This window comes from Dipteris shenzhenensis, chromosome 6 (genome assembly GCF_047967505.1).
Source record: "Dipteris shenzhenensis isolate YYH24624 ecotype China chromosome 6, Dip_SZ_1.0, whole genome shotgun sequence".
Lineage (NCBI taxonomy): Eukaryota > Viridiplantae > Streptophyta > Polypodiopsida > Gleicheniales > Dipteridaceae > Dipteris > Dipteris shenzhenensis.
The window spans coordinates 44743405-44887583 of NC_141601.1; the positions used below are offsets into that span (position 1 = coordinate 44743405).

General features: G+C 43.8%; 1 protein-coding gene across 1 annotated transcript; it reads left to right on the forward strand.

The window, feature by feature from the left end:
• Positions 1 to 211: 211 nt before the first annotated feature.
• On the forward strand, positions 212 to 89925 carry LOC147901222 (uncharacterized). The gene is made up of 13 exons (XM_087376372.1): positions 212 to 378; positions 417 to 534; positions 12559 to 12750; positions 12929 to 13078; positions 13635 to 13721; positions 13869 to 13991; positions 21783 to 21965; positions 51584 to 51778; positions 52154 to 52372; positions 52462 to 52653; positions 68939 to 69118; positions 89128 to 89415; positions 89503 to 89925. Exons 1-13 carry the CDS (start codon positions 212 to 214, stop codon positions 89923 to 89925), a joined length of 2517 nt encoding a protein of 838 aa, XP_087232498.1.
• Positions 89926 to 144179: the final 54254 nt, after the last annotated feature.

Sequence of the window (144179 nt, forward strand, 5' to 3'; positions counted from 1 at the left end):
AATTGTCCTTAGATGAGCGTAAGGAGAAGCTAAAGCATCTTAAAACTTCTTTACGTTGGCTGGTTTAAAAACTCTTTGCAGCGGACTAAACAGAGTGTTGTCTACAATGGACTAGTAGGTGGTACTAGGATATCTTTTCAGATTGTTCGTGGAAGTCGCTCTGCACAAGCTGCATTGATTCCTTGTTTCGACTTAATTGAAAGCACCCACCATGGCTCGTATGTTCAAAAACCTCTTTGGAACCGCAACGCACCCACCCGAGTCTAAGGACTTCAGGAACATGCGCTACAATGATCTCTATGACCTCTGCAATGATGAGGAAGACCGACCTCAAACAGTTGGTGTCAAACAACAGCAGGTGACTCGTGAATTTCATTGATGATCTTGGGTTCAATTATCCTGTTACCATTCTCGATTGACTCGGTCCGTGTTTTCCAGTTCCGCAAGGTGACGGAAGCGGTTGGCAAGGGAGATTTCACAGTTTACGACCATATTATAGGTCTCAGCCGACCCCCATCGGGCTCAGGTTTCCAGGTAAAGTGCTTGCAAAGATCTCTCTGGCAGGACCTTTGTTCATGTAAATGATCAATTATGTGCCTTTCAAGACGGGACAGAAACCGCTTGACATTTTGAAACATAGTGCCTCCGAAGTTGTCAACAGAGCAACTTCTCTATCAGCATGCGAATCATCGCTTAGGTCTCAAGTATAATAATTTGTTGCTAGTGGAGAATCGGCTACAAAAAGTTGGTGTGGGATTCTTTCAACTTGTTACATTAGAGAGCTGTTTCACAAGATTAAAGCCACTAGTGCGTTCCAAACCATGTGTAGCTTTCCTTCGATCATACATACATACATGTATGTATGTATGTATGTATCTACACAGTTTTTTTTGGGGTGAAAAGCAGTATCTCATTTATAAAATGTACATGTCCCGAAATGGAGTACCTACTACTTAAAACTAGAGACGTTGATAAAACACTTCGAGCTGGGCTAGAGGAAGATCTCCAAGAAAAATACATCTTGGAGAGATCGATGCAGGGAGGGGACAAAAGAAATGTTAAACATCCATTGAGGGTGTCCATACTATCGAATGTTATGGGCATGATATAAGAAGTGTCGGCACGGGCTGTAGAAGCGAAATGTCGGGGAAAGGTTGGAGCCAAAGGTGCGCCCTAGGGAGAGGATTCTTCAGCTAAGAGGGCTCGGGAAATGATCGCGTGTAGTGGGAGAATTGAGCTTTGCAAGCTCTGGAGAGAGAGAGGGCAAAATGAGGAAGAAGGTGGAGGATGGAGAAGAAGATGATGAGGTGGCATTTTGGAGCTAGAATGGACTAGAGGCTCAAGGAGGCTTTGATACCACATGTTGGGGAGTGGGAGAGAAGATGAACATCATGGAAGAGAGTGTGGGAACCAAGTGCAAAATGTTCCATTGATTTGAGAGGAAATCCTCTCTTTTATAGAGAGAGAGAGGGTGGCCTAGATCATAGGCACCTCTCCTATATATATCATAGGGACTAAGGCACCTCCCCATGTGGGGGCCTTTGCATTACATCATCACTTATGTCATAGTCTAGCAACATCATAGTACTTCTACACACACATATACACACACATGATCATAGAGCAAGCCCTTGATCACACAATTCCCAATAGGTCATTCCTCAACACAAACCCTATGATCAAATCGTGGGTTGCGACAATCTTCCCACCAGGCTTAAAATGGAGATTGCAAAAGCATTTCTCCTACCTTTTTAACCCCTTCCACCCCTTTTAGTTATGAATGGTTGGTGGACGATTAATCACATCACACCTCCCACTATGAGATGCACTATTAGATGTGTGCTTCAACCATCGCTCTTGCATCACTATCCAATCATGCCATTCTGGATGTTGGAAATCAGAGTCCTAGTGTGAGTGTTCTTTGGCAGGGCATTTCATCACCCAGCAGCCAGCAGATTTCGGGAGCAGCAAGGCCTACATCCAGGAGGCAGAGAAGTCCCATTGGTGCTGCAGACTAAGCTCATCTAGGGCTGGAGCCTAGGCTGTCTTCTAGGGCAGCAAGGTGCTGAGGTCTTTGGATGGAGAGTCTACATACGCTTGAGGTGGAGCACGCGGGCTTAGTGATCTAGAGATATCCGACAGATAGTAGAAGTACCTTGTGGTAAAATCAGAGGACCACATCCTTGTGGGACTCCGGATCTATCTTTTGTATTGTGTCCATAGATTTGGATGGAAATATATTGTTTTGGTGGTTTCTATATGTGGCTGGATTCTTGTCTATTTACTAGTCTCTGCAGATCTATTTGAAGCACATAAAGTTAAGAAGTTTGTGATTCCACACACCAGTGTGAGCTCTGTTGGTTGATTTCTAACGGACAACCCAATCCACCATGTGGATCTTGACAAGATGCAAGTGAAGTTTGACTAAGCTAGAAAATCGTTTTCGAAATAAGAGACTTAACTTAAATTCTTAAGCAAAACTTTTGTATATGAAGATGGAGGAAGGAGAGTCACTAAGTGAACACCTGAGCTCTGAGAAGAGCATGAACAGAGTACAACTTTTCAATTCATCTGGGAGGCCTGGGGCCTTTCTTTTATAGACTAGGCCTAGCAAAAAGCTAGGGCCTGCTTTCTAAAAGCTACTTTTACATGAAAGCCAAGCTTTTACTAAAAATTCTATATCTTTACATTTGAATCTCGGATTTCCGTGGGATTTGTTGAAACAGGTTCGTAATTTTGTGTTTCAATTCTGTTGGGTATCGCAGGAGGTATTTTGGGGTCCCTATTAGCTGTTGGACTTCGTCATCTCGGCATATTTCTTTCCTTTCCTTCCGACTTGATATTAAGTATTCATTCAAACGATTGAGCATTTGTTCTATTGTTGGCAGCTTGCATTCCGTTGCAGTATATTGGGCAGCAGATGACCAGCCAAAGGAAGATAGAGGGAGGAAAGGCAGTCGAGAGAGCCAGAGAAGGCAACTGGGACGGAAGGTATCATCCATAGTGGGAGGCCTGCGCATAAGCTCAAGCCAGGGAAGGCAATCGAGGGAGGGAAGGCATACATAGATCGCAGAAGGAAGCACTGATGGAGGCATCGATTTATATGGAGGCAGAGGGCGGTGCAGAGAAGTCTAGAAGGCCACATGGCACAAAATCCCTCCCCACAATTCATCCCTGCCCCTCCCCCCTCCCCCATCTTTCATGCTCTAATACCATTTTTCACCAACTGGGGGCCCCTATTGCCCATTCTGTTTTGCTCTTGGAATGTATATCCTACCAGGGTCACTATCTCCATGACACTTGTCCTACTAAGGAAATGTGACCCTTAGGTTACGGACGTCTGAGGTTAATTCATGCGTGTTCGAACTTCGGTCTTGCTCCTTGAATGTAGATCCTACTAGGGTCATTGTCACCACGACCATATCCTAGGTGATGTAACAACAGAGGTGATGGTCATACTAGCCTAACAGCCCACGTATCTTTTAAACCTCATCGAATGGTCCAACTAAACAACAATTTGTACGAGAGACATCTAGTCTCTGATTGCTGGACCAGAAAAGAGCTATCTTATGCCAGTGCATCATCTAAGCTTCCTTGTTGAGGTTTAATAGACACTTTATGTTTGCGAACTTAGAATCTAATGTCACCACAATGTAAATATCCTAAGTCAATGTACAGTTGACCATTTATTTGATCATAATTAAAGAGTTTTATATGTGTTAATTATGGTCAAAGAGTTCTTTTAATGGTCAAAGAATTGACTACGGTCAAAGATACTTGACTACGGTCAAGTAAGCCTGACTTTGGTCAGGGAGACTTGGTTTATTACCAAGAGGGTTAACTGCGGTTAACCAGAGAACCACAGAGCTGGCTACGGTCAGAGAGTGTTGACTTCGGTCAACAAGACTTGGCATGCGCCAAGAGGGTTAACCACGGTTAACCAAGATGTGCCAACTTCGGTCAACAAGACTTGGCATGCGCCAAGAGGGTTAACCACGGTTAACCAAGGTGTGCCAACTTCGGTTGGAGAGACTTGGCTATAATTAAGGCGCCTTGACCCTTGGTCAAAGCTTCTTAATTATGATCAAGAGCGTTGACTTCGGTCAACTAGAGAATAAATATATATTTTTATATTTGTTATGTGTGCACATGTATTCAGTGGGGACGCCCACCGTGACTAGAATTAGTCCACAGTGTGTTATTTGCATGCAAAGCGCTAACAATTAATGGGTGCCATGGTGGTGCGCTTTAATTAATTGTTGCAGGTACTAGGAAGAGTTATTTTTCCTAAGCGCTACGGGAGCCTAACAAGCATCTAGGAGGCGGTTCGCGTGACCAAGTGCTTTGAAGACTCCGGAGTGGCCCTTAGTGGCATGTAATAGGACTTAGTCTAGATTTTAGACAAGTGGCATGTTGCCAATTTGAAATGAGCTTGAAGCTCTTGTAATATGGATTCACGTTGGATTTTGTATCAGGCAGCTCTACGCTGAACTCTTGTAACAGATTCTCTCTTCAAGAAATAAAATACCTTCGGGGGGGTCCAGCCCGACATGTTGTCCTGGGCCCTAGTGTCTCTGTTGAGAGAGGGAGAGAGGGATAGCAAATGAGAAGTGTTTTGGGTGTCCTTTGCGGTTAGTATTTCATTGGTATCAGAGCATGGCTCGCCTTCTTTTTGAAGGGGGTGACGTTCTAAAGCTTAAAGGCTGTGACGACCCAGCAAGAGAGTAAAAGGATTCGACGTTAATTCATGAAGGGAGGATGGCGTTGGCTCAAGAGATGGTAAATAGTATGCTTGGAGCTTCAAATGTGACGGGATAAGAACGCACAGTTCGAAGCCTGAGACGTACGTCGTGCCCGAATATCCAGAGACCAGCAAGGAGTTTACTTCTGCCCGGTACTATCTTCTATGCACGGGGCCTTGCAACTCAATAGCAAAGGGAATGTGCTCACAAGAACGCAACACTTTGGGAAAAATACCTCCGTCGAACGGCGAAGGGGTATCAGGGAGGTCACTAGATGGTATGCCCAAAGGAGTTCACGGAAATTTTCGATGTCCTTGTGAAGGCACAGAACAATGATCGGGCGCGGGCGTGGCACTCTGCACAGGCAAGTTGATGTGATGGTGCGACGACAGACGTGACCCAAGAAATTTTCTTTCTTTCTTTTTCGTCGTCAATTATCTGCACTGCACATAGAAGGCTCCAGCGATGCGTGACGCCGACCAAGTCAGCCAACATTGAAAACCTTAGGCTTACGTGGCATAGACGCTGACGTGGCCAGGTGCCAGTTAGAAGTATATGTGGCAGATGAGCAGCAGGCAGGTGACGTGGTGCTTACACGTGGCACACAGGTGACGTGGCAACCACACGTGCGAGCTGACGTGGCAGCCAGCAGGTCCAGCTGACGTGGCAGTGACACGTGGCATGCTGAAATGGCACAAGCATGTGCAGAGAGCAGACACATGGCAGCCAGCCTGGGAGGCCAGTGGTTAAGTTAACCCTGGTACAGTTAATCCTGGTTGGTTGACCCGTGGTTAGTGAAACCGTGGTTAAGTTAACTACAGCTAGTTAACTCTGGTTAGTTGAACCAGTACCCAGTTAGTTCAACCTTGGTCCAGTTAATCTGGCCTAACCAGACCAGTCTGGTTGGTGTAACTAGACTGTGACCAGTCCAGTTAGTCTAGTTGCAGACTAACCAGACTAGAGCCAGTTAGTCTGGTTAGAGTAACCAGTCAGTTACTTCATCTGGTTACTGTTCCCAAAAAAAAAAAAATTAGTTGCAGAGACTGTTTCTGCTAGCATTTTTCACTTATCTGAGAAAGTATCTACTGTCAGGAACAGCAGACATCAAAGGAAAAATCAGAGATTTGCAGAAAAAAAAAAAATGCATGCCTTTGTGTTCAGAAAAAAGGAATCAGATGCATTCTGAGTGCTTTCTGCAGCAGCTAGAAAAGGGGCAATATAGTTGTTGATGCTTTGGCAACTTTGTGGGTATATGCCTTGAGTTGACAGCCCAGTACTGGCATAGATTGTGAATGCAAGACACCTCTTGTTGAGGTAAATTTTCTCTTTGAAAAGCAAAGGCAGCGTGCATCAGTTGCATACACAGTGTGTGTGTGAGAAACTTGCAGATCTCAGACGAGTTGTAAGAAAATGGCTCAATCACCTATTCAGTGGGATTCACAAGATAGGGATGTACATCCAAGACAGAGAAGTGTGCAACAAACTCAGCAAGAATTCGAGCAGATGGTACACACTCGTATACAAGAGATGGAAAATCTCAGAAAGGATCCAAGGGCTCAGCATTTGTTTCAAGCAGAAGCTATGCCTAATGTAGCATATGATGTGCCAATGCCAGAGGCACACTCTCGTGTACAGCCAGAGAAAGAGAGATCTCATAGGGGACGCAGATGGTGCGCACTCGTATACAAGAGATGGAAAATCTCAGAAAGGATCCAAGGGCTCAGCATTTGTTTCAAGCAGAAGCTATGCCTAATGTAGCATATGATGTGCCAATGCCAAAGGCACACTCTCGTGTACAGCCAGAGAAAGAGAGATCTCATAGGGGACGGTCTCATAGCAGGAAGAGATCGAGGCATTATCATCGATCTCCTAGTCCATCACCGTCTACCTCGAGTTCGACTTCTGTATCTTTTTCTTTATCAGATAAACCATCAAGGAAAAGAAGGAAACACAAGAAGTCCAGGAAGAGTAAGTCTTCCAGAGAGACCAAGGAATTCAAAGAGGGAGGTAAATCTGTCAAGTTTATGACCTACAATGGACAGTATGGTCATACAGACAAAGCATTGCAGTTCATCAGGCAGTTTGATGCTGCATTTGGTACATAAAAGTTTTCAGAATCCTCCAAGTTAAGAATGGTCAGTTTGCACTTGACAGCAACAGCTAGTGCATGGTGGAGTGCACAGACCACAGATGGGTCAGCCCCAAAGAGGTGGAAGGACTTCAAGAAAGCCTTCTACCAGCAGTTTATGCCTAAACAGTTTAGAGACCATGTTCTTCAAGATTGGGACAGTTTGCATATGGATGCAGGAGATACAGTGGATGTGTACAACCAAAAGTTTTGGGATGCTTATTTGCAAGTTGCATCTTTCAAAAAGATCTCCCAAAGGAACCCAAATGAGAAAGTACAGAGTAGAATCCAGGCAGTAGTGAATGCTTTGGGAGGGGCAAAGAACATTCAAGACCTTATGCATTCAGCTTCAGTAGCTAGTCTTGTGCCGTTACAAGATCCATCTACAGTACTATCCTTGCATGCAGGACGTGCTGAAATAAAGAAAACTGATTTTTCAAAATCAGAAAAGAAAGAGTACCGCAAGGTTGAAAAGAAAGGGTTTCAGCCTCAGAAGCCGAGGGGTACTCAGTTTTCAAAGTCATATAAAGGAAAATCTCCATTCACCCCTGAACAGATAGCTGAATTCCGTAGAGATGGGAAATGCTTCAAGTGCAGCAAAGAGGGGCATGTGGCTGCCCAGTGCCCAGAAAAGCCTTCAACTTCGAAGGGAAAAGAGGCAGAGAAGCCACAGGGACCGCAAAAGCCAATGGCAGGAGGAATTCCTGACATACTGGGTCATGTTTCAAACCCAGAAGAACGAGAATTGCTGCTATCATGGGGCAAAGTCAAAGACCAGCAAGCGCTAATTTTATTTGATCTAGGGGCTACTGATAATTTCATATCAGAGGACTAGCCCTGAGGCTGGGAATAAAGACGGAGGAGTTGGGCAGGGCTTTGGATGCCGATCAAGATGTTCTGTGGGAATCCTGTGCCAGTCGCTCCCTTGATAGGAAAGCTCCGTCTTCATGTACAGAGTCATGTGGATCAGGAAGACTTCTTCATTTCTCCACTGAAACATCATGATGTAGTCTTGGGAATGCCTTGGTTTCATCGCAAGGCAGTGAAGTTGACTCTTCCTGAAAGAGTGTTGGAGTTTGTGGGGGGAAAAACCAGCGTTTAGTTGCCAGGAATAAAGGGGAGACTATCCCCATTGTATCTGATGTTACATGTGGTAAAGCAATAAAGTCTGCAATTTCCGCGTACATGGTTTTTGTTAAAGAAAAAGAGAATGATATGCATGCTGAAATGAATGATGCAGACAAAGATAAGTTTCAGTTTCTTGTAAACTTTAAAGATTGCTTTTCCGATGCTTTGCCAGGGGAGTTACCCCCAGAGAGACCAGAAGATCATCAGATAGAGTTAATGCCTAGTAGTGAGCCACCAAACAGACCACCTTGTAGAGTCAGTGCGACTCAGAGAGAGGAGATTATGGCTCAGGTACAGGACTTGCTGTCCAAAGGGTTGATTCAGCCCAACTCGTCTCCTTTTTGTTCCCCTGTACTGCTAGTACAGAAGAAAGATGGCTCATTTCGTATGTGCGTCGATTACCGTGCACTGAACAAAATGACCATCAAGAATAGATTCCCTATTCCGCGCATTGATGATGTGCTGGATCAGTTAAATGGAGCTTCAGTTTTCAACAGGATAGACTTAAAGAGTGGCTATCACCAAGTGAGGATACAGCCTCAAGATGTGCACAAGACAGCGTTCCGCACTACATTCGGGTTGTATGAATATTTGGTGATGCCTTTTGGATTGACCAATGCCCCAGCTACCTTCAATAGGATGATGGATCACATCTTCCGAAAGTACATGCATTTCACGGGTACTTTCTTTGATGATATCCTAGTCTTTTCAAAGACAGAAGAAGAGCACAGGGAACATCTTGCTTTGGTATTTCAAGAACTTCGAAATCATCAGCTCTATGCAAATAGCAAGAAAAGTGAATTCTTCCTGGAAGAAATCCATTATCTGGGGCATATAATATCCAAGAATGGGATATAGATAGATCTATCAAAGATCCGTGCCATTCAGGAATGGGCAGAGCTGAAAACTGTGTATGAAGTTCGAAGTTTCCTAGGTCTATGTTCTTACTACAGAAGGTTTATCAGGCATTTTGCTGATATCGCAGCTCCATTACATGACCTTACTAAGAAAAATGCAGCCTTCACATGGGGAATATCACAGAAGAAAGCATTCAATACACTCAAGGAGAAGTTGACTACAGAGCCTATTCTTGTAGTCCCGGATCTTTATCAACCTTTTGATGTTGATTGCGATGCTTGTGGAGAGTGTGTTGGGGCTGCATTACATCAGAATGGACATGTAGTAGCCTACGAGAGCCGAAGATTGCGTGATGCTGAAAGATATTTGGGAATCTATGAGAAAGAGTTATTGGCTGTAATTCATGCCATCCATACATGGAAGCACTATCTTTTGGGTGCAGATTTTACAGTTAAAACAGATCACCAAAGTCTGAGATATTTTCTAACTCAAACCAAGCTTTCTGAGAAGCATATGAAACGGGCAAACATGCTGTCAATGTATCATTTTCAGATTGTCCATACCCCAGGAATTCAGAACAGAGTGGCAGATGCCTTGTCCTGAAGACCCCAGGTCAATAATGTGACTATTGCTTATCATCAGGACCTAGAAGGCATGAGGGAGCAATATGCTAGTGATGCAGATTTTGGTGAGATTTTACAGCAAATGCAAGAGGGGCAATCCACCAGTCACTATTCCTTGAAAGATGGGTATCTAATGAAAGATGATTGCCTATGCATCACCCAGGAGATGAGGAAAAAGATTTTGGAGTAATGCCATGCACCTCCCTATGTTGGACATAGAGGAATTACAGCAACAACTCTAGCACTAGAGAGGTATTTCTTTTGGCCAGGGATGCGGAAAGATATACATCAGTTTGTTACTGATTGCCTTACGTGTCAAAAAGTGAAGTATGATAGACGGAAGCACCTGGCCTACTTATGCCTCTTCCCGTGCCTCAGGCACCATGGGAAAGTATTACAATGGACTTCATTTTTGATTTGCCAAGATCAAAGTCAGGGAATGATGGGATTTGGACTATCATTGATAGATTCAGCAAGCAAGCTCATTTCATTCCGGTTCGCAAAACCATAAAGGCAGATCATATGGCTAAGCTTTTCATGGCATAAATCTTTAAGCATCATGGTATGCCTAAGTCCATTGTTAGTGATCGAGATCCCAGAATAACCAGTCTATTCTGGAGAGCTTTATTTGATAACATGGGGACGAATCTGAATTTTTCTTCTTCTTTCCATCCCCAGACAGATGGTCAAAGTGAGGTAGCAAATTCTACAGCATTGGATATGGTGAAATGCTACGTGGGTGACCAAGGTTCAGACTGGGAAAAGTACCTACCATTGGTAGAGTTTGCTTACAATAATACAGTACACAGCTCTACAAGGAAAGCCCCCTTTGAGGTCATCTATGGAAAGATGATTTTGCCACCTATCCTGAGGACCAAGGACGAAATATTTGCAGCTGATCAGTTTGTGAGAGACCTCCAGACAGCTTACAGCCAAGTCCGAACAGGAATCGAAAGGTCTCAAGAGAAACATAAAAGAGCTGCAGATAAGCATAGGAGACAGTTAATCTCAAGGAAGGGGATTGGGTACTTTTGAAGTTTGAAAAAGCTAGGCTCCACAAGTTTAAAGGCAAACAGAAAGTGTATACAAAGTTGTCTCCTAGATACTATGGCCCTTTCAGGGTTACAGAAAGAATAAATGAGGTTGCATACAGGTTATCATTGCCAGAGCATTGGAGGATTCACAATGCATTCCATGTGAGTCTTCTAAAGAAATTCCAGGGGCCAGAGCCTACAGAGCCAATATCAGAGGATCCACCAGAAGTGGATGAGCTGGAGGAGGTCCTTCAGCCAGAGAAAATTGTGTTACCATACTGTACGCAAAGGCCCTCAGGGCAAGGAGTTTTACAGGTATCTTGTAAAATTCAAGAATTATACGGCATTAGATGCCAAGTGGATGGACGAAGACATGTTATCCGATCATCCATAGCTTTTGGATGTTTACAAGGAAGCTTTTCAGTTGAGGTCAACTGAATAGAAGCCGAGGGGATGTCACCACAATGTAAATATCCTGAGTCAAAGTACAGTTGACCATTTATTTGATCATAATCAAAGAGTTTTATATGTGTTAATTATGGTCAAAGAGTTCTTTTAATGGTCAAAGAATTGACTACGGTCAAAGATACTTGACTCTGGTCAAGTAAGCCTGACTTCGGTCAGGGAGACTTGGTTTATAACCAAGAGGGTTAACTGCGGTTAACCAGAGAACCACAGAGCTGACTACGGTCAGAGAGTGTTGACTTCGGTCAACAAGACTTGGCATGCGCCAAGAGAGTTAACCACGGTTAACCAAGATGTGCCAACTTCGGTTGGAGAGACTTGGCTATAATTAAGGCGCCTCGACCCTTGGTCAAAGCTCCTTAATTATGATCAAGAGCGTTGACTTCGGTCAACTAGAGAATAAATATATATTTTTATATTTGTTATGTGCGCACATGTATTCAGTGGGGACGCCCACCGTGACTAGAATTAGTCCACAATGTGTTATTTGCATGCAAAGCGCTAACAATTAATGGGTGCCATGGTGGTGCGCTTTAATTAATTGTTGCAGGTAGGAAGAGTTATTTTTCCTAAGCGCTACGGGAGCCTAACAAGCATCTAGGAGGTGGTTCGCGTGACCAAGTGCTTTGAAGACTCCAGAGTGGCCCTTAGTGGCATGTAATAGGACTCAGTCTAGATTTTAGACAAGTGGCATGTTGCCAATTTGAAATGAGCTTGAAGCTCTTGTAATATGGATTCACGTTGGATTTTGTATCAGGCAGCTCTACACTGAACTATTGTAACAGATTCTCTCTTCAAGAAATAAAATACCTTTGGGGGGGTCCAGCCCGACATCATGTCCTAGGCCCTAGTGTCTCTGTTGAGAGAGGGAGAGAGGGATAGCAAATGAGAAGTGTTTTGGGTGTCCTTTGCGGTTAGTATTTCAATCTAGAAGTACAATGCCCATGGAAGGATAAGCCCATGAAATACCTGTGACTTCTGCCCTAAAGCAGTATCTCAAAGTCTCAACTGCAAAGAGAGGTTTGCAGGTGGATGTGGGGCAAACATACCAGAGTAAGTGAGAGCGCATCTCACACACAAAAGTTAGAGCTAGCAGTGTACCGAACCAGTGTAAAGAAGGCATGGTTTGGTCCTAGGGGATGGGTGCAATCTATAGGATTGCATCACGAGCTCTTTTTGGCCTTATTAAGAGAGTTCAAAAGACATGAGGGTTGTATTAGTGAATGTGCCTAGTTAGATGGGCGTGTCTTATCACTAGTAGATAACTATCCCCCATCCATCTACATCCCCTGTCCCATTTGCGTACATCACTTTCAAGGGTGCTCTTTGCCATTGGAGGGTCAAAATGTTTGTTAACGTGTTCTTTCCTCAGCATTTCATTTCTTATGGCGTATTATGACTGCTGCCATTTATGCAATTTGGTACGCTACATTAAGTTTTCAGTCACAGTTGAATAGGTTTGACGTTTTAAGTGCGCTCTTGATAATATCCAAATGGGTTATTCTAGAGATGCCTCTTACTTATACACCTTCCATATCATGGTTCTGAGGAGGTGTGAGTATGGCATTTTGAAAATGCAGGTGGAAAATTTTCCTGACACTCCAAGATGTCCTTCAGCAAAATTGCGCAGTAGAACCCCAACACCTCAAGCATTGGCATTGTGGAGACCACCTAGTGCTGGGAGAGCTAACAGTCTATCAGCACGGTCAGGAACTCCAGGTGATGCATCCCGTCCAATGACAGCTGTGAGAGCAGCAGGCTATTCATCTAGGGTATGATCCTTTGATCTAGAACTTCGCTTTCAACCAAAGTGGAAAATTTTGATTGCAAATGCTCAACAAATTTGCGAAATTGAAAGCCAGGATGAAATTTTCACTATTTTCATGGGTTGGTTGTTTTGTCAATTACCTATTCTGATCGAAAAAAAATTGTGGATGACATCTTGGGCAGGGTAGCAAGTTCGATCCTCTAAGTCAAGGTTCAAGGTCTTTGACTTCTCTGTCACAAAGAAGAGATGAAAGTAACCCAGAATTTCAGATGCGAGAAATGGAGTGGCTTGTGCACAAGCTTTTGGAAGAAAGTGCAGCTGCAAATCTTGCTGTAAATGCATTTAATCCTTTGCCTCATTATATCTCAATGTAAATTTGGATTTTGAAAGAAGAAGCACAGGATGTCAACGGTTAATGTTCTTCTGGACTGGGTTGAACTTTTGTGCTTCCAACACTTCCTCCTCTCCTTGTGGTATACACACAATGTACTGGCGAGAACCACCCTAGAGCTGGTTTGAAGTTTTATGCTCCAAGGCTCTTCCCTCTCCTTGTGATCTTATTTTATGGTATAGATCCTTCGGTCTGGTAAGGATCAACCTAGAGTGGTTTAATATTTTGGCTCTGGAGTTACAAGGTTGCGATCTAGAAAACTTGCTCATCAAACAACCCAGTGTCAAGACTTGTCCTTGTTGCAGGACGTGTCCATAGTTTGCATGTTTTTGTGAAAGCTAGATCCTATTCACATGTGAAGAAAAGAGGTTATGCGGTGGAAGGTACCGAGTTACTGTGGATGTCTCATATGTGAGAGGGTGAATAAGGACTTACAGTAGTGAGCTTGCAGACACATGTTTGAATTTCAAGCTTGGCATGAATGTTTTTTTTGACAGGGAGACCACACAATTGCCTTAGAAAAAGCCAAAGAAGCAGGGAAGAAAGAAAGGATGTTATGTAGGCATCGAGAGCAAGCTGGTCTTGTAAGTTTGGGTGAAGGCTAGATTTGCATTTTCCCCTTCTTATGAGGAAAGCCCAAAGTCAATTTGTAAGATTCTTCCTCTAATGTAGGAAAGATTGTAATCAGTTGTAATTTGGGTTGAGCATCTAATGGCTATTTTATGATGCAGGTCGACCAGCTGAATGTTGAGCTTACATTTGCTGTTTGCTTTAATCTGGGATACCAATATCAAATGAACAATCTTTTCTCAGAAGCCTTGAGCACATATTCTCAAATAGTAAAGAACAGGCAGGTATCTAATTAGTGATATGCTACTGAAAAATCTCTCTCTTGCTGTTTTGTTAATATTGTCTTTTTGTTAAACCTTAAATCTTGAGCGGAAAACTGAACCATTTAAATACAGTGAAAGAAAAGATTCACTTACTTGCATTGTATTATTGGAAGACTCAATGAATAACTTCTAGACAAGGGTGGTGATGAACATTGTCCATGATTTGTTTTCTTTTTTTCTCCCAATGAAAAGACTTATGCTAAGTAGGAAAAAGGCCCCAAGAGCAAATGCTCGTGCAAGAGTGCATCATGCATAGCATGAAAAATAAAATATCCTAAGTGGGTCAAAAACCTACTTATCAAGAAGAACCAATAAAGCTCCAAGGTTGAGGCTGAAACTGCCACCTCACACTATGGTGGACCTCGAGAAAAAGGAAGCCTTTGAGGAAGATAGTCCTCGTGGCGACGGCCGCCCAGGAGGACGCTTGCATGCTTAACCAAATGGCCATCCGAGTGTGTACAGTGTACTCTTGGCCCAAGACATGGTATGCCTGCCTTTTTTCAGCAGATTCTGATTCACTTGCTAGAGATGCCAAACATATGTATTGGCAAAATATTCCAGTATTGGTGAAACCCCATAAGACAGATTTACTTGATGTCCCTTTAACCAATATGGAATTCAAGACTGCACTTCTTGCCCTCCACAAGGATAGATGCCTGGGCTTAGATGGATTGCTTTCTGGGATATGAATGAGAGCCATATTACCTCAGCATTGCAGGGCATTTGGGACTCTGGTATGATGCCTGATCCACTTACAAAGGGTCTCATTCATCTTGTCCCAAAGGGAGGTTGCATAAATTTCATTTCCCAATGGAGACCCATCAGTCTACATTTGCAGTCCATTGTTCCTGATCTTATTCATGATACGCAGCCTGGCTTTGTGCAGGCGGAAGCATTTTTGATAATATTTTTCTTTCTGAGAAGCTTTAAATTGGGCTACACACAGTGGCTAAAGTAGATTGTAGTTTTTTGGAAGGTACCCTTGGATGTTTCGGATTCTCAGATGCATGGATTAGAGGGGTTTCCTCTGTATACAAATTAGTCAACAATCAGGCGCTTATTAGAGGAGAAAGGGAGAAGAGATTTCAGATTTCCAGATCAGTTTGTCAGGGACCCCTTTCTTGTATTTATTTTGGTTGAAGCAATGAGCAGATTTTTGAGATTCCAGGTGGACATTATTGGGCTGAGACTTCCTCTTAGACAGGATGAGGAGCTCTTGGATGGTGAGTTGGTTGATGATACTGCTACCTTTTTTGGATGCCAACGCACTGAACCAAGTGCACACATCAATTGTTACAAATCCAATAGCTTTTGGATTAGTGATGAGGACACTCTAGCCTTGGGGGCTGATTTTGGTTTTACTTGGATCCACAGGGGTGTCCCTATCAGGTACCTGGGCTGCCAGTTCAGTGTGGGCATATCTCCATCACAACAATTCACTCCTATGCTAGAGACTGTCAAAAGGAAGCTTCTTTTTTGGAGCTCAGCCAAACTTGACCTCGCTTCCAAGCTAGTGGTGGGCAACCAAGTATTTGTGGCCATGGCTTGGTTTATTATTCTTGTTGGTGCAATTCTAGGGACTACATCACTCTCCTCAAAAGACCAATAAGGAATTTCGTTTGGAGTGCTCTAGATGGTTCATCAGATACCAGAGCTAGGGTGGCTTGGGAGACTCTTATTCTACCCAAGTGGGAAGACGGCCTCAATATTTTAGATCGAGACTTGTAGAGCAGAGCTTTATTATGCAAGATGGTGGTTAGAGGACTCTTGTCAGGGCAGGAACCTTGGAAGGATTTCTTCATGAGATGCATACAGTCTTGCATGCCTTCCAATTGTACCAGATGGGAACGATAGTACCAGATGACTTTTTACATTAGTCCATCTCAGAGTATTTTTCCCCTCTTATGGTTGCTATCTTGAAAGCGTGGGCCAGCCTCAAGAGTACTATCATCATGACATATTTGCAGATCTAGATGTATGGAGGCTTTGAATGGTTCCCAAGTCCACCACGCACACACATTGGCTAGTATCTCTACGGACACGGTACATTCTTTGGTAGCCATTTGGGGGACTGCACAGGGGTCTTCACAAGCAGCCTCCACCAAGAGGAATGTTTTCTTGAGGGACTGAAGGTGCTCTCCCCCACATGGTTGAGGTGGCACTATCATCCTCAACCTTGGTTATTTTCTTGCTTTACTAGAAGAGCTTGATTTTGCCATTTGGTTTCATTTTCTCATGCCTTGCATGTTGTACATATCCACTTAGCTTTGCTCTCGGAGGTTCTTTCATACTTAATAGAAGTCTCAAAAAGAAAGGAAAGGTGGGCAAGTAGGGGCTGATCCAAACTTGGACCTCCACAGGTTCAATGCAATCCCTTCATGAATAGAAAGCCCGAAGAAAATAGTGATTTTTCTATCCTGATGGACTTCCAGAGGGACTTCCTAGAGTCTTCTCTCTCCAAGACTAAAGAAATTTGAAAACTCTCCTTTGGTGGGCTTCTAGCCCCTAAGGATGAGCTAAAACCTCTTGGCATTGCTCACTCTGTAGGGTACGAGGACATCCAGGGGAGTTCGTCGTTCAGATAGATAGGATTTGAACAACAAACTCATGGATGGGATCTGATAATGACGATTTTGCCATTTGGTTTTATTTTCTCATGCCTTGCATGTTGTACTTCTCTACTTGGCTTTGCTCTCGGAGGTTCTTTCATACATAATGGAAGTCCCTTCTCACAAAAAAGAAGAAAAGAAAGGCAAGGACGACAAGTAGGGGCTGACTTAAACTTGGATCTCCATTGGTTCAATGCAATCCCTCCATGAATAGAAAGCCAGAAGAAAATAGTGATTTTTCTATTCCTAATGGACTTCTAGAGTGACTTCTACAGCCTTCTCCAAAGAGATTTCTTCAAATTTATAGAAATCTGAAAACTATCCCAATGAGGAGCTCCGGTGGGCTTCCAACCCCTAAGGCTGAGATGAAACCTCCTAGCATTGCTAATTGTGTAAGAAAGGAAGGACCTACTTAGGGTATGAGACATTCAGGGGAGTTCGTTGTTCAAATAGGTAGGGCAAGAGTTGATCTTCATCCATACTTCGAACTTCATGGAGACGGTGTGGACACGTGGCCAGGTCATTGATGGGAGATGATGACGATGATCATTGCCTAGATAGCTAGTTCCAGGCAGGCCATAGAGCAGACCATATCAGCCTCAGAGACACTAGCCAACATTTGACTAGATATTATTCATACTCTTAGAGGTAGACTCCAGGGAGATTCGGATTGCACTAGGCATAGGAGGGAGGCTTTTATCAATATATAGGAGCCATGCCCCTTTCTTCATTTTATAGATGGTGGTATGATATGGCATTATAAACCAACGGAGTGGCTATTTTTTAATCCCTTTGTACGAGATAATCCCAGCAGCCAGGGGGATATCCTTGTGTATTTATATTGTACCCTTCATTGGGGTGTAGTGGTTGGTGTCCGTGTCACTAAGGAATTAATTAATAGAAGTTTGTTTTCTCTGAAAAAACAAAGAAATGGGAGGCTCTTCTTACGCTTCCCTATTTCAATCCAATCCTGCTCTGCAGGGTCCCAATGCAAACACTTTATGGGGATACCTCCATTAAACCGAATCCTCCATGACTGTTCTTCGGGCTTGGGCATAGACACCAACCTAAAGTGAAGAAACATTGCTGCACATGTCCTTAACCTTTGACAAGCTAAAAAACAAGGTCCACAAGGAAATATATATCCCTAGATTTAGATAACCTACTTCTAGAGTAAACATTGAAAACCAAGGCATCCCTATCTAAACTTCATCAGAGCCCTATGACCTGAAGTGGGATACCTGACCTTGTTAAAGCCCCAAGCCATCTAGAGTGATGGTAAAGCTTGCCATCTATGAGAACACAGTCCAAGGGTAAGGCCACATCGATCTGCTTGATCATTCTTTCAATTCCTATGAGTTGACGGACCAACTGAAGCTTATGATCATCTGGAAGGTTTTTGAAATCTTTCCAAGAGACCATAGAGAAAGTGGTTTCTTTTTTCCATGTAGACCACGGCATGTTGCCATAAGTGCCAAAGACCCTCCGTGGTCACCAACGTATGAGGTCGCTCCACATGATAGGTTGCTTGTCAATCTCTTCCTGTGAAGAGGGTGGGATTCTCTCAAGATTAATGTTAAAGCCCATCAAGATGGCTGCCACAGAGGGGAGGAAGGAATCTTAAGTGCACCGAGGTAAAGATCGACTTGGTATTGTCTGTCCAATCACCACCTAAGGAGGGGGAGCAAAACTATATGCAACAAAAAAAGAAATCTTTCCAAGGCTTTTGTCCTAGAAAAAGCCACGTGACTACAACCTTGCAAAGCAAGGCCTTGCACTACAATTCTGGATCAATGAGATTGAGACTCCCTTCTTGTGTGGGGAGAATCAATGTCTCCCAAGTCGCTTTGGCTCTAGTATCTGTAGAATCATTAAGTTAACTCCACAAGAAAGTCCTTATTGACCTTTTGAACTGAGTGATGCATTCCCTAGGGTGGCACTAGGAAGAATAAATAAACCAGGTATGGCCATCAGTATTTGGTTAACAAATACCACTCCGGATGCGAGGTCAAATATAGCTGAACTCCAAAAAAAGAGTTTTGTCTTGATACTCTCCAACATATGAGCAAACTGCTGCGATGGAGAGAATCATGCTGACCTAGCAGCCCAAATATCTAATAGAGAGACTTCTCAAATCCATGAAACCAAAATCAGCCCTCCAATTTGGGGCGTCCTCATCACTAATCCAGAAGCCATCGGATTTATTCCAATTGATATGTGCACCTGAGAACAAAATAAATCCAAGGCTGTCCTAAAAGATGTGAGTCTGGGCAGTGGCGTCCAAAAAAACAGCAGTGTCATCAGCAAGCTCAATGTCCTAGAGCTTCTCATATTGCCTCTAGGGAAGCCTCGGTCCTATATTGTCAACTTGAGATCTCAAAAAGATGCTCATAGATTCAGCCATGGATAAGAGGGTGCCTCTATTGGACTGATCATCTAGAAATCTGAAATCTCTCTCCTCTGACACCTCTGATAAGCATTGGCTGTGGGCTGATCTGCACATAGGGAAGAGATCCCTTTGATCCAAGCATCTGGAAAACCACGGACATGCACAAAAGCCGTTTGGATGAATGAGATCTAGGAGAAAAGTGTGCAATCGCAAACTAATAGTTTTTGCCAAGGTCTTATGAAAAGTGTCCAAAAGAGTGATTGGCCTTAATTTGGGCAACCAAATTTCTGCACACTCCCTTTGGGATAACATGAATGAGACCCTCTATAGGTGAATTAGGCATTGCACCAGAATCCCAAATGCCCTGTAGGACTGAAATGACATGGTCTCCAATCATGTCCCAAGAGAAATAAAGGGGGGGATCAATTCATTTGAGCCAGGACACTTGCCCTTATGAAGGGCAGAACATACAGAATGGTAAAAGGTGCATCAAGTAAGAATCTCATATCTGGTTTTCACGAATTCTACTCTCATATCTGGTTTTCACGAATTCTTGAAAAGTGTTGGAGACATGTGCCTCAACCCTCCAAGGGTTGGCCTGATGACACGTGGCTCATGAGACAATAGTCTCATAGACAATAAGGGGATTGTGATGACCTTGGATATAAGGCCTTGTGAGAAGACATCGTCATATCCCAGCCGGCACTTTTAAGTCTTGAGGAGGAGTGTTTGCTTATGGGGCGGGTTTACACACATGCTCCCTTAGGGAGCTTTGACATTGGTATTAGAGCAGGCATAAGACTGTTTGCAAATTGTGGGTTTTTGCACAGTTGATACGTGACAATAGATCTATGGAGCGATGGCTAGGTTGGTCGTGCTCTATGTGCCCATGATTAGCGGCAATAGCTATGGGATGTGGTGATTGAGTTGACGGCCATGTCGTGAAGACCTTGTCAGCAGTGTAGAAATGGGCGGCGGTTGATGTTCCCGTTGATGGATCCACGTGCTGTGCACTCATGTACTCACTATCAACATGAGTTGCCTAGAATATACTGTCTGATGGATTTTGGCCCATGGAGGGGGATTTTGGAGAAATGTGCCTCAACCCTCAAGGGTCTCATGAATGACACGTGTGCCATGGGACACTAGTCCCATAGACAATAAGGTGGTCGTGATGGCCTTGGATATAAGGCCTTGTGAGCTTTCTCAAAGTCCAGGAGTAGAATGGCAAGCCTATGGCCATTATGCATGGCCCAGTCAGAAGCCTCCCAAAATGAGAAGATGTTATCGAAGATGCTCCTGCCATGTGTCTGTATAAGATTTGAAAGAAAGGGCTGCAAATGTAGGCTGATTGCTTTTGCTAAAATTTTGTACAAAGTACCCAGTAGATTGATGGGTCTCACTGAGACACTAAATTTCTGCAACCCCCTTTTGGGATAAGATAAATGAGGCCCTCCGTAAGTGAGTCTGGCATCTCACTCGAGTCCCAAACGCCCTGCAGGGCTGAGGTAATGTGGTCCCCAATTTGATCCCAAAATGAAATAAAAAAAGAGGGAGTAAGCCCATTTGAGTCAGGGCACTTGCCCTTGTGAAGGGCAGAAAGAGCAGTCATGGCAAGAGGGGGTGAAGGGATGGACACATCAACTTGAAGAAGGGACATACTATATTGGAAGTGAGGGAGAATAGGAAATCAAAGTACAAGAGCGGTTTCTATACAAGAGTGAGCATGTCGCATCACGAAAAAGCACCTCCTTTTATACCAAAAGGAGGGGCTCTCCTAATAAATGCATCATCCCACATGCATCGTGTGTGTGGAGGCACATTCCATGTGAGCTAGGTGGGTACACACTCTCAATAGCATGTGACAATACTATTGTCTCTGTGCCAACATGGACTTAGGGATGTGTCTGTAAAACTCCGTCTGAGTCAACAAGCTGTGAAACACTCTCCTTACTATGTCTTGGGCCAAGAGTAGAGAAGAATTGTTTGTTGACTCTACCTCCCGTCTGAGTCCAAAATGACTCTTTGGCATACTCTGCTCTCTGATCTAACATTGATTGTTGCTGAGCCCTTGCTATAGCAAGGCACTCCTGAACCCAAGCATCTGTAGGCCTCTTCTGCTCTTCCGACGTGACAATGCTTTGAAGATCAGAGTTGGGGGACTTTCTGAAGGATGGTACAAAGAGGAGGAATCCTTTAGTGACACTTTAGCACCTTTTGGTCCCCCGTGGACATTAATAGACTTTCTTTCTTTCTTTCTTTTTGCATGTTGAAAAGAAGAAAGCAGAGCATGGGTAGGAGGGAGGCGATCAAGCAAGAGGAGAGGAGAGGATGTATTTGACACACGTTGAGGGTCAGCACAGGAGCTGAGCTCAAAGAAATGCGAAGTTTTAAGCTTAGGCTAAATACATCTGGTATTTTGATTTCCAAGTCTAAAAGTACTAATTATAAGAAGATCTTTGCTTAATCTATATTTGTAGGAATTTGACTTGCCTTCTTGGTGTTGCATTATATAAGAAGCATACAATTGTATCATGCCTTTTGCTTGGCTTTTTAATGTATATGTTGGGTTGTCGGGACCACAATTCTACATGCTTTGAAAAACTTTAACTTTGAAAAGGACCTAGCTCATTGGGAAATTTCTATAAGATTCTCAAGAAGGAAAAGCTTGAATTTTTATGGGACTTCATGTGTCTTAACAAATTCCATTTTGGTAACAAAAAATAAAATTGTGGAAGTTTTAAAAATGTGCAGTTCACACAAGGAGGCAGAATACGGATCAACATGGGATACATATATTACAAGCAAGGAAACTACCCTTTGGAAATAAAAATGTATAGAATGGCACTTGACCAGACTCCAAATTCTTATAAGGAGACACGCTTTAGAATCATGAGAAACATTGGGAATGCCTTAATGCGAATAGGGCAGTATCAAGTTTGTCCCCTCACTCTCCCCAACTTTTTGAGTTTTTAAAATATGGTTGTGGATTTTGTTTCTTTTTTGTGTGATCTTTGTGATTTGGAGAGGATTTTAAAAATGGTATTCAAGCCTGCCTCAAACCTTGAGAGTTTCCAAAAATACAAAGATGTTTTTTTCCTTCTTTGTGCTGACAACACATTTTTTACAAAGGGAATTTCTTTAAACTGAAGCATCAATCTCAACATGCAGCATTTTTAAAGTCTATATCGAGGGTTAATCTCGTTTTGGAGTGGTACAAGCCACGTAGTACTCTCACTTTCACACAGGATACCGACCATTATTTTTCATGGGTTTGGAAGATCCTTCATACAACAGATTTTGTACATTATCTTAAACAAATATGCTAAAGTTTTGAATTTGAAGCAAATGTGCGATGAGACTGCATATGGTATGTGGAGAATTATTTCATATATTTTGCCACATGGAGGAGGTCCAAGGTCTTAAACTTTTAAGTCACTCTTTTGCGATTGATGCAGATGCCATGAGAGTTTTATCTTTGTCATCACACCAACCATTTTGGGATATAGGCCCTTTCGATTCGTTTGGAGTTTTGATTGTATAGGGGAAGCAATACTGTACTGCGATATAGAAAGATCTAGTGAGAAGGAGATCTTTGGCATCAATGTTTTGCTTATCCTCTATGTGCTCTAGGAGAGTTGCAAGATAACTACCACAAATGTGGTCTAGGGAGCAATCAAAGTCATACTGGTAGTATGTGGAGAAGGTTGTCATGCATGGTTCGAGGGAGTCTTAGATCAAAAGAGGAGTGGGAATGGTTTGCTCCTAGCATAAGGGGCTGTACTTGTGATAAAAAAGCCTTACACGAAGGTAGGGGATCCCATGACATAGTCCACTATACTATAGTCACCCCCATGTGGGCAGCATGTATATCTTTGACCATGGCCACCTCTTTAGTGGTGCACATAGAGCAAATACCTCCCGTATCACATGATTGTGGATCTAGTATGTATTCTTTGACCTACATCTGAACTCTCCAAGCGGAAGATCTAGTAGTGCTAGGGCATCTGCCTAGAAATATAAGATCTTTGCCTATGTGTCCTTGGTACTAGCACTTTAATCTTGCTGAGTTGGAGAGCGGGATCATCTTGTAGCCTCTCCGTTTGAAGGCGTCGTTTGAATTCGGTTTGAAGTAGGTCCCATGTTGCGTGTTCTTCCACGAGAAGGTCTAGGTACCATTCTGACGCTTCATCAGCTAAGGCCATTGGAAACCAAGCCACCTTGGTTTCATGGGATTGATCGCCACCTGCTCGACGGTGCGGTAACAAAATGCTGGAGGAAGCGGGCTGGGTTTCCCCTACCATTATATTTGGGAAGTTCCAGTCTTCCCAAGGGGTGTCGGCCTTGATTGGCCACATGAGCAGCACTGAATGTTTCATGGCTGCTTATTTTTTTTCATATCCTTTCAGATTTTCTTTCTTAGACCTGCTATGAACCATGCCGTGAGGTACTTTGCATCTGGGCATGGGTCACATTTGGTGATCAATCTCTTCATCTTTCCCAGGTATGCGTACATCTTCTCTCCGGCCTTATTCCACAGTGAGTTGGACGTCACCTTGCTGCATGTATCTCCTAATGTCCTCTCAAAGTCCCAAGATTGCTTAGTCTTTCCCTCACCCTGAGGTGGTCATAACGTAGTTGGATGTGTATGGAGGGCACTAGCATGCTGTAATGTACACATATGTGATCTGGGGTCTCTTGAGTCCGATCTACATATAATGAGCATGCTTATCTGTACTAGTAACGATGACATGTGCCTAGAGATGGGAGAAAAAGAGAACTTCCACTACTTCCAACCCCCGCACCCCTCTGTGTATAGGGGTCTCCGATCTATATGTGGACTAACATGTGTACCCATGTGTTTGGAATAATGCAAACCTTTGGATGGTGATTATGGGCTGGTTACTTTGGTGCATGGTTTTCATGCACGCTTATATGTTGACAAGGTAGCCACATCGATTCTTGGAGGGAGGGCTCGTGATCGTGATTATAGCCGTTCTTCTTGAATGATTATTCTTGGCCATGACCTTAATTTTAGGCAGCATCTCCTATGTTAAGGGCTGATCTATCCATTTACCTTTTTTGGGTGATTCTAGCTCTTTGGTGATCTTTTGGCAACTCGATTGTCGATCTACCTTTTGAGGTTTGACTTATATGCTTTGACTTTGGCTCGTCACTCTTCGTAGTCACTCTCCAATAAGAGCCATAGGTTTGAGGAGAGAATTATGTTGGTTCTTCTATTTTGCAATAGATCTCCAATGTTGTTGAATCTACCAACTTGTGGCTATGCTAGTTAGGCCTATCAAACTTTTTAATTTCCTACAATTGGTGTCAGTGCTTGCTCAGCCGCCTACTTGTATTTCTTAGCTCTACACTAGTCTAGATCTTGCATGTGGGGGGATTGGAACTTGGAGGGAACTAAGGCGGAAGTCAAAGGAGGGTCAGGGGCAGGGGGTGTCTTCTTGTGAGGATGGAGGATCCATAACCTTGAGTGGTACCCATTAGGGAACCCGGGCGGGCCTAACTGAGGGTCCAGGACGTGCTGCTGCTAAGGATCCTAGGCGCACTGCTGAAGCCAAGTGTGACACTGGAGATGGCCTAGTAGCGTGTGTCAAAGATGCAAGGCGAGCAGATGGTGCTGAGGGAGCGGTACAAGGAGGGGCCGCACCAGAAAACCAATTGGGTCTCTTCTTCTTCCTTGGGCAATCTCTAGCAAAGTGCCCAAGGGCTCTGCATATCCTGCACTAGTCCTACTTGCCTGTGATCTCAATTCTCTAGTGAAAGAAAGAGCCATCCGGACGTTGAAGCATAATATGGTCATCCATGATGTTAGGCTCACATACTAGGCCCCTAACTCTGGGCACCCCATCTGACCTGACTACCTCCGTTGCTAAAGAGGGCATGCCGGGGAGGGAGGTGATCTCTGCAACCAGACCAAAGGCAGCTCCAATGGAGGGAAGGAGTCGATGGTAGATCCTCCTAGAGCCTAGCATCAGAGGGTTAGCCTTAAGCACTGTAGCTGCAGACTCTGGAGTATCAAGACCTCCCGGAAGAAAGCCTCACCCCAATAAGTGAACGTCAGTGAGACGGGGTGCAAGGTCTCCAGGTAACAATGCGAGCATCCAGTCCCTTGCCTATAGCCTTAAGGATGGAAACCATAGATGCGGGCATGAAGAGAAGTAGAGAAGTAGAGCTTTCAAGCTCTACATCTTTTTTGAGCTGCGTTGCAACTGGTCTTTCGAAAAAAATACTTGTCTCGCGGCCAGTGGAAGCAGTCGAGGATTGACTGAATGGGAAGCCATTTGTCAATCTGGGCAGAAAAAAGACCGATTTGATCACAATGAGGATCCGTCCAAAACCTTTGCTGCTGCATGAAGGGAGAGGAGAGAGCAAGAAGAAGAAGGGAGAGGGTAGGGGGTAAGGGATAGGGAGAGGAGAGTGAGGGGGAAGGGGAGGCCGAGGGGGGGGAGACAGGGAGGAGTAAGGGAGGAGTAGAGGGCTAAGAGGGGGCGGGGAAAGGGCTGAGAGGTGAGGGGAGGGGGCGGGGGAAGAAGGTGAGGGTAAGAGAGGAGAGGGAGGGAGCAGGGGTAGGGGGTAAGGGTAGGGGTAGGGGGGTGAGAGGAGGAGGTAGAGGCGGGGGTAGGGAGGCTAAGAGGTGGGGGTAGGGGCGAGGGTAGGGAGGGCTGAGAGGAAGAGGTAGGGACGAGGGTAGGGAGTGGGGGAAGGGGGCTGAGAGGCGGGAGTAGGGGGTGGGGGGGAAGGGGGCGAGGCAGGGAGGGAAGGGGAAGGGGGCAGGGGACAGGGGTAGAGGAGGGACCAACCAACCTAGACTCCTGACCAGTACAGTTTGGATTCCTGGCCTTCTCAGATTCCACAAGATGAGATCAACCATTCATATGGTTGGATCAGCTCCACCTCCATATGTCACGGACTTTGGGGGGTGGTGTGACAGATAGCGTTCTCCTTTGGTGTTACCCATCCTCAGTTTGAGGGCAAATTGTTGGAGCATGCAAACCTTTGGATGGTGAGTATGGTCTCGCTACTTTGGTGCATGGTTTTCATGCACACTTATTTGTTGACGAGGTAGCCACATTGATTCTTGGAGGGAGGGCTTGTGATCGTGATTAATAAAGCCTTTTTTCTCGGATGATTATTCTTGTTCGTGACCTTGATTTTAGGCAGCATCTCCTATGTTAAGGACTGCTCCACCCACTTACCTTTTTTGGGTGATTCTAGCTCTTTGGCAATCTTTTGGCAGCTCGATTGTTGATAAGTGAGTGTCGACTTGTATGCTTCAACTCTGTGGCTCATCAATCTCTCTCCAACAAGACCCGTTGGTCTGTGGAGAGAATTATGTTGGTTCTTCTATTTTGCAATATATCTCAGTGTTGTTGAATCCGCCAACTCATGTCTACGCTAGCTAGGTGTATCAATCTTTCTGATTTCATAAACCATGTACTCTGGGTAGCCCGCTCTCTAGGCTCTAGTGTGTCTCATTATACAATGCAAGATCTTCCCCTGGGAAGTCTCAACAAGGTTGACTAGCAAGGACCACCATGGTCCCATTCTCGTTCCAAACTGCAGGTGACAAAGTAGTGGTGGTTCCACAAGATGCATATGAGAGAGCAAAAGAAAGAAATAAGAAAGAAAGAAAGAAAGAAATACTCATATCTTTAGGAGGTCTCACAAGCCTATGAGACAAGTACAACAAAGAATAGTTCCTCACAGAAGCTGCCATCCACAATTGTCCAATGGCGATCCTCATTGCATATGACACTCATTAGTCCTCAGAATGTTCTCCGGAACTGATTGTGATAAAACTGGAGCTTGCTAAGGAACTCTTGGTTGAGAGGGTGATGCAATGGATGCCTCAGCTCCTGTCCCACTAGTTGTAGATCAAGAGGGGCCTTATGATGCTTCACTCCCCGTACAGAGATATTCCAGACCTTCACGGGACAAGACCAGTGATGATGCTCATTTTGATTTTTAGGCTCCTAGCTCCTCTCGGGTGCAAACCCGAGCCTCTATTGCTCCTCACTCCACCTCCATTTATAGAGGCAAGAGGGTTGCCCCTCTGTCACCCTCACTGTTCTCGAGTGCAGGCATTCTTCGTACTCCTCAGCCAGGCTTGATTCATAGGAACTCATTCTCTGTACTGGCAGATTTGGCAAACATCGCGGAGGAGGAGTTTGTTCCCTCCACCTTTGGGAATGCTGTCTTGGGAATCCCTATTGACAGGGCATCCCCCTCCATAGGTGTAGGGATTCTTTCTCCAGTTGATTTTCCTCCTCTCAGCAGGAGGGATGCTTCAGGAGAGGTTTGTTTTAGCTACCAGGACGGGTAAGGTATTTCATCCGATTACCTTGCACCGATGAGGATCATTAGCTGGAACATACAGGGCCTAGGCGGCGTGCCACATTGTTGTTGTAAGCAGCTGATTCACAATCAGCTACATCTAGGTGTTACTAGGGGACCTATTGATATTCTTTTGGTTCGGAAGCACAAACTGGATGCCAGGGATTGTGGCAAACTTCTTCCACACCCAAATAAACCAAGAAAAAAAAGAACAGTTATAGAGATACATGACAATGTGTTTGCGGCTAGCAAGTATACATAGCATACCATACCAGTCTCTAAGAGAGCCATGGAAGCTCAATACTAAGAAACTAAGTGGTCATCCGTCTACCTACATGTTGGATCCTCACTATGCTGTCTTAGGGACCGAGGCCATTTATCGGTGGAGGATAGAGGAAATAATTTTGGCAGACAATGGCTATGGTGAAGGCTAGTGTTATCGAGGAATGATAGTAGTGGTAGGAGGCTGTTGGTGATCAGCCTATCTGTGCCTGTTCTCCTCCTCTATGGTCATCAAGAGATAGCTCATTGCTTGGCAAGCACCATTGTCACTCCCTTCATCTCTCCTCAAGTGATCGAGTAAGGAGGGGATCAACACGTCGACAGGTTTGCCATGTTGAGCTCTTTGAATCTTGGTTGCATCATCTACCTAGTGACCTCCGATCAATGTCTCCTGCATGGAAGAATCTACATCCATCCTCTATAGTTGGGCTCCATCGGGATTTCTTGATCTTGATAGATGGGCCCCATTAAGATCTCTTGATCTCGTCTAGACACTTTGAGCAATCGATCTTTGTGTCACTTGGCTTCATGTAGAAAGTCACCATATGTCTTTGATTAGCATGGACAAAGAGAGATGAGAGTGGTGTTAGAATTATTATTATATTCTAGGCAGTGGCCAATGTAATGTAATAAGTGGGTTAGGGGCACTTTTCCCTCTTAGAAGTTTTCCCCCCTAACCACAGTCTAATCTCTAACTACGGTTAGTGATAAGATAGGGTTTTGTCACTTAGACAAAACCCCACATCTCTTTCTTGTACTACACTTCATTCGGTCCACCTTTTGAGTGACCTACGTTCAGCTCACTCTCTTCTTGCTCTCATTGTTTCTCACATTTGGTATCAGAGCAGCTCTCCTTTTCGGATCTGCTCCTTGCTCCCACATTTGCTCTTAGCTCCCGCACTTCAGCCCACTCCAGCCCAAGGTCATCGTTCCGTACAGCCCATACAACTGTACGTATTTCATACCGCCCCATACAGTTCTGCTCCCGCACCGCCGCCAGGTCCGTACGTTCGTACAGCTCCTGTGCCACCATTCCGTACTGCAGCGTCGTACAGATCTGTCGCATTCCGTACGTGCACGTTTGGCGCCGCTCTCAGATTGTTCGTACTCCGTACACGTGAAGTCCGTCCGTATAGCATCAGATACAAGCTCCAAGGGTACACCAAATCAGCAACAGATATCTTTATAAATAAACTTAGTGACTGTCTTTGCATTGACCGCTTTTATAGGCTTTGCCTCACCCCATCGAGACAGATAATCAACAGCAGTCAACAAGTAGCAGTTTCCTCGCGCAGTCATCGGCATTGGTTCGATTGCATCAATACCCCATTTCTCAAAGATATTAAAAGCAACTACTACATTTTGAAGCTCTGGATGAAGGATTCTCTTACCCATTTGCTGGCACTGGAAGGAAGACTTACACCAATGCGTGATGTCCCTCTGTAAGTAAGGCCATACATACCCCTCTCTCAGAATCTTCCTCAACATGATCTTGAAGGCAAAATGGCCTCCACATATACCTTCATGATTGGCTTCTAATATATGCAAGATCTCCGAATGCCATGCTATCCTTCTCAAAATCAAATCAGTTCCCTTCATGTACAAAACATCACCAATCATGACATAAGGTTGATAGGCTTTCACAAATTTGTATCTTTTTTGCTTGGATATCTCTTCAGGAACTTTTCCGGACAGCAGAAAACTTTCTTCTTTTGCTAGGAACTCCCTATCTCTGTAAAGAGGCTCTTGTATTCTGGCAGCCTTCACATGTGCTTCAGTCATTCCCTGGGCAGCATCATGAGCAGCAGTATACTGACTTCTACCCACATGCTGTAGAGTCCAGGCTTCAAGCTGTTCCAATCTTTTCTTGATGATACTCACCCAGTTCCTGAGATGGACATGTTTTGTTTTCCAAACACCTAAAATCTGTTTTACAACCAGCAAAGCATCACCTTTGATTATCAATCCCCTAATTCCCAGGTTAGCACATACCTGGAGGCCTTCATACAAAGCTGCATATTCAGCTTCATTATTGCTGCATGCCTTGAGCTGAATGCATGCCCTTTGAACCTCTTTCCCCTCTGAATCATGCACTACAATTCCTCCGGTTGCTTTGTTTAAACTCTTTTTGAAACAGCCATCAAAATGCAAGACAAATGCATTTTCCAAAACTTGGTCCTCCATCTTTGCTGTGCGTTCTTCCACTTCTTTCACCAATATGGGACCCTCTTTGTACGTGAGCAGATCAGCCAATGATGCTCTTGTAGATTCTTCTACCAGGAAGGTAAATGCATACTCTTGCAATTCAGTTTTCCACCTAATCATACATCTTGAGAGATTAGTATTGCTCAACAATTGCGGAAGCAAGGTACAATTGGTCAAGACTACGAAAGTTTGAGACAACAAGTACGGTCGGAACCTCCGACAAACATATACCAAGCTGGCCAACACCAACTGAGCTGCTGTATATCCCCTTTCAGCTTCACTTTTCACCCTACTGGTGTAGTACACGGGCCTCATGTACCTCCAGCTTTTACCCTGTTGCAAGAGTATTGCTCCAATGACATTAGGACCCACTGAAGGGTTCATATAAAATGTCTGCTTGAAATCAGGAGCCTTCACACTAGAAATGTGACCAAGCATCTCTTTCACAGCTTCAAATACCTCTTCACATTCACAAGTCCATTTCAATGGCTCATGCTTAACCATTTGCTGGAGCGGAAACAACACCTGGGACAGCATGTGAATAAACCTTGCAAGATATTTTACTTTTTGAATGAAAGTATGCAATTGCTTAAGTGTTCGAAGGAGTAGACAACATCATCAATGCCTTCACTTTATCTGGGTCAGGTGCAATTCCATTTTCAGAAACAGTTGCCCCAAAACCTTGATACTACTTCTTGGCAAACAACACTTAATTGGATTCAGCTGTCCACCACTTGCATCTAGCTTTTGCAAATGCTCCTTGCGAGTACTGTACACACAGATATCATCAATAAAGACATTGCAAAATTTATCCAAATAAGGAGCTAGTACCTCATTAGAATTCTCTTGATAGTGAGCCGGGGCATTCTTGAGACCAAAGGGCATCCGCTTGTAACAGAAGCACCCCCACGGAGTGATGAAGGTGGTCTTCAGTCGATCTTCTGGCTCTATAGCAATCTGGAAGTAACCCGAGTAACCGTCACAAAGACTATACATCTCATGGCCAGCTAATATGTCATCCATATGTGGCAGAAGATAGTGATTACTCTTGGTAGCAGCATTAAAGGGCTTATAGTCCACACATACTCTCCATATCCCATTTTTCTTTGGAACAATCACCACAGGGCTGGCCCAATCCGAATGCGTCACTGGCATTATAATATCAGCTCCCAACAACCCTATCTCTGCTCTCAGCACTTCTGTTTGTTCTGGGCTTAATCTCCTCATCTTCTGACATACTGGCTTAGCATTCTCTTTTAACTCAATTCTTAGTGGCTTCCCCTGGAATCCCCTAATTTCTTCATACGAGGTGATGAACAAATTGGGGTACTTCTACAACATCCTATAATATTCTTCTTTCTCTCCAGGAGTAGGATCTGGGTTTATTGTATGCTGAATCAGTTCTTGTACAGACTCATGAGCATCCCTGGGCTGGATGAATCTCTCCATTACCTCACTTCTATCCTCTTCCTTTTCACTGAGTTCAGTTGTGAGATCCACTTACAGATTTTCCATCCTTCCTATAAAGGCTACATTAGCATCATCACTATCTGAAGTAAGGCTGCTCTCCTCTTCACTATCAGTATCACTTTCACTATCCTCCTCTGCCTCTTTTTCAAGATCAGAAACTTTAGCACGACTAACCATATCAAACCGCATCCTCTGTCCCTTAGAACTATGTACTGTGATCACTCCGTTTCCCCAAATCTGTATTGCTCCTACCTTCCGTAACCAGGGTCTTCCCAAAATGAGACGGTAAGCTCCCAGACCAGCCGGCATGACATGGCAATCTACCTTGCAATGGACCTTGAATGCTTCAATCTCCATTCCAACCACAATTCCTAGGGTCTTAACCCTAGCATGATTGGCCATTCGGATGCGGAACCTTGAAGGGGATGAAATCTTTAAGCCCAATTTCTCCACACATGACTGTGGGACCACACAGATTTGAGCTCCACCGTCGACATAAGCCTCACCAAGTCCCACTCCTTTGTGCTAGGCTTCTACTGAAGGGAAGATATCTGGAAGCTCAAAAACTGACATTAGTTTGATTGTTTCCTTCCGAGGGCTTCACTTACCAGGGTTTACTGCTCTTCTCCATTCTTCCTTCAACTTGGGACACATGCTAATCATCTTACCAAATGTGATGTCGGGCTTCCGCTTGGAGAGATCCTCTACCAAATCATATTCTCCTTGCTCCTTCCCTATCGGATAGTCTAGAGTCTTGAATTTTCTTCTAGGCTTCTTGACCCGTTTAATCCTCTTCCTATGGTAAGTAACCCCTCTTCAGCAGGTTGTTCTTTCTTTGTACTTGTGCTTGCTTCATCTTCATGGTCTCTTTTCCCCAATGGCATGGCTGTCACCTCATCCTCTTCTAACCCAAGCAGGCTTACCACCTTCCCTTTGCCTTTTTCCTCAACTATAGCCTTCACGACTCCACTATTACTTGGCTGGCCTGCGTCCTCCACCTCCACACTATGATCATTACCCTGGTTATTTAATCCAACCGGTAAAGAATACATTTCTCCACCCACCCGAGGAGGCTTGTCACAATGAGTACTGTAATGCCCCTATTCTCCATAGTTGTAACACTGTACATTAGGCACATAACTCCCACGCTTGCCAAGGATATGGAGCACCAAGAGGAGGTAGCCCTCCTGCTCCTCTCCCATTGGAGGTTCTTCCTCGTCCTCTACCATTCATCAAGTTGAGATTGAGGTTTTTCATAAGCTCTGACATCTCTTGGAGCTCTTCTTTGAAGGATTCCTCTTTTTAAGGCTCTGCCTTAGATGGATCATCCTTCACAGCAAAGGTGACTTGAGGTCTAGGCTTCCCACATGCATTTCATTACTTAACTCAGCCAGCCTCCTTTGTTTTCTCTCCTTTTCCTTGGCCTTCCTCATAGCATCCTCTCAAGTGGGCAACTCCTTGCACTCAATCTTTATCCTTAATTCGGGTTTCAATCATAGTTACCAGGGAACGGTGTTCCGTCTTCTTGGAACGTGCGAACGCCGTTCCCATGTGGAGTGCTATGACGCCAAAATTTGATATTTTTTATTTGGTATTGGTATTGCTTTCTTCTATGTTTGATAAGAGTTTGAGTTTTAAGTGATAGCCTAGCGGCTCTCACTTATTTCTATTTTCTAAGATAATGTATGGGATTGAGAGGATGAGTGGAATGGATCATTGTAAATACCATATGCATGAATTATAAATACCTTGGTATGGGGTGAGAGTTATTTGTGTATGGGATATTATGGGGTTTTTAGAAAATAGGAAGAGTGAGTCATTTAAAGAGGTGGACTCATGTCCATGTGTTCCAATAATATAAGAAGGGCCACATGCCAAGCGTGTGAAAGGCATGTGGAGGAGTGTGGAGTCAAGAGGAATCATTCTAGAATTCCCATGTGGAATAAGGAGAATGTGAACATATGGAAAAGAGAGGGTCCCTATGGACTCCATGTGGGGAGACTCTTGACTTTCTCAATATTTTAAGAGTCTTGAGCATCTTTTGATGGGACACATGGCAAGAGTAGCCAAAAAGGACATGGATGGTGACATACGGACTTATGTGATTGATGGGGAAAAGAATCTACAGGCAGCAATTATAAATGGGTGAAGGAGGGTGACAAAATCTCTATAAGAGGAGCCCTCCTCTCCCTTGTTCATCATCTCTTTCACCATTAGGCCTCATGTTGTTGTAGCTCTAGTCTCCTCAAGCCTCGTCCATGAGCCTTCTCTCCCTCTTGCAGATATTCTCTTGTGTAGACTCTTGAATCCATCTCTCTCTAGTTCATTCTCTCTCTATGAGTAGTCTTGGAGTTTCCGCTTCTTCTTGTACGCATGAAACCTCTTCTTCTCCCTTGTGTTTGTAGTATTTTGAGTTACATTGGAGTGGGAGTCTCACTCTATTGGTAATGAAGGTCACTTCAGGTTCTCTCTCTTGAGTGTCTCTTCTCTTTTTCCATTGCTTTCTCTTCCAAAGTGCTTAGAAGTGTTGTCTATTCGGCTACTCATTACGTATACATGGTTTATCTATTTCTCAAGCCACAAAAGGGGCTCTTTCTTCCCTCCTAGGCGACCTCTATGGAACTTGGATCGTTGATGAAGTCTAATCATGGAGGTAGTATTCTCCCAAGTCGGCACCAGTAAAAGGAGTAGGTGTTTTTCATGACAGTATGACCCCATGTCAGTATTTTGCTCATAACTTTTCGCTTAATGGTCTGAAACTTATATCAGTGCGAAGCTCTCTATAAGGAGCATAGTCCTACGTCTTCAGTTATTGTATTAGATGTTAAACAAAAAATCTATGACTCTCTGTGTGTGACTGTTTCTTTTTCAGACAGTTTTTACCCCCGCCCAGTAAACTGCCCATATCTTTCCGACCGCTTCTCTGTTTCTTACGAAACTTATATCAAAGCGAAGCCCATTTCAAGGTGCATCTCGATATGGGTTTGAATATTTGATATCATGTCTCTACTGAAAGTTATAGGCCTCTGTGTCTAATGACAGTTTGTAGAGTGTTTTGAGCTAATTGTAAAGGTATCTATGAAGGAGGTGCAATGTTTCCTCAGAACCTACCCATCCGACCCAATAATTTCCTTCAAACTCATCGATATATATCAGTTCATGTCATGTTGAGCCGCAAGATCTTCTTTCAATAACGTATTGCTCTTCTCTTTGGTGCAGATCGGCTTGTTGAGATTATGGCCTCTGCTGATCCTTTCCTTCTCCCTATGCTTAGAGTACAACATCACTTAGGATGTTACGATCTTCATTCTCATATAAGGGAGGATAGTATGGTGTGGTCTCTTGGTATAAAAGATTCTTTTAATGTTCATTTCTCAGTGATGAATATCTCTATCGCTCAGTTCGAAAGCAGCAAGAAGTGAAGAGGTGCGTGAAGTTTATTACCCCCAACTTCATGTCACATCTTTTGGTGGAGACGCCGGGTACGTTTGGTATTGGATTCATTCCACCTTACTAAACGGTCTCGGGTGTACTTGATTGCATGTTATGCCTAGTATAAGCATGTGTTTTCTGACGTGATAAAGAAGATGCCTGGAAGAACTCCGTTAGAAGAGATTGCAGCACGTTTAAGAGAACTAGAAGATTGTGAAGATGATGTTCAAGCTATTTGTACGGTCATCATGATCATATCCTTTATGTTTGTACTCTTGAATATGTTGGTGAATCGACAACGCTGTCAGCAGGCACAATGATAGATTGGGAATTGTTTCATACACTGGCAGCTTGGTGTGAAAAAGAGTTGAGTCTTTGGATAGTTTTTGACTATCATAATAGAGTGGTGATTCTCAATGGTTTCAACTTCTTTTGCTATGCAAATGATGAAGAGTATAATATCTTGAAGCTGTTATGTGCACTTCCAAATTGTGACAAGGGTGATTTTTGAATGCATGTATACACAATGTTTTCATGGTGCTGGTTGGTCACTTATTTTTGAAAATATTGTTAAGGATCACATTGTGGAAGGTTTTCAACAAGTGGTTATGCATAATAAGTTGGTCTTTGTATACTAAGGCTCTGTGGGATCTTGTTTGGATCTTGTTTGGGATATTATTTGGATCTTGGTGTTTCCCTTTGTGTTTCATCATGGTGAAGATTCCAGTGTTTCGAGTGACCCAAGGGGAAGACCCGGAGTCTTATCTTTGGGATTTTGTTTAAGGATGCCGGCTTTCTGGATGGTCCATGAAGGATCGGGCGGAGATTTTGCCTGATTTTGTTGAAGGTGTAGCCTTGAGTTGGCATGAGGCCTTGCCGGACTCTACCAAGGAGGATTGGGACCAAGTGGTGGTTGTAATGAAGCAGAGATTTGGGGCAGTGGAGTCGCCAAATGCTTTGATGTTTCAGTTGGACCGGTTCTATCAAGGAGAGGGTGAGATGGTCTCTGCGTTCGCAATCCGATATGAAACTTTATGGACAAAGTATGAATGGGTAGCTTTGTGAGCTGTGGCATCTGCATCATCGGCCCCTCAAAGTCTCGTAGGGGTGGAGCACTTAAAGATGAGCAAATTTGTTATGACTTTGGAGCCTCGTCTTCGCTCAAAAGTAATGAGTAAAGATCCAATAATATATGTGGAGGTACTTCGCATTGCGACTAAGAAAGAAGCTTCTCTAAAGATCGAATCCGCTTTTGTATCTTCAACAGCTTCAACTTCTAAGGTAGAGTTAATGGACACTCCTCAGGTACCAAAGTCCTCTGAGTTAGATTATAATATCTCCCAATTGATGGCAGAGTTTGTTGATTTGAAATTGCATTTCGTCAATGCACGACAACCTAGAGCACCAAAGAGTGAGGATAGGCCTCGAGATAAGAGTGAGGTCACTTGCTATGAATGTAATAAAAAAGGTTACTATCATCCCGAGTGTCCTAGATTGAGAAAGAAAGAAGAAAAACAAGTATCCTTGTTAGAAGCTTCTTCAGGGGATGAGGAAAGAGAGGTAATGATGGGTAAACGGGGGCGTGCTAAAGCAAAAGAAGAAGAAGAAAGCAAGGAAGAAGTAGATGAAAAACATCAGAAAGAGGAACACCGTATTAAGAAAAAGAGGGCATCTAGAAGGAGAATTAGCCAGTTAGACTTTCTTTTAGGACAAGGCATTGGAAGCTATGACTTGTTGTCCGACCTTAAAGGAAAGGAAGCTCATATCACCTTTGATCAATTACTTGCTTTGTCTCCAAAACTACGGAAAGAATGGGGAAAGCTAGCAAGCATAAGAGTGTCAAAGAAGAAAAAGAAGAAAAGTGTCATTCCTGTTGTTAAAAAGGTAGATATAGATGTTGGTGATGATGTACCTGTTGTTGATGTGATCATTGATGATAATGTGATTTCTAATGTTTACATTGATGGAGGTGCATAGATTAATGTCATGAGTGAGACGACTATGATAGCTGTTGATTTAAAATACTCTAGTACTATCTCTTCTTATCGCATCAAATTAACTGACAATACCAGGGTTAAGACCTTGGGAGTTGTGAAGAATCTAAAAGTGGATGTATGTGGAATTTCTATGCCGACTACTTTTCAAGTGATCCCTACCAAGCCAGATCCACGTGCCTATCCATTGATTTTGGGAAGGCCTTGGCTACGCAAGGTGAAGGCTATTCAAAAGTGAGATATTGGAGAATGGATTTTGCAGGGAAATGATAAGAAGGTGCGCTACAACATCAGAAGTCGCAAAAATGAAGTTGTCAAGAAGGAGTCTTCAACATCAGAGAGTTCGAGCTCTGACTTAACCGATGAAGAAGAAGAGACAGGGTGTAGCTCCGAGGAGTCCAGCTCAGAGAGTGAGGTGGAAGGAGTGGCCTTTGGTGTTTGTCTTGATGCTGATCGGGATGAGTCAGGAGAGAACAAGGTGGTGGTACAAAAAGATTCTGTCGAGACACTTCGTGTGGAGGATGTGGAGTACACTAAACGACGCCAACGCAAGGAAGAGCTTCTTGGTGATTCTCTATCAGGTAGTGAGAAGCTCTAATACTTAGATATGCTAGATGATTTCTCATATCTCTTTGCAACAAGCTGTTCACAGGTTCGACCAATCTCTCTTGTGGAGCACAAGATTGAGTTGAAGACAGAAAGCAAGCCAGTTGTGCAACGCTTAAGGCGATTGGGGGTGATCCAAGCTGAGTCACTAAAGAAAGAGGTAACACAACTACTTGAGGCAGGATTCATATTTCCTGTTGATGATTCAGAATGGATATCTTCTGTAGTTGTCACACCAAAGAAAGGAAATAAGTGGCAGGTTTGTGTGGACTTTCGTCCTTTGAATGCATGCACTAAGAGGGATCATTTTCCTTTGCCATTCCAAGATGAAATACTAGACCAAGTAGCAGGGCATGAGATGTATTCTGTATGTGATGGGTATTCTGGGTACTTTCAAATTCGTATTCGGGAGGAAGATCAAAAGAAAACATCATTTGTCACACCTTGGGGAGTTTATGCTTACAGAGTGATGCCTTTTGGGTTGACCAATGCACCAGCTACATTTTAAAGGTTCATGAGTCAAGTGCTTGAGCCTTACTTGGAAGAGTTCATAAGGGTATTTTTGGATGATTTTTGCATTTATTCTCGGTGCATTGATCACATGGAGAAGTTAAAGATGACCTTAGCTAGGATTGATGAAGCAAAAGGGTGTCTAAATCCTAGCAAGTGTTATTTGGCTCAAACAAAAGTAGTCTTGTTGGGACATTCTGTCTGAAGAAGGCCTGCAAATGGATCACGACAAGGTTCAAGCAATCATGGCATTGCCAAGTCCTAAGAGTGTCACTGGTGTTCGCAGAATTCTAGGAAAGAGCAAGTATTATTAACGCTTTTGTGATGATTTCACAGAGATAGTGCATCCCATGAACTTGTTGACAAGAAAAGGAGTTTCTTTTTAATGGGGTGTGGAGCGACCTTTTCAGCAACTTAAGGAGGCCATGAGTAAGGGCCCAATATTGAAGCCCCTTGATTGGTCTCAAGACTTTTATGTAAATCCAAGTGTATCTTTGCATTCAGTTAGTGCTGTATTGCTACAAAAAGGAGAGGCAGGTAGAATGCAACCCATCTATTATGCTAGCCGACAGCTTATAGAGGTGGAAACAAGGTATGAAGAAATGGAGCAGTAAGCCCTCTCTTTAGTGTTTTGAGTCGGAAAGTTTCGCTCCTATTTATTACCTCGGCCATTTTTCTTCCTTACCTCTCAATTTATATTAGCATATCTAGTTCGCAAGCCTAATCCTGGGGGGAGATTTGCAAAATGGTTGTCAGAGCTTCAAGAGTTCTCTTTCTCTTTTGTCACTGAAAATACCACTAGGTCCACTATGACAGATTTGCTCACAGGACGGGAGGATTTAGGAGAAGAAAAAGAAATGTAAGGAGAACATTATAGATGAAAGGGATACACCACCAACAGCTCTTGTTTTGTATTTTGATGGGGCCTTTAGTCCTTCATGCCAACAAGGAGCCGGGGGATAGTCTTGATGAATTCTGAAGTTCAAGAGGTGTGGGCAAGAGGACAAGAGCTTCCAGGTATCATAACTAACAATGCAGCTGAGCATAATGTTTTGATTCTTGGTTTGGAGGGTTGTCTTCAAAGTCAAGTTAAAGAATTGGAAGTAAGAGGAGATTCTCAGGTTATTATAAAGCAAATGCAAGGGCTTTACAAGACAAGAAGTCCTCATTTGAAGGAGCTTAATCAAAAGGCTATGGCACTATGTAGTCAATTTGATTTTTGCAAGTTTGTTCATATAAACAGAAAAGAAAATCAAAGGGCAGTTGAGTTAGCTACTCAAGCCATTGTAGTACAAGACCGGGGGGTTTGGTTTCTTTAGTACAAGACCGGGGGGTGGTTTCTTTGGTAGAAAATCAAAGGACAGTTGAGTTAGCTACTGAAGCCATTGTAGTACAAGACCGGGGGGTGGCCAGAACTGCAAGATGTTCAGCAATATGTGGAAGAAGGCATGTTTCCTCCAGGGTTAACTCCACAACCAGAGATTGGTTACTTTGGGCACGCCTCCATAAGGATGTATATGAATGTCACCAATGGAACCTATCAGCTTAAGGATGTTGACGGCATAGTGATACCCGGACGCACCAATGAGTATTGTCTTAAATTCTTCTATGCTCGACCACCTTGAGGGCCAGTAGACCCTCTCTGTCACTAGAAAGGATTTGCTTGGGGGAAAAGATGCGACGCCAAAAATTAATATTTTATATTTAGCATTGGTATTGCTTTCTTCTATGTTTGATAAGAGTTTGAGTATCAAGTGATAGCCTAGCGGCTCTCACTTATTTCTATTTTTTAAGATATTATATGGGATTGAGAAAATGAGTGAAATGGATTATTGTAAATACCTTGGTATGGGATGAGAGTTATTTGTGTATGGGATATAATGGAGTTTTTAGAAAATAGGAAGAGTGAGTCATATAAAGAGGTGGGCTCATGTCCATGTGTTCCAATAATATAAGAAAGGCCACATGCCAAGCGTGTGGAAGGCATGTGGAGTCAAAAGGAATCCTTCTACAATTCCCATGTGAAATAAGGAGGATGTGAACATATGGAAAAGAGAGGGTCCCTATGGACTCCATGTGCGCTCATGTCCATGTGTTCCAATAATATAAGAAAGGCCACATACCAAGCGTGTGAAAGGCATGTGGAGTCAAGAGGAATCCTTCTACAATTCCCATGTGAAATAAGGAGGATGTGAACATATGGAAAAGAGAGGGTCCCTATGGGCTCCATGTGCGGAGACTCTTAACTTTCTCAATATTTTAAGAGTCTTGAGCATCTTTTGATGCGACACATGGCAAGAGTAGCCAAAAAGGACATGGATGGTGACATATGGGCTTATGTGATTGATGGGGAAAAGAATCTACAGGCAGCAATTGTAAATGGGTGAAGGAGGGTGACAAAATCTCTATAAAAGGAGCCCTCCTCTCCCTTGTTCATCATCTCTTCCACCATTAGGCCTTATGTTGCTGTAGCTCTAGTCTTCTCAAGCCTCTTCTATGAGCCTTCTCTCCCTCTTGTAGATATTCTCTTATGTAGACTCTTGAGTCCATTTCTCTCTAGTTCATTCTCTCTCTATGAGTAGTCTTGGAGCTTCCGCTCTCTCTTGTACGTATGAAACCTCTTCTTCTCCCTTGTGTTTATAGTATTTTGAGTTGCATTGGAGTGGAGTCTCACTTTATTGGTAATGAAGGTCACTTCAGGTTCTCTCTCTTGAGTGTCTCCTTCCTTTTTCCATTGCTTTCTCTTCCAAAGTGCTCAGAAGTGTTGTCTATTTGGCTACTTATTGCGCATACATGGTTTATCTATTTTCCAAGCCACAAAGGGGGCTCTTCTTTTCCTTCTAGGTGACCTTTATGGGACTTGGATCGTTGATGAAGTCTAATAATGGAGGTAGTATTCTCCCAAGTCGGCACCAGTAGAAGAAGTAGGTGTTTTTCATGACAGTTTGACCCCTTGTTAGTATTTTGCTCATAACTTTTCGCTTGATGGTCCGATTTGAACGAAACTTATATCAATGCAAAGTTCTCTTCAAGATATGTCTTTAGTTATTCTATTAGATGTTAAACAAAAAATCTATGACTCTCTGTGTGTGACAATTTCTTTTTCAGATAGTTTTTACCCTCGTCCAATAAACTGCCCATATCTTTACAGCTTCTCTATTTCTTACGAAACTTATATCAGAGCGAGGCCCATTTCAAGGCGCATCTCGATATGGGTTTGAATATTTGATATCATGTCTCTACTGAAAGTTATAGGCCTCTATGTCTAATGACAGTTTGCAGAGTGTTTTGAGCTAATTGTAAAGGTATCTATGAAGGAGTTGCAATGTTTCCTCGGAACCTACCCATCCGACCCAATCATCCCCTTCAAACTCCTCCATATATATCAGTTCATGTCATGTTGAGCTGCAAGATCTTCTTTGAACAACGTATCGCTCTTCTCTTTGGCATAGACCGGCTTGTTGAGATTATGGCCTCTGCTCATCCTTTCCTTCTCCCTATGCTTGAGTACAACATCACTTGGGATGTTACGATCTTCATTCTCATATAAGGGAGGATAGTATGGTGTGGTCTCTTGGTATAAAAGCTTCTTTTTAATGTCCATTTCCCAGTGATGAATATCTCTATCGCTCAGTTCGAAACGCTCAGTTCGAAAGCAGCAGGAAGTGAAGAGGTGCGTGAAGTTTATTACCCCCAACTTCATGTCACAGCGCCTACCGAGAACGCCAGGGAACGCGGCTGGAATGGCCAATGAACGGGGAACGGCCGGAATGTCTAGGGTTTGGCGTTCCCAGTTTAGGGTTGCGCAGGAACATATATAGCCACCAACGGGGGGTTTTACCACTCTCTACTCTCCCTCCCACTCCCTTCTACTCTCTCTCCTTCCACTCCCTTCCACTCAGGCCCCTCTCCTTCCACTCCCTTGAACATTCTCCACTCAGCCCCCTACTCCCTTCTCCACCCCTTTCTACTCATCAAAACAGCCCCCTATCCTTCCACTCAGCCCCCTCTCCTTCCACTCAGCCTCCTCTCCTCTTACTCCCTTCTCCACTCAGTCCCCTCCCCTTCCACTCCCTTCTCCACCCCCTTCCACTCAGCCACTCAGCCCCCTCTCCTTCCTCCCCTTCTACTCCTTTTAATGTGATTTGATGACATGTCATATGATGTGGCGTTCCCGTTCCCATTCCCACGTTTCCCCTTCCCGAAACGTTCCCGTTTTGACCCCCCCCATTCCTATGGTTTCAATCTTGAGACAAAACGATCCTTCTTGATCACTCGGGGTGGAACCTCTAGCAGTAGGGCTGTTTGCCACTTATTCCACAACACAGTAAATCTACTCAGATACTCGTCCACAGTCTGGTTAGAATGCTGTTGCAAATTACACAACTCCCTCCACATCTTATCAGAGTCTTGGTTGCATGCAAACTGTGCCACAAAGGCAGCCCTCACCTCAGCATAATTCGGAGCCCTTAGTGCCCCGTCTTTAGTATGTACACCAGCTATAAATTCTTACAGCCAAACATGAGACTCTCCTACTAGACAAAAGGTCAATATCTGTAGTAACACTGTAGATGCATTCCTATCTTTGATCAGAGCTGTAAACTCTAGATTTTCAATAAACTTTTTAGGATCCTCATGTGGCAACCCATAGAAGCGGGGAAATTCGTGAGCCATACCTTCCGGTTGTTGCTTATCTCTTGTACACAGTAGCCCCTCACAGAATCTCCGTCGTTCAGTGCCAAGCTTGCATCTAACTCTGCATCTTTTTCTTCTGGGCAGCTTGAAGACGAATCACACGAAGTCGGTGATCAATGCAATCTTTGCTCCGGTGACCACACTTTTTACATTCCTCGCAAATAATCACCCGCATGCGAGGCTTCGTCGTCAGATACTGCTCTCCACACTTCTGGGCGTCCTTGTCACGGGTACACACATCCCAATTCAAGACACACAAGGGTCCCCAACAAGATCGCCAAAACAGATGATGAAAGAAAATTGGTAGGGAAACTAGTGAAGAGCCTATGCAACCAAAGACACGACGGGTGTGAAGCAACTCTCTTTCATTCCATGGAAATGTTTACCAGTTCAGCATGCATGGTCATTCCTCAGACAACCAGGAGTATTTTTAATGAAAGCAAAAGGAGACAAAAAGAACAACCAGCAATTACCATAATTCAATTAGCTCTGTAGATGAGGTCGGGACTCCCTATGGGATCAGACTAGCAATATGGGCTCAAATAGAATAGAGCAAAAGCACAACGCCTAGAGCATGTACCCTGACCACAGTGACTTGAGACGATACCCTCAACAGGCCACAAACAAGCACAAAGACACCAGGAGGACTCTCAATCGAGATGGCACAAATGACACGATGAACAAGACATAGTCAGACGAGAACAATGCACATCTGTGGTACCACAAGCGATAGGAATAAGCCACAACTCGTGCAGATCATCCAAGATCTTCCAGACTTCAGTCAAACAGGTCTTCACCCTTCCTTGTCCACACGCATGGGGAGCTTCCCAATCAGCGTTGTCTTCACGTACACAGCAACCTCTCCTCAGTGTGTGAGTAGTCTCCTGCGCAATCCTCTGGCTCTTCTCCTCAAATTCTCATTCACCTCAAGAACAAGTGATCAGCAGCTCTTCAAATTCCAACGACAGAATTTCAGCGAAGGGGGTGTTGGGGTTTGTCAATGTCCTGCCTCTCCATAGGTACACTTGTGATCCTATGTGTGTGCTAGAGGGGCAGTTAGGTGTGTTAGGTGGAGCTAGATGCTTCTAATGTCAGTGAGCATGTAAGAGGTGCCTACATAAGGACCTCACTCTTCTTCATTCTATATGCAAGTATTCTGAGTTTGTGTTCACTCTATTCTTTCCTTTCAGTTTACCAACATGGTATCAGAGCCCTTTGATCCCCCTTGATCCCATTTCTGCCACAACATCTTCTTCTTCTCCATCTTCTTCTTCACCATCTCTTCCCCTTCTTCCAAAATCTTGCTAAAGCCCGTTCTCCTCCGTTTCTCTGCCATTCTCCAAGCCCTTCCTGCTGGAGATACATCTCGAAGGGGCAAACCTCTGCCTGCAACGAATTGAAGTTTCATCGCCTCTGCTCGACGACATTGCATGAAAATCGGCGACTCTCTTTCCTGCGTTTTCTCTGAGACTGCTTCATATTTCTCTAATCCCTTTCAGAGGGAGCTTCTCCATACCTTGAGCTATCCTGTGCTGAAATCTGAGCAGCAATGGCTGCATATTCGAGCTGAAAACAGAGAAAAACCAGTCGAAAATGAAGAGGCAAGCTATGGCGCTCTGACGCGGATTTGCGCCCCTTCTCCTCAGTAGACCTTTTGTGGTATATGAGCTTTCTTTTGCCTCAGAAACCCCCTTTTTCTTTGCTTTGGAGAGTGAGATATAAGCCCTCCAAGTTCAGTCCTTTGTTTTTGACAGTTTTGACAAGGTTTTGAAAGTGATGCCACCTAAGATGCTACTTTAGCATTTCTGAGTTTTTGAAGTTTTGAATAGCATCAGTACAACTGTGGCTTCAGCTTTGCTTTGAGTTGCTATACCTGGTTTTGATTGGAAAGCTTTCATTTAGCCACCTCTGTGAAGCATGTAAGAAAAAGCATCATTGATTGAAATTTGGTCACAAGTCTTTACTACATTAAATGCTTATATTTTGAAGCCTTTCAGTTGTTATTCTAGCCTTGTAAGAGAGAAGACACTGCCAATACCTGGGTTAGACCCTCTCATGGCTACCATATTGAATATAGATAAGTTCAATGGTAAGGGCTTCCACACATGGCAGATGAAGGTGAAATTTACATTGATGAGAGAAAACCTGTGGGGACTTGTCAAACCGGCTTCAACTTCTTCTTTTACAGCCTCCAATGCTGGAGAATCCTCAGCTCCGACACGCCCGGCAAGGGATCCCGCTAGAGAGGAGAAAGCATATGGTATCATTGCTCTTGCTTTAAAAGATGATTATATTCATCACATCTCTGACTTAGAGTCTCCTTCAGAAGCTTGGCAGAAGCTTGACATGATTTTTGGTGCTAGCTCTCACATCTCAAAATTATCACTTAAAATTTCTTTCTTTGAATTGAAGATGGTTAGTGGCACTCCTTTGGTTGCCCATGTCAATTACATGCGGAGTCTTATGACTCAACTTGCTTCTATCAACTCACTACAGATGATGCTATGGCAGTGTTGCTTAAGAGTATGCCTGAAGATTATGATCATATTGTTACCACTTTGAAAAATCTTCCTAATCCTAATCTTAAAGGTATTATCTCTGCTTTCCAAGAAGAAGAAAGGCACATGGAGCTCAGGAAAGGCAATGACACAGCTTATGCCATAAAAATCTAGAAGGGCAAGTTTTCACCTTGCAATCATTGTGGGAAGATAAATCACCTCTCAAAAGACTGCTTCAAAATCTATCCATGCAAACACTTTGGCAAAAACAATCATCATGAGAAGTTTTGCAGAGCCAAAAAGGAAGCAACTTCAAAGACAGAAAATGCCAATCTACTTGGGGTTGAGGTGCCTCCACAAGATGAGGCATCCTTTGAAGATTATGTATTTTAAATCATCTCTATGTATGCTCCAGATCTCTCTTTTTATGTTGAGTCAAGGTACTCAGCCTGGATAGTCCTTCAAAATGAATGAAATAAACTATTGTGTTTTGTGTGTTTTGTAAACACCTCTGGTCACCTTATGATGTAGGCCATGTGTATGTGTTTTTGCTCCATGGTACCTCCTGTAGACATTGTGTGCATGTACATGCATGAGAGATAACCATTGGAAGGTCTTTTTGTATCCCTTTTGTTTACCTTACATCCATGGGAACCCTTGCTAGCTTGAGATCCTAGCCATTGATAGATCCATGACCACCATGAGATGGCATGAGACACCTTGTGCTAGCTGTATCCTTGACATAGCCTGAGGCATTCCCTTGAGGGTAGGTTTGTTGGGATATCTCAAGGTGTATGCCTCAAGCACACCTTGGTTTCTATGTGTGAGTGCTAGAGGCACAGTCAGGTGCCCATAAGCACAGTTAGGTGCCCATAAGCACAATTAGGTGGTGGTAAGCCACATAGGATGATTGAGAGAATCTAGGAGCAGATTGAGGAGATGATTGTGGAGCTCTGAAGTCATCAGTGATGTTAGTGAGCATGTAAGAGGTGCCTACATAAGGACCTCACTCTTCTTCATTCTATATGCAAGTATTTTGAGTTTGTGTTCACTCTATTCTTTCCTTTCAGTTTACCAACAGGGGGGGTCAGCTTCATACGTGCACCTCAAACAAGCAAAGGCTCTCTCTCACAATCAGCGCAGAAGGCAGCGTAGATCACCAGCGACGTACAATCAGTGCACTCTTCTTTCTCTTCTCCAAATTCCTAGATTCGTCACCTTCTCTCCCGCTTTCTAGAAAGCCTCTCTCCCCTTCTCTACAATTTGTGCTCCCCTCTTTTCTAATCGCAGCGTCGACTCCTTTTGGAAGTCCCTTCATGCCACCCACGTAATGAGACAAGTCTCCACATAAATCGTAGTTCCTCATGCAAGCCACCTATTTACATAGAATTTCCACGTCATTGCCTCCTTTTACCACTCTTCTACCTTGCCTCAAAAACCATTGCACCAAGACCATTGCTCATACAATTGGGGTCACATTTCACTAGCACATAACCATCCTTCAAAACAAGGTATTTTGATGCATGCCCACACATTTACCACATTGGATGTAACACAGATATTGACATGACAACATTTCATGCATAGAAGACCATTTACCACACGGAAAAAAAACACAAAAAACTTTTACATTTGACATTCAACCACCGACCCCGTCACACATGGGTACATTACTTTGGAGTGCATCCATATTGCGTTTTCATCACTTCCCATAGGAAGTTCCTACAAACATTTTATTCATAGTTAAATATTTACATCATATCATTTTTTTTTTGGAAAAAGATGTCTTTGGAGCCAGAAAAAAACCCGTCACTAGCTAACTATGTGCACTTATGTGTCTCCCTACATTATTCATAGTGCTAGTATTTTATTGCTTTTTTTGTCTTATCACCGCTCCAGGGGCTCCCACAGCAGAACATAAAAGATGGGATTCTAGGGATGCACAAGCTCTATCAGTGATTTCTCTTTCTGTCAAGAGGTTCATTATACCTCACATTCGGTCATGCAAGACATCAAAGGCAGCTTGGGAGATATTGGAGAGTATGTTTGCAGCAAGAAATGATGCCAGAGTTTCCTTTCTGAAGCGAGAGCTTTCTCATATGCATACGGATGAGGGAGATTCCATGAATACTCACCTTACAAAGATTCAGGATTTGAGGGAGCAACTGCTGAATTTTGATGAAGTCATTCCGGAATTCAGAGATGATTACCACAACTCTGAATTCTCTTCCTGAATCCTATCTTGGTTTCCATACCTTGCTGAATTTGTCATTGAGGGGGGTAGCATTCCTCTCTCTTTTAAGAGTTGGTAGGACTTCTGTTGCAGGAGGAGCAGACACAAGGAAATATGGCAACCCGGGTTGGCGAGCATGCCATGCTTTCTAAGTTCAAGCCCAAGGGAAAAGTGCAGCCAAAGCAACATGCCAATGAGCCCGCACATCAGCATAAAGTTGATTCAGGACAGCCCTCTTATAAGGCCAAGGGTGACGCAGATAAGTAGAAAAAGAAGGGCATTTGTCACTACTGCAAGAAGCCAGGTCATTATATTGGTGAATGCAAGAAGCGCATAACTAAATAAAAGAAAAGGGATTTAGGTATGGCTGTGTCAAATGCATCAGCTCCTCATTCACATGATGGGGGAGATGTTACAGCCAACTTTGTGGAAGAGCACTATGCCTTTCTATCTTGTACTTCAGATTTTTCAGTGGGTAGTTCAGATGCTACAGTCACTAATGATGATGACCCTTATGCTTTCTTGACTTGCAGTTATGATCCTTCAAAGGATGCATGCTCTCTCAGTGTCAATGAGACACTGAATACTTGGTATTTTGATAGTGGTGCTTTAAAGCTCATCACTTCTAAGAAGAGCCTTTTTGCATCTCTTCATCCTCCACCTACTAAAAAGAAGATTACTTGTGCAAATAATTCTTCTTATTCAGTGTGTGGAGTGGGGGACATTATTCTCACATCCACTGATGGCACAGATTTCAAAATTTCAAATGTTCTCTATATGCCAGGTATAAAGAAGAATTTGCTTTCAGTGTCCTCTCTTAATAGAGGAGGATTACAGGTTGTATTCGATGATGCTAAGTGTGCATTCAGAGACAAAGAGAATGATCCTTCAAAGGATGCATGCTCTCTCAGTGTCAATGAGGCACTGAATACTTGGTATTTTGATAGTGGTGCTTTAAAGCTCATCACTTCTAAGAAGAGCCTTTTTGCATCTCTTCATCCTTCACCTACTAAAAAGAAGATTACTTGTGCAAATAATTCTTCTTATTCAGTGTGTGGAGTGGGGGACATTATTCTCACATCCACTGATGGCACAGATTTCAAAATTTCAAATGTTCTCTATATGCCAGGTATAAAGAAGAATTTGCTTTCAGTGTCCTCTCTTAATAGAGGAGGATTTCAGGTTATATTCGATGATGCTAAGTGTGCATTCAGAGACAAAGAGAATGACTATGCTTTGATGTTGTCTGGCACTTTGTATCGGGGTCTTTTTCAGCTTGATATATATGAGAAAAGATCCGATCTTGCATTTTCAGTGAGCACTCCCACTGCTGCGATGCAGAACGTGGAGTTATGGCATGCCAAGTATGGGCACATGAGCTATGGTAGCTTAATGACATGAGATCATGGATCCTGCTTCAAGTTGTGGGACTACAAGGGTTAAATAGGGATGTCTTGAGTTTTGATGTTCACTCTGGATGAAGGTTATCTAGATCGGTGGATGGGATTCTTATGCTATTTCAGCCTGTCAAGGTATGACGTTTAGAGTGAACTTTGTGGTCTTCTAGATGGACAAGGGTAACCTCTTGTATCCCATGTTGCTTGCCCGACCATGGCTCAAAATATCGAGAGTAAAGTAAGATTGGAACTACATCTGATCATGGATCCTGCTTCAAGTTGTGGGACTACAAGGGTTATATAGGGATGTCTTGAGTTTTGATGTTCACTCTGGATGAAGGTTATCTAGATCGGTGGATGGGATTATTATGCTATATCAGCCTGTCAAGGTATGATGTTTAGAGTGAACTTTGTGGTCTTCTAGATGGACAAGGGTAACCTCTTGTATCCCATGTTGCTTGCCCGACCATGGCTCAAAATATCCAGAGTAAAGTAAGATTGGAACGCATCCAAGATCACGGTTTGAAGTGGAAAGCTTGATATGATCCCGTAGGTGGTCTTGAAGGAGGAAAACAAACCCCTCATTGTGCAATGTGTGAACATGCTGACAAAAATGGATGGCGAGGAGCAAGAATTCCTCAACACAAACCCTTCTGCGGATGTGGGACATATTGTGCAATAGTATCTAGCAGAAGCAATATCAATATACTAGGCTTTGGTCGAACAGATTGCGATAGTCTGAAAGAAATCCGACAAGAAGGCACCTGTTGAAAGAAGAGGATGAGGACAGTTCCACACAACAAAGGTGGGATGAGAATGTAATAAAAAAAGCCCTACAAGCCTATGAGGAACAATTGAAGAGGATGTCAAGAGTGAAGAAGGTTGATTTGGAGGAATTAAACCTTGGCACGGTAGAAAAGCCACAGCCAATAAAGATTAGTATGCATGTAGAAGGAAAGTTCAAAGAGGATTTGGTGCAGCTGTTGGTGGAATTCTAAGATATCTTTGCTTGGAGTACACAAACATGAAGGGAGTTGACCCAAGTCTCTGCATGCATCGAATTAACCTCAAGAAAGATGCAATGCCTATGGTGTAGCAGAGGTATTGTATGTACCCCAATTATGCAAAGTTGGTGAAAGAAGAAATTGGCAAACTACTTAGAGCAAGAAGAGCCTCCCCTTCTTTTGATACACGGTCAGTAATGCCAGGATGTCCCAGGTCAGCCTTAAAGGTTGGAAGCCCTCATTGGGAGAATTTTCAGATTTTTGTTAATCTGTAGAAATCTTTTTGGAAGAGACTCTAGAAATCCCTTAGGAATAGAAAATCCATTCTTTTCTTTTGACTTTCTATTCATGGAGGGATTTTTGTGAACAGTGGAGGTCCATGTTCGGGGTTGATTCCACTTGTTCTTGCTGCCTTTCTACTGATGAGTCTATTCAGCATTGCATATGGGACTGCAGACAGGCAAGGATCATCTGGAAGGGGATCGCTAGACTACCGAGCACTTTTATGCATTCTCCTTTCTTCATGATCTGGGAATTGCGCTAGCTTGGCTCTCTCTTTCTGGGCCTCAAGCGTTCTATGAGAGACATGATTCTTCTTGGGCTCTTTCGATTCTGCGATTTTTGTTGGGTCATGTTCTTTGGACGAGGCTCCTAGCTCTATGTATAGACCTGCACATGCTTTGGTGGATACTTTGTGGGAGATTCTGGCTAATTTGCATGGCATATATAGAGATCCATGTGTACAGAGGTCTTGGATGGTTCCAGCACATACGCTGGTTAGTATTTGGACAGATGCGGTACACACTTTGGTAGCCATTTGGGGGACTATGCAGGGGTCTTCACTCATGAGCAGCCTCTACTTGGAGGAATGCATTCTTGAGGGAGTAGAGAGGTTCCCCATTCTTCTCAGAAGCCCCCAAACGGTTGAGCTGGCACTATCAGTCTCAACCTTGGTTATTTTCTCGCTCTTTTATAGGAACTTGATCTTATTTGGATTTATTTTCTCATGTTCTGCATGATGTATTTCTCCACTGAGCTTTGCTCTCGGAGGTTCTTTTATACTTTAATAGAAATCTCTTTTTTGCAGATCGTCACCTATGTAGAACGGGTCAGGTGTTTCGGCTGGATAGGGCAAGCCGTCAAAGACTATCATGGAGGGCCCTCACATTGTCTATGCAGTTTGTTGCAGAGAGAGATGAGCAGTGCTAGTACACATGATTTTCCAGATGGTTTTGATTGCAAGACATGCAGCCGGACTTGTGAAAAAGATAACAACGGATCTCAGAGTATCTACTGCTTTGCATCAGGACATGGTCCTTGGTCTCCAGCTCCTACTTGCGACATAGTGTGCAAAGTCTGGAGTTTTGACCATCTCATGAGGCCAGATCCTTTTGAATCTCAATCACAAACTCGTGTGAAGAGACATGGAGGCAATCTGGTCTGTTGTATATGTCAGAGATGGCACCTTGGTATGTGTGTAAACTTCCTCAGTCACGTAAGGAAGTGATCTTTGTATAATGCCATCTGTGTACCTAATTACGGAGGTGAGGAAACCCAATACCTGTCATTGCTCGTCCTTCATGGGTGGATCTTTTGCTAGGTCAAGCATGCATGTTGTGCATGATCGTTTTCTTTCACTTATCAAAGTTAGACATTGACTTCATCAAATAGAATTCCAAGCTGTATACAGAAAGATACCAGTAAAACTATGTGGCAATCCATGGTGCGCTCTCATGTTTGTACACCACCAAAATTGGCATTGTGATGCACTTCCTATAAAATTCTAGATAACGACAAATTCATGTATCAAATTATCCTTTTCAATATCTGATCATTTTTTCTCACGTATACACTTGGTTTACAACATGTCATAGGATGCCATGCAATCATTCGAAGCAGTTATGGAGATCAAATATGACCATCAATCAGGTTACAATTTGATTGTCTGCTACTATATAGTGGGAAATACAGAGAAGATGAAGAGTTGTTTCACTAAAATGTTGTTAGTTAGACACTATGATCCAGAAGCTGATTATGACATTGAAGAAGAACATGGCTCCAGACAAAAGGTTTGTATTTTTATTGCAGTTGTAACCTTTAACCTGATGGTACCAATAGGACAATTTGTCAGGAAGTTGAACCTGGTCAATCTAGTTGAGTTTAGAAGACAACTTTTCCTTTATAGTAAAATTCAATAAAATCTAGAATCACTTCATGTCAAATAAACAGAGTTTCAGAAAGGCACAAGGATTTCATTTATACACATTGAGATGATGGTTTCCTATTTTTATGTTTTGCCTTGGTGTAAATAAAGTATTATCTTCAAGACAGCATATACTTTTTCCCTAGGTCCACAAATCCTAATCAAATACGTCATGCCTGTCTCTTGCTGAACTTTGAGGGCCATTGTCTTGAATATATGGATAAGATTTTTGTCCTTGCAGAATGATGAGTTGCAAGTAGAGCTACAATCAAGACAGAACCAGGCTCACAAGTACATCTTTACTGCAGCTCGAATAATTGCTCCAGTTATTGGGAACACATTTCTGGAGGGGTATGATTGGGTTATCAATATACTGAAAGATCAACAATACGTGGCACTTGCACATGAGATGGAAATGGATAAAGCTATTCAACACTTACATAGGCGCAACTTTGTTCAGGTAATCATATTCTATGTCATATACCTGTCAATAATATCCTGAACTAGTGAGTCCTGCGGGTATATTTTAAAGAGATTGCTTGTGTGCAGGCAATATCTCTGCTGAAAGATTTTGAAAGGAAAGAGAGGGACCTAAAAGCTCGTGCATCAGCAAACTTATCTTTTCTCTACTTTTTAGAGGGTGACATTGAAAATGCACAAAAGTATGCTGAACTGGCAGTAAGGACAAATTGTCGTAATGCATGTGCACTTGTTAATTGTGGAAATTGTTTATTTTCCAAGGTAAGCACCTTTTTTTTCCTGACTACAAAAATCATTGGAAGCAATCTTTGTACCATGTGCAAAGTATTAAGAAACGAGCTTGTGTAGTACAATATTCTTTACATCATTTATGTCACCAAAAATAAAAACAGAGGACTACTCATTTAGAATATGGTTACATAATTGCTAAAGAAGGTGTGCTTAGTGCAGGATCATATCTATGTCAAGTATCCCCATAAGGCAACCAATTTGATTGTAGGAAAATTTCAAATACAGACTCACCTATGGGTTCTGTTCTATATGTTTCAAGCAAAAGCACTTAGACCCTCAGATCTACATATGCTATCTTCAATTTCTACCAAAGCGTGGTGGGTCGCTAGAAGAATTCAGATTCCAAAGCAATCATCAGAGGCATACCTGGACATCAAGAATTCCTGCATACCCCGTGTTGGTCCTGTCCATGATAGGGCTGCTTTGATACCACTGTTAAGTGCCAATCTACCTCCAAACCACCCTTGAGCACGTGGAAACAAACTTACACTCCATCTACAAGCCTGTGCCAAAGACCTTGGCGTCCCATACCAAAACCCGTCCACCAGCACAGCATCTAGCATCTGCCATATAGAAAGAAGAGTTTTGTCTTCATCATCCAAGCCTCACCATTTGGTTAAGGTGCGCTCAACTAAACTCTAAAACAATAGCCTTGGTCACTCTTATATAGAAGAGCATCTCTCAATAATTAGCATACCCAGCTAAATATAGACGATTGGCTCCTAGTCATTGTGTATGGCTCTAAACCCCATGTAAGCCTGCCAACCTTTTTTCTCCCAATGAAAAGGCTTTTATTAAGTATGAAAAACACCCGAAGAGCGAAGCTCATGGCAGAATTACATCATGCAAAGCCTGAGAAACAAAATACCCAAAGTGGCCAAATAAGTTGCTCATCAGAGAGGGCTAGAAAGACACCAAGGCTGAGGCTGAAAGTGCCACTTCAATCCTACGGATGGAAGCCGAGAAAAATGGGGAACAACTCCACTCTCTGAGGAGAACAATCCTCCTCGTAGAAGCTGCCTAGGAAGACCCTTGCATGCTCACCCAAATGGCCATCAAAGATTGTACAGTATCTATCCGGATAAAACTAGCCAATGTATGTGAAGGTTAGATCTGGGAGCCATCCAAAGCCTCTATGCATCTGGATCTTCAAATATGCCACGCTGAAATGCTCGCCAGAATCTCCCAGAAGGAATCCACCGAGGCATGTGTAGGTATGTACGGTAAGATGCAGCATCAGGATGCCTCAACTTAGTGGCATCGAACTCACATAGCCCAAGCAAAGTCATTCCTCTCATAACAGACTTGAGGTCCCAAAAGGGAGAGCCAAGCAACCGAGCCCCAAGTCGTGAAAAAGGGCGAAGGAACAAAAGTGCTCATAAGACTAGCAATCCCCAACCAGATACATCTTGCCTATCTGCAATCCCAAAGAGAATGTTGAATGGAGTCCTTAGTAGAAAGGCAAGGAGGGCAATTAGGGGCTGCCCCAAACTTGGACCTCCACTGGTTCACTGCAATCCCTCTGTGAATAGAAAACTAAAAGAAAAGAGTGATTTTTCTATTCCTGAGGGATTTTTAAGAGTCTCTTTCAAAAGGATTTCTGCAAATTATCAGAAATCTGAAAGCTCTCCCAACGGGAAGCTTTAGTGGGTTTCTAGCACTTAAGATTGAGTAGAAATTTCCTAGCATTACGAACCGTGTATTGAAAGAACGAGAGACTCTTCTCTCGGTTACTTGAATCAATCCACTTCCATTCACCGGGGTCCCACTGCAAATACTTTATTGGGACACCTACATAGAGCCAATCCTCTGTGAGCCCAAAGAAATGTGATTTGTGATACAATTTTGAGGCCAAGAAACACTACTCCCCATGACCCAAAACCTTGACAGGCTCAAAAAGCAATCCGCACAAGGATGTCCTCATTCCTAGACCTGGACAACTTGCCTTAAGAATGAACAAACAAAACCAAGGCATTCTTGTCTGAACCTCATCGTAGTCCTATGACTTGAAGGGGGATAACTTACTTGGTAAAAGCCCCAAGCCAAGTAGAACAATGGCAAGGCACGTCATCTGTAAGAACCCAATCCAAGGGTATGGCTACATCAATCTACTCAATACTCAGTGCATTTCCTCTAAGGCGACTTAATAATTGGAGTTTATAAGCATCTGGAAGGTTTTTGAATCCCTCCACGGGCCCACAGAGGAAACAGAGTCTCTCTCCCATTTGGAGCACTACATATAGCGAGAAGTACCAGGATGTTTGCCATATGTTGTCATTCCATATGGCATGCTGCGTATCAATATCTTCCTAAAAGGAAGGGGGAATCCTTGGATCCATTACTTGATCAAGGGCTTATATTTAATCCCTCTCATCCTTTTATAGTATCCCTTAGATCTACCCCTTGATCTAATGGCCAGGAGTGCTCTACCACAAATTTGAATGTAACCCTTGGATTAGAGATCAAATCAATGTCTAGGAGTGAGGACCATGGGTCTAAACCATGGGTGAGAGGTCTCCCTACCTTTTTTTTTTGCGCAAAAAGTAGTGCTAGTTATATTGCTTGAAAACGAGAGTACAAGAGGGCCTAAAGGCCAGCGGATGCAATCACAAAATGGATACAGCCCGAGGAACCAAAATACTAATTACAAGCCTCTCAGGGCATAATCATCGGAGAGTGGACAAACAGCCACGGTGGGGGGGAGTAATGCCACTAAAGACTCTGAGCGGAGTGCTGGAAGAACAGCTCTCGGTGGTCCCAGTCGCGAAGGAAGCGCCGTCTCTTCTCCTTCCCTGCCCGGGACTCCCCCTAAATCTGATCCCACTGACTCTTGAGCATGTGAATGATTGTGCTCCAAATGTCTGCTAGGGTCTGGGTAGCAGAAGAAGCCTGATCTCCTAAGGTCTGCGCGCATTCTGGAAGTCCAGATATGCCAGCCTGCAATGCTCCCTATGATCTTCCAAACTGGGTGCTGAGTCATCGCTACTGCATCTGTCTCTGTCAGATGCCAAGGGAAGCTGTCCATGTATGCTCAGGTGGCCTGCGTGATGAAGAAAACTGGATCCTGCCTAGAGAACTCATAAGCCAAGTGATGTCCCATCTCGGTGCTGCACCAGCAAACGGCTCCCCAAGTGACCGGTCCTAGCTCGGGTGCAACCCTCGCTAAGATCCCCATGACTCCCTTCCAAACTGTCTGAGCATGCGAGCAGCTCCAAAGGCAGTGCTTCAGGGACGACTCCTCCTGAAAACACATCTGGCAGTGCCCCTCCTGCCCCATCTGCCTCAGCCAGCTGCCAACTGGTAGCCCCTTGTGGGCCACCATTCAAAGAAAGTAAGAGATCTTCCTCGGCCGCCAGCTTGCCCAAAGAGTCTTCCAGAATGTGCGAAGAAAGACCAGAGATATCCCTTGGGCATACCAACTATGTGCCTGTGTGGGTAGCCCGCACTGGAGAGCCCCAAGAGCACGCCTACTAGTACGCGCACTGTAAGAGAAGAAGGGGGTAGGGTTCTCTGAGGTCTCCAATGGTGGCCAGCGCCACTCCCCTGGGTCCCACTCCACCTCTGTCAAGGAACGGCCCTCCCAGATCCAGAGTCTCCAGTCCTGGTCCTGCATAATCAGGGGGTCTATATGCCACGTTTTCCCTTGCAGCCCTATGATGCGAAGGTGCTGCCAGGGAAGATGGGGGTCGATCATGGCCTCTCTGCTGTGGAGACGGCTATCATCCGCGACGGAGAAGAAGTGGATCGAGGAGTCCAAGAAAAGGCCTACAACCACCAAAGGAATGCCACGGGGTGTGAACTACCCTAGCCACCTCTCATCTCCCGGGAAGAGCTGTCTGGTGATCATGGAAATCCTCCAACCTGTAGGAATAGCAGCATCGATCTCCGCGCGTCAAGCCTTGATCCCACGTGCCGTACCTATTGCTGCTGCTAGCTCGCCTGGGCTTAGCTGGCTGTAGACGTCCCTCCAAACCTGGAGCGAGCGCGCGGGCCCACGTGCCCAGAGCGCCCAAGGGATATGGGATCTCTCTCCAAGTTGGCGACCTGTATCATCTGTCACCTGGCTGCTCCAGATCAGGGGCTGTCTGTCTATCTGCTCTTGGCAGCTAGGGGGAACCTGGGAGAGGCTGTGTCGCAACTTCTTCCAGACCGAGACGAGGTTGCGGAGGAAGGGGAAACGGGGCTGAGTCAGTGGGGCAGAAGTGAAGATCCACCGGATAGATGGCTGCCAATCACCCCCTCTCTAGGGGGTACACGCGCTGAGACCATGTTGAAGCAAGAGCTTCCACGTCTGCCCTCCTGGGGTCAGACCGCGGATGACTAACTTGCCAAGTAATGCCTGACTCTACAATTCTAGATCTATGATGCCAAGGCCGCCCTCTGTCTGGGGGAGAATGACCGTCTGCCAGGCGACCCGGGCTCTGGTGGTGCCGGAACCATCTGAGCCAGACCAAAGGAAGTTCCGCACCATTCTCCTCAGCTGGGCTACACACGATCTCGAGAAACACCAGCAAGAGGCCATGTACCAAGCGGTGGCAAGAAGGACCTGGTTGACCACAAGGGCCCTGCCTGCCAAGGATAGCCGAGCCGTGCTCCAGAAGGCTAGCTTCCATCGTATGGAGGCTAGGACCGGTAAGAACTGCTGAGCCGGCGTGATGTCCAGGCCTACCTGGAATCCCAGGTAACGTGTCGTCTGTCCTCTAGGGATCCAATGAAACCCCAGGAAAATACCCCACTGTGAGCTGGCTCCCCGATCCGTAAGAAAACCAACTGACTTATGCCAGTTGATTTTCGCCCCAGCGGCTAGGCAAAAAACCTCTAAGGACAGTCTCACTCGCTCCAGTGACTCGATATCATCCTGCACATATAGGGCTGTGTCGTTTGCATACTCGGAGTCCAAAAGTTCTGCATCGTCTCGAATAGGGAGGTGCATCCCTCGAAGACCAGTGGTACGGGCTCGTAGGAAGTGAGTCATGGCCTCCGCAAAAAATAGGAAGAGGTAGGGCGCAAGCGGGCAGCCCTGACGCACCGAGCGCTCGAGGGTGAATCTCTCCCCCATCCTGCCGCTGATGATAACCCGGCTGGAGGCCGACTTGTAGAGGCTAGCAATACCTCTGATCCACTCGTCCGCCGGGAAACCGAACCGAGAGAGTGTACCTTCCAAGAAGGACCAGTCTACCCTGTTGTACGCCTTCTCAAAGTCAAGAAGGAGTATGGCAAGGTGCTGGCCATTGTGCTGGGCCCACTCCGGCACCTCTATGAAAGTGAAAATGTTGTCCAAAATGCTGCGATCTTGGACAAAACCAGTCTGGGTGTCATTGAGCAAGTCATGTAGCAGGGGGCGGATGCAGCTACTGATCATCTTGGCGAGGATTTTGTAGGCAGTCGGGAGGAGGGTGATAGGGCGCCATTGTTTGATCTCCTGACGGTCCCCCCCTTTGGGGATGAGGCAAATCAAGCCTGTTGCAAGGCTCTCTGGCATCTGTCCGTTGGAGAAGATATGCTGGAAGGCTGCGAGCAAGGGCTGGTGGACCTGCTCCCAGAAGGTGGTGAAGAAAGCTCTAGAGAGCCCATCCTCACCTGGGCATTTCTGCCCATCAATAGCGCTCACCGCATCCTGCATCTCTGCCACGGTAAAAGGCACGAGAAGGGAATCACTCATGCTAGGCTGCACGAGCAACGGTGTATACCTCCACACCTCCTCCCTGCAATGGCGGCCACGAGGGTCTGGGGGCTCCTGCTGGAACAAGGATATGTAGAAATCTGTCGCCAAGTCCGGACCTCGTCTGGATCTGTCCTGACACTACCATCCTGCGCTCTAAGAGATCGGAGCTGCTGACCTTTGGCCATGGTCCTGAAGAACTCTCTGCACATCCTATCGCCTTTCCTAGCCCAGAAGGACTTGGAAGCATGAAACGAGAACTCTGAGCGTCGCTGGGTGATCTCCTCTAGCATGGCTCGGGCTCTAACCTCCTGCCGTCTGAGCTCCTCAGAGCCTGGAGAAGATTGCTGCGTCCGCTGTATCGAGGCGAGATCTCGTCTGAGACCCCTCTCCTTCGCCCACCACTGCTGCCTGACCTGAATCGCCTCTTGCTGACAGATGAGACTAGACTCGGCAAGTGCCTGAGCTACCTGTGCTGCCATATCCCCCATGGGGTCCCAATCCTGCTTCCACAGGTCCACTATCCTGCTGTGAACCGCTGCTCTGGAGTAGATGGAGTCTGGGATCCGGCATGAGCGTAGAGGTGAGGAGTGAGAGGCTGAGTCCAGGACTAGGATGACTGGGGCATGGTCAGAGAGTGTCGTCCCTGGAACCACTCCTGACTCTCCACCTCTGCCAAGCGCCCAATCGCTGACATAGAAATGGTCCAACCACTCCAGAAGTCTGCCTCCCTCCCTCCTGTAACCCCAAGAGAAGTCCAGACTCCCTGTCCATCTGCAAAAGGAAGGTTCCCTCCAGCTGTGCCGACCTCCCACAGCGAACAGGAAGGAGTCCCAATCTGCCTGCGCCGCTTGAGCTATACCGAGGAACTCTGGGCCCCGTCCCTGCTGATCCTCTAAGGTCTCAAGGTTATTGAAGTCCCCTCCTACAATCCAAGAATCCATCTCTGGCAATAAGTCTGTCAAAGAGCTCCAAAAAGCGGCTCTCCGTCTGAGGTCGGTCAGGGCATAGATATTGAGGATGCCGATGCGGGATCCCTCAATATTCAAGCCCACCCAAAGTGCTCGTCCTGGGATCAGGGTGCCAAAACCACACACATGCTGCACTAGAGAAGCGTCGATGGAGGTACATACACCCCCGCTCCTCCCCTGCTCGCCAATCGAAGGTTCCCAGTAGGTGTGGGAACGTCCTGTGAGGACCTTCCCACAATTACTGGTCTGAGAAGCCGAAAGCTTGTGTTCCTGCAATAGGAGCACATCTACCCTTCCCACTAAGGCTGGTTGGAGCTCCTGTCTGAGCACCATCTTCCTGGGGCTGCGGGTTCCTGATGAGTGGAACCCGTTGACGTTCCAAGAGATAATGCGTATACTCATGAAGAGGGGAGATGGGCCACAAACAACTGTATGCTTGCGGTCGATGTCGAGGTGGTCGGAGGATGTCCAGTGTGCAGACGAAGGCGCTTCTGTGAGGGTTTCGAAGGAGAGGCCGGATCATCGGACCCATCCTCTAAAACCTTCAACAGAGGGGAGAGGCCCTTCGTCCCATGGTGGTAAGTTCTCTCTAACCAACTCGACACCTCTGCCATGGAAATACTATAGAAGCCCGCTACCTCTGAGGTCCTCCACGGGCGGAGCCCTTCCGCGTAGACCCACTCCAGAGGCGGCCGAATAATGACCAAAAGGCGGAATTGTTGGCGCTGTGGCACCATCTCAGACGAACATCACCCTCCTTCCACTGCTGCTGAAGAAGCTCTGCTGCTCTGCTACCGATCCAGTCCTACACCTGCTCCTGGGACTGATCTCGAATCGTCTCCCAAACATTTTCATTCGTCCATTGCTCATTCCCGTCACTGGTGATAGTTAAGGAATAGCTAGGACCATCATGGGGGGCAAGGACGGACACCTTACCCTCCGCCCCCTTTCGGAGGAAGAAGATGGTGATGTCTAGGCATGCAGGGAAGGAGCCAATACCCGCTGCATCCAAGTAATCCCAAGGTCCTGCTCGGTAAAACTCCAAAGGTAGAGCTCTAGGAGCAGCCCTTGGGTGTGGGGACGAGGATGAGGAGTCTGAACCAGAGAGAGGGGTGCTGGCTGTCAAACAAGCTGGAGTGGTGCTGGCCATCTGCGGGGAAGGGCCTCTCCCCTCCACCGGGCCAGGAGGGATAGGCGCGGGGGAGATCTGTGCTGGCTTCGGGGCCGCAGGTGGTGCAGGCGGAGAGGGGGGTTCCCTCGGGATCATGCTTGAGGGAGAGAGGGGAGCAGAAACCACCGGTGCTGGGGGGGATCCTGGAGGGGGGGGAGGTAGGGGGACCGAGGAGGAGGGGGGAGGGGAGGGAGGGCGGGGTGAAGGATGAGGGGGAGGCTGGCTGATCTTCTCCTTCCCTTTCTCCTTCCCCTTACCGGGCTGCTGCTGATTGGTGACCACAGGGGGGGGCTCTTGCTGTAGATGGGAAGGCTTTTTTGGGCCTGCTTTGTTTCCTTTCCGTTTTCGTTTGACCTTAGTCTAGCCTTCCCCTTCGAGAGGGGGTGTCGATGCCTGGCGGGGGGGATCCTGAGTTGCCTAGATGGGGGCCTTCTGAGGTTCTGTCCTCGTGAAGCGAGGGTAGGAGCGCGCCTGGTGCCCGAAGCCGTGGCATCTCAGACACTGATCTGGGCGACCAGTGACCATAATGCGCTGCGTCACCACACCTATGTCCGTCTCAATCTCAAACTCCGAGGGGATACTCTGCGGATCTAGGACTGCCACTTTGACACATGGCACCCCTTGGGCTGCCGCCGCATCAACGAAGGTGTCCTGCATGAGCCAGCCAAAGTGCGCCCCCAGGTCCTTGATGATCGGGCGAAGCTCAGTTGCGAGGCCTGGGGAAATGAGGGTAAGTGGATGGCGAGGAATGCGGAAGCGGGCATCGAAGTCCGCTACACTGAAACCCCTATACCATGGGACCATAAGGATGATCTTCCCACCCACAGAAGTAGGGGATCGTCTGACCATATCGCTCGCAGCCTGTGCTGAGGAGAGCTTGAGCCAGAAGATACCACGTCCCATGAGTGCAACCTCCTCAATATGGCTGTCCTCAAGGTAGAGGGTGGACTGCAACCAATCCCTGATGTCTACTCGTGAAGGGGCGTAGCCAATGACTCTCCCATAAACGGATGTCTGGGAGAAGTCCGTGGCGGCCTGCTTCACCAAGGAGACCTGATGCTTTGTTAGTGTTACGCGGTAGGCTGATGGAGGGGGGGGTCCGCCGTCTGGGCCGTCGGTTCTGGGCTCTTGGCCGCCATACCGCACCGACAAATTGCGAACGCTCCAAAGGCGAGGGAGTGAGAAGGAAATGGCAGAGACGAAGGAGGGGGGGAGTGGTACGGAGGCGGGGGAGGAAAGAGGGAGGGATGGAGAGGTACGGGGAAGCGGGGGGGGAGAGGTGGTGGAGAGGGAGCGGGTGGCGGAGGGGGAAGGATGGAGGAGAGAGGGGGGGGGGGAGCGCAGTGCAGGGCGGGGAAGAGGAGGAGGGAAAGGAAGGGGGTGTGGCAGCGCAGCACGAGAGGGGGCGGGGAGGAGAGGCGAGGAAGGAGGGGGAGGGGGGGGGCAGCGTTGCGCCGCAGCGGGGGAGGGAGGAGGGGGCGGGGGGGGTGGTAGCGCAACGCGAGGGGGGGGGAGGCAGGGAGAGGACGGAGAGCGGAGAGGGGAGGAGCGGAGGGGGGGGGGAGGCGGGAGCGCGAGGGGGGGGTAGACGAGAGCGGGGGAGGGGGGGGCATTCGTAGGAGCGGATGGTATGGCAAGAACTTGAAAGATGAGTACGGTCCCTTCCAGGTCTCCCTACCTATAAATGCTCAACTTGGCCTTTTGCACACCTCAACACACCATTGCCCCACACAAAGGAGCACTGTCATTGGTATATCTCAAATCTCTCTCTGATCCCTTGAAATTAGGAAACACTAATTGGAGGCCCTTTTGAGACCCCATTTCTCCCCTAATGGGCCCATTCAAATGTTTCTTGAAGATATGCATGGGATCAAGTAGGTGATTGATCTTGAGGTGGGACCAATATGGTAGTCAATAAAAGATGGAGTATCTAAACAAAAGTTGGTGTTAGCGTGCAATCTTTATTTCCATTCAATATAGCACACAATAGTTACAAGCCGCCTCGGCTTGAACTGTTCACTCGATAGCAAACTCCTATCCTAGCAAGCCACATGAGAGAGCGTGAACCACACTGTCACTCTCTTTTTCTCTCCTCTCCTTGCTATAGTACTTCTTCTACAACTACTGTAGAATCAACTTATAAAATTGTTGCACTCGGTTCACTGAACCGTTACTCGCCATTGGTCTACCGCCTTTAGTTCGTGGTTACCCCTACTTCAGACATGGTGCACATGCAAGGGGGGACGGGGTGTGTGGGGGGATTTGGGGAGGGGGGGGGGGAGCTATGTGAGTGCGCATGCATGCAAGGGGGGGGAGGAGCGATGTGTGTGTGCATGCGTGCGGGGGGGGGGGGCTGTTGCCAGTGCCCGCCATTCAGTAGTTAACAAAATCGCACCGCTCGCTACCACTTGCCATTTAGAAGTTCATTAAAGAGGAGCTCCGCCTAGTCGCCTATCAAGGTGCCACCGGGTCTTGCACTTGTGTCGATAAATTTGCCTGTAGGCCTAACCGGAGGGCCAACAGTTGTCTCCTATTCGACCAAGAGAACGGGAGCGAATGAGGCAACATGTGAAAGGCATTATTCGTTCAAGCATCTATGCTACTGAACTGAAAAGGCATCCCAAGCTGCTCTCTCAAGTGAATGAATGCCACCTTCTCTTCCCTCCTTTTTGTGTGAGGGCAAGACCACCATGTTGCAGTCACCTCCACTGGGGCAAAAGAAAGAAGTTGGACTTCTAGGAAAGGACACGATCCCTTCTATTGTTGGGGGCATGTAGGATCTGGGGAAAGAGAAGGGGTCTCTTGATTTGCAAGTGATGTAGGAACGTCAACTCTAACGCAACCCAATGTGGGGTAGTAGGTGTAGGACGCACATTGAGAGGTGCCGATCGAACACTGTGATGAGGATGAGGCCGTGCCACACCAAAAGACTTCTGGGCCTTTTCTTCTTCTTTGGGCAATCTCTTGCGAAATGCTTAAAGGGGCTGCATATCTGACACTGGTTCCTACTTGCCTGCTATCTCCACTTTCTATCGTAAAAGAGAACCATTTGGTCGTCAAAAATATTAGGGTCTGACATGATGAACCTAACTTTGGGGACCCCACGATCACCTCTGATGTACGGAAGAGAGTAAACTAGGGAGGGGGGATTTGTGTGGCTAGCCCAAATAAGCTTCAATGGTGACTAGGAGCCGATGGTAAACTTGAGCTAGACTTGGAAATTTGATGGAAAAGGGAAGTCACCTGCCTGTCCTCCTCTACAAGGTCAAAGCCTAAAGAAAAGGGTTTGAAAAGGATTTTCCTGGAACCAAGCGACAAGAGGCTAGCCTTGAGCATTGTGCTCACGGCTCTAGGATCGCCAACCACTTGAAAGAAACCTCATCCCAACATTTGAACATTAGAAAGGTGAGGGGTGAGGTCAAGAGGTAAGACAGCAAACATCCAGTCCCAAGCCTGTGATTTGGAAGGGTGGGACCCGTGAATGCATGCATAGAGGGTGGTGGAGCTCGTGAACTCCACATCCTTTTGAAGCTGCAACAACTCATCTTTTGAAAAACTGCATGTTCTTGTGGCCAATGGAAGTGGTGGAGGATCAATTGGATGGCTAGCCATTCATCAATCAAGGGTGCGTCTGTGGCTGAGATTGGAGAGGGTGGGGGCTGAGGAGGGAGCTGGCTAAGAGGGGAAGGGAGGGGCTGAGAGGAAGGGGAAAGGGCTGGATGGAGCATCAAGGGCACAGAGCATCATACTTAGGTAGCATTAACAACAAGGGTATTTGAAAACAAGAAATCGGAAGCTGCCTATGAGTGGGGGTTGAGTCTTGGCTCTAAACAGAGGATGAGATCTTGGGAGAGGGGATGGAACACACCCCAATAGGAAATGAACTAAATGTTAAAATTTAATGCTTCACCCTCTGAACACCTACCTAGATCTTAGATGCTCAACATGTAAGGCCTCCTTATAAGGAGAAGCCAGTGGACAATACTTTAGGGCAGGCGGTCATTTCAACCATCCGTGAGCAAGGGATATGGCGGGAAGCTCATCGAATGATTGGTATTCCCATGCATTGGGGGCCCATGGTCTGATCAAGATCCACAAAATCTAAGTATGTCTACATTGTGTTTGAATATCAGCCACGTGTCAGATGACAGGTTGACATATTTCTATTGGATGTTGGCATGGCAGGTTGTCTATAGGAATGGCAATGGGCTGACATGGCAGATTGGCTGATTAGTCCGTGTATATGGGATTGTTTCTGGTTGATCTAGATCAGCCCCCTTTGGTGCCTAGAAAAGGTATATGTTGCACTCTCCTCTCAGTGTTCAATCTACATTTGACTTTCCTACTGCTACACCATCAATAACTTGAAGGAGCATGAATAATGGCTACTGACCTTCAGGAGGAGAGCATGGCCGCTTGGAGAGTTTGCTATAGTTTCCTTGGGCTGTTTGAGTCCCCCTAACCTCTTGGCGTACCTCATACCCTTTTGGGGCGAGGTTCCTTTTAGGTAGTCTTTGATTCTCCGGAGATTTCCATTTGACTTTCCTAAGTGTTTAATCTACATTTGACTTTCCTACTCCTACACCATCAATAACTTGAAGGAGCATGAATAATGGCTACTGACCTTCAGGAGGAGAGCATGGCCACTTGGAGAGTTTGCTATAGTTTCTTTGGGCTGTTTGAGTCCCCCCAACCTCTTGGCGTACCTCATAGATGTTTGCCTTTTGGGGCGAGGTTCCTTTTAGGTAGTCTTTGATTCTTCAGAGATTTCCTCAGTAGTGCTAGCAGCTAGCCCTCTAGCTCTCAACTTCAAAAAGATATTTCTAATACCTTTCAATTTGTGGTTCTTCTGTGTGGAAGAAGAGAAAAGGATCACTTTCCCTTTCATCAAGCTTCTTGGACTTCCACACGTTTACCATCGGCTCCTTCCCACCATTGGAGCTTTGTTTGGAGTGGTCATGGAGGTACCTCCTCTCCCAAGCTTGCCTACTACTACAACAGAGTCAGTGAGGGAAGAGTCAGCGACATGTTAGGATCAGCATTTTCTACCCTAACATTATGAAGGATCACATGATGCTTTAGTGATTTTAGATTGCTCTCTCCGAAAATCATGGAGGTACCTCCTCTCCCAAGCTTGCCTACTACTACAACAGAGTCAGTGAGGGAAGAGTCAGCGACATGTTAGGATCAGCATTTTCTACCCTAACATTATGAAGGATCACATGATGCTTTAGTGATTTTAGATTGCTCCCTCTTCGGAGATAGAGGTTTGAGATTGTAGGATGGCATGACCCGTGTCACTCTGTAGAATTTTTGGCCATTCTGCTAGAGATTGCCCATAATAAAATAAGTGTCCCAAGAAGAAAAACAAAATGAAATTTCTCTCCCAAACCGATAGTAGGTTCCCCACTAGTTCCTCCCACATCACCGGTGGGTTGTGGTTTGTGGAGGACATAAGTTGCAGAACCAATAGTTGGTTTAGCGAGAATCCACCATTACCTCCTCCTCAGCTTCAATCCCTGTCTCCCTTGACTCAGCAGATGCTTTCTCTTGGGGAAGTGTGACTATTACCTCTTCCTTCAGGTGAAGGAATTCTTCCTGCAAATGTTTCCTTAGGGCAGAGGCTGTGGTCTTCAATATGATGGCCACTCCCTATTAGCTTGTTCAAACTTCTCAGCTCCATATTATTCAGCATAATGCTTTTTTACCTTTTGCAGACGGTGAAGATTACTGAAATGTTGTCCCCTCTACAAACTGACCTCAGATCAGAGCCGTGCTTGGTTGGGCAGTAGGTTACCTTCCACTGCACATGTTCAAGGGGCTGCCTTACTGGAGTTTCTGCCTTTGACTTATACCAAGAGATTGGTTTTAGGCATAGATGTTGGAAATCCCTGCCTCCTATTTCATGGTCAAATAGGAGGTCCACATAGCCCATTTGTGCACAGATTGATAGATTTTATGTTGATGATTGGGCTCTTGACAGAGCTGGCATTATTTGGGTGTCCCTACCTCTGATCTTTTCTGGTCATTCTTAGTCTTTTTGACCCCCATACCTCTTCTTGATCTGCCAATGTAGGTACTTGATAGCTTTCATATAGAGGATGGCTTCTATTCTTTAGATTTGGGGTTCCCACTTGCAAGGTGATGGCTTTTCCCCAAAGGTCTGTTGTAGCAGTGCACCTTCATATATAAGTGATTTCTAGTGTTTTGTCTAAGGTTATAGGAGAGGATGTTATCAAGTAGGTTGCCACTATAGAGGAATTCTGGCCTAATGATGCTTGGGTTTAGGAGCACCTAGCAATAGGGAGGGCTCATCAACAATCACTTTTGAGTAGAGCGCTGAGCTCTCTTATAATGCTCGGGAGTCTTTTTGGATTCAAATATATGGAATAGTAAATAAGTACTTCTTAGTGTATGATATGATATGATATGATTGTATTAACGTCCTCTTGAGACCCTTCAGGATCTATGGGACAGTGATCACTATCAACAAGTAGTGATTGTTTACATCCATTGTAAATAAGTACTTCTTTTGGATTCAGATAGATGGAATAGTAAAGAAGTACATCTTCTTAGCATGGGCATGTGTTAGACAACTTCTTGAGTGTAATGGCATAGTTCAGTCAGATCCTTGGAGTGTGAGACAAATTCCTACTGAGTACTATGCCTATTGTCTAGAGGGGTCCGGTCTCTTTTAGAGATATTAATTGAGGCCAAAGGCCACTAGTGCGAGGGGCAAGAGGACCATGACTACAGTGACTCGCAATCAGGGTGCATTTGGTTGAAGAGAACCAAATAGACTACTGTGCAGCTATGGTATGATTTGTGGTGCTGAACAGTAGGAAAACATGAATGGGAGCACAATGAAGAAGCCTATACTATTGATCTCTCAGAGGGTACAAAGATCACTCCTTAAGAATCCCAAGACAACTGGTGAGCTTGTAAGTAAGCCTCTCTCCTCTCCCTCTCTCCTCTCTTTTCCCACATAACGATCCCCTCTCCTCTATCTCCCCTCTCTTTACCCATTCTCCTCTCTCTCCCCTCTCTTTACCCACTCTCCTCTCTTTTCCCATACAATGATTCCCTATCCTTTATCGCCCCTCTCTTTACCAGTCTCCTCACCGATCACATGATTCTCCTCCTCCTCCATTGGTAGATGCCCCTACCCTTCGAACTCTTATCTTCAAGCCATGATCCACTGGTTTGTTCCTTGATGCCTCTCAACTATATTGTTGCATCAAGAGACTTCACCATCTTTAGGTCATGCTTTGGTTTCTACAACTACATTGATTCCTTGGCAGTGTCATAGCTTCTCCATGTGGAGGATAGCATCGCCTTCTACTCCCACATGCTGCTCTAGTTGGTTCCCCGTTCCTGCTTCCCTTGGCACTATTTCTTGCTTCCCTTGGTACTACCGTGTGCTTCCAGTGGTACTACCTCCTACTTCCCTTGGCATCCTCATACTTCCCTTGGTACTACCTTGTGTTTCCATTGGTATTTTGTTGCTTTTACTAGTGCTCTGTGGGTACTCTCAGATGCATATAGGCCTATAACCCCATTGGTCTTAGGCACCTTGGGTTAAGGGCTCCCCTTCCAGTGGGCAGGTCAGGATATAGCATGGGTAGCATGGATAGGCATGAGAAATAGTGAATGGCACTATTTGACATGTTTTTTAAATCTTTGAGTCTTGACATGTTAGAGATTAGAGACATAGTTTTGTCCATACATTACTATACACATACAGCATACGGGTACGGAAGTATGATTGGAGTATGGATCAGCCCTTTGGGCTGAATCATACGTGACCCTAATTTTACAAAAGAAAAAAGGAAAATATACATTGTACACATTTAATTGGCAGAGAGCTACAAAAGTTTTAACTTTAAACTTATATTAATTTTAAAGTCAAGAAATTTATTAAAAAACGTTTTCATAAAGTTCTGGAAACCGCATTTTTCTCCTTTAAAAAAGCCAAGTATGATTGGCCGTACCATACCTGTACGGAATAATTATTTCATACGCGTATGGTTCAGCGAACCATATGAGTACGGAACCAACTATGATTAGAGATTGATTGGCCCATACCTGTGGCTTGGTTACGATGCCTTTGATGCCATATCATCAGTTAACACAGAGGATAGTCCTCATATATTGGATGCTTTTAGATTTCGCAAGCGTTGCACCTCCAATTCATGAGGGGAACTTATCTTGATAGAATGCACTTTATATAGAGCTATGTTATTATCTATGAAATCGAGACAGTGCAGAATGTATGCATTAAATTGTGCAGCCAGACAGAAACTTGTACAGTAAATGTAAGAGATTTTGATATAGTATAGTCTGTGCATAGCCTTTAGAAGCTGAAAGATGCTGTTACTCAGGAGACAATTTTACTGCTGGGGCATGGTGTCAAACAGTGAATTTGTTCTGAGCGTCTTTTTTTCTGAACAGGGGGATGCAGAAGGAGCCAAATTATTATACAAAGAAGCACTTGAAGTTGAACCAAACTGTATTCAGGCTGTCTACAATATGGGTCTGTTACAGAAAAAGCTTGGTTTTATTCCACAATCACTAGAGACATTCAAACAGCTTGCCAAGAGGCTTCCAAACAATTTGGAGGTTTTATATCAGGTACACTTTTTGACTAGTTTCAATATTTGATCTTTCTAATTATGTTGAAATTTTGATGCTTAGCAAGTTACGACTAATGTCAACCTTTTCTTTGTTGGTTCTGGAAGGATAAAAGACTTGTCTTGTCTACTTTCAAGAGCACACAGTATCAATGTCTCCCAGATGTTGATTTAGCTTAAAACCAGCAATAGTGTAGAACTCTTTACCATGACCATAGTATCCACAACTCAACACATAAATTAGGAATGTTTTTCATAACAATTATACAGAATCAAGACAGTACCAAATGTTTCCTCAGAATAAAGAGAATAAGCTTGCATTACTCCACTGTACAAGGTGTGAATGAGGGCACAATTAACTCACCCAAGCTTATGTCTAAGGTCCAACTCTAATGTGGTCTAAGAGCAATGGAATAATATACCTTGAAAGTTTTTAGATGCTCGTTTGGGAGAGACTAAAATGAAATCGTTTAGACTTCACAAGCAGTTGTAGCTTGAATGAAGAGATTTGGACTACTTTTTGATTAGCCTTCTCCTTTAGTGCTAGCCTTCGTCATGGCTGAGTTTGCCCTTCACCTCTAGAGTACCGACAGAAACTCGGTACGAAGACTTTGTATAAATGGATGCTCAAGTATGTGTGGTGTGGGTGTGTGGATTTGTATGTGTGAAAGCATACTTTTATACTATGGTCTACACCCACTGTTGGGCGCTGATGACGTCAGTAGGGATGTCATAGTAGCTAGTCCTTGCTATGCGTGATGGAGTTTATGGTTTTCAATCTTATGAGTGACTCTCGTGAGATTGAAACTGCACTATGTTGTGCTTTTAGAGGATGAGTTTGGGAATGTTCCTGGATTCATCTAGGTATATAATATACCTTGAAAGTTTTTAAAAGAAAAAACCGTTGAGATTCTACATGTGTTTTAAAATATTTCACGTTTGATTTTACATAGAGCTTCTGTTTAAATTGTGACAATCTTCCAATCAGTATAGGCTCTTGTATGTGATATATTATTTTGATCTTCATTCTCTGTATCAGTTGCTTTTAGAGCTCCCTTCATGGTGTATTTGTACAAGATTGAGTATTGCTTTTCATAGCCCTTTGTACTTTATGTTTTTTGTCAAGAAAAGGACTTCTATTAAGTATGGAAAAACCCGCGAGAGCAAGCTTAATGCGGAAATACATCATGCAATCATGAAAAAGAACACCCTAGAAGGGGCCAATAAAAAGCTCCTCAAAGTGAACAAGAAATAAACAAAGGCTGAGGCTGAAACTGCCATTTCAACCCTACAATGGACTCTGAGAAAAACGGGGAGCCCTTCCATTCCCTAAGGAATGTAGCTCTCCTGGCGGAAGCTACTCGTGAGGCTCCCTGATGCTCATCCATATGGCCATCAGTATATGAACAATATCTGTCCGAATAGTGGCTAAAGTGTGAGAAGCATTGGCTTGGGATCCATCCAAGGCCTTGTGCATGTGGCTTTCCAGATATGCCATACTCATATGCCATACTCAAATACTCGCCAATATCTCCCAAGAAGAATCATGGATACATGCCCGAGCGTGAAGCGTGATTAAGGAAAAATCATCCAAAGAGCATGACTCAATTAAATGTTGTCGTATCGAGAGAGCCCAAGAAGAGTCATGTCTCTCATAAAAGACCTGAGGCCTTGAAAGAGAGAGCGAAGATACCGAGCCCTAGGTCACAAAGAAAGAGATTGGAGCAAACATACTGAAAATCCTAGCAATCCCCTTCCGAATGATCCTTGCTTGTCTACAATCCCATAGACAATGCTGCATAGACTCCACAGCAGATTGGCATCAAGGACAAGTAGAGCTACCTCAAACCTTGACCTCTACAGGTTCACTGCAATCCCTGCATGAATAGAAAGCCAAAAGAAAAGAGTGATTTTTATATTCCGAAGGGATTTCAAAGTCTCCTCCAAAGAACTTTCTTCAAATCAGCAGAAATCTGAAAATTCCCCTTATGAGGAGCTTTGGAGGGCCTCTAGCCTCTACAACTAACCTGAAATCTTCTGGCTTTATTGATTGTGTAATGAAAGAAGGAATGCTCTTCTCTTGGTGCCTTGCACCAATCCACTCCCACCCTTCGGGATCCCACTATAAAAGCTTTATGGGGACTTCTTCGTATAGACAAATCTTTCATGAGCCCAAAGAGAGAAGTGGGTCTAGGACCTAGGTCTAGGTACCGTTGTTGAAACGCACAAAAAACAATACACTAGCAATCACATGCTTTGGCACAATTTTTGTCCCACCTAGCCAATCTCTGTGATCACATACTCGAATCATTTCTCACATGTATTCTTCCTACATGCATACACCAAGCCCACAATTCCCTAGATGGTTCTACATGCCACATTTCACAATCCTAGGTCATTCTTTGGTGCACCATTTATCCCTCTCTTGGAGTACCATTTAATTCTGTTTGCCGCTTGGCAATTACACATTTTGGTGCCCCTAGACCCATGACCTTTATAACCATCTAGTCAGTGCCAATCCACCCTCACCAAGGACCTTGACATTATTCCTTTAACCATATACTTGAAGTGCAATGAAATATGATACGAAAGTTGGTCCTCTAAAGGAAAATGTCTTACCGACTCTTCTGAGGTCATGTTATCTTGGCTTGAGCATAACATCCCTTCCCTCTTCAAGTATCAACGTCCTCGATGATAAACTTTAGGAATGCCCTTTGCATCTAGTACACAGATTCCCAGGTAGCCTCAGATAGAGATGGACCATGCCATGCAACCAACACCGTGGGTATCGTCTGATTGCGTACTTGCATTGTTCCTTGGTCCAAGATTCTTGTTACTTTGCATATTGTATTATACTCTATCTCTTGAAACAAGACAACACCCTCGATTAGTGAGTCACCTGGATGCAAAAACTTCTTTAAATGAGAATTATGAAACACTGGGTGCGCCTTACAACCCTGTGGTAATTCCAACTTAAAGGCTACCTTGCCTATTTTTTTAAGAATTGCGGTGATAGCTTAGTGCACTTTCCAGCAATTAGAGTGTGAAAGAATCTGATAAAAACTTTTTCTCCTTCCTTAAATTCTCTAACAGATCTATTTTTAATCTGCATACGCCTTAGCTCTATCCATAGCCTGAGGGATGTTAGCTGGTCTATAACCATAGCTCAGCTCGAATGGATCCATTCCTATAGAGGAATGTTTTCTATCATTGTAGGAAAAGTACAATAGTGGCAATCACTTGTCCCAAGCATGTTACTTTCATCTGTCATCAAGACCGTATAAGCATAGTCAGATGGCCTAGTCTTTAATTTTAGCCTCTTTACAAGGTTGGAGTTAATTACATTGTGTATTGACGGCGAGTCAAACATCCTAATGACGTCATGATTGGCCACTTGCTCTTTCATCTTAATTAACCCTAGGACAAGGTGTCCTAGCTGGACTGAGTGTCCTAATTGGACTAAGTGTCATAACTGGTACATGTACTAACTGTACCAACTGTCCCAACTGACTAGGCCTACAAGGCACATACCAAGGAATGAGTGGAACCTATCCATAGCCCATAGAATGGCCTACAAACCTCCCTCCATGATATGGGCTGAAGTATCCATGTCACATCTTAGAATATGAAGGGATGTCACACCAAAGAAGATTGCTTACCTGAATAACTAATGTCATGGTTGCACGTGTTCATCCTATAGAGAGCATAATAGATCAAGTCACAAAAGGTACCAAGTTCAAAGCTTGCCGGAAAGCTTCAAACTTAGGTCGAAGTAGAGCTTTCATAAAAAGATCTACCAAGTTATCTTCAGTGGGATCATAAGACAACTGAATATCACCTACTGATAATCTCTCTCTGAGATAGTGATAGTGAATCTCAATATGCTTTGTGTGGGCATGGAAAACTGGATTCTATACTATCAGTGAAGATGACGGTAGGAGCAGTCGGACATGCATGAAGATCTGTAAGGAACTTCTGGAGCCAAACACACTCCATTGTAGCTAATGCTATGTACTCAGCCTCACGGCTAGAAGTAGCAACTGTAGTCTGCCTATTGCTGAACCAAGAGATGCATGAAGTACCAAGCATGAAACAGTTGCCACTATGTGACACACGGGTGTCGGATCAACCAGCCCAATCACTATCAGTGAAGGCCCAAATGCTGAGTGTCGAGGTCGGGTAACATAGACTTCCTCTTGCAAGTGCCCATTAAGAAAAGCTATCTTTATATCAAGCTGATGTACCTCCCAATGAAAGTGGGCAGCAAAGGCAATAACAATCCTGATAGTAGTGATCTTGGAAGTGGTGGCAAAAGTCTCCTCAAAGTCAATGCCTTGTTGCTGTGCATAGCCCTTAGCAACAAGATGGGCTTTGTAACGGTCCCCACTGAACCATCAGCTTTTCGTTTAATCTTGTATACCGACCTGGTCCCAATGGCATTCTTGCCTGGAGGCAAGTTACACAACTCCCAAGTGTTATTCTAATGGATGGAATTTAATTCAGCTTTCATGGCTTGCAACCAGCATTCATTTTCAAAGGCATCCTTATCACATAATGGCTCTTCGTTGCATGCTATAGCAATCAATGCACAGAAGCAACCAAATTAGCATGTTCTTTCTTGACAACTGCTCTAATACGGGCTGGCAGAGGAGCATCTTGTTTCCTGTCTTTGAGAGTGTCAAGGAGCCAATGGGAAAGCCTTTTGGGCTCTTGAAATTTCATCTTTCTCTTGGTCAATGGCCCTATGTACAATATCCTAATCAATCTGAGGCATATCAGGCTGTAAATCATGCTGATTTTCAGAATGCACATGTGGCTGCAAATGACCATTAGAAGGAGGAGGAACCTGAGATTACATCATCATGGGAGTTTGACGGAAACAAAGGCATCAAGCTGTCAAAGAGATCTATGGCATCAATAGTGGGCTGTTGTTTACAGTCCAGCAAAGGCATAGATGAAGATTCACAAAAACAACATCCCTACTAACAAAAACCTTGTATGTGCGGGGCTGGTAGAGATTGTAGCTCTTGCTTTCTGAGTTGTACACAATAAAAATGCATTTGACGGCTTTATCATCCAACTTTTGTTCGTGTCTGAGAAGGCACATGTGCATATGCCTGTAGGAATATAAAAGCAAGAGCTAGAAACTAGAAAACTAAGAACAAGATTGAAAGACAGAGAGTTACCTTGTAGATGAGTGTAGACAAGACACAAGCTAGATAGATTGCAATGATGTGACTCATGAATATATGGGCCAAAGTACAAGACATAGAGCAAGAGTGCTTATGGGATAATTGTAGAGGTGCCACATGGCACACACTCAAGACACAAAGACTAAACTGAGACTAGACAAATGTAGACTAGGGAAATAGTACACCTAGTGTGCACTTATTTCCAACACCCTCCTTAAGTGGACACTAGGAGGAAGACAGAAAGATAAGACTAGAAGACAGACATAAAGACCGATAGACTGAGAGACAAGATAGAAGACATGACAGACAAATCCTGAGACACCCCTCCTCAAGTGATATCCTCATATGGGTCCACAAGGGTAGGGACAAGATGGATCTAAAACAAAACACAGTCAGATTGATAGACAAATAGACAGACAGACAAGACTAGATAGACAGAAGACTGACTGTAGACAAACAGATAGACCTTGGAGACATTCCCTCCTGAGGTTCAAAAGCAGAATGAGTAAGACACTAGAACCCCTTGACCTACATCATCGGTGGTCAAAATGGTAGACAAGAAATATGAAGTAATCAGAAAGCCCACTTCTCATCATATGAGGAAGGAACAGCAAGATCTGCTGATGGAGATGTTGCAGCAACATGGGCTGAGGTAGATGCAGGGGCTATAGAGGGTTTGGAGTAGCAGTCCTTCTCCCGGTGATTATCACGGCCACAAATGGTGCATGGATGAGCCTTGAAGCAGTCCTTCTCCATATGATTAGTTTTGCCACAATGGGTGCAAGGCTTTCTTACCTTGGAACTTTCTTTCTTTGCTAAAAATGCAGTGTCAGTTACCTTTCGTTGTTGAGTTCTTTCTTCTTCTTGGAGAGCATTGATGATACCTTCAAGAGTAGGATTATTGTGATACTTGAAGGTAGTGACAAGAGTAGCATAGGTGTCAGGTAAGCTTTTGAGAAGCACAGCAATAGCAATATCTTCGGAGATGGGGGACTTCACTGATGCAAGCTGAACCATAAGACTGCGAAGATAATTGACATGAGAGGCTATAGTAGCTCCTTCCTGCATATGTAGATCAAAGAATGAGATCATAGGTGCAATCTTAGAGTTTTTAGATCGGGGTGCAAAAAGGGTATCCAAAGTGATCCATGCTTGAGAAGCAGACTGTATGTCGGAGATGTGATGAATGTAATCATCTCCAAGACCGAGCAAGATGATAGCATAGGCTTTGTCGTTCTTGGCAGTGGAAACATAAGTGACAACTTGCTCAATGTCGGAATCTTCAGGAGCAGCACGGTGAACAACGTCCCAAAGACCTTCTTTCATAAGATGGCACTTGATTTTGATTTGCCAAGTATGAAAGTTGGACCCATTGAATTTGTCGATAGACATGAGAGAATGAGTAGAAGAGGCCATGTGGGAAGGTCTTACCTCTTGCTAAGATGCAAGGGCAGTGTCTATTCCCTTACAATATTGCAGAAATGAATGAAAGAAGAGATCCAAGAAGCCGGCTCGCTTACACTTGTCAAGGCCATAGCATGTGACAGCCCATCGAAGCATGAGGAACCAGCAGTTTGCAGATATGAGAATAACAAAAAGGACTGCTCAGCAAACTGAAAGAGACAATGTACAGTACCTTGTAGACTCTTCAAGAGGAAGTGAGAAAGAGGAAGTGATGGCAGAACTGAATGCAGCAAATAGCTCGTTAACAGGAGGAAAGTCGATCTGCAGCTGCCTCTAGATGATGCGCAATAAATCCCGGGCAGAGACAGCCCCTTGAGTCGATGAAGAAGGCAGCCAAGGAGAGCAGCAACACGGGAAGCATGAGGGTAGCACGTGGGCGAAAAAGGGGCGGCCTGATGCAGGTTGGGCAGAGATAGAACAGCTTCAGCTCCTCCATTGTTTCGAACAGAAAGATACGGGCAGCAGCTTCAGAAAGTCGTGGGCAGCTCCTTCAGCTCACGAAATCGGGGCAGAAATGGCGGGCAGATCTGCAGGAGTAGAGGCAACCTGAACAGGAACGGCAGCAGCTGGAGGTGACGGTCTGAATAGCAGCAACGTGGAGAAGATGGGCAGAAGATGGAGATGGCGGGCAGCAACTTGGAGCGGCCTCCTCTTCAAGATGTCGCTTCTCCACATAGGTAGTAGAGGTCCTCAAGAGGAAAGAGAGCATACTCTCTTGCACTTAGAGAAAGAGAGAGAGGGCATGGCTTCTCTTTCTGGCCTCCCTCTCCTCAATCTCTAGGAGTAAGGGAACATTGGCTCTGATACCATGTAGGAATATAAAAGCAAGAGCTAGAAACTAGAAAACTAGAAGTAAAATAAGAACAAGATTGAAAGACAAAGAGTTACCTTGTAGATGAGTGTAGACAAGACACAAGAGCTAGATAGATTGCAATGATGTGACCCATAAATATATGGGCCAAAGTACAAGACATAGAGCAAGAGTGCTTATGGGATAATTGTAGAGGTGCCACATGGCACACACTCAAGACACAAAGACTAAACTGAGACTAGACAAATGTAGACTAGGGAAATAGTACACCTAGTGTTGTGCACTTATTTCCAACAATGTCAAGCATCCAAAAGTCCTCATGTGAGAAATCCTGGGCTTATGACCTGTCCAAGCCTCATAAGGTGTGATGGCTTTCAATGCCTTTGTGGGACAACGGCATTCAACCACAATTTGTTAGGCTCCTTTCAACATACACCTGGCCATCTCTATGATTGATCTATTCTTTCTCTCAGCCACGGAATTTTGCTGAGGAGTATAAGGCACAATGCATTGATGATGTATGCCACATGAGGCCATAAAATCAGCAAATTCCTTTGACATATATTCACCCCCCCTATCTGTATTGATGTGGGCAATTTTCAGCCCGCTTTCATCCTCTACCGAGGCAATGAAATGTCTGAAACATGCAAAAACTTCAGATTTGGATTTCAAGGCAGAAATCCAAGTATATCTGGTAAGTCATCGATGAAGGTGACAAAATAGTGAAATTTTCCAATAGCTGCAACCCGCATGGAACCACAAACATTACTGTGAATCAAATACAACTTGCGAGATGCACCAACTCTCCCATCCTTGGGAAATGCAAAGCGATGCATTTTTCCAAGCAAGCATGCTTCACAGACATGCTTTGAAGGCATATGCATTTTAGGAAGATCATCTTTGTGTAACTTCACCAAAGCCCCAAAGTTGAGGTGTCCAAATCTCTCATGCCATAAATGAGTATCTACCATGGTAGAAGCATCAACAACAAAAGCATTTGCATCTGCAAGTCCAGCATCATCCAAGCATATGTCATATGCATCAAGTTTGTAGAGCCCTCTAGTCAATGTGCCAGTCAACACCATGGTAAATTCATGTGTAGCATCATAGACTGCACACTCAATACCATCAAAGAGAATATGATATCCACAGGTAGCTATCGCTGAAATAGATATGAGGTTTTTGTTGATGCCTGGTACATAAAGTATATTGTCTAGAGTGACTAGACCATTGGAAGCAGAAGTAATGGCAACTTGCCCAATGACTTTGATTGAATAAGATGCATTATTGGCACATGTAACTGTCCCGCCCTTTGGTGCATTTGCAAGTAAGTTGAATAACTTCTTGCAGGAAGTGATGTGCTTTCTAGCACCACTATCAAAGAACCATGCATCAGAAACATCAGAAACTATCATGTAGGCATCATGATTGTCAGGATTATACTGACAAGTAACAAGAAAAGCCCAATGTTGATCATGTGCAAAATTAGCTGACTCATGTCGATCATCTGGATTCAGAGTACCAAAAACTACAAGACCAGACTCTTTTTCAGATGGAATTCTCTTCCTGCACTCAATGATATCATGCCTAGGTTTCTTGCAATAGTTACATCTCTTTTTCTTCTTCTTCTCCCCAAAAGTAGATGCATCATGGGAGTGACGAGCATCTGTATGAGGGGGCTTACCAGCTGAAACCTTCCCTTTGCCCCTGTTTTTATGATGTGCAGTAAAGGCTTGATCACTAGCCATAGAAGCATTTCTATTAGCACAGCTTTGTTCCTCTTGTAGTGAAAGGGCAACTAGCTGATCAAAGAATTGATGGTTGCCATTGCCGCCAGCAACCAACGGCAATGTAGTAGCAAATCCTGGTAGGAATCAGGCAATCCATCAAGTGTCATGGATACAAGCTGAGAATCAGGAACCACCTCATCAATGCTGACCAACTACTCTTTCAAATCCTTCACACTAGTAAGATAGGCATCCATATTACGACCCTCTTCAAGCTTTAAATCCTTCAATTGCATACGGAGATAGGAAACTCTAGCCTCATTCCGTACCTGATATAAGGATGCAAGCTGATCCCATGCTTGCTTGGCTGTCTTGCATGAAGGATAATAACTATTTTCATTGAAAGAGCAATCAAGGCATGTGCTTTGGCATCATGTCCATCCCACTGAATCTTCTCCTGGATAGGAGGCAAAGTATCTATAGTGGAAGATGCAGCTACACCAGAAGTAGCATTAGACCCGTCACCAGATGAGCCTGAGACAATACCAAATGTACCAGAGGCATTACCAGAAGCAGCAGGTCTAGTAGGTCTGACCTCAGTGCCTGGAACAATATTCCAAAGATGCTTGGCAACCAAAACATGCCCCATCATATAGGCCCACATGGGGTAATTTGTGCCATCAAGTTTGTTCTCAGCCCCAAAGCATCCCAAACAAATCATCCTTATTGCTAGCCATAGCGTAGAAATGCAAGGTACATGCACCAGTTGACAATGCAAATGAGAGGAGTGCAATCTCCCAAATTCAAAAGGCAAATTAGTGCCATGGTTTAAAGCTTTTCACTGCAATTGAGTGGCTGTCACAAGGTGTACCTGCTGCAAAAAAGATTCCCAAAAGGCAACATGAGGCCTTCCAAGGCACCACGTGGCCTTTCCACAATGCCAATAAAGCAAAGAAAGGAGTGTTTTGCTGTAAATGAAAGGAATCAATGCAGTAGAAGCTTACCAAGTGATGTAGACAAAAAATACAGCAAGAAAATGGCTCCAAAACCGAGCACAGGTAGTCACCCTTGGAGGAGAGGTGAAATGGACAACAAATGGCAATGAATGGTACCGAAGGCTGTCTGTACACAGCTGTAGCAGGCTTGAATTGCAACAAAATGGAATTACAGCAAGAGAATGAAGGAGGAGAACACCTCCAAATGAATGTAGGAGCAACCAGAGGAGATAATATCGCAGCCTGAGGCAAAGGAACAGTAAATGGGCTCAAGGAGAGGTCTCCAAAGGGCAGCAGCAAGATTAAAAACTCAAGTGCGAGCCACCAATTCAACAAATCAGTTGAAACGAGGCTTCAAATGCTGGCACGCTTCACGAGGCAAGTTCGCACAGGTCCATACACGTCATAAATGCGCCATACAGCAGAGAAAACACACCGTACAGTTTTGCACGCAGCAAACAATTCCGTACAGCCACAAAACACTCTGTACAGGTCGCAACGGGTAGGAAATACGTCGTACAGCAGTCCGTACAGTCTACACATGTGAAAAGCGCCTGTAATAGATGATCCGTACAGTTGTATAAATGCTGCAGCAGGGTAGAAAACAGCGCCAGAACAGTTGCCTATGCAGTTGCAGCCCCGAAAATACTTTTTCCCGCGCCAAAAATGTACGGAAATGCAATTAATGCCCATAGGTGTGGTCGGACATTGAAAAGCATGCAGGACAGCAAGGAAATGAGCTGCCAAACAGATCCCAATAGCTCCCAAAGGACTCTGGGTGGCTGAAAATGGCTGAGGGGTGTGACCCCAAACTGCTTTGATACCACTGTAGGCTAGGGCGAAATGGATGCTGAAGAAATGAGGCAATGGAAGCAAAAACGAGCTGCTGTAATGTATTGCTGCAATAGACAAAAGATTCTAAAGTACACCCTATATGATGAAACCCTAGGACAGGGTGTCCTAGCTAGACTAAGTGTCCTAACTGGTACATGTACTAATTGTACCAAGCGTCTCAATTGCCCATAACTAGGCCTACAAGGCACATACCAAGGAATGAGTGGCACCTATGGATAGCTGGCCTACACTTTTCTTTGCCTGCTTGGTTTGGCCACTAGGCTGTGAGACACTCCCTTTGCTGACCCACTTCTTCTTAAATCCACTTTTCTTCGGGTACTCATACCAAGCCCCAGCCTGCAGCAAACCTGCTTGGTCTGTTCCCTTTGGCATCCTCATAGTTCAAGGCTATGGCAATTGCTTCATCTAGAGTGTTCACATACTTAGCCCGAACTTTCATCTTGATCCTATCATTCAATCCAAAAATAAAATCTTTACTTGTACCGACTGAGGAAGAGGTTCATAAACCCTCATTACACATTCTCTAAATTTATGAGTGTATTCAGCCACTGACAAATTTCTCTGACGAAGGTTTCTATACTGATCCCAAGCTCGGGATGGTTCGTCATGAGGTAAGGAATGCTTCCTAAATTCTTTCTTGAACCCCGTGGATGCCACTCCATCCCTCTGCTATTTTATCCACTATCTATCCGCTGCCTCTAAGCTCAGATTGCCCTAAGTTTGCTTGCAGTTGCTCAGCTGGAATCTTTTGCAAGGCATCCTCTAATAAAGCAATCCTACTTGATAGTGTGTGGGCCGTTGGGCGTGACACTTGCGGGTCGGCCGAACTCTCGATTCTATGGGGTCCACCCTTGAGGCCTCTTCTTCAACCTCCATTGCTATTTCTTTGCCTTTATCCATAAAGTATATTTTTGTTAAAAACACTGCTTGAAACCGTATTTAAAATCGGAAATCCCAACCTCCGACTATAATTTGTAAATTCCGAATGCTCAAAACAATAGCTATACAAGCATAACCCAAAGGATTCACAACCAAAGTTAATACTCTTTTCCCTATACTAGGGAAATTGCTGCAATATTAAGCAACGGGAAATAACCAAACCCACACTTCAAATGCACAATAAAATTTCGAAACTCAAACAACTCAAATACATAAAGGAATAGAGAGCTCCCTGGTCCAAACTTCTATGTTCAGCTCCTAATCACCTCAGTTCTACACCAAGCCACTTCAAGATAACCAAATCCACTCAAAAGCGCCTTCAAACTTGGTTTCCGTCAAGTTCCATCAGTGTATGGATGGAAAAAAACGGGATCCTGTCAATGATCGACGAAATTTCCCAAATCAAAACTTTCTACTCCGACTATAATTTGTAAATTCCGAATGCTCAAAACAATAGCTACACAGGCATAACCCAAAGGATTCATAACCAAAGTTAATACTCTTTTCCCTATACTAGGGAAATTGCTGCAATATTAAGCAACGGGAAATAACCAAACCCACACTTCAAATGCACAATAAAATTTCGAAACTCAAACAACTCAAATACATAAAGGAATAGAGAGCTCCCTGGTCCAAACTTCTATGTTCAGCTCCTAATCACCTCAATTCTACACCAAGCCACTTCAAGATAACCAAATCCACTCAAAAGCGCCTTCAAACTTGGTTTCCGTCAAGTTCCATCAGTGTATGGATGGAAAAAAACGGGATCCTGTCAATGATCGACGAAATTTCCCAAATCAAAACTTTCTACTCCGACTATAATTTGTAAATTCCGAATGCTCAAAACAATAGCTACACAGGCATAACCCAAAGGATTCATAACCAAAGTTAATACTCTTTTCCCTATACTAGGGAAATTGCTGCAATATTAAGCAACGGGAAATAACCAAACCCACACTTCAAATGCACAATAAAATTTCGAAACTCAAACAACTCAAATACATAAAGGAATAGAGAGCTCCCTAGTCCAAACTTCTATGTTCAGCTCCTAATCACCTCAATTCTACACCAAGCCACTTCAAGATAACCAAATCCACTCAAAAGCGCCTGAAACCAAGTTCCATCAGTGTATGGATGGAAAAAAACAGGATCCTGTCAATGATCGACGAAATTTCCCAAATCAAAACTTTCTGCTCTTAGGTAAATCGTTTCTTCCCTGCTGATTTCCTTTCTTCCACATCAGCTCCCTTTGATTGTCAACCCTTTTAAGCCTTTGTGTATCTGATTACAACCCAACCATAAATTGTATGTTCAATAGCTCTCCTTTCTTTTTAGCCTCTAACCAAAATCCTCTGGTTATTCTGTTGCAGAGTAAAGCATTCAACGCTCATAACAAAACAAATATAGATCTAGCATGTGTCAGCACTTGCAACGTCATCTTTCCATCACCATTCAATGCACAAAAGTTCCTTGCAGCATTCATCTTTCCATCACTGTTCAATGCACAAAAGCTCCCTACAGCGCTGAACTCACCATCACCACCTTGTAGGATATTTGCCAACATACGACGGACCTATGTGTGCAAATCAAAGAGGACGATGTGCACCTGTGTTTTTAGGAGTCTTTTATAGGTAAATGTAGCCTCCCACAAATTGCCCCATCTTATCCACAGCCAACCTGTGAATACCTATTGTGGCATATACGATAAGCGTGACTATTCTTTACCAACCTGCACCATGTGAAACCAGCAAAATCGTGTGACGTAAACCCTCCCACAGGTCTCTCCTTTGCTCTAATACCAAATGAAACGCACAAAAAACAATACACTAGCAATGACGGGCTTTGGCACAATTTTTGTTCCACCCAGCTTATCTCTATGATCACAAAGTCGAATCATTTCTCGTGTGTATTTTTCCTACATGCAATACACAAAGCCCACAATTCCCTAGATGGTTCTACATGCCACATGTCGCAATCCTAGGGTCATTCTTTGGTGTCCCATTTACCCCTCTCTTGGAGTATCATTTAATTCCATTTGCCTCTTGGCAATTACACATTTTGGTGCCCCTAGACCCCTGACCTTTAGAACCATCTAGTCAGTGCCAATTCGCCCTCACCAAGGACCTTGACATTGATTGCTTTAACTACATACTTGAAGCACAATGAAATATAATACGAAAGTTGGTCCTCTAAATGGAAATCTCCACCGACCCTTTTGAGGTTATGTTATCTCGGCTTGAGCATAACAATTGTGAATCCGAGCTGTGCTCCCATATGACCTGAGATCCTAACAGGCTGAAAGGGAACTCCCAATATCCTCTCTGAACATCGAAGATCAAGGCGTCCTGATTTGATTGTTGTAGTGCTATAACTTGTTTTGGGATACTTGTCTGCGTGAAAGACCCGCTCCCTCCCCCTTTTGCCTCCTCCCCTTCCTTCATGCTCCTCCGTGCAGCCTCGCGGATCCTTCCCCCCCTCGACGGCGCCTCAGCCTCTTTGTGCAGACCTGCAAGGGATCCCCGGCAGCTGTGCGTTGCCAGCAAGGCGGGTGGGCTCCATGCAATTAAAGGAGCCAACATCATTTTGGGAAAGCTGTAGTAAAGTCAAAACAATGGATGCAAGCAATGTGGGAAGAATATAGTGGCACTATGAAACCAAACTACATGAATTTGTTGAAACACTTCCAATTAAGTACACCATTGGATGCAGATGATAGGTGCCATTGGTTACACCATAAGTAGACTTTAATGAAACTTCCGCACTTATGATAAGAATGAAAGCAATGCTGCTTTTGATCCAAAGCTTCTGCATTAAACCACATGTTAATTAGACAGATATCAAGTCTTTTGAATGGGGATTTATAGGAACAAGGATACACACTAATTTGACTAATTTGAAGGGGCAAAAACAGGAGAATTGGTATTTAAATTGAAGAAAGACATGTGGTTCAGGCCAAAAGATTTTGTCATTATTGAAGATGACCGAAGACTGTGTCTTAAAAACGTGTAGAATTGTAATAATCATTGCTTATAATGTGTCATAGCAGGCAACAACTTCGAGTTGATAGATTTCCGAGGCAAACTTGAGTAAGATTTTTTGGACATGAAAGAACAAGGAGACATGTTATCTTATGAAAACTGAGATCGACTCCATTAGAGAATATATTTTGATGATAAGATGGTGTCTTTCTCAATCAAAGAGATGCATGGATAAATAAATGATAGTTGACCCAACAAAATGTAAAATTGTTAGTACTCTAATTAATACAAGTTATAATATTTTTCATTGGTCTCATAGGCTTTTTTGGCCAAATGTTAATAAATCTCTCTCTCTCTCTCTCTCTCTCTCTCTCTCTCTCTCTCGCCACAGGATCTTGTTACATAGGGGACGTACTCGCCGCTTCATCTCCAGACGATCCAGGATGATGGCAGCTTTTCGGAGGAGACTTGCTCATGGAGATCTCGCCCCACCAGCCGCTCACCTCACCTTTGCTCAGATTTGTACTCTCATAGCAGGAGGCAGAGTCGATGGACAGGATTTCCAGTATTATTTTGGTTCTCAGACTCCGTGACACCTGGACTTGTATCTTTGCATTGGCATATTGTACTCATCCCCCCATTTTGCACCCAGGGGCGGTTTCCTTGCATCTAGTTTACTTTGTATTTAGGCTCAGATTTGACATTATGTACTTTCACTTGCATTGTATTGCGTAGCACTTAGATGATATTCGACGATGCCTCTTCTTTGTGGCACGTTGATTTTGTGCTATCTTGTATGCAGAGTTCTTGATGTCCCATGGGCCCATTTTGGCCTTTAGTGGACAATAATACACTTTCTTTCTTTATTTCTTTCTCTCTCTCTTTCTTTCTCAGCCCACCCCCCCTCTCCCCCCCTGCCCCTAGTCTCGCCTTTCATCCTCTCCTTGTTGTGCCTCCGTAGAGCAGTCTGCTGTGCCCTCCAAATGTGACGTGTGAGGGGCTACCAGCTGGCCTGACCTATGCAGATTGGTGCGCCTCCAACCCCTGGACCTGTGCAGGCTGGTGTGCCTCACCTCTGACTGTGTGCTTTCAAGATTGCCACGAAAGCAGTCCTTTGGGCCCTCAAGACTGCTGCAAGTCTGTGTGTGCCTGTGGGACTGCCAGCCGCAATCCTTAGCACCCACCCAAGCAGCGCATGGCTGCTCTAAGGTCGACCCAGACCTTGCATAGCTGTTGCAGATCGTGTGTGAAGGGTGCATTCGCCCAAAAGAGACCCCCTTTAGCAGTTGTCGAACCTACCCAGGCCCAACTAGGATTCACGACCCCTCTCCAACTGTCCCAAACCTGCTAGAATTCACAAACAAGCGGCAAGAAACAATCAGAAAATGCTGTTAAGAGGTGGATGCAACAACTATAGGGAGCCGTGAACAGAAGGACAGCCCAAGCATCTCGAAAAACATTGCAAGCTACTACATGCTCACAGGGAGACTAAGAGGGCACTCTTGATTACATTGGGGGCACGAAGGTTGTTCACAATGCCTACATAGGGACATGTTGAAGACACGTGGGGGAAGCAAGCACTAGAGAATGCCATGATAGCCTACTCAGCAGGGACAACTAATAAGGATGCAGAAAATGTCCTTGTCAGTCTCAATAAAATATGCCTTGCATTCATCGAAAAGATAGACAATCTCGAAGCCACAAATGTGGCCTTGGTAGCTGAGAAAGCACTTGTGGATAAGCCACTAACTGAGGTGAAGAAGCAAGGGGGAAGATGCAGGAAGAATGGAGGAAGGAGAACGCCAAGAGAGAAGAGTGCGAAAAGGAAAAAGCAGAATGGGAATCTGTCAAAACCACCCTCTAGTTCTCTAGGCAGGGGAGGCTCTCCTTCTAGGTGACTTCAATGCACGTACGGGGGATAGATAGGTTGGCCTGCTTGATTTCAGATCGGACCCCCTCAAAGTACAAGAGATGGACCCTATAGACCGTGTCTCATGGGTTATCAACCTCCCTTGGAGATGATATAGATCCTACCCATGCCTCAAACACTCTTGTCTTAGTGGTTTAGGATGCCGCCGCCAAATCATTCCCTACGACTTAATCCACATCACATCCCCCAGTTGGGAAGATGCTCGAGAACCATGACTGCCGATAGATGAGATCTCACCTCATACACGAGCGGGCTTTGGGGCACCTAACGACACTCGTGGCACAACGGATCTCACACCGCTTGGCACGCCGGAAGAGGCGTACTTTCCTCTCACATAGGATGGATGAGGTGATCCAATCTTTCCAATGAGGGTGGACCCCACCATTGCATGGGGGCTTCTTTTTGAGGAAAAGCCACCTAATCCCCATCACGGATCAAGATGTCTAGCATACATACATAACGTTGCTCTATGATGTCTCGATCCAGGCACCGCCTAATATGTCCTCCTTACCCAAGCCGTCTTCACGGGACAGGTTTTCATGATGATTCACACAACTAGGATGCGGCTTACAAGAGGTCAGGGACCCCTGGTTAGGCTAGAGCGACAGTGCTTCCAGGTACACTTTCAAGACCACTCGACGAAGTGTTTTCTATTTCAATACACTAGTGAGGCCGACAACCATGTATGCAACACCCTTCAGGGGGAGTGATCTCAGCATAGCTGATTGGAGGAGATTTGAGAGACTAGAGGTGACCATGGGGTCTCGGATGGCTCGGAGTAAACTTCAGTCCCTCATTGGATAGTATAGGCAGAGTTCACCATGACACTGCTTCAGATTGATGCTTTCTTCCACATGGTGACATTGCTTCATAGGGTCTGGACTTGGCCTAGCTAGAGACTACTGAGGTGGGTGCTCGAGTCATCCAAGAGACTAGCAGATAGTCGGGTTAGCACACATGGTATGTGTCATGACAAGAGAAATCACTAATCCGTGATTAGTAGACATTAAAACATTATTATATATTATACACCAATGGTGTAACATGTATTTGTATTTATGATGGACACCGACCGATTTGTTATGGCGGTGGATCATCTGAGTAGTCAAGCAGGAGGACATGTGATACTTATTTTATTAATAAAGATATGCACACACGTGTCTAGGTCCTAGGGGCAATAGGAAGGGAAGGGTGCATTAAGGTGCATTGAATGGTATGGGTCATAGGCTAAGGGTTGGTGTAAATGGGAAGATGGAACTTGAGTGATCTCAAGGGACATTAATGAAAGGGTATCACCCTTTCATTGTGAATCTCACGCAGCATTCTTCATTCACATTGCATTCATCCGCCATCTCTCTCCCACCTTGCATGTAGATCGAAAATAGAAACAAGTACTCTCACGAGGGCGCTCTTCCCCATTGGAAGGTCAATTGGCATTCAAATTCTGCATGCATTGCACACATTTGCATTCTCGAGAAGGCTGGTTCTTCATAGTATGCACAAGTATCCAGATGGTTCACCAAGCAGGGTTTCCAGATGGATTGAATCCTCCCCTTCCAGTACAGCTTGGATGCACCGACCCCTTGATCCCATGAAATGAGATCAATCGTATCTTATGGTTGGTTCCAGCTTTGTATGCTGCGGACATAGCGTGAGCATCCCTGGCATTCAATCTGTGCTGATCCTAATTGGGCATTACAAGTTGTTCCTGGACAATCTGAGCATGCTACCCACCACCTCATGCAACACCTCCTTGAGGTGGGTTCTGAACAGTGTCATCCAAGTTGACATGACTCCGCAATCTTTTGGCCACAAGCACATTTTTAACCACAAATGTCCACACACATTAGATGATACCATCCAACTTATCCTCGTGGGCCAAAATACCAAAAACATCGTTTGCATTTTGTGCCGGGTGGCTGTTGAAAATGCCACCTCATCCTTGAAGGAGAGTCCGAGAAGAAAGGACAATCCTTCCAGACTCTAAGAAAAGCAACCCTCCTAGCAGTAGCAGTCCTAGAGGTTCCCTATATGTTCGCCCAAATGGCCATCAAAGTGTGTATACTATCTGTCCAGATACTGGTCATAGTCTGAGAAGGGTGAACCTAGGAGTCCTCCAAAGCCTTTGTACATCTGGCTCTCCGAATATGCGATGTTGTGATACTAGCCAGAATCTCCCAAGATGTGTCTACAGAAGCGTGGGGAGCTCTGAATGGAGTAAACAGAAAGCCCCAAAATGTTGACTCAAAGATAAGTCCAAATTAATAAATGACCCGCACCTACAATGGGCCGTGAATATGCAAAGCCCAAATTCTCTACCAATGCCAAGAAGGAAAACACTGCAAATGCCTTCACAGAACTATGTGTCCATAATGTACTATTAGGTAGATCTAGAAATGTAGATTTGTATAGAATTTCTTCTGATGAACTAGAGCTTTTGTACAACCACATTGTGTAGATGGTTTTGTATGGGTTGGTAGCCAATTCAAACATTGCGGCAGTGCACACAAGGTACAAAGCTAGAAGTGGGTATCAAAGGAAGTCACAATATGAGATCTGAATAGATTTGAACAGCTGTCATCGTCTGCTTAAGACATCTGAACCAATTTGGTATGAGAGAGCTGCTCCTGGAGTAGTGCGAAAGTAGATAGATGATGCCTGAAGAATATCCTTGTTCGATAAACAGGCTCAGCGAATGGATGAATGGACTTAATGAACGGATGATCTGAAGATGCAAGACATGGAATGCGGGGAAAACTGACTGCTGAGAAAAACCTCCACAAATGGTACAGATACAAGAGGGTAGGGGGTTCTATTTATAGGGGGAGTTTCCATGCCGACTGGGCTAACCCGATCCAACTGGGTCGGATCTGGTCGGTTTAACCCCACCTCCTTGGGTGGCCAAATCTGGCCCCAAGCCTGTTTGATGAGGCTGGCCAAATTTGGTCCTAAACGGCTTCCCAAGCAGCCCTAACCCCAGGCCACCCTCCATCCAGCAGTTGGCGAATTTATGAGTGTACTAGATTTACTTTATGTAAATAAAAGAAAGTAATACATCATAACATTGATTTCATTCTGCCATTTTACTTTGAATTTCTGAAACAAGGCTTTTTTTGTAGGTGGGTCATTTAAATGATATGATGGGTAATACCCAGCAGGCAATACAGTGGCTAGAGATAGTGATTGCAAGTTCGATGCATGATGCTGGAGTTCTAGCATTACTGGGCAGTCTTTTCACAAAGGTCAATGATGAGGCTAAGGCTCTGTATTATTATAGTGAGTCACATCGGGTTCATCCTGTCAACATGGATATTATTACATGTTTGAGCGCATTTTACGTTCAGCATGAACTCTATGAAAAAGCAATCCCAATTTTCAAACTTGCTTCAAAGATTCAAGTCAATGAGGTAGCACTGCTTCTGTGCAAATTACTAAATTCTTATGCAAATATTCATTACAGTACTCATGACAATGGTTTTCTTGTTTGTGAACAGGTGAAATGGCAATTAATGGTTGCATCATGTTACCGAAGGATTGGATCTTACTCATTAGCTATAGCTAAGCATAAGGAAATCCTTGTGCACCATCCAAACAATTTAGAGTGTTTACGGTACTTAGTAAATATGTGCACAAGCCTGGGAAAGAAAGATGAGATCCAAGAATACGAAGCTCGCCTACTTAAACTTGAGCAGGAGGGTTCCCAAGATCTGTCTTCAAAACTGAAATTAGTAGACAGAATTAATAAATATCATCATGTCAAAGGAGTGGGTGACTGCACATCCCTAGAGCTTGGAAGAGCCATTGCAGACTCTCCTTGTTGCCGTGCACCACAAAAGTCTACCTCCAAGGCATCATCTGCGAAACGACAAAGGGTTCAAGATGATTGGGAACTTGTTGATGATCTGCTTCCTATGTGAACTAGTGTTAAATGCTATATTTCCTGGTTACGATTCCTTTACAAGATCCTAGATTTTTTGATAGATAGCTTGTTCCCGAATCCTTAGGACATTGACATCAGTTTGTCTTTTCAACAAGGTTGATATTTCTTCTGTTAAACTCAGAACGGGTTCAACACCATATCCCTTGCATTCTTTGCTGATCATTTTCCCCTTTCTGAGCTTTTCACCTGAAAGTCATTTGCTTCAGATCTTTTTCTCGTTTTCTTGCAGCATTTTTCATCCTGTCTCTTCCTGGTTATGTTATCAACAAATTTGATTTGTTGGGTTGGGAATAATATAGTCCTCTATCTGAATGGGAATTAGAGGCATGTAGGGTTGCATGCATGCTCCAGACCATCCATAAGTACTAGTACTATTTACTTTCCTTTTCTAACACCTAAACTTAGTTCTTAAAGTTCTTGTAGGTATACGTTTTGTGGACTTTAAGCCACCCAAATTAGTCCATTCATGTTGATGAGTTGGGTGCTACAGATAATTTAGTCTCTGAGACTAACTTGAACAACTCAACTTATGTGTCTCATGAATCGAAATGTCTTTTGGATTATAGGAACTGACAACTTAGGAATAGCGTTGTTCAGAACCTAAGGGACAAGTCAAAAGATCACTTGGAAGAGAATATTGATAGTCTTTGGTGCCAATCCGTAGAGTTGATTTCCCGGCCCCCTTCTGAAAAAGGGGGAGAATGTTATGTCCACGTCTAGACATAATGACTCTCGACTATGATGGAGCCCGTTCAGGCCTATGATTTCCTAACGCCATTTGTACGTAGATGGGACTGCATGTATTAGACATGTAGTCTTATTTAAGAGATCATTGGTTGCTTGACCTCTAGCTTGTGGGTTGTGGCACACTTGTCTATACCATGTGTGTCCTTGTGTCTATATTCCAACCTACAATGGTGTTTGCAGGTAACTAGTGGATAGAGGGTTGCTTTGTTCCCCTAGGTTAGCTGTGGCTAGCTTGTATGGGGTGTTTCACAATGTCCCATGTGTCTATCCCTAGTCTACCTATCTTGGTAGGAACCCTACTTTAGTAAGCTATCTCCCCTCTTTGATTGCTTGTAGTTGCACTGTTTTTGGCTACCAAGATTCTTGTTAGTCACCTTGTAGTTGGCCATCACTAGGCTGCTGTGCTTTTGGCTGTTTCCAAGCCACCTAGCAGTTGATGTGATTTTTGTTAGAAAAAGTGATAAACTATGGGCTTAGTTCAATTACTTACCCTTGGTGTAAATTTAGGTTAGAGTAAATAAAAGGTAAAAAAGAGTGGTAGGTAGACCTTAGGTCCTAGGGTACGGCAGCCATGACGTTACATCACAGACAGGGGTTAGAAACTTTGAGGGAGTCATATGATGTGGCAAGCCCCACATACATCCATCATGGATGAAGGGAATGGTTGCCACATGGCACCATTCTATTGGTCTATCTCTTTTGGCCTTGCTACATGTCAATCACAGACACTCAGGCAACAATCAGATGCAATTGGTGCATTTTGGTTGGATACACTGTTGGAAAAATCATAGCCAAAGAGTGTGTGTGATGTGTTATACTACGAGATCAAGTAGTGGTTCATGTGTGAGTGCCACGTGTCATCTTGGGAGTTATCCCATATCCCATATGCACTTGGTACAAGGCTTGTACTTTACTTGTCACTTCATACTTGATGATACTTGATGAATGAATGAAAGCCTTTCATGATGTCTTGATTTGAGTATCATTTCCTCTCGCCCTAGCCTCTCTCTTTCTCTCTCTCTCTCTCTCTCTCTCACACACACACACACACACACACACACACACACTTTTTTTTTAGTGAAATCTTATATTTTTGTGTGGGAAACCTCAAAAGAGGTAAAAACCCACCAATAAGTACAAGGAAAAAATTTACAAGTAAAGCCTTAGAGCAAAAGTCATGAGGCAGCCAAGTAAAAAGTTACATATCAAGCTGGAGGAGGATCAAACACAGCATCCTCCAGCTTCAAATTATTGCTCTGTAAAAATTGATGGAGTGATGAAACCACACCGTCAATAAAAACAAGCTGTTTTTTGCCCTTGTGATTCTTCTTGATATAGCTGGTACCCGAAATTTCTGAATCACAGAGTCAAAAACCTGTTGTAACATGGGATGAAAAGATTCCAGTAAAAAGATACTTTTGCATCCCGAATAGAAGAAGACTTTGGCACAGGCATCAAAGGCAAAGGGGCTAAATCAACATATGTATCCTCCGACGAAAGAGCTACATCTGATAAAGCAGGACTCAGCATTTCAGCTTCACTCTGAGGATCAACCTGAGAAAGAGCAGGGGTAGCATCCTATATCATCCCCTCTGCAAGGGGCACATCCATATCCTAAGGGGAAGGAGGCTGAAGATGCTGAACAGGAGTCGCATCTTGAACTTCTTCAGCAAGAGAAAGAGTGGCCCGTAATTTTCCTACCTTCCTCTAGTAATGCTTCGGAGTAGTAAAAGAAGGCTTGTCCAGCAAAGCCTTAGCAGAACTGGAGGAGAAGGAAGAGTAAACTTCACAGCTGAAGAAGGAGCAAGAGGAGTGGTCATGGAAGTAGAAGGGCAGGCACGTGCAAAATGACCAACTTGACGACACCGATATTAGGCTATAGGAAAAGAAGAAAAATACAGCCTGATGCACATCGGATCAGCGAAGCCCAAATCAAGATCTAGAGTAGATGGATAGGTTGCATCATATCCCATAAGATACAGAGTCGAACATCACGGGTAGCTTGCAAAAACTCCGGTCTCGGAACATGGAGAGGCCTCCCTAGAAGCGCTGCAAGAGTTGGCAGATGTTGAAGAAGAGGCATAGGCAGCACTTTGAGGGTAATCCAAACCGGACAATGGGTCAGAAGAGAGGCAGACGGATCAAATAGGGGATCCCAAGGCATCACATAAACAAAAAAACCCGCTCCAGGAACACCAGCATGACTAACAAGGCGCTCTACCACATCAGTCGAAGAGCAGCGGGCATAGTAAAATCCTTTGCCTAGAAAGACAAAGAAGAGATACAATCAGGACCCAATGCAACATCAGCCCAATGACGAAGATGAGCTAAAGATAAAACCCTACCCATAAAATAGAGGCAGACTTCCAATTGCTGAGCCTGACGAAGACCGGAGACCAAAAGGACAGAATCCAAGGAGCGAACAAGCGGGGAACCTGATAAAGGAGCTTCTATGACAGAGGCAAAGCACAATTGGCGAAGAAGATCCAGCTGGAGAGAAGAAGAAGGACCATCAGAAACATTCAGCTTTGCCGATTTGACTGAAGGCGAGGCAAACACATCATCATGCTTCCGTCGAAGAAAAACACTAGTAGGAGTAGAGGCAGAAAGAGGAGGGGCTAAGGCAGAAAAAACAAAGGAAATAGGTGTTGAAGTAGCAGGGAGGGAGGAGGAAGATGACACCGAGGGCAGAAACATCAGAACAGAAGGCAGAAGAGATGCAGGGACAGATGGAGACCGTACAGGCTGTACGGACGGCCATACGATAGGGTTTGCAGAAAGAAAAGACAGAGAGGAAAGCTGCTACAGGCTAGAGGCTGTAGGACTCAATCCCGAGGGCTGTACAGAGGGTGCAGGAGAGGCAGCAACCTGTACGGACTGCGTGAGACGACTAGATGAAGGGTGCGACTGAACAAAACAAGGCTGTGACTGTACAAACGGGCGCGAGAAGGGAGAAAGAAGCTGTACGGACGGTATGGATGGGGCTGGGAGGTGAATAGAGGACGAGGGAATAGAAACAGAGAGGGACGGAGGGTCGACCAGGGCTGCGGGGGCTCCAGAGCTCTCCATCTCTCACTTTACACACACTTTTTTTTTTAGTGAAATCTTTGATTGATTATATTATATGAGTAGCAACCTCAAAATAAGGTGCTACAATTCCATCAACTGAAAATTTCAGTATATGCCAAAAAGACCTCATGATCTATGCAGCGGGTCTGTAAGCAATCAAAGAAAGATTGCTGTAGAGAATGCCTAAAAAAGCCAAACAGAGAGAAAGTAGGATCACCAAAGACTTTACAATTCCTATATGTCCATAAAGTCCATAGTGCCCAGTAGTGAACCCAAACGAAGAAAAGATGAAACTCCGGTCTGGATGGATGAAACCCAAATAGCCAGAAGAACTTCCCAAATGGGAACAGATGGGAATCTCGCTCACAGGCGCCGTCGAAGCAGATCAAAAAACTCACGAGAGCACGGACAATGCCAAAACAAGTGAGGCATAGTCTCCAAAGAAGCAGAACATCTGTGGCAAAGTGCAGGAGCAATGTGTCGATGAGCTAATAGCTGTCCAGCACAGTACCAGCATCATCTATAACATCAGCAACCGAGGTGATGCCTTTAAACGAGACAAAGTAGGAACGTCGAGGTTCCTGTAAAGCCAAGGGAGGCTGAAAGACTTTTGACCAATGAATGATTTCAACTCTCAAAGAATTCCCAAGCAAAGATTGCCGTCCATTCCATTCCAGATGAGAAAGAACATGCTTCCAGTCAAGAAGCAAGCGGGAGACAAAAGGGCAACCGGGCAAAGTGTAGCAGACTCTGATTCAAACTTACGAAACTCTTCCCTACGTTAATACAAGTCACGTCTCTTCTCCTCTCTGTTTCTGTAAGCACAATCACGGGCGAGGGCCTTCAAATTTTCCTCCCAGCCCATTCTCAGGGACCTGATGCGTCATATTACGTGATATCCATCGTTGTTTTTCTTCATCCTTATCCCCGAGACCCTCAATTCCCTAGATAGTTCCTGGCCACATGTCTTCATTTTAGGCCCCTTCTTAGATGCATCCTTTTTTACCCCTCTCTTGGAGTTCATTTAAAAACAAGTGCCCCTTGGCAATTTGCACATTTAGATGCACCTAGGCCCTAGCCCTATTAGAACTACCTAGTCAATGCCATTCCGCCCTCACCTAGGACCTTGGCAGTTACTTCTCTTGACCATTTAATTACGCACATTAACTATTACAAAAGTTGGTCATCTAAGAGAAAATGCCCACCGATCTATCCGAGGTCATGCTATCTGGGCTAGAGCATAACATTCCTTCCCTCTTCAAGCATCAGCGTCCTCGATGATGAAATCTGGGAACGCTCTCCGTAACTGGTATACGGATTCCCAGGTAGCTTCCGATAGAGGCTGACCATGCCATGCAACCAACACCGTGGGTATCTTCCGATTTCGTATCTGCATTGTTCCTCGGTCCAGGATTCTTGTTGGTTGGCGCTTTGCAATATCTTCTATCTCCTGAAACAAAACCACACCTTCGATTAGTGAGTCACCTGTATGCAAAAATTTCTTTAAGCGCGAAATATGAAAAACCGGGTGCACCTTACACCCCGGTGGCAATTCTAATTTATAGGCTACACTGCCTATTCTTTTTAGAATTAACCATGGCCCACAGTATCGAGGTGATAACTTAGCACACTCTCCTGAAGTCAACGACTTCGAGTGCGAAGGAATTCTGAGAAAAACTTGTTCTCCTTCTTCAAATACTCTTATAGACCGATTTTCATCCGCATACACCTTGGCTCTATCCATAGCCTGGCGGATATTAGCTCTCGCAAGTGCTAGCATCTCCCGCATCTGAACTACAAAGTTCGCGGCACTAGGCACTTTTTGAGGTACTCCAACTATAGCCGGATTGGCTGGTCTATAACCATAGTTCAGCTCAAACGGACTGAACCCAGTAGATGAATGTTTCCTATCATTGTAGGCAAACTCCAACAATGGCAACCACTTGTCCCATGTATGTTGCCTCAATGACACATATGCCCTCAGCATATCCTCTAAAGTCTGGTTGACTCTCTCCGTCTGACCATCTGTCTCAGGATGATCCCCACTACTCATTCCCAACTCAGTCCTTAGTGTCTCAAATACCGCTGTCCAAAAATGACCGGTAAATCTAACATCTCTGTCTGACACTATGGATCTAGGCAATCCATGCAGACGAAATATATGTCTGATGAACAAATCCGCCACTTGCGGGGCACTAACAGACTCTCTAGTCGGAATGAAGTGAGCCATCTTGGTTAGACGATCAACCACCACAAGGATAGAATTATATCCCCCTTGTGTTGCAGGTAGCCCTATAATAAAATCCATGGAAATGCTCTCCCACTTACTTAGTGGTATTTCCAAGGGCTGTAAAAGTCCGGGTGGCTTCACCCGCTCGGCCTTACTTACCTGACACGAGAAACACCGTGTCACATATTCATGAATATGCTTTTTCATCCTTGGCCAAAAGAAATCTCGCTTCACGAGATCATATGTCTTCTCGACACCTGGATGTCTCTCACACGGGCTATCATGGCATTGTCGAATGACTCTCTGCCTGAGATCATTCTGACCAGGTACTACAACCTTGCCATTTCTAACTAGCATACCATCCCTTATGGCATATCTTGCATAAGTTTGGCCTTTTCTGGATGCCAGGTCATCCTTTTCATTTTCCCCGGGTTTTAACACATGAGCCTTAGGCCATAAGCTCTGGACAAACTCGTCCACCTTTTGAGTTTCTCTTATCTCGGTCATTAGAGCACTCTCTAATACCGTGAAACTCAGGTTATGCATAATGCGAGACAACACATCAGCCACCTTATTATCTTTTCCTCTTCGGTACCGAATCGTTAGATTAAACTCCTGCATGAGCTCTGCCCACCTAGCTTGGCGGCCCCTCAAGTCAGGCTGTTTACAAAAATGTTTCAGAGTATCATGATCCACATCCACATAAAACTCTGAACCATACAAATAATGCCTCCATGTTTTCAAAGCATGGATAACTGCATACAACTCCAATTCATGAGTTGGCCAATTCCTTTGAGAGGGAGAAAGCTTCTTGCTTTCAAAGGCTACTGGCCTTCCCTCTTGAAGGAGAACTGCTCCTACCGCAATGCCACTTGCATCGGTTTCTAGGAACAACGGTTTCTGGGGATCAACTATTTTTAACACCGGTCCTGTGACCACAGCTTGTTTTATGGTGTTAAAACTTTCCTGTTGATTCTGTCCCCAAATAAAGGGTACTTTATCTGAGGTTAGATCAGTCAATGGCGATACTATTCCGGAATATCCTTTGATATGCCTTCTATAAAACTGGACAAATCCCAAGAATGATCGCAACGCGGTCAGACGCGGTCAGACTCTGAGGGATTGGCCAAGTTAGTATCGCAGCCACTTTCTTCGGATCCATTTCTACCCCCTGTGGAGTAATTATGAACCCTAAATATTCAAGCCTAACCATACACAGTATAGTTTTCTTCTTATTCACATAAAGACTGGCTTTCCTCAAAGTACTAAACACTATCCTTAAGTGTTCACGATGCTCAGTAACACTTTTACTGAATATCAGGATATCGTCTATGAAATGTACTACGAACTTTCCGATATACGGACGTAGTAAATCGTTCATAAGCATGACGAAGGTCGCTGGAGCATTGGTAAGTCCGAAGGGCATTACCAAAAACTCATAATGACCAAACCTGCTTCTGAAAGTGGTTTTATGCACATCCTCGGCTCTAATCTGGATCCTGATGGTAGCCACACTTAAGATCTATCTTACTGAAAATCACGGCTCCATGTAGTGCATCTAGCAAATCATCAATCCGAGCCATCGGATACCTGTGCTTAACAGTGATATTATTCAATGCTCTGTAATCTATACAGAGGCGAAACGTATCATCCTTTTTCCTCTTTAATATCACTGGCGAAGCAAAAGGTGAGAAACTTGGTTGAATCTGCCCCAACTTGAGGTATTCTTCCAGTTGTCTACGCACCTCCGCTTCTTCAGCAAAACTCATTCTATAGGGAGGTCTATTTACAGGTTCTGCCCCCGGGATCAGCTCAATCTTATGCTGAACTTTCCGCTCTGGAGGTAACCCATAAGGTAGTTCATCCCTAAAACATTCAGAGAACTCCTCTGTTATAAGATTAGCCAGCTTGGCCATCTCACCACTTTGCGTAACATCAGTGCTAGCCGAAGACTCATCCACCGACTCTACCGATGCTGTGCAAAGGTACAAAAACTCTACTTGAGCCTTTCTGATTTCCATCACGGAAACCAACGGTCCCTGAGGTATATCTTTTTCACCTCGCAAGACATAAAGCACATCATTCATCTTGAATTGATATACGTGCTTTTTCCAATCAATGGCTGGATTCTTCCTAGAATGCCACGCCATTCCCAGGGCTATATCCGCATGAGCAAGCTTGGTCATTTCAAAATCAAGCTTCTCAGCATAGTCCTGAATCCGAAGCTCCAACTGGGTAACCCTTTGGTCCCATACTTCAGTTGAACTTCCATCTGCCATCCTGACTGTGTACGCATAGTCAGATGGACTTGTCTTTAATTTCAGCCTCTTCACGAGTTTGGAGTTAATCACATTGTGAGTTGATGCGAGTCAAACAACACAATGACATCATGACTGGCCACTTGCCCTTTCATTTTGATTAACTCCGTATCATTGAAGGCTGTATACCCCGTTGCTGCGGGCTTAGATAGGATGTTATCAGGTGCACTCGTCACTAACTTAGCAACAGATACACATAACAAACAAGGTACTAACCTCTGAGAAGGTCCCGCCAGTTGCATCTGCATATGTTCCGCACTGGGAATCTCCTGCATTTCTACGTCGCATTCAGATATTATCATATTAGCCGTGCGACGGTCTTTATTCAGTGGACAATCCTTCCACTGATGTCGCTGAAGGCAGCCGAAGCACAATCCTTCTTTTCTAGCTTTCTCCTTTTGTTCAGGGGTCAACGAGGACTTTGACTAAGCCCGGGCTGCCATTGGAGTTATTTTCCTTTTCACCCCAACGGTGGTACTTGTTTTTACTGGTCCCTCAACCGGCTTCACCTGCTTGGTTTGGCCACTTGGCTGCGAGACACTTGTCTTTGAAACCCATTTCCTCTGAAATCCCCCTTTTCTCGGGTGCTCATACTGAGTCCCTGCCTGCACAAATCCACCAGATCTGCCTCTGGCATCCTCATAGTTCAGGGCTACCGCTATAGATTCATCTAGTGTAGTCACATATTTAGCCCGAACTTCCATTTTGATCTTGTCGTTCAGTCCATAGATATAGTCTTTTAACTGAACCGACATAGGGAGAGGGTCGGTTATTTTCATGACACATTCCCTGAATTTGTCAGTGTACTCTGCCACTGACAAGCTCCTCTGACGAAGATTTCTATAAGCATCCCAAGCTCGGGATTCTTCATCAGGTGGGAGAAAGTGTTTCTTGAATTCAACTTTGAACCCTTCCCAGGTGGTTGGAGCAACTTGATCCTTCTGTTGCTTTATCCACCATCTGTCCGCTGCCTCAATAAACAGGTGTGTGGCCTCGCGGATTTTCTTTAGATCGGATCTAATCTCACAAATGGCGAAGGCTTCTTCCCACTTGTGCAACCAAACCTCGATCACATCAGAGCTGCGCTCGGTCATCCGACCAGCGTACTTCTCCGGTCTATAATTAGCGATATTAGGCACTTTGACCCTTGCGCGCTCTAAGGAATGTATACTGGGCTCTGGCTCTACTGGAGCTTTGCCCTTATCAATCCTAGATGGTCTAGCCGACAAGGCTTGCACCATCTCCCTAATCTCATTTTGACCAGCATTCACTTGAAGTAGCTGGTTCATAATCTACTGTAAAGCATCCTCTAATATCGAAATCCTACCAATCAATGTAGGTGCTGCCTGATGTGACATCTGTTGTGTAGACTGTACTCTAGACTCACTAGGATTCACTCTTGAATTCTGTCCTTCCACCTCCATAGTTTCACAAATGGAAAGGGGTTTTTTTTAAAAAAAAAAATAAATAAATATACTCTCTCCCTTTTCTGTTTTTTTTTTTCTCAACACGCCAAACTCCAAAGTAATATATATATACAACTTTTCGAATTCCTCTCTGTGGTATGCAATAACAGAGTGGAAATCGAAAAACCAGAAACTCAAACGAAAGGAAGAAGATGCTCCCTAGTAATTACTCCTGACCAAGATCTCCCTCTCTTTCCGACGGTTGAAGCTCTGCACGATCAATTCCCCAATTTGCTTATGCGTAGCCTACAACTACAGCTTGCCTTCCTGCATCTGCTTTCGAATCAGCATCCAGTCACGATTGACCCGCAAGCTGCGTTGAGGTCTTCAAAGATCATACGTGAAGTAAGTCACCCGCAAGCTGCTCGTCAAGGACTCCAGTTCGTGCGCTGCCTTACGAGACATAGGCTGTTTCGCTATCCCAGATAGTACGTCAATTAGATCCTACAAATGTCCACGTCCCCTTTGCGCTACAGTTTCGATTGGAAAAACCCGCCTGGTTTTCTTTCCCGTCAGCGCGTCGCAGCTCGTTGATCCACTTCTTGCATTCAACCCGCGACCAGCCGCTGCGTCAAGCCTAGAATCCCGTGATACCACAATGTAAAGGACTATCACTAATCTCGTCGTTTCTCACGTGATAATTAATACGACTTCCTTCATGCACCACTTTGGCCTAGGTGAGGATGAGCCCGTCAGCTTTCCGTCGACCTTTACCGTCAGCTCTGATACCAAATGTAGCAGACTCTAATTCAAACTTACGAAACTCTTCCCTACGTTAATACAAGTCACGTCTCTTCTCCTCTCTGTTTCTGTTAGCACAATCACGGGCGAGGGACTTCAAATTTTCCTCCCAGCCAATTCTCAGGGACCTGATGCGTCATATTACGTGATATCCATCGTTGTTTTTCTTCATCCTTATCCCTGAGACCCTCAATTCCCTAGATAGTTCCTGGCCACATGTCTTCATTTTAGGCCCCTTCTTAGATGCATCCTTTTTTACCCCTCTCTTGGAGTTCATTTAAAAACAATTGCCCCTTGGCAATTTGCACATTTAGATGCACCTAGGCCCTAGCCCTATTAGAACTACCTAGTCAATGCCATTCCGCCCTCACCTAGGACCTTGGCAGTTACTTCTCTTGACCATTTAATTACGCACATTAACTATTACAAAAGTTGGTCATCTAAGAGAAAATGCCCACCGATCTATCCGAGGTCATGCTATCTGGGCTAGAGCATAACACAAAGTGCCATCAGTGCAGCCAAAAAAGAAATCCCAATGATCAAGTTGCCAATGACCAAATGCAGAAATACTGATATGAGTGACCAAAGTCCTAATCATAAGAGCCCAAGGCTGATCACCTTACAGAAATTGCAGCAACATTTTCCCCCTGTGGGCAAGAATATGCACATGAATATCCATGATGTACAATCCACCATGCATCTTGGGAGAACAAATGTGATGCATCGAAAGCAGCCTGGGACTTTTTCAGCCATGTTTGGATCGCCAGAAGATTTCCATAAAGACAAACATGAAAGATGTAAGATCTGCCTTAGTGAACATGATCAATGATGGCAAGTAAAATTGAATATATGCCACAAGGATGGACTGCACTATTCGAAGACGAACGTGCAAAGGCCAGGTTGCCAGTTTCCAATACTCAAGCTTTTTTCGAAGCTTAGCCAAAACCCAATCAGTTTGTTGTCGACTAGTGAGTTCCCATCCCAAAGGGTAACCAAGATGACGAACAAACTGAGTGGGTTGAATGATATCCCCGGGTTATAATAGACTATGCCAGTCTTTGGAATGCAAAGGGAGCAGCTTAGACTTCTGAAAATTAACATGAAGACTAGTTGCCAAACCATAAACAGAGAGGGCCTGCATCAAGGCACCAAGATCATGGGGCATATTTTTCGGGATAAAGAAAGAATCATCAGCACAAGCTTGAGCAACCATGCTGCGATTAGCATCCAATTCCAAGCCATGAAGTGATCCTGTAGCCACAAGATGATCAATATATTGCAGCATAGGATGAGTAGCAATGGCATATAGTAAAGCACTGAGAGGGCATCCCTGGTGGACTGAACAACGAAGAGTCCACTCATCAGAGATATCCCCAGAAAGAATGCAAGCCGCATTGCTATCTCTGTAAAGCCAGTAAATAACCCGCTGCATTTTTTGTCCAAACCCCAAAGCTCGCATAGTTTGCGAGATGAAATCCCATTGAACTGTGTCAAAGGCTTTTGCAATATCTACTTGCAAGAGTCTACTTGCAAGAGTAGAACATCTTGCTGCGTGTATTTGGCATATTCAATCCCAATATAAGCATTGGCAATGTTATATGTGATATGGCGACGTGGAACAAAGCCATATTGGGAGAGATGCAACCCATCATGCAAATAACCTTTAATCCGATCAACCACCATTTTGGCAATGATCTTGTAAATGACTAGCATGAGCGTGATTGGCCTCCAATCACCAAGTGAATCACATAGCTGCTTTTTTGGAATCAGCTTGAGAAGACCCTTTTTCCATGACACAGGCATCTGCTGATTTTGCCATGCTGTATTTACCATTTGCAGCAAGGTGAATTTAAGAAGATCCCAGAATGCAAGGAAAAATTCAACAGTGAGACCATCCCATCCTGGAGATTTCCATTTGCTAGAGGATCTCAGTGCATCAAACAGTTCCCTTTCAGTGAAGGGATGTTTAAGTTCCAAAGCTTGAGCATCAGACAGAATTGGATGAATATGCTGCAAAAGAAGCTGACGTGCAGACACGACCCGAGGAGAAAGAGTATCCACATGCCCAAAATGAGTAGAGAAGTGTTGCACACATAAATCAGCAAGCTCTGAACGAGATGTTGACCAAGAACCATCAGGCATCTGGATCCGACAGATATTGGCAGCCTGTCTTTTGTAGTGTAAACTCTTAAAAACTACTTGGAAGAGCAGCCTTTATCCAAAAATGCCCGTTGTATGGATCGAGTTTCCCATTTAGAAAGCTTTTTGCGATCATTGGATTGAAGAGAGAATTGAGCCTAACATAAGAGCATGCTTTCCTTTGAAGACAAAGGGCGAAGATGAGCAAGCTTAGTCAAACTCTGACAAGTAAATTTGGCATGTGCTACAGTCTCCCTTGTGGCTTGCATATAGGATTTTCCATAATCTCAAATAACTGCTTGCATCCAAGCAACAAAAGCCTGCCAGGCATAATCCAAACCAATGCGTATCTGACGAGAGAGAGGCTGAATAGCATTAGAGACCAAGGCTTTAAAGTCAGCATGCTCGAGATAACTATTATTAATCAGCAAAAGCCTTCGGCAAGGCAATCTGTCAGTGGGAAATTCATGTAAGGAAAGCCTCAACCAAAGAGGAGCATGATCCAAATGTGTGAAAGCATGATCAACCCAAATTTGACAAGTAAAGGCATCACAATGCTAAGGATCAATTTGATACCATCTGTCCAAGCGTGCCCGATACGAAGATTGAGCATTATGCTGAAAGGTATAGCCCGGAAGCATGGGCTGTAATTCTTTCTAGAGATCAACCAAGCGCAACTGAAGCAAAAAATCAGACCATGCCTGTGTTTCAGAAGCCAACATATGAGTGTGGCCTGAGGTGTTGTCACCCGATTGAGGGGCATTATTAAAGTCACCACAAATGAAGGCATGTTGTCGCCATGGATAAGTATGCATGGCAGCCCAAATCAAAGCTCTATCACGAGAAGATTGGGGGGCATAAACCGATGCAAGTTCAAAAATTTCCCCTTGAACAAGGCATTGAACAATAATCCATCTACCATGGCGATCATTGAGAGCCACAACAGGTTGAAGGTCGTGCTTTACCAAAAAAGCCACACCAAAAAAGGACTGCTTTCTAGCATAGAAGATATCATAACCAGCAAAATGGCCTATTTGACCAGCATACATATGCTGATTATGCTCTTGCAAAGCAACTATATTAGGCTGCAATTGCCTGATATACATCCAGATCAGTTTCCATTTGCGAGCATCACACATTCCCTGTACATTGAGAGTAACACACTTCAAATGATCAAGCATATTTACAGTTATGGGACAGGTATGTACAGCAACTAACGGGCTGTCTACGTCTGCATTTCCACCTCAATGTCCAGGCCTCTACCCTGGAATGAAGCATCGGCCTGAGGAGAGGACAAAAGTGCAGCAACTTCTTCTTCAGAAAACAAAGTCCGATTTGCAGTCACAGCGCCCAGGTCAAGCCAACACCAAAGTTTTCAGCATGTGTGACCAAGATGCATGCATACAATGTGGTGCAAGCACGCACACACACACACACACACACACAGACCATGTTTCCTTCACGGTATCAGAGCAGGTCAGCCCTGCCCGAATCTGTCCTGCCACATCATCATCCTCTTCAAGCCCTAATTTAACACTAACTCTGCTCAGCTCTCTCCTATGCAGCCGCCTCTTCGACTCTCCTCTTGTAGCTATTTGCAGCAGTTCCGAGTCTTCACATCCTACCGCCTTCAGTCAGACTGTATAGGAGCTATTCCCGAGTACTATAGGCTCTTTTGGTGGCCTCCTTGCTTGCTGGTTGGCGCATTTATCAAGGCACGCCTACACGTGTGGACCTTCAAGGTCATTTCAGAGCATTTTGTTCGCCAAAATCAGCATCTATGTGCTGCTGCTGCATAGCCGCCTACATCAGAGCCATTTTTGAGCTGTTTTGAGACTTGTAGCACACTTATATCCGTCGATTTTCAGTGTAGTGACCTGATGCAGCACTTTGGAGTGCCTTGGTGAGCTGCCTTCCACATTTTGGACCTATTTCTGCATTTTGGAGCACCACAAGCCATCGACTAGTTGTTGGAAACGCCTACAGCAGCACTTCATCCACCGCCTTGCACATGTGGAGGTTGTTGTTCCATTTTAGAGCTCTAGAGCAGTCGCCTCACTTGCTGGTTATTCATTACAGCTTGCTCCCCGCCTTCACAAAGCCATTTTCCATCGTGACTTCCTTGGCTGCTAGTTCCTTGCTCGTGGAGAAGTTCAAGGGGGAAGGCTTTCCCACATGGCAAACCAAGATGCAGCTGCTCCTTATGCGTGAAGGAGTTTGAGACGTCGTTGAGAACGACCATGTTGATACACTTGATCAGCAACAATGCAAGTTATGGAAGCAGCGGTATTCAAGAGCCATTGCTCTCATTGGTCCTTGCTTGGCCGACTCTCTCATTCATCACGTGGACTTCAAGTCGATGCTAAAGAGATTTGGGATAGCCTTGAGACCTCATTTGGTAATAAAATTCCCAACTCCAAAGACTTTTTGAAGCTCAAGTTCTATGATTTGAAAATGGAAGAGAGTGAAGAGTTAAGTGATCATCTAGCAAGGTTTCAATCTCTTGTTCAACAACTCTCAAGCTTGAAATGAGCGCCTGATGATGAGGATAAGATGGCTGTTCTTATGAAGAGTATGCATGGGATACCCCATTTTGAGTAAACTCTTGAAGTTATACGCCTTGCCACTACCATGTTTGATGATATGGTGGCTCTACTCATCAAGAAGGACTATCGTAATAAAGAAGCCATTCTTGCCTTTGCTGGTGATCATGCATTTGCTTCCACAAGAAAATGGAAGACCAACAAGAATATTATTTGCTGGTTTTGTAAGCGCAAAGGACATGTTGCTAATTGCTTCAAGAAGAAGGAACGGAAACAAGAGAAGCGCCATGCCAATCTGAAGACTAGGTCGAACGTGAAGAACCCCTTGAGGAGATACATGCAGCCATGGCTGAGATTCACGGCCTCTCTTGAGGAGCATTATGACTAGGAGTCTTGGGCTTTCTAGGCCCTGTATGTTGTGTGTTTTTGTGTTGAGTCAATAAAGGTTCTTAGCCTTGATTTGTCCCTCTAAAATGAATGTATTTGGAGTCAATAAGGGTACTCTGCCCTGCGTTGTCCCCCAAAAATGATTGTATTGTCTTTTAGTTTGGTATGATTGTATAATTTATTGACCATCCAGTTCAAAGTAAAGAAGGGTGATGAGTGTTGGTCGATCCTTTCCGGTCACAAGCTGATTGAGAAGTCACTATCACATGGGAGGTGTGGACTTGCTCTTTGCCGTATTGCAGTGAAGGGGGGATCGGTTTACTCCTTACATGTTGGGTCTCACATTCTTTGCTTTGAAGGAGTGTGTTGGGGAAATCATAGCCAAAGAGTGTGTGTGATGTGTTGTACTAGGAGATCTTGTAGTGGTTCATGTGTGAGTGCCACTTGTCATCTTGGGAGTTATCTGGTATGCACTTGGTACATGTGTGAGTGTGCCTAGTCTATAAAGGCTTGCACTTCACTTGTCACTTCGATGATACTTGATGAATGAAAGTAAGCCTTTCATGATGTCTTCATTTGAGTATCATTTCCTCTCACCCTCTCTCTCTCTCTCTCACACACACACACACACACACACACTTTTTTTTTTGGTGAAACCAGTAACTATAAAATTAACATGAAATCAATGTACATGACATTAGACCCCAAAAGAGAGCCTAATGGAAGAACTCAAAAACAGTGAGAAAACACTTCAAGGCTAGTAGCATCCAAGTCCCTCGCAGCATAACTATCATATAAAGATTGCTTGAGGGACATTCTGAAGAAAGCGTATGCTTGAGGAAACTGTTGTCCCATCAAGCACTATTAATATGGAGTAGACAACGACCAAAAAAAGGCATATCATCTGTCAATCGTGCTATAGATAATGTCAAGCATACTGAAAAGTGATCAGACAGCAAGAGGGAATGATCAACCCATAATGCACATGTGAAACTAACATACTGCTGAGCATGCAACAAATGCCATCTGTCAAGTCGAGCCCAGTAATGAGTTAAAGCATTGTGACGGTATATATAATCCATATCTCTATCCCTTGTTGAGAGCCATAAATCTTCTGCATGCAAGAAAGAAAGCATATCCTCCCAATGTTGAAGCTCAGTGGGGATCATGTGAGATCGATGAGTGGTGTTGTCTTGCATGGCAGGCGAGTTATTAAAGTCTTCACACAAAAAAGCATTAGACAGCCATGGATATTGCTTGAGGGAGGCCCACATTTGAGCTCTTATCGCGGAAGTTTGAGAGGCATAAACCGATGCTATTTCATAAAGATTAGCATGACAGATGCATCTGATTACCATCCATTGAACCTGGGGGTCATTGTAAGCAACCGTGGCCTGCATATCATGTTTCATTAGCATGCATACCCCCGAAAAGTGCATTGTACCAGCATAAAAAATGTCATAACTAGCAAAGTGGCCTTGCTGTGGCCAGCCAAGAAGTGTTGATTGTGTTCCTGTAAGGAAATTACATCGGGGTGCATTCTATGTACATAGTGCCAAAAAAGTCTCCACTTATTGACATTGCAAAGACCTTGGATATTGTATGTAATGCAAGTAATTGAAGCAGACATAAAAGATATGTACAGTCGAACCGAGAAACATAGTAAAGGTACAAGGTGTCAGGCATCAGCCATGACATCGACATCCATGTGGCCTCCTGGATCAATAGCTCTATTGTCCTCATCATTGTCACATACAGGAATGCCTTTCTTGAGCACATCAACCCATAATCGAGAAGTCAGGCTATCAGCAGGAATAGAGGCCTGACCAGGGGTGGAAGTAGAGGCATCCCAATGCCGAGATTGTAACGGTCGTAGCTTAAGCGCAAATACCTTTTTGGGTTGCTGCCAGGCACCTTGGGGAGAGGCATTAGATTCTGAAATTTTGCCCTTTCCCTTATCCTTTTGCTTAGCTGAAACATGAACCACACTGTCTTTGGAAAGAGCAGATTTAGATGTCACATCACCCAACTTGCTAGGCATAGCCTTAGGCCCCGGACCATAAGTTAGAGGGGTAGTATTTTCTGTAGCAATAGCCGTAGGTGGGAGCTGATGCAGGACTGCAGGACACTATGAAGCTAGATGGCCAAACTTATGACAAGTAAAACAAGCACCTACAAATACTCCCCATTTCAAGTCAAAATATTTTCCGCCCAAGGGAACATCCTTCACCTCTACCGCAATAGAAGGAGGGGTTGGGTGATCAGTATCCCAAAGAACACAAAACCGATTTCGATTACCTGATGGACAGGGTGGGCATACAACTTGCCCCAAAGTAGCTGCCAGACTAGGTAACTCAGCCCTCATATAGTCCGGAAAATCCACTACCTCAACCCATTTAGGGCAGTGATGTCGAATGAGACCGTGATAATCCTTATTTGGCGGCCATGGCATGACATGCACCATTTGTCTACCATAGAATAGAGGGGACATCTCCAATATCTGCTGACGATATGAGGCATCCAAAAAGTGCACTTCATAAAAACCTCGAGAAGCAAAGTATACTCCTTCAACAAAGCAACCTCCCAACAAAGCCTGAACCCACTGAGCCACATCATTTGCAGAAGGTAACTTCCCAGGGAAAAAAATGATAATTGCTTGTTGAGAGAACTTCCAGAGAGGAGTGACCAATGAGGGCAGCTTCAACTTATACCTAACTGCCGGGGGAGGTTTGGCCCACTCCTTCCGGCTCTGGTGAAATTCATCCTTGAGCATATTGAAAACATAGTGAGCATCTTTAGAGGCTGAAGTAGACAATTCGACTTGCTGTCTTTTGGGACCCGGGAGAAGTCCTTCCGAGAATAACTTTTAATATGATCCTCCATGGAGGTAAGCAGGGTAGGATTGATATAGCGAAAGAAGAAGAGAGCAGACAGCCGGAGCCAATAATGGCCAAAGTCAAGACAAAAGAGGACAGCAAGGATTATGCACAGATATGGAACGGGTAATACACAGCAAAAGAGAGGAGAACAGACGGCAAGAAGAGGCAGACAGCAGCGGCTAGAGCAGGCGAGCAGTAGCGGGGCGACGTGGCTGAAGGAAGCTCCTGATGGTCACATGGGCAGAGCGAGAAGGCTTGTGGGGTGCAGGCAGATGCGCGCAGGGTAGATGCTCACGGGCAGATGCGTGCAGGGAAGCAACAGGCATACGCATGCAGGGCATGGGCAGCGCCGTCTCTCTCCATGGGCAGCAGCAGCAGCTCCGTTGATCAGCACTCACGCACCACTCAGACACCACCATTCACACACACACCTCTCTCACACACACACACTCAACTCTCTCTCTCTCTGTCTCTCTCTCTCTCTCTCTCTCTCTCACACACACACACACACACACACACACACACACATACGTTTTTTTGGGTGAAAAGAGTTATTTTTATATTACAGAACAATCCCAAAGCAGGATGTGCTCAAGTATATCAAGAGAAGATTTCAAGATATGACAAATATACATCATGATCAAAAGTCCCTGTTTGCAAGCAATCAAAAAAAGATTGCTGCAAAGAGTGCCTGAAGAAGGAGTATAGGGGGAAAAAGGGGTCACCAAAGACTCTGATTCTTTCCAGAGAGTCCATAGTGCCCAATACCGAATCCATACAAAAAATAAATCAAAACCCTATTGGTGTGGGTGAATCCCAAATAATCAGAAAGATTTTCCAAAAGCTGTACTGGGAAATCCAGTTTGTAAACACTGGCGGAGCAATCCCAAAAAGTCACGAGTGTGAGAGCAATGCCAAAGAAGATGAGGCACTGACTCTTGTGGAGCCAAGAATCTATGACAAATAGGAGGAGAAACATGTCTGCGTGACAAAAACTGTCCAGATGGAAGAACTCCTAGCAATATTCTCCAGAGAAAAACATGTTATCGAAGAGGAATTTTAGATTTTCAAATCCCACGCAATCTGTTGCCACCATTTTGTGGGATAATTCATATGCCAAAGGTTGTTTGCACGTTGTGAAACCCAAGGCAAGGGCTGAAGAACCTTTTACAAAGAAGAAACGGTTATGTGAGACAGCTTCAAGGGACAACATGCCGACCTTGGCAAATGAAGTGTCTAGTCTTGAAGCCGATCCTGAATTTCCAAAGGAGGTATTGGAATATAAGGTTACAACATATGAGTTTTAAGATACCAAACAGGACGGTAATGCATGCCAAGACTGAATTTTGCAACAGCTTGAGGAAATGAAAGAGGGTTCCCATCATCATGAATCACATCTACAACAGAATGGATCCCCTTAATACTTAGAAAATAAGAACGTCGAGGCTCTTGCAAAGCCAACGAAGGGGAAAATGCTCTCAACCAATGTATGCTTTCAAAACGTAAAGAATTGCCCTATAAAGAATCCCTGCCATTCCATTCCAAGTGAGATAGAACATATTTCCAGTCGATCAACATTTTGGAGATCAGTGGGCAGCCTTTGATTTTTCCCTCAATAGAACCCAAAATAAAATCCCAAGGAGTGGGTTGCTAATAACCAAAGGTAGGGGTAGTCAGTTGAGAGAGCAAATGATGCCTCATGGCAGCCCATGGCTGAGAACCCTGTGTAAATTGCAGCATCATTTTTCCTTTATGAGCAAGAATATGTACATGAAGATTTATAATATTAAGTCCTCCATACATCTTGGGAGAACATAGATGTTGCACTGAAAGTAGTCATAAGCTTTTTTTATGATGTTTAGAGTGCCAAAAGGCTTCTATAACCAGAGAGATGACGGCTGAAAGATGCCCTTTGTTGAACATGATCAAGGGCAAAAAAAACTGGATGTATGCCATAAGAATGGATTGAACAATCCGTAGCCTGACATGCAAAGCTGTGTGGCAAGTTTCCACTATTCAAGTTTCTTCTTCAGTTTTGCCAAAACCCAATCAAATTGTTGTCGACGAGTAATTATCCAACCAAGAGGATAGCCCAAGTGACGAACCAGTTGATTTGGTTGAACAATTTCCCCAGGCCATAAGAGAGAATGCCATTTGTTGGAATGCAAAGTTAACAATTTGGATTTTTAAAAATTAACATGAAGTCCAACAACCAGCCAAAAAAAGAGAGTGCTTGCATGAGAGAGGATAAATCCTGTTGAGTATTCCTTGGAGTTGAAAAGGAATCATCAGCATATGCTTGAGCAATCAGCATTCCACTGCGCCAGGAATGTCCAAACCATGAAGCCTATCTATTGCCACCAGATGACCCATATACTAAAGCATGGGATGGGTAGCAATAGCATAAAGCAATGCACTAAGTGGACAACCCTGATAAATTGAACACCAAAGAGTCCATGCTTCAAAAATATTTTTCGAGAGTATGAAAGCAGTCTTACTGTCACTATCAACCTATAATTCCTGCTCTATATATTTGGCATATTCTATACCGACATATGTATTAGCAATATTATCTGTAATATGCCCTCGAGGAACAAAACCATATTGAACAGGATGAAGGCCATCATGCAGATACCCTTTAATGCGATCAACTACCATCTTGGTGACGATCTTATAAACAATAGGCATAAGGGTAATTGGCCTCCAATCAGCCAAGGATTCACATATATTCTTTTTTGGAATGAGCTTGACAATCCCTTTTTTCCATGAATCAGGTAGATGTTGATTTTCCCAAGTAGAATTGATCATGCATAAAAGAGGCAGCTTAAGAACATCCCAGCATGCAAGAAAGAACTCAATTGTGAGACGATCCCATCCTAGAGATTTCCATGTGCCATGGGATTTTAAAGCATCAGTCAACTCTGTTTCCGTAAAAGGCATTTCCAGTTCAGTAGCTTGCGTAGGAGAAACGGGAGAAACATATTGAAGGAGAGCATTCCTAGCTTGAAGAACATCTTGTGAAGGAAGATCTGCCATCCCAAACTGACGCAAAAAATGATCAACACATGCTGCAGCAAGTTGTGCTCTTGAAGAAGTCCAAACCCCATCAGGCATAAGAGCACGACAAATATTTGAAGATTGCCTCTTGCAATGCAAACTTTAAAAAAATTCTTTAAACGAGCATCCTTTATCTAGGAAGGCCTTTTGTCTTGATCTTATCTCCCACTTAGATATTTTCTTGTGATCATTATTTTGGAGACAATGTCGAGCTTGACATAAAGAAGATCTTTCATCCATGGAGAGAGGCTGAAAATGGTTGACCTCAGTTAAAGATTAGCAAGTCTATTTTGCTTGAGCTACATTTGCCCATAGAGTCTTCGTGTAATTCTTACCATAGGTCCTAATAACAGATTGCATGCGAGCAACAAAAGCATCCCAAGCATAATCTATATCAATAAGGCTTTGAGAGGAAAGAGGTTGACATGCATTAGAAACCATGTCTTTGTAGACATTATGCTGCAAAGGTAACTATTGTTTACAATGAGCAACCTTCTATGAGATAATTAATCATCTGGTATATCATGCAATGATATTCTCAGCCAGACAGGAGCATGATCCGAATGCACAAAGGTAAAATCCACCCACATTTTTGAAGTAAGATTGTCATAATGCTGTGGATTAACCCTGTACCAACAATCCAGGCGTGCTTAATAAGAGAAGACTGCTAGTGTTGAAAAGTGAAGCTTGGCATAAAAGGTAGAGGTTCTTTCCATAATTTAGTCAAACGAAGCTGAAGTAAGAGCTGAGACCAATGATGTTTTTCAAATGCCAACATATGAGTGCATCCAGTTGTATTATCTCCAAGTTGAGGGGCACTATTAAAATCTCCACATATGAATGCATGATAATAGGGATAGCTCTACATGTCCACCCAAATTTCCATGAAAGTGTCCATGTTGTTCTGCATACATGTGCTCTTGAGAAGAGCTACAATGTGAGGCTATAATTTATTGAGTGTTGAGAGTTGTGGTGCCATGAGCACATGTAGAGAAAAGGTATGAGTAAAGGACAAGCTGCCACATGGCATGAAGGAGATATCCCACATGTGAGCAAGCATATGGATGTAAGTACCCTCACTTATAAAAGGGAGGTTCATTTGAAGTAATATAAATCAAGCACTTTGCACTATCTTAAGATTCTCTTTATGAGTCCAAGCTAATCTATCTTGGAACCTAATTGACTTGAGGTACATGTTATGAGCACTCTCTTCATCATGTTTCCACATAGGTTCCATCCACCTTAGAGTGCTCCATAGATCCTGAGGCACACATGTTTTGTCATGGTATCAAAGCTTAGGTCTAGCCTCCTAGATTAGTTGAAGGCATGCCTTAGGAACTCATGAGTTCTCCTAGGTTAGTTTTAGTTTTAGATTGAGAACAAATTTCCATCCCTAGAGAGAGAAATTTTTCGTCCATCCATTTCATATTCATTGTGAGCTTAAATGTTCCTTATTCTGTGAGAGCAAGAGAGTCCCTTGAGTATTTTCTTTGTGAGGATTCATGTGAGAGAGATTGAGAGAGGTTTTCTGTTCCAGAGAGACTAGTAAGAGCAAAATCTGTAGCATCTACCTCGGTCTCTCTCAACTGGCAGACATCAAGCCCTATGAAACCTACAACTACGCAACTCTAATGACGCTCAAGCTTCTTTGAGCTCACAAACAAAGCTCTACCAATAGCAGCGGGGCCTCTCTAACTATCTGCCTTCTACATAGTGTTGGTCGACCAACGACCTCCACCGGCGAAACCTCTGCATCAACCTTCTGTGTCTCTGACGTGCCGACGGCTCCAAGCTCCCTACTCACTAAATCTCACGACAACTAGGGCTCAAAGGCTCTTCAAGGCTTCAGATCTCACAAAGCGGCCAAGCTTCATCGACACCTGTGCAAGTACTTCCTCTACAGCTAGCACGGGGCATCAAACTTGGCTCCAACGTCCTCGACTCCATCAGCAGCAGCCGACGGACTCTCCACGACGTTCAGCAGCATAACTTTAGCTTTGTAGCTCCCGAGCTATGGTGGACTCCCTTGCTCCAAGACTCCACATCCATAGTCGCCTCGTCTCCACCAACGGATGCTCGACCAGCAGCTTCCACGACTTGCAGTGACTCCAGTCACATTAGAGCTCCAGCATCATCTTCGAGCAACATCACCTTCTCACGAGCAACTGCATCCTCCACCCGTCATCCTCGAGCTCCCTCCGTCGAAGCCGCTTGTCCGTCATCGACCTTCCTTGCACAGCAAACCTTCAAATCTCCAAGGTTCCTTAAAAAAGGCCACTTGGCAAATAAGGTTGGGCGTGTTCAATTGTGGTTAAGTTTATAGTTAAGTTCAGTTTAGGTGGACTATGGTAAAGTCAATGTAACCATGGGTTAACCTATTTGGGTTTAAAGATTACCACATGGCACAGTGCCACCTAAGCACAGAGTCCCTTACTAAGCACAGTATGGAATTCAGCATGTGAATCCCTGTGCCACATCATCAAGACCCCCTCTTCTTCACAGAAACTTTGACAAGCCGTAACTTGCAATCCAGGAAGAATTTGCACATGCTCCAAAAAGGAAAAGTGATCGTCTTTTCGAGCTCTATGCGCCTATCAAATTAGAATCATTGTTAGCAATTAGACACTGCCATTGAAGCAAAATAAAGCTCATGGTAAGACCTTTGCAACAAATGACAAATCAAAGCATGAATGCACACATCATTGTCATAAGCATGCCAAAAGACCAAGTGCATGAGATGACCATAGCACAAAGCATGGCATCCATACATAAAGCATTAAGGCACATGGAAGAACAAAGCATCATGCATCAAGCTACGTCAAGAGAAGAAGCGAATGACATCGTCATCAAGCCATGAGCCAAAAGGTGACATCAATGGAATGTATTGAGAAACAAAAACCTTGCCAACCTTGCCTATATTTTGTAAATCAAACCTGATCATCTGAGAGTAGCCATGTAAGCACCCAGGGGAGGATTTGATCTTGTAACTCACATTTGACCACCTTGTAGTAGCCAAAGGATCATGGCACCAAGGGGAGGTATTGAGAGTTGTGGTGCCATGAGCACATGTAGAGCAAAGGTATGAGTAAAGGACAAGCTGCCACATGGCATGGAGGAGATATCCCACATGTGAGCAAGCATATGGATGTAAGTACCCTCACCTATAAAAGGGAGGTTCATTTAAAGTAATATAAATCAAGCACTTTGCACTATCTCAAGATTCTCTTTATGAGTCCAAGCTAATCTATCTTGGAACCTATTTGATTTGAGGTACATGTCATGAGCACTCTCTTCATCATGTTTCCACATAGGTTCCATCCACCTTAGAGTGCTCCATAGATCCTGAGGCACACATGTTTTGTCATTGAGATACACCCAAACTAATTTCCATTCCTAGTATCACACAAACCCTGTACATTGAGAGTCAAGCATTTAATATGTGACAACATATTTACAATATATGTACAGTTGATCCCAAAATGCAAATCAATGTTGCATATCCAGCTCAGGATCAGGACCCCTATCCTCAGGTAACACGATTGCCTTTGGAGAGGACAGTAAAGTAGCATTGTCCTCCTCCTAGAAAAGAGTAGCATTACTTGGGCTATGATAGCAGCCCAAGTAATGCCTACACCCAAATTTTATTCAAGGGTGTGACCGTTGGAGGAAGGCCCATTCCAAGTGCGAGGAGGTAGAGGTCTCCTAGCTGCAATAAGAATAGATCACCTAAGATATTTGGCTACACAGCTTATGCTCATACCCCTATTGTCAATAAAAGAAAACTTGATAATAAGCAAGTTAAAGGTATATTTGTTGGCTATAGTAGTGATCACAAGGCCTACAAGATTTGGAATCCTAAAGCACATAATATCATCACTAGCAAGGATATAATCTTTAATGAAGGAGGAGCCAGTTATATTTCACAGAAGATACCTTGTTCTATCCAATCACTAAGCAAGTGGTAGAAAGAGAGTTTGAACGTTGAAGAACTTTCATTTGAGGGTGAACTGGAGCCAAGGACTGGTTTTATGAAACCATCAAAGAAGGTCAAGTTATTGATGAACCCTCACCTAGTGAGGAAGGACTCAAAAGATCTACAAGGATCTAAAGGGCACCTAATAAGCTCAATGTGAGTCATCAATTAATGAAAACTATGAAAGATATAGCTGAGCCTGAGAGATATGAGGATGCTAAGAATAATGTGAGTCATCTAGCATGCTCAATGTGAGTAATGCACTAACGACCACTATGAAAGATATAGAGATTTGAGGTTGGCAAGGATAGTGTGAATCACATAATAGGCTTAATATGAGTCATGCGTTAATGACCACTATGAAAATAGCCAAGACTAAGATCTCATGGCTTCAGAAGAAATGCCTTGTGAAGTAGCTAGCTAGGAATTACCAATGTTTATGGAAGATTCCATGCAAGACATTGAAGAAGAATGCAACAAAGTCTAGGAAGAGCTCTCTGAGCCTATAGAAGTTGCAAATAATCAAGCATAAGGAGATGGTGGACGTAAAAGAAATTGAAGAAAACTTTCCTTCCATACTATCTTCCCTTGATTTTACGAATGATGGGCGATACATGGAGCATGAGTATGAGATCAAGGTGCCAAAGGATGCATTGCCAATAGAAGAAACCTTTCCTTTATCTATCTTTCCTTTTGATCTCATAGATGGAGACATATTCCTTGATGAGCATGATAAACTAGAGCAGTGGTTGTAGCATAATGGGGATTATGTTTTGAAGTGCACTGGTGACCTCCATATGGGAGGGAGGTTAAGTTAGAGGTCTTTCCCTCCCAAACCTGGGGGAGCAACCAACTTTTGAGAATTTCGATGAAGCATCTGGGTTTAGTAGCCCTTTTGAGTAGTGATCCATTTGTATTTGATCCAGGGCATGTGGATATGGCTCTAGCACCATGCATTGTTTTTTATCAAGGCAAATATGTTGGGGGCTGAGCCCAGGATGTTGGATCTATTGAATTCAAGGAGATACAAGAACCACATGGAAGGAAGGTGTTCAACAAGTGGCATCTCAAGCCCTTCTTTGTGCATGTAGGTCCCAGGCATGAGGATGCTACACATCCTATGCTTAAGGGGGGGGAAGGGGGCAGAATTGTTGTAGGAAAAAAAAATCCAATGTGAATGGTATAAAAGTAAATGTGAGTGTGAATATGTGTAGCATTAGTAGCATAGAATATAATGTGCAAGGTTCAAGGCTGAGGTGGCAGGGCAAGTCCATGTGCCACCCTTCCATGTAAGAGGACCCATAGGAGTGTTGTACATAGTCCATGGCACAAATAATATAGTATTGTGAGATGGTAGGATATCCCATGTGCCACATCTGTACCTAGGCGGTCCCATCCAAACATTAAGTGGGATATGGCTAAGGTCAATGGGATATATACTATTAAATTGGTGGAGGTGGCAGGGATCTTGGACTTTCTCATCCATGTGGGCTAGTCCCATGTGGGGTGGTGGTGTATAGTCCAAGAAATAATATTTCTATAAGGGCAAAGATAGGATGAGGTGGAGAACATCTTTGCACTTGTTCTCCTAGGTATTATAATATTGATAAGGAGCCATGGGGCATCTTAGAATTAGGATAAGAAGGTTTGATTTTTTACGGGAGGAAATTGTCACATGCTATTGAGGATACCCACCGCCAAGTCCACATGGGAGAGACCTCCACCCATAGCATGCATGTGGGAGGAGGAATTTATTAGGGATTTCCCCTTCCTTTGGTTGTAAAAAGGAGGGGCTATTGCTTGATGCGAGACTCTCATTCTTGTATGGCACCACTCTAGCATTTTGATTTCCCATCCTCCCTTTCAATAAAGTATGCCCCTCTTTCCTTGATGAACTCGTCTCCCCCCCCCCTTCCCTCTTGTGCCATAGCCTCCTTCTTCATCTCCATCCCTCTTCTCTCCTTTCCCCACCCATGCTATCGCTTTCTCCCTCTCTCTCCCTCTTCCCCATGGCTCTAGAGCATCACCATTGTTTGTGCCTAATAGCGTGTGGTGATTTCTTTTCCTCGTTACTCTGTGTGTGTGTGTGTGTGTGTGTGTGTGTGTGTGTGTGTGTGTTTGTTTGAGTCCAATCAAACAAACACACACACACACACATTATAAACACACAGCACTGGATTTTACTTTAAAAAAAAAAAAGTGTGTGTTTGTTTGTTGTTAAGGCCCATGCATGACATTGATTTACCATGAAAGTCCTTGAAAATCTCCAAGATATCATAATAAAACACCTTTTGAGAGTTTCAAAACTCTGAAATCTCTAATGGTTCCAATAAACACCTTTCACAGTTTCAAAAAGCAACATTGGTAAAATCTCCAAGGACTTTATAATATCACCATACAATAATTACAAAGTTTTATTAAGACATGGCAACAATGAGTGAAGATTCATTGGTTGATATGGGGGTGTGGGTCTGGGTTCATTGATAGTAGGTCATTGCTAGATATGGCATCATAGAGGCACTACACACACATGTGGGGAGAGGAAGGAAGGGGGAGAGAGGGGAAGGGAGGGCAGGGATGTGCCATGTAGCCACAATTGCAGACATCTTCCCCCTCACCTCTCTCTCACACTCCCCTCTTTCCCTTATTACTCTCCCCCACCTTCCCCTCCCCTCCTCTCCTCTCTTGCATGGCCGCGGCCGCATGATAGGGGAGGGGAGAAGGGGGAGAGAGAGGGGGAGAGAGGGAGAGAGAGAGGGGGGGGAGGGGGGTGTGTCAACACTACCCCCTCCCCTGTCCCTCTCCCTTCCTACTACCCCCTCTCCCCCTCCCCTCCCTAATACCCCTTGGTGTAGCTGCAGTCGTACGTGGCCAAAAAAGAAAATAAATATGATGTTTTTGGGTGGCCATAGCCACGGCCGCACAAGTATGGTATGTGCAGAAGAAGGGGGGGGGGAAGAAAGGAGAGGAGAGGGAAAGATTAAAGCAAAGAAAAGGAGGAGAGGGAGAGGAGAGGGGAGAGAGAAGAGAGCAGGAGACAAGAGGGGAGGGAGGGAGAAGAGAGGGGGAGACCAGAGGGGAAGAGAAAGGGAGACGAGAGGGAAGGCGAAGGGGAACGGGAAGGGAGGGGGAAGGGGAGGTGAAGGAGGAAAGCCTCCTTTTTTGAGTTATGGGAGGGTGAGATTCAATACATAGGCCATAAAACCCTAAAATACTTCAAATTTCTCACTCTCCATTCTTTCCCTCTTCCTTCCTAGAATTCAAACTTCCCACTCTCTTTCCACCTACTCTCCCTCCCCTTTCTCCCCTCCTTGCCCTTCCCTCACCACCTATCCCCTCCCGTCCCTTCCGTTCCCTTCCCTTCCCCTGTCTCTGCCTCTCCCCTCCCTTTCCTTCCCCCACTCCCCTCCCCTCCCTTGGCTTTTCTTCCCTTCCCTTCCTCCCCTCTTCTCCCCCTTCCCTTTCGTTCCGCTTTCCTCCACTCCATGATTTTCCATCCATTCTCTTTATTCCCTAACCTCTCGCAATTGTGGCCACTTTTTTATATTATTTTATTTTATTTTTAATAGATCCTTGTGGAGACTTGGATTATAGTCACTCTTTTTTTCCAATTCCTTTCATTGATTATACATAAGGCATATCCTAAACCCGAACACCTATAAACTCTAATCCCTATACATTAAACCCTAACCCCTATAGACTAAACTCTAATCCCTATGCATCCACAAGCTTCAAAAATCATGCATCAGGGTGTAACACTTATTTCATGAATTTTGGACTTGTTAATGTACAAATTCATTTTTATAGATACTTTTGGACTAGTTTTTGGATAAAATTTAAGAAAAAATCCACTCTTCAAAACACATATGAAAACATAAAAACAAGCAACTTTTTAGATTTTTTGGAAGGAAATGAAATCAAAATATAAATCTATGGCATATACACACTTTTCAAAAACTATAGGAAACCAAGATATAATTATACTACATCAAAAAATAAACAAACATTAGCTCATTAGATTTAATCAATATATAAATACTAAGCCAAGATAAAATTTGTATCAAACCTAAGGGTGGCCATTATAACTTTATCATTAACCTCTTTCTTACGATATCTCAGGACTATACCTCCATGGTTTCTTTGCATAATCTTGTGAGCCATCAAGATTATCCATGTCATCATCCAATCCTCTTATGTTCCACCTCTTTCTCGTAGTCGATAGTTAGATGAGATTGCAAGTGAAACTGTGCCATGCAAGCCTTTCTTTCAATAATATTAGTGGAATATTCTTTTCTAAGAAGATATTCAAAAAGATATCCCATCCGCAATAAGATGACCTCTCAATTAGGCGGTTGTAAGTATTCCAACATAGTAATCAAGAGACTTCCACTTTTTGCTGGACATTCATAGATTTTGGAGTGCACATGATCATGAGAGGACCTATGGATTTCTTTCTCCTCTAGCATGAGATGCAAACTCTTGGGAGTCCCCGTTATGTTATGTTGTAGGGAGTGGTTAGGATATGGACTCCGCATGCATAATAGGAATGATTCAAGGCATTGTCTTTAATTCACATTCTCTCTTGCTTGTCTTGGTTGCATACACACCATCATAGATCTTAAAATCATAGCCATAAACTTTCTCCAAAGTGCTATGCATCTCTTCCTTGTTTTCTTTATTAACAAAAATGACAATATTGCAAATTCCAACTCTAGTGATGCTGGTATATAGTATTCTATCGATGAATTGCCAAATATCATTGGAAGAAACCTCATTAATAAATAATATTTGGGACTTATCCCAACTTGTTTCATCAAGTAAAAAGTCCTCATCTAAAATGCCTCTGTAGGCTACAACCTTTCCACATTCCGAAGTGATGTTGACATTGAATTGAAAGCCATGGTTGACATCCCTTGATATTCTCATTTTATGTTCATTCACAAGCTTCTCAACATACGCAATCACCTATGGTGGATTTGTGCTCTCATGAATGAGGTGACTACTTCAGACCCATCTTCTTGATTCTTCATGTGCCCATGCTTTTCCTTAGCTGTGGATAAAGCGGCTATATGCTTCACAACACTAAGGTCAATATTGCATTGGCCAATAGGGATATTTTTTTTGTGAGCAAATATCTAATCGTACTATCCACTGCATCACGTTTCACATGTACATTGATGCACTCCTCCATGCAATGATCTTTGTCCTTCTTACCAAAAAACCATTCTTTCTTGAGGAGTTTCTCTACTGCCCTTATTACATAGCTATTTGATAAATATTTTACTGGCTTCCACATTCTTGCTGTCACCTCTTTTTTCTCAACCTTTGACTTTTGTGATAGTAACAAAGGACCTTCATAGGTGATGTCACCTTTCTCATATGCATGGAAAACTACCACAACTTGCTCAAACTCCTCATCAAGTCAAAAAATTATACTTGTGTAGTCTGCATACCTATCTCTCACTACCTTAAAGCTTGTGAGAGATTCTTCTTGTTCTTGATTTTCCCTTGGTACAACTCCACTTAAACATGTATAAAATGGACCAATGTTTCTACATCTTCTTTTGTGGTAGTTCTTTTCAAATGTGTTGCTGGAGAACCAAGTGTCATCCATAGACACCTTGCTTTCATTAGGATTTCTGATGTTGAGGTTATTTTACGCTTTGCAAAAATATCATGATTCAGTATTTCAGAGTCAATCATATATTTTATCGGTTGCTTAAAAGTACATATTGTGGCCATATAAAAATTGAAGGGAAGAACCTTTGAGATTTGCTCTAGAGTGAGTCTTTCAGAGTCCCTTTCTTGTCTAGCGAGTTCATTATGAACATAAGCATAATGCTGACCATCAATCGGCTCAAATTTACAATGCAGCATGAAATTTCTCTTTGCCTCTTTCAAAATTCTCTCAAAATTTGCCTCTTCACCTTGTTCATGCAGAATCTGTTGAAGGTCTTGTGTGAAGAATTTGGTGAATGTCTCCTCAAAATGTATATGTCCTTCAAACATAATTCCATTGTCACGGCTACTTATATTTTGATAGAACATGATTTGACATAAGACTACATTAGAGACCACGGGTTTCTTGCCATCCACCAAAGCCTTAAATATCTGCATCGCATAAGATATATCAAGATTCCTATTGTTGGTAAAAATAGGTGCTGATTCCACATCTCAAGAATTCATAGCATAAGACTTTTGTTCCCATATATATCCGACATCATCTTCTGTGATCATCTCATTAAGACACAGATTGAGATTCTTTATTAACATGAGCTCATATATATCTTCCTCAATCTCTTGATCTAACTCTTCTTCCTCTTTATTTTCTTTGCCCTCCTCTTCCTCTTTTACCTGTAGTTTTTGAGCGGGGGAATGTTGTCTTTTTTAAAAGTAGCCTTTGGAACTATGGCTCATCCTTCCTCTTCTTCTATCTTTTGTACTTCTTTCATACGCAATGGTTGTGTTGCTTCTTCATTTTTCTGTTCAAACATAACATCTTCTTTCATTTCTATCTCAAAGATTTTGTGTGCAAACCCTTGATGTGGGGCTCCTTGTCTAGGCTACTTCTGAGACAAACTAGCATCCCTTTGATCCTACTTGTGTCCTCTTTGTTTTTGAACCAAACTTGTATCCATCTAATCCTTCTCGTGCCCTCTCCACTTCTGAACCAAACTAGCATCCCTCTCATCTTGCTTGTGCCCTCTCGGCTCTTTACTGAATTCATGGTCTATCTTGATGAGTGAAGACGTCTTAAAGTTCTCAACCATAATCTTTTGATGCAACCTACTTGCCTTTGCACTCAAAAATGTACTCCATTCATCCATGAGAGCCTCTAATGGAGTTTATAATTCTGTAAAGTTTGATGGTGGGGAAGGTGGCATTGCAAGGCTCTTTAGACCTCTTGATAAGATAAAATGATAGCCCCCAATATGAGGTTGTGAAGACTTCACAAAAATATCTAAGTATGGTCTCCTAGGTTCCATTGTGATTCCCACAACCATGCTAGAAGTTATATCTTTCTTAGAGAAGATTACATTCCATGGCTCCTCATTTTGCTCCATATCTTTTCTTGACAGAATAAGATGTAGCTCAATTTTCCTTTGAATGAGAAACCAAACTTTTCTTCCCACGTGCATGTGAGTCCACTTCCCTTCAAAGTTATAAGGGGCATACTCTTTCCAATTCAAATATAAGGTGGTGCTAGAGATAAATGCTCTAATCTCTTGAGAGTTCTCCATAATAATTGAAAATCCTACATGAAAAATGATTCACAAGACTTTAGATACATACAATGCTTCAATAAAATAGCCAATAAGGCTTTACTCCCACCGCCTTATCCCTACTCACCACCCCGCCTTCCATCCTTCCTTTTCCCTCCCATCGTCTGTGACTGCCAAGCCACCTCATTGCCCCACCTTCTATCACTCTTCTTTCCATCACCCGCCTTCTATCGCCCTCCTTCCCTTGCCCTGCCGCCTTCTCTCACCCTTTTTTCATGGCCATGGCCTCCCTCTCCTCCCACCTTCCTTTTATTTGCTCGTCTCTCTTCTCTCTCAATTTCTCTCTCTTAACTATTTACAAAAAGTAAACATAAACTTAAATTCTTCATACCTCGCTGTAAGTTTTGTAGATAGGATGTAGACTCTCCTTGATCCTTCCTCTCCTTGCTCCTTCTTGCTCTTTTTCTCCAATTGATTAAGATAAGAATGAATGAAGGAAAGAAGAACTTTTTATACTTTTATAGGGCAAATTAAGAATTTCCTTTTGTAACCTTATTTTTCCTTTTCCTTTCCTTTCACCAGTCTTTTCCCTTTTCCTTTCCTTTCACCCTTCTCTTTCCTTTTGATTAATAAATAGACTACTAAGCGCAATTGTCTTCATAATAATTAGACGATAAAATCGAAGAATTTTTTTTAAAATTTAAACAAGCTTCTCAAATAGCTTACTAATGTCAATTGTTCCTCACAATCGGCTATCCATTGAATCATGCCTTTTTTGAAACCATTGCAAATGAAGCTCTTTTGACTAACAATTAGATGGAAGGTTGTTGTTTAATAGCCTACTAACCTCACAACTGCCTATCCAACAAATTACTCCTTTTTTAAAGTCGCAAATGATGCCTATTTTGAAAAGTTGCTAAAAAACTGCCACGAGCATGTAAAAAATACATCACTTACACCCTTAGGTTATTTTAAAATTTTATAAAGCTTTGGATTGGTGACAAGTGTCCTCTCCTTTCGTCGTCCTTTTAAATTCTACGAAGCATTAGATGGGTGACAAGTGTCAACCCCACTTCCCACCACTTCTCACTGTGCTTGGTTGTTGTGTGGTCCTCTCATAAATGAATCACACCATTTTGGAGTAGTTTCCAATGGCCCCTATTTTACTAATAAATAGATGTCAAAGGATTTTATAGGTGCTCGGTCGTCGTGTGGTGTTACTACAAAAAAAAATCCATTGCTGGATCTAGATCATGTCCTCGAAAAACACCTGAGGGCTAGTAAGAGATAACCAAGCTACTGAACCCCAGGTCATATAGAGAGGTGTTGTATGAAAGATACTACAAATCCTAGCAACACCTTTCCAAATCGTCCTCACCTATCTGCACTCCCAAAGGCAATGCTATACTCACTCAACTGCAATGTGGCAATGAGGATAAGTAGGGTTAGCTCCGAACCTGGATCTCCACACGATCACTGCAATCTCTCCATGAATAAAAAGCCAAAATAAAAGAGTGATCTTTCTATTCCTAATGGATTTCCAAAGCCTACACCAAAATTTTTTCCGTATAACTGCAGAAATCTAAAAATTATTCCAATGAGGCGCTCTGGAGGGCCTCCAACCTTTACTACTAAGCTAAAATCTTCGGGCATTTCTGATTGTATAGTGAAAGAAGGGGGAGCTCTTCTCTCAATGCCCCTCATCAATCCATTCCCACTCCCCTGGGTCCCATTGCAAGAACCTTGTAGGGGAGCCACCATATAACCAAAGTCTCCAAGACCCCAGCGCAAGGAGAAGAGGATCGAGGCCAAGATACCATAGTGAGTCCTTGCCCCACTCCATGAAACCTGCAATCTTGATAGGCTAAAATGCAACCTCCAAAAGAATATCATCAAAAGGTCTGATAAGTATGCCTCCCAACTGAACATCAAAGACTAGGGTATCCTCATGTGCATCCCGTAAGGCAATAATCTGTAATGGAATGCCCCTGTCTCTGAAAATGCTCCCCACCAAGTGGACTCTGTGATCGGCATGTCATCTGTGTCAATCCATTCTGGCAGAATGGCTGCCTCTATTTGCTGTATCCTGACTGCACTCCCTCTGAGGTGGCCAACTCTTTGATCCTCTGGAAGTCTCCTAAAGGCCTGCCATGTGCCTAAAGTAGAAGTAGGTCCCCTCTCCCATCTAGACCACTGCATATAATGTGACACTCCAAGTGGCCTACCATGGTCATCCAAAATTGAGTTATTACACATGACTGGCTACCTGTGAATTTCTTTATGAGAGGTGGATGGAACTCTACAAAGAGTGTTTCTGAAGCAGCCCCAAGCTGTCAGAATAGCAGCTGGATGAAGAGGGATATTTGAGATGAAAAAACCCAAGATTTTAGAAGAGGGAGATTTTAGATGGGATGAAGTAAAGATCCATCTGATGCTGTCCATCCAATCTCCCCCATGAGATGGAGTACAAGAATGAATGATGCGTGAGAAAAAATCTTTCTAGGGCTCCTATCCAAGCATCAATCCACATACTACAAACTTGCAGAGCAAGGCCATACACTTCAAGTAAGGGTTAATAATATTGAGACCTCCTTCTCCTGTGGGGAGAATGAGGGTCTCCCAAGCCACCCTGGCTACAACATCTGAGCTGCAATCTAAACCGCTCCTTAGGAAGTTCCTGATAGGTCTCATGAGTTGAGCAATACAACCTCTAGACCTGCACCAACATGAGCAAACAAATCAGATATAGTGGCCAATAATATCTAGTTTTGTTGGAGCATGGTGGGTAAGTAGGCTATTCACATGAGAGTCAATAGCCAGCAGCAAAACAACAGGGTCAACAATGGTAGTTTATTCATGAGTAGTGCCCTGAATATATAGGCATCAAGTACATCAGGGGTGGCACCATATGTGAGATCAAGAGAGCATCTCTAGATCCAATTATCTCTCAATCACACACCACACTCCTAGATTCACTCATTCACACCTACTAACTGACATATCATTAGTCACACCCACCTAACTCAGTCACACCTACACACACGATATGTTCACACACTCACAACCATAGACCTTTGGTATGATCCCATTACATCAATTTGTCCTTCATTCCCCCCCACAAATTGATGACCTCAACCCTAGCAGTAGTCCATGGGAAACTTCATGGCTTGTGCACCTCTAGTGGCAACACACATGATCCACAACCTAGTACTCATTCTAGTTGCATCAACAGTAGACTCATTTGGGCATCCTCATCCCAACATGATCTCGCTCTAACTTTGGTCTTTTGGTTTACAATTGGGAGATAGACAATGACTATGCATGGGAATACCCTTAGATCCAACAAGGTAAAACATAAGACTAACAATCATTTGAGGGGGACATCCCAAGGCAGAGAACCCTTATTGACCACACCCACAAAAATCTACTTTTAAGATGTGGGGAAATACACCCCTTTGATGGAATATCTTGTCCTTTTCCTCCTCCTCTTCCAAGCTACCATAGTGTGAGGTACATTGTCATTGGAGAGGTCCTTGGTGTAGTTCTTTGTGTACCTCTTTTGCTTTTTGATCTTTCTTGCATCCTTCTTCTTCATACCTTCTCTCTTTATGACGTATGCTACCAAATGAGGAGGATTACCAAAAAGCGAGCAAGGAAAAGTGAGCAAACCAAAAAAAGCAAGCAAGAAAAAGTGAGCGAGCCAAAAAAAACAATTAAAACAAAATAATAATATATTGACAAATCCTTATTTTAGAAACTATCTAAGTTCTTCAAAAGTCCATAAGAGAGTTGGACCTATGTCATTGCCAAGGCATCATTAGTAAAGACGCACCCTATCTTCGCTCACTTTTACTCATTCAATTTTTTGTAATCCTCCATAATCAAGTTCTCTCTCTCCACCAACATAAGTGAGATCACTAATATAATCTTCCACAAAAGTCAAAAGTTTTATAGGACTTCTTGAATGGAATAGTCTGCATTACATGCATGTGCAAAAGCTTGGTTTTTGAAACTCTATTCACTCTTGGAACAAAACCCATGTTTTTTTGTTTGTAAAATAACCCTCCCTAATGAATCACTCTTATGTCCCACCAATCCAACAAAATCTAAAGAGTAAGTACATCATCCCAAGTTTCTTAAAAATGAATTAACTTCCAAAACAAATCAATCTTTGCTTATAGAAATCAATGGTAAAGCCAAAATAGACAACATATTGACATGGTCCCTATTGGGTAAACTTTCCTCTAGATCTGATGCAAAAAATCAGCTAATGGTTTATTAAATTCACCTTTTGATACATGGAGTTTTACTAAATGGTGCAAAAGGTCATGATAATCATCTAAATCATGCCTTGCCATTCGTTTTGATACGTAACATGACCCCATTTGGATTTGTAAATCAAAAGACACAGGATGTCGAAATTCTCATCTTTTGGGCCAAAAGAGGGAGCGCATTAACACGTTGCCTGTTTTGGCCCAAAAGATGAGAATTTAGGCATTAACACGCTGCCTATTTTGGCCCAAAAGATGAGAATTTAGGATGCCTAAATTCTCATCTTTTGGGCCAAAATAGGCAGCGTGTTAACACGCTCCCTCTTTTGGCCCAAAAGATGAGAATTTCGACATCCTGTATCTTTTGATTTACAAATCCAAATGGGGTCATGTTACATATCGAAACGAATGGAAAGGCATGATTTAGATGATAATAATGACCTTTTGCACCATTTAGTAAACTCCATGCATCAAAATGTGAATTTTATGGAATTTTTGCTAGTTTCTTGCACCAGATTTAGAGCAAGGCCGCTCGTAATAGGAGCATGTTAGAAACCTATCTATATATTGGGACCAAAACAATCAAATGTTTTCTATGCAAGTTCTTCTAAGATGAAAATATATAGAACACTTTTACCAAGGTAGACTTTTAATAACATGTTATGATCATGTTCGATGTTGAAGTTTTAATTGAATGATGCACTTCAACTATATAGTACTTGATGGTAGCCAAAGCATTTCTATGCAAGCTCATCTCATGAGAATAAGTAACACTATCACTACTGTAGACTTACAAGCTTATATTATAATCATCTTCAAAATTATGGTGATACTATAAATCTTTATTAACGATCAGTACATACATATAGTGAGGTTACGTTTTTCTCAAGTGATGCACTTCAACTATATAGTACCTATTGTTTGATAGCCAAAGTATTTCTATTTAAGCTCATCTCATAGAATATAGAACACTAATACTAATGTGCACTTGCAATATTATGTTATAATCATGTTCAATGTTGAAGAAGCACTATAAATCTTTATTAATGATGAGTACATACATACAATGAGATTATGTGTTAGTAGCCCAACCATTTCTACTTTGCTCGCTTTTTCTTGCTTGCTTATTTGGTCCTGCTCGCTTGACATCGCTCGCTTGATCGATTGCCCAAATGAGTAGCCTCAAGCAAACTGACTTCAACTTTATGATCACATGCATCCCATATGCCTTCAAATAGATTGAATATGAAAAGGGTCTTACCACTTGTCAAAAGAACAAGGGCAATGTCTACTCTTATACATCGAAGCTCGTACATATCCAACAACTATGTCATCACAATATCATCATCATAGAATATACATGCTTTATCTTTGTTGAAGCAAGCATTCATCATGCAAAGCATAGTTTTCATAAGGATAGTCAAATCTTTGACTATAAACCACTTCAATATGAAAAATACTATGATACTTCCATGGTCCATACTGAAGTCAATACTCAGTCAATTCAAGATCTATCACTTCAAGCAACTAAAACACATATAAAAGAAAAGTTTTGAAATGACAGACTTCTGGAAAAGTCAAACTTTGACTAAGATTTCTAAGTTACACCCGAATTGGGCAGTTTCAAAGTGTAGGCCAAAATTTGAAGTAGAAACTAAAGCAATGAAGGGAATTTTGTAGCAGGAAGGAGCCTGGTTCATCAGAGAAGGCACTCAACAAAGCATGGGTGAAATACGTCACACCTCTTCTTGGGGTAGCAATAATAAATCTGAACTTTTTTTCGACAATGCCGACTCAAATATGCGATCAAATGAGCTCAGATTTGGGTTGAAGGCTCCTCACAACATTGCTAAACCCAAGCCAGAAGGAATTTCCAAAATTGTAACCACAGCTCTTGGATGAGGCACAATTTCACCGAGTAAGAAGAGACGCGGCACGGGCAGTGGAAGCGTCTATTCTAAAATCGCTCTTAACCAGAGGTTTGCCTTATCATGAAGGTTCTACAGCTGGAAGGACACTCGAAATGGTGTAGTGTATTTAGGTCAGCTCAAATTTGGGGGAAATTTGTGAAGAGGAAGATGGAGGTTTGGTAGGGATAATGATGTGGCATCTAAATAGGGTTTGGGCTACTAGGTTCATGGTGGATCATATGGCTTTGATACCACATGTTGGAGCATGGTGGGCAAGTAGGCTACTTCACATGAGAGACAATAGCAGTAGCACAACAACAGGGTCAACAGTGGTAGCTTATTCATGAGTAGTGCCCTGAATATATAGGCATCAAGTACATCGGGGGTGACATCATATGTGAGCTCAAGAGAGCATCTCTAGATCCACAATTATCTTTCAATCACACACCACACTCCTAGATTCACTCATTCACACCTACTAATTGACACATCATCAGTCACACCTACACACACCATGTGTTCACACACTCACAACCATAGACCTTTGGTATGATCCCATTACATCAATTTGTCCTTCAGGTTCATAACCACAACTCTGGATGCAAGGTCAAGTTTGGCAAAACTCCAAAAGATGAGTTTCCTCCTGATACTCTCTAACACGGGAGTAAATTGCTGTGTGGGAGAGATGCCCACCCCAACCTGGCATCCCAGATATCTGACAGAAACACCCCTCTAAATCCAAGTGATCCCTATGTCATTCCCCCAATCTGGAGTGTACTAATCACTTATCCAAAAGCCATTCGATTTGTTCCAATTAATGTGTGCACCTATGGCAATGCAAAAAAAAATCCAATACCATCCCGAATGAAGTTAGTGTTTGTGGAGTGGCATCCAAAAAAATAGCCGTATCATCTACCAACTCACTGTCTAAGAGCTCATCCTCCTGCCTCAAGGAAATCCTGAGCCCTACAATACCAGCTTGATCTCTAATGTAATAGCTCATAGCTTCATCCACACATAAGAATAGAAAGGGGGCTAAGGGGCATCCCTGGCGGACTGATCTAGTAATCTCAAACCTGTCCCCCCTGACTCCACCAACAAGAACTTGGCCATGGGCTGATCTATAGAGGGCTGACACCCCTCTAATTCATACATCTGAGAAACCAAAGTGATTAAGTGTGCCCTCCAAAAAGCCTCAATCTACCTGTCATAAGCTTTCTCAAAGTCCAAGAGTAGAATAGCTAGCGATAAGATCTAGAAGAAAGGGCTGCAGCAGATGAAGGCTGATAGCTTTAGCTAAGATTTTATACAAGGTACCCAGCAAGGTAATTGGTCTCCACTGAGATACTAAATTCCTACAACCCTTTTTTGGAATCAAATGAATGAGTCCCTCCGTAAGTGAGTTTGGCATCTCACTCAAGTCCCAAACATGCTGCAGTGCTGAAGTAGTGTGATCCCCAATTTGATTCCAAAAAGTAATAAAAAATAAGGGGGTAAGTCCATCTGAACCCGAACATTTGCCCTTGTGAAGGGCAAAGAGAGAAATCCTGAACTCTACCTTGGTGAAGGGTGCATCAAGTGAGACAATCATATACCCACTCACCAACCCAGGTAAGTGTTACCAAATAACCACTCTAGCAACATCTGTGGCCTGAGTGTCAGGATCTTCTGTAAGAAGAGAGGCATAGAAATTGGTGGCAACTTGCAAGACGACATCTGGATGTGTTTGAAGAACTCTGCCTGAGTCAACAAGCTGTGAGACGCTCTCCCTACTATGTATGGGGCCAAGAGTAGAGAACAACTGCTTGTTGACCCTACCTCCTATCTAAGTCTAGAATGACACTCTAGCATGAAAGGCATACTCTACTCTCTGATCTAAAAGTGACTACTGCTGGGCGCTTGCTGCAGCAAGGGGATCTTGAATTCAAGCATCTATAGGCCTTTTCTACTCCTCCCTCTGGAGGGCAGCCAACTATTGATAGATACCTATCTCACACCTGAGGATCTCACCCCTCCTGATTTACAAGCAACTAAAAGATAAAAGTCACTAATACCAGAGAGGGCAATAGCTAAGTCTGATGGAGAATGATGCCCATCTTGCATATGAGGTACCCAAGTCCTCAACATTGTCTCTATAAGGCCCTCCTCTGCATAAAAGGCTTCTAGAATCCTAATGTTGGTGGTAGAGCCGCCCCTCACAAGAGGATTTCAAACCATCAAAATCACTGGAAAATGATCCAAAGTGGACACCCCAGTTGCAATGCTAACAGTACCACCTCTATCAAGAGCCTAATCATCCACATAAAATCTATCAATCCATGCATGGATAAGCATTTGCAATCTCCTGTTCAACCAAGAAAATAGGAGAGAATGTGGATGAGTGTGAAAAGCATCATCGTGCCAAGAATCTCCGCCTCTATAGTGAAAAAGGAAGGCATCCCAAGATGCTCTCTCTAGGGAGTAATTACTACCTTCCCTACCACCCCTTTTGTCTGAGGGCATTTCAACCATGTTGAAATCACCCCCTATAATCCAAGCCTCTCCAATATGTGACCAAGAGAGCAGTTCCTTCTAAAGAAGATAAAGGTTCAAAAGACCAACCTTATGCCCACCAATTAGAAGTATAATCCACTGAGATCTGGAAGGGACTATGATCTGGTGTCCAGCCACCAAGGGGAGTATAGAAGAAGAAACAAAAATGCAAGTACCTCCCATGGTGCCCAAGGCGGGTGACCAAAAAGTATGTCTTGAGAGAAGCTTACCTGACTTGGCACAATCCCTGACATCCAATTTGCGTTCCTGGATCATAAGAATATCAATGGGTCCCCCAGTAACACCTAGATGAAGCTGGTTATGAATCAGTTGCCTATGGCGGTGGTGAGATACAACCCCGAGGCCTTGAACGTTCCAATTGACAATCCTCATCTACGAGAGAAAGAGGCAGGATGGAAGATCCTACCCAACCTGATAGCGGAGATAGCCCTCTCCCACAAAAAGTTCCTCCTATCAACAGGAGGGAAGTGAACTGGGGATGCCACACCCACACCTGTTGAGGGGGAATGTATGTCTACGGATGTTTGAAATATGTGCTCCTCGAGCGTAGAGGGTACAAACTCCTACTCTACCTCAAACTCAGCCAAGTCTTCCAAAACTAAAAAATGAATTCCTGTGAAGTACCTCTAGCACAAGAATGCAAAGGAGCCCTACAGAAGGAGGAGTGGAACCAATAACCCCCTTAGCTATGTCAAGTGTAGACCGAAGTGCAAAAGAAGGAGGGGGGTGCTGCAAGGCCTTAGCAGCAAATTGCATGACATCGGCCATGACTTTGGTGTTGTTCTCAACAAGTAAGGCATGGGTCTCTGCAGTAAGGATCTCCCTAGGTGAGCGCTCCTACACATGAACACCTGGAGGGGCAGGAGCAGCTAGACTTGCCACCCTCCCACTCTTTTCCCTTCCCCTTCATTTCTTATGTTAGTTTGTGCAACTTTGGGTGCCTATCACTGCTAAGAGCACAAAATCAACCTGTTGGATCTTGCTGGTAGCCCAGCCTAGCAAAGGCTGTCATATTCATCATCGTCTAGCCATAACGTGCGCTTAGATGGTTGCCATGCTAGAATTTCTTGGTCATCGGAGCCAATATCATGATAATTCAATGGGATGAGGGGGGAGGAGTGATGGCACATGCACCAAGTTGCTGGTAGCCTAGCCTAGCCTAGGCGGCGGTCATTTACATCATCATTTAGCCATGATGAGTGATTAGATGGTTGCCATGGGAGAATTTCTTGGTCATCGGAGCCACAATCATTATAAATCAATGGGATGAGGGGGGAGGAGTAGTGACACATACACGCAGCTTTGTGGCAGGTAGCCTAGCCTAGTCTAGGTAGTCATATGTATCATTGTCTAGCCATGATGTGCGTTTAGATGGTTGCTCTCAAGATGTGCAATTAGATGGTTTCTCGGTCATCAGAAAATTCTAAAGGTCTGATATGTTCTTACAATCTATCTCCAGCTTAATGCTAATCTGAGTGTGTGTATTAGATGGTCCCTCATGAAAAGTCATTGTTATTATAGTCTGATTCCAACTCAATGCTAATATGGGCCTGTGAACTAGATGGCCCCTCATGCAAAGTCATTGTTATTATAGTCAACTGAAGAAAGGCAAGATCAAAATAGGACATCAAATTAGCATTGAGTTGGTTCATCAGACTGTAATAACAATAGTTCTCATTCCAAACTATTGTTATTATAGCTTGATAAACCGATTGAATGCTAATCTAAGCTTGTGAACTAGATGCAAAGTCATTGTTATTACAGTCTAATTTTGGATCAATGCAAATCTGAGCCTATGAATTAGATGGTCCCTCATGCACAATCATTGTTATTACAATCTGATTTTGACTGAATGCTAATCTGAACCTATCAATTAGATGGTCCCTCATGCATAGTCATTAGCACTAAAACAAACTCGGTGGTTGTTTGGGATTAGTATACTATTTGGGATTTACATTTTCCCTTGTTTGTAATATAATTGATTGGGATTTACCGAAACAAGCATGATGGTTGTTTGGGATTTACTAAAGGTTATATTTTGTGGGAGTTGCAGTTAATCCTAAACCAACAAAAATGCATTTCGTTGCCAATGCCTACCTCCTCTAACCTTAACTGGTGTTTTAGGTGACCCAATCACGATTCTAATGGTCAATAGCACAGATCTCGACACATGGCACTATATGCATTTACTCATGAGCACAAAGACCGTTGCTCTGCATCTGGCCTATGACTACATCACACAGCCTTTGCCTTGTCATGTTTGCTAACCACTGTGCTAGTTCAAGCAATGATGATGGCATGGAGAGACCACCACGTTGGCATGAAGACCACTGTGGCATGTCAATCTCTAAAGGGGACCCCTCAAGGTCCATATCCACAACCACCGCACTAGATGTTGGAGCTATTTTAGTTCTAAACCAAGGAAAATAGTGTTATTTTGAAAATATTTTAGTTGTGTTACTCCTTGCGCAACAATTTCTCAACCACCGCACATGTTCTTGGAGCTATTTTGTTCCAAGCTAAGGGAAATGTAGACATTTGCAATTTAGTATAGTTTTCTTGCAACCACCGTGCTAGTTATTGGAGTTATTATAGTTCCAAACCACCATGTTGGTTATTGGAACCATTTTCACTACAATAACAATAGGTTTTTCAACAATTTCTTGTGCAACAATCCCTACAGTTGCAGTTTAATGTAAACAAGGGAAGAAATATGCCAGTTTTTCTTCTTTAGAGCCACTTTCACTACTGAAGTAATAGCAACAATAGTTTTGGCGATAATGGTACTACATTGAAATTGAAACAAAAGAAATTACATCTGATAGTTTTTGCGATAATAGTATTACATCGAAATTGAAACAAAATAAATTACATCTGAAGCAAACATTTAACAAAATAGATTACATACAAAGATGCTAGCACTGTGATACTTCTTTAAATACTTTTAGCACTTGTCAGCATCACCACTATGGCAGGACTGGGTGTTACTTTTTGCCCTTGTTACCACTTTCTTACACTTTTGACCTAGTGCCTTCTTGTATGCAGGGGACAATATGAGCACCTCATAGTGCTATCATAGGTACGACTTTCTTACAATTTTGACCTAGAACTCCTCATATGTAGGGGACAATACAAGCACCTCATAATTGAAATAACCTTTTTCATAGCAACTTCTTTCAAGGCACTGGAAGAGGGAATTCATCTTGGAGGTGAGCTCAATTGAGCACAACATTCAACAGCAGATAGGGAATTCAATATGGTGGTGAGCTCCAGCACACTAATGCATGCTCTTATTGTGTGAGAGCTGATCACCAAGTTGAGTTCCTTCCCTAGTGCCAAAGGTTGTGTGCAATTACGAGAGGCTCATCTCCAAGTTGAGTTCTCTCCTAGTGCCTGAGGGAGCAATGACAACAGAGAGAGCTCAACTTGGCTGTGAGCTCAATTGAGCACAACATTTACCAGTGGACAAGGAACTCAATCTGGTGGTGAGCTCTAGTACACTTACGCATGCTCTCACTGTGTTACAGCTTATCACCAAGTTGAGTTCTCCTTCCCTAGTGCCGAAGGTTGTGCTCAATTATGAGAGTCTCATCACCAATTTGAGTTCTCTGCCAATGCTTGATGGAAAAACGACGACCCATTTCCCTTTTCTCTCCATCCTGCAACTCCCTTGGTCATAGCTATGGTTGGTGGAGTGTTGCAAGATGGAGAGCCAAGGCAAAAAATGGATCCCATGACTTGGGCAGCATTATCAAGGGGCATCGAGGTTGCAGCAGAAGATTCATCATAGGGATGAAAGGGGGCTTGGAGAGAGCATGGAAGGGGGTAGGAGAGAAATTTTCCTGGGTGCAGTGAATTGTTTCTCTGCCCTTAAGGCCTTTATATAGCTAGACTTGACGCCCTCCACCACTCTTTTCCCCTTTGTTTCTTGTGTCAATTGTGCGACTCTGGGTGCCTATCACTGCTGCTAAGAGCACACAATCGACCCGCTGGATTTTGCTCGTAGCCCAGCCTAGTGTAGGCAATCATCTACATCATCATCTATCCATGACATGTGATTAGATGGTTGCCATGCTAGAACTCCTTGGTCATCGAAGCCAAGATCATGATAATTCAATGGCATGAGGGGGGAGGAGTGGTGGCACATGCACCAAGCTTACTGGTAGCCTAACCTAACCTAGGTGATCATTTACATCATTGTCTAGCCATGATGAGCGATTAGATGATTGCCATGGGAGAATTTCTCGATTATCGGAGCCAAGATCATAATAATTCAATGGGATGAGGGGGGAGGAGCGGTCGTAGCTTTGCTACTAGTAGCCCAGCCTAGTGTAGGCGATCATATACATCATTGTCTGGCCATGACGTGCGATTAGATGGTTGCTCATGACATGCGATTAGATGGTAATTCTAATAGTCTAATATGTTCTTACAGTCTATCTCCAACTTAATGCTTGTTCTCATTCTAAAATATTGTTATTACAACCTGATAAACTGACTGAATGCTAATCTAAGCTTGTGAACTAGATGCAAAGTCATTGTTATTACAGTCTGATTTTGGCTCAAGCTAATCTGAGCCTGTGAATTAGATGGTCCCTCATGCACAATCATTGTTATTACAATCTGATTTCGACTGAATGCTAATCTGAACCTATGTCCCTCATGCATAGTCATTGTCACTAAAACAAGCTCGATAGTTGTTTGGGATTAGTATACTGTTTGGGATTTACATTTTCCCTTGTTTATGATTTATTGATTGGGATTTAGTGAAACAAGCACGGTGGTTGTTTGGGATTTACTAAAGGTTATATTTTGTGGGGGTTGTAGTTAATCCTAAACCAACAAAAATGCATTTCGGTGCCAGTGCCTACCTCCTCTAGCCTTAACTGGTGTTTGAGCTGACCCAATCACAATTGCATGATGTTCCAACCACCAAGCTGGTTTAGGACAATCATATTAAGTCCAAGCCAACCTGGTTCTGGTGTTTGAGTTGAACCAGCCACATGGTTGCATGATATTCCAACCATCGGGCTAGTTTAGGACAATCACATAACTGGGGTTTGAGTTGACCCAACCACGATTGCATGATGTTCCAACCACAGAGTTGGTTTAGGACAATCACATTAAGTCCAAGCCAACCTGGTTTTGGTGTTTGAGCTAAACCAACCACACAGTTGCATGATATTCCAACCACCGGGTTGGTTTAGGACAATTTCATTAAGTCCAAGCCAACCTAGTAACCACTAGGCTAGTTTAGGCAACCATTGACCTGTGTTGTATCAAGAAATGAAACAAGTAAACTATACCAAAGCTCAATCTCACAAGCAACCACCGGGATGGTTTAGGCAACCACTGACTTGCATTGTATCAAGCATGTGTATGATGTGCTCATCAAACATCTTGCATCCCATCTGCTTTCTACAGATGTCCTTGTTATTTGGAGAAACTCCCAGCACGAAGAGTGGAAGCAATGCCTGATCATCCTGATCCAAGTAGTCTATGGGATTCAACAGAATGCAAGAAAAGGAGAGACACAATCTCAGGCTCAGTAAGCAAGGGAGCAAGCTAATACACAAAAATTTAAGGCACTCTAGTAAAAGGAGGCATTTTGAGGTGAAGCAGCTCAAGTGCAAAAGCATGAAGAAGAGTTGGTGTATAGCAATGAAAGAATTATAGCAAGTCTATAGTAATGAAAGTAGCATGCAAGAAACTTGCGAGATACCAAGAAATATATGAAAAAGGAGGCATAGATGAGGCAAACAAAGGCAAAGTGGTCTTAGAGGACTCAAAATGCTAGAAGAGAAACTCCAAGAAACTTCTTGTCAACCCCTATCATTTATCACAAGAAGATGCTTGGCATTTAAAAAAAGAAGGTGGAAACTATATTGGAGGAGTTGAAGGCTAAACAAGAAGATCAAGTGAATGCACAAACTCAAATTGAGGAGATTTGCTCAAAAGGTGACACTCTTCAATAGTGTATAGAGGCACTAAAGAATGTTTTAACTAGGATATGAGTTGACCCAGGGTCGAACTAGATGATAATCAATTTGAGTTAAATGATACAACATTTATGTCTTAGAAAATTGTATCAACATAATTTGTAACAATGCCACTTGTGGCATTTGGGTAAACAATAGCTGCATGGGGTGTACGATTGGATAAAGTAGTATTCATAGTTTTACACAAAGTTTTACATTTTGTATAGGACAATTAGGGTAGGCACCGATGCTTCCAAATTGATATAGGAGGTTCAAGCAAGAAGCTAGGATAGGAAGAGTATAGAAGGATAGAGACTCAAACATTGTCTCAATCCTGTCCTTGATAACCCTATCAGTAGCTGTGTCTGCTTGTATTGAACAATTGTGACAAACAATACAATTTCTTGATTAAGAATTTGAATCTTTCGTTGCTTTCCTTCATGTGTTAATTGTCAGTGTTAAGTGTGAATGAATTTGTATGTGTACGCATTGTTTGCTTCGCCCTATTTATTCACCCTATGTGTGTACACTGTTTGCTTCACCCTATTTATTCAACATAGCTAATTTAATTATGGAACTAGAGTAGGAAGTCAAATTTGATGCTAGAGATTAAAATCCCATGATTCCATGAAAGAAGGGAATCCCATGATTGAAAAGACATCAAGAGCTTAAGGGGCAATGAGTTGGCAGTAAATGGGCCGATGTGGAATGGTAACCTAACCCACTATTTAAGCTTTCCACATTGGCTCACATTTATTTTCACAATCATAGATAGTCCTCAAGCACCTCCCTAATAAAATGGTACATTAGGGGAGAAATGGGGTCTCAAAAGGGCCTCCAATCAGTGTTTCCTAATTTCAAGGGATTAGAGAGGGATTTGAGGTGTACCAATGAGAGTGCTCCTTTGTGTGGTGCAATGGTATGTTGAGGTGGAGGGATGGCAGGCATGCAAAGATCCCGTATTGGCTATTCCTCTTACATTGGGGACCACCCAAACCATCCTCTCCCCCCTTAATCCATGCTTGACCACCCTCCCATGTGCACTGTTATGGATAAATTTGACCAAAGTAAAAAGGCATAAATATGAGTGTGTGCTTGTATGTGTGGCAATAGTATAATAAAATATAGAGTGCATAGGGCCTAGGGTTGAGGTGGTAGGGCATGACCATGTGCCACCCTTCCACGTAAGAGGAACCCATAAGGTGTGTTGTACATAATACATGGTAGTAATATTATAAAATGTTAAGGTGGCATGGCTCCTCCATGTGCCACCCCTCCATCTAGGTGATTTCCCCTTCCCTTCATTTCAAATAAAGCATGGCCCTCTTCCCTTGATGTCTCCATCTTTACATTCCTCCTCCCATCATGTACATGCTTCTCTTTCCCCTCTCCCTTTCCCCTTGTGCCATAGTCTCTCTCTTCATTCCCTCCCCTTCTAATCCCTTTTCCCCACCCATGACAACATTTCGCCCTCACGTTCTCCTTTCCTCTATGGCCCTTGAGCATCGCCATGCTTAGTGTCTAGCCTCTCATCCTGATTTCTTTTCTAGGTAACAGAAATGGTATGGCTGCTGGGATCAAAATCTCCATGGCTAGTGGTGTAAAATCCGTTGCTCCTACGACTGGGTGCGGCTCTGTGGCCTCTTCTGTGCATAGTTCTCTACTTTTGCACCTCCAAACTGTGTGCCTTCCCTGTCTCTACGGCTGTAAAACCTCCCTGCTTCTGCACTTCCAGTGTGCTTGCTTCCTACTCATAGTTCCTACGTGTATTTTGGCTGGCAAATCTTCTGCTCGTACCGATCGCATCTGCAAAAAACTGTAACATCCGTGCTCCCTCTGAGTTCCTACGTGCGCATTCGCGTGTCTACTGTGTACACCCGCGTGCATCGCGGATAGATCGTGATGGTTTTATGGGCTCCTACATCTTCTAGTCATGACGGTTTTCTGGGCTTCTGCAACTTCTAGTCACGGACAGTTTTTCTAGGCTTCTGCAAAACTGTAACAGATCTCGCGCCCCCCCTCTCTTCTCTTCTTCTTCTTCTCTTTCTCTTTCTCTTTCTCCTCCTCTCCTCTCTTTTTGTTAAAGAGTGGGATTTGAACCCAAGGCCTCTCCCTTCACAAAAGGGAGACTTATCATTGGGCCAGCAGATAAGAAGTGATGAAAATGTATTGATATTGCTTATATATTGAAATCCCATGAACTGTAACTCTCTAACCGTGGGGAGTTTTCACATGCTATAAAAAGCAAAAGTACTTCACTTCATGTGCTCTACTCATATCTCCTACTAGATTGCAGATTCTAAACTTTTTCAAGTTCACTTCACGGACGCACGCCACATGAGAAGGGTGGATATTTATGGCACTTCTCAATGGGTTTAAGAATTTGGTGCCTGGCCCTCTGTGCCTTACAGCTACCAATGGGCGAGATCTCTTTCTTGATCTTCATGTCAATCTTTAACAACTAATTGTAAAGTGCATTGCTCAAGGAGACGACGAGTGGGATGATACACTGTGGATGATTCAAGGTGAAGAACTAGTGATACGCTGGGAGGTCTTTGATTTCAATTCTACTCATTGTGCAGTGATCGAGCTACTTACTGCTTTGGAGGTAATTGAAAGGGTGTCCTTCTTCGAAGGGTGGGATGCTCCCCAAGCTTGGGGGGAAATTTGGTGCATCTGCTTATTAATTCCTATGGATAAGCTCGTCTTGAATGGTTTATTCTCAATCTCACTACAAAGGTTTCTAGGGCTCGGCTATGGTAATGTTTCTAGGGCTCGGCTATGGTTGGTAATGTTTCGACCAAGGAATCCATCTGTACCTAGTCAACCTTTTCTGCCTCATTTTGAGCTTCAAGTTGTAATTCTTTTTGGTCTAAAGGTAAACTATCAACAAAGGATTGCAAGTTTATTTGGTGTTGAATGTCTTGCTCAAGTATTGAATTCTCCCCACCCTCTCCTTCTACCTATCTTGGACTACCAAGAAACTTGGGATGTCTAGATTTTAGTCTTGGTGTGATGACATCTTGGCTCCTCCAATTTGACGATGCATACAAACCTTCGACCAAGGTTGCTAGTATGGGTGTGAAGCTCACTTCACCAGGGAGTGAGGTGTATTGTTATAGCAAGTCTACACCATCAAGTACTTGCAACCAAGTTGAGTACTCGGCACTCATTTTTGGGCTACAAAAGGCACAAGGACATCACATCAAGCAACTTGAGGTGCAAGGAGATTCTCAACTCGTATGTGAACAAGTTAGTGGAAGGTGGAAAGTGCGGAGCAAAGGCTTGGTTCCACGACATCAATAAGCATGGGAACTATGCCAACAATTTGAAGAGGTAAAAATTCAGCATATCCCTCGAGCTCAAAATATAGTTGTTGATTTCTTGGAATGTGAAGCTTGTACTTCAATCACGTATGACACAAGTGGAAGCACTACCCCAACAAAGCTACAAGCCATGAAGGAGGGTGATCATTTGTAAGGAATGCAAAGATTGTGGTCATCATGAAACTAAGTGTTGGGCATATTTGATACGAGTTTATGGACTTCAAAAGATCATCAGAAAGGTCCTCAAGGACATTGCTCAAAAGAAGGATGCCAGACCACACACCCCTTGAAGAAATAGCATGGTGATTACAAGAACTGGAAGAAGCTAAAGGTGACATGCAAGCTCTCCAACTGTTGACATTTGTCATGGCATTCTTGTTTGCCTTGATGAACAACCTCATGCAGCGCCATGTCTCTAACCCTCGCTTGTAAAGATGGATGTGATATCATGAGGGTTGGTCCTTTTAAGATTGTCTATGAGCTATTCTATGCTGAAGATTCTTCCCATGTAGTATTTCACAATACACCACTCATACCCTACCCTGTTAATGTGTGCTTTATGAATGTATCTTTACCTGATTTTTAGTTCAAGCTACCTCTTTCCATTGTTTGCCCATAGATAAGCCTCATTTTGTCTCTCTGTTTTCCATTTTCCAGGCATGGCTGACATTCTCGTGTTCTGTGGATGGGTTGAAGAAAATCCAAATGAGTATCTTGTGGCCTTCAAGCGCCGTTGTGTTTCTCTCAACTTTCTTACTGAAGATAGATGGCTGTTGGTTCTTCCCACATTTCTAGAGGGTTTGACACAAGTGTGGTATGAGAAGCAAGCCGACAATGTTCGCCAAAGCTGGCCAAGGTTAACAGCAGTGATGATTGAGTATTTCGACAAAGAAGTGGAGCCAGAGAATGTGTACCTGCAGGTGGCAAACTTGAAGTAGTCAGAAGGTGAGATGGCGCGTCGATATGTGGATCGAGCGGCGTGCTCCTAGACCATTTAATTGCCACGTAGGAGGACAATGTCAGATTTTGAGCTAGAATGACTCAACATGTGCTGGGCTACCTTGTTGCAGGAGCAAGTGATGAATTTCACCTCAAGCTTAAATGGGAGAATCCAGAAACTATGGTGCTAGCACATGAGATTGCTCAAAAGTTTTATAAAGTTTAGTCTTCAAAGAAGACGATTGTCCCTCCGCAACCCCCTCAATTCTTGCAACAACAACCTGGGGGGTCTAACTCAGGGGCATACCCCCACCCCTCATCAGGGATGTATCCACCGCCTCCACCTCAAATGTATGGTCCTCCCTTAGATGCTTACCCTCAATAAGGAGTATATCCTCAACCTCCACCTGGAAGATTTCCCCAGCCTCACCCACGATCCCCCCTCCTTCCTACTCCCCCAGCCCCTTCTGCTAAAGAACCCAGAGTTAATGACCTAACCAAGGCCCTAAATGATCTTCAGCTTGAGATGGTGGGCATCAGAAATCAATCCAATCGCCCTCCAAGAGAACGTGCCAATGTTGTGTGCTACAAGTGCCACCAGAAGGGTCATTATCGCACGAAATGTCCTAACATTCCAAGGGTGAATCTTCTAAGTGAATCAGGCACTGAGGATTCTGACATAGAGATCCTTGAACTCGAGAAAAGAAGTCGTACCACCTCGGACCCCTCTCCAAACCATGGACTGGGCCATCCTAGGAAGAAGGTGTCCTTCTCAGAGCCCTCAGATGCTGAGATGGCAGACCCACCAATAGAGAAGACTAAAAGATCTCGCAGGAGTAAGTGGTCACCCTCGAATTGTCCCGTCGGCTTGAGGCAAGAGTACTATTCAGTCATTTAGGACCTTGCTCATCGGTCTTTGAGCATCACGCTCCCTCAACTAATAGCATAAAGCCCTAAGGTGAGACATGAGCTACAGCAAGGGCTCTCAACAAGGAGCAAGAAAAAGGGAAAGGTACAAGAGGTCTCTTCTATCTCTGAAGAAATTGATCGGCACCCACATACAGTAGATGTCATCATAGATAATTGTCATGTCAAAAGTGTGTGTTGATGGGGGAGCTGCATGTAATATCATGGTGCCCTGAATCACAAAGAAACTGAATTTGAAATGCACAAGGTGTTCCTCCACTCGATTCAAGGTAGCAGATGGTCGATGACTCGCCACCCTGGGAGTCATTGAGGATTTGCCCATCACTGTCAATGGGTTGACCACCACCGTCAATTTCTATGTAGTGGACATCGAAGATACAGGCAAGAGTTACCCAGCCATACTCGGGAGACCATGGTTGAGAAAGAGCGATGCAGTCAGCTATTGGAAGATAGGACACATGTCTTTTGGTGCTTCTAAGGAGAAGATCTCGGTGCAACCAGGTGCCACGGAACCAGAAGAAGAAGAGGAGTAAGACAACGATACTCTCTCATCCTCAGTGTCTGAATCAATGGAAGGATCAAATGGGGTGTAGGAGTTCTCAGAGGAGGAAGTTTACATGATGGGGGTGTCTCCGACCCCGCCATCTGCAGAAAAGGTGACAGCTAGTCCTCAACAGCTTGAATCTATGCTTTCCCCAAACCTCACTCCAAGTGAGAAAGACGAGTTCCTAGAAATGTTCAAAGATGTCCCTGACCTCTTTGCAACTAGCTACCACCACCTTCGCCATGTGACTGCCATAGAGCAAAAGATAGAGCTGAAGCCTGATGTGAAGCCTGTGGCTCAGAAGTATCAAAGATTAGGGCCCCTACAGATCGATGCTTTGCGCTCAAAGTTATAGAAACTTGTAGAAGCTGGGTTTATTGTTCCGGTTCACAATACTGAATGGGTTTCACCAGTGGTAGTCACCCCAAAGAAAAACAACAAGTGGCCGGTTTATATCGACTATAAGAAACTCAATGCAACCACCAAGAGGGACCATCATCCTCTTCCCTTTCAAGACCTCATTCTTGAGAAGGTAAGTGGTCATGAGATGTATACTTTTTGTGATGGTTACTCCGGGTTTTATCAAATCAGAATTGCCAAAGAAGATGTGCTTAAAACCACATTTGCCACACCTTGGGGGACATTTACATTCAAAGTAATGCCATTTGGCCTCACCAATGCTCCTGCTACCTTTCAAATATTTATGTAGATGGTGTTTGCTTCTTATTTGGGGGATTTCTTGGAGGTGTTTTTAGATGATTTCTGTATATTCTCGTCACGTAAGGAGCACATCATGAAGGTTAGGTTGGCCTTCCAAAGGGTCAATGATGTGAATGGCAGTCTCAACCCTAAGAAATGCACCATTGGAGCCACTCAAGGGAGGTTACTAGGACATATTGTCTCATTTGAGGGCATCAAGCCTGACCCCGAGAAGGTAGAAGCCATCCTCAAGCTCTCCCCACCAACAACCAAACGTCAGGTATGCTCATTTGTCAATCTAGCAGGATACTA

What these genes read in the sequence shown, in the direction of transcription:
- LOC147901222 (XM_087376372.1), top strand. Translation starts at nt 212, where the DNA reads ATGGCTCGTATGTTCAAAAACCTCTTTGGAACCGCAACGCACCCACCC. An exon ending in ATAGGCGCAACTTTGTTCAG is followed by an intron (nt 52,373 to 52,461) that starts GTAATCATATTC and finishes GCTTGTGTGCAG; the next exon opens with GCAATATCTCTGCTGAAAGA. An exon ending in CAAAGATTCAAGTCAATGAG is followed by an intron (nt 89,416 to 89,502) that starts GTAGCACTGCTT and finishes GTTTGTGAACAG; the next exon opens with GTGAAATGGCAATTAATGGT.